This window comes from Leucopleurus acutus, assembly GCF_964270905.1.
Source record: "Leucopleurus acutus genome assembly, chromosome: 16".
Taxonomy (NCBI): Eukaryota; Metazoa; Chordata; class Mammalia; order Artiodactyla; family Delphinidae; genus Leucopleurus; species Leucopleurus acutus.
In genome coordinates this window covers 15,106,758-15,247,804 of record NC_139158.1, presented here as the reverse complement: position 1 = coordinate 15,247,804, position 141,047 = coordinate 15,106,758, and the positions used below count along the sequence as shown (strand labels likewise).

At 46.6% G+C, this 141,047-nt stretch overlaps 8 protein-coding genes and 1 pseudogene across 14 annotated transcripts; 5 read left to right on the top strand and 4 right to left on the bottom strand.

The window, feature by feature from the left end:
• Positions 1-1,477: 1,477 nt before the first annotated feature.
• Positions 1,478-23,356, top strand: LOC309972952 (integrin alpha-D-like; the record flags this gene model as incomplete). The annotated part of the gene is given in 30 exon segments (XM_082856847.1): positions 1,478-1,484; positions 1,575-1,680; positions 3,713-3,816; positions 3,951-4,021; positions 4,147-4,276; positions 7,458-7,588; positions 8,354-8,499; positions 9,045-9,100; positions 10,959-11,026; positions 11,126-11,276; positions 11,480-11,553; positions 12,841-12,970; positions 13,081-13,223; positions 13,374-13,514; positions 13,603-13,812; positions 14,498-14,628; positions 14,748-14,905; positions 15,902-15,995; positions 15,997-16,051; positions 16,313-16,444; positions 17,463-17,521; positions 17,757-17,895; positions 19,952-20,065; positions 20,178-20,257; positions 20,366-20,478; positions 21,724-21,758; positions 22,069-22,182; positions 22,305-22,403; positions 22,670-22,780; positions 23,243-23,356. Coding segments are annotated over 30 exon segments (3,216 nt in total).
• A 1,242-nt stretch (positions 23,357-24,598) lies between these two features.
• On the bottom strand, positions 24,599-25,125 carry COX6A2 (cytochrome c oxidase subunit 6A2; the record flags this gene model as incomplete). The annotated part of the gene is made up of 3 exons (XM_082856321.1): positions 24,599-24,682; positions 24,767-24,903; positions 25,053-25,125. The coding sequence occupies 3 exons, from the start codon at positions 25,123-25,125 to the stop codon at positions 24,599-24,601; spliced, it is 294 nt and encodes a 97-aa protein (XP_082712447.1).
• A 14,468-nt stretch (positions 25,126-39,593) lies between these two features.
• ARMC5 (armadillo repeat containing 5) lies at positions 39,594-46,214 on the top strand. Its single transcript, XM_082856397.1, has 6 exons — positions 39,594-40,098; positions 41,726-41,833; positions 41,932-42,718; positions 43,761-44,269; positions 44,945-45,077; positions 45,181-46,214. Exons 1-6 carry the CDS (start codon positions 39,624-39,626, stop codon positions 45,998-46,000), a joined length of 2,832 nt encoding a protein of 943 aa, XP_082712523.1. The 5' UTR covers positions 39,594-39,623; the 3' UTR covers positions 46,001-46,214.
• A 2,461-nt stretch (positions 46,215-48,675) lies between these two features.
• On the top strand, positions 48,676-54,052 carry TGFB1I1 (transforming growth factor beta 1 induced transcript 1). Its single transcript, XM_082856155.1, has 11 exons — positions 48,676-48,718; positions 50,077-50,177; positions 50,301-50,353; positions 50,448-50,590; positions 50,746-50,833; positions 50,950-51,055; positions 51,173-51,367; positions 52,167-52,340; positions 52,610-52,691; positions 52,992-53,140; positions 53,379-54,052. Exons 1-11 carry the CDS (start codon positions 48,706-48,708, stop codon positions 53,643-53,645), a joined length of 1,371 nt encoding a protein of 456 aa, XP_082712281.1. The 5' UTR covers positions 48,676-48,705; the 3' UTR covers positions 53,646-54,052.
• A 3,278-nt stretch (positions 54,053-57,330) lies between these two features.
• On the top strand, positions 57,331-63,724 carry SLC5A2 (solute carrier family 5 member 2; the record flags this gene model as incomplete). Its single annotated transcript, XM_082858258.1, has 14 exons — positions 57,331-57,456; positions 57,992-58,063; positions 58,140-58,244; positions 59,136-59,300; positions 59,611-59,716; positions 60,422-60,502; positions 60,654-60,883; positions 61,196-61,331; positions 61,569-61,676; positions 61,803-61,953; positions 62,075-62,243; positions 62,319-62,534; positions 63,293-63,422; positions 63,498-63,724. 14 exons carry the CDS (start codon positions 57,331-57,333, stop codon positions 63,722-63,724), a joined length of 2,022 nt encoding a protein of 673 aa, XP_082714384.1.
• Positions 63,725-64,008: 284 nt separating this feature from the next.
• Positions 64,009-78,418, bottom strand: RUSF1 (RUS family member 1). 2 transcript variants are annotated; one of them, XM_082856703.1, is made up of 13 exons: positions 78,116-78,418; positions 77,791-77,905; positions 73,590-73,635; positions 71,923-71,955; positions 71,735-71,840; positions 69,417-69,518; positions 67,245-67,315; positions 66,981-67,165; positions 66,850-66,907; positions 66,406-66,476; positions 65,586-65,729; positions 65,398-65,475; positions 64,009-64,116 (listed from the first exon to the last, which is right to left on the bottom strand). In XM_082856703.1, exons 1-13 carry the CDS (start codon positions 78,413-78,415, stop codon positions 64,019-64,021), a joined length of 1,407 nt encoding a protein of 468 aa, XP_082712829.1. In that variant the 5' UTR covers positions 78,416-78,418; the 3' UTR covers positions 64,009-64,018. The 2 variants fall into 2 exon arrangements, with proteins under 2 accessions (XP_082712829.1, XP_082712828.1); XM_082856702.1 differs by lacking the exon at positions 77,791-77,905 and having other exon boundaries at positions 78,116-78,228.
• AHSP (alpha hemoglobin stabilizing protein) lies at positions 77,722-85,512 on the top strand. Of its 5 annotated transcripts, none has more exons than XM_082856704.1 (3): positions 77,722-77,765; positions 84,902-84,980; positions 85,228-85,512. In XM_082856704.1, the coding sequence occupies exons 2-3, from the start codon at positions 84,906-84,908 to the stop codon at positions 85,429-85,431; spliced, it is 279 nt and encodes a 92-aa protein (XP_082712830.1). In that variant the 5' UTR covers positions 77,722-77,765; positions 84,902-84,905; the 3' UTR covers positions 85,432-85,512. The 5 variants fall into 5 exon arrangements, with proteins under 5 accessions (XP_082712830.1, XP_082712833.1, XP_082712831.1 ...); XM_082856707.1 differs by lacking the exon at positions 77,722-77,765 and adding an exon at positions 78,635-78,679; XM_082856705.1 differs by lacking the exon at positions 77,722-77,765 and adding an exon at positions 84,645-84,697.
• A 9,235-nt stretch (positions 85,513-94,747) lies between these two features.
• Positions 94,748-100,661, bottom strand: LOC309972951 (olfactory receptor-like protein OLF4; annotated as a pseudogene). The gene is made up of 2 exons: positions 100,649-100,661; positions 94,748-95,651 (listed from the first exon to the last, which is right to left on the bottom strand). The product of its transcript is annotated as an olfactory receptor-like protein OLF4 (transcript).
• Positions 100,662-102,012: 1,351 nt separating this feature from the next.
• SEPTIN14 (septin 14) lies at positions 102,013-137,966 on the bottom strand. Its single transcript, XM_082857227.1, has 10 exons — positions 137,788-137,966; positions 136,824-136,892; positions 127,773-127,893; positions 127,202-127,397; positions 122,216-122,402; positions 118,572-118,733; positions 112,394-112,490; positions 110,942-111,110; positions 108,189-108,321; positions 102,013-102,347 (listed from the first exon to the last, which is right to left on the bottom strand). Exons 2-10 carry the CDS (start codon positions 136,875-136,877, stop codon positions 102,168-102,170), a joined length of 1,299 nt encoding a protein of 432 aa, XP_082713353.1. The 5' UTR covers positions 136,878-136,892; positions 137,788-137,966; the 3' UTR covers positions 102,013-102,167.
• Between the last annotated feature and the right edge of the window lie 3,081 nt (positions 137,967-141,047).

The window sequence follows — 141,047 nt, the reverse complement described above, 5'->3', positions numbered from 1 at the left end:
CCCTTGTTTTGTGTCCCTTTCTTTGTATAAAGCCTGGATGCAAAGTTCTCCAAACTTGTGTTGTTAACCAGAGACAGGGAAAGGGACCAGGGGTTCTCTAGCATAATGGACAGATCAGAGTTTTTGACGACGAATCCAGCAGTCTGAAATGTTACCACCCATTTAGCAATGGCCTGGGAGATACAGATGGGATCTTATTTCCCCAACCAGGGATCGACCCTGCGCCCCCTGCTGTGAATGCACAGAATTTTAACTACTGGACCTCCAGGGAATTCCCCGGGCCTGTTGTTCTTAACATCCTGCACAATTTTTTCCTTGAGGTATGTCTTTGAGGCTAGTGGCCATAGCTCAGACTCACCTAAATCTGAGGTTGGTTTAGCATCAAGGCCCAACCCACACTTTCTTTTAATTTCATTTTAGCTATTATGGATAATAATCATCAAGGGGCTGTATGTTTAGCATGCTTATTATTTTGCATTTCCTTATAGATCCAAGAGCCAACTCCCTGGGAGTCGGGCTACTATTATCTCTAAACTTTATTTAGTAAATTTTACCTTTAGTAACAGATTGCAGCATAGTTGTAGTTTCATAGGATGAATGCCATCCAGGGATCAAGGGTTTGTCTTTCCCTGCCCTTTTACCTTTTTCTTCTTAAACCACCTGTTACCATGAGCCAGGGCCTTTCTAGCATACCCCACTCCTGACACCAATTAATGATTCTGAACATCCCAGTTCCAAGCAATGGATTGTGTTTGGGGTTGACAAATGCGGGGGGGGGGGGTTGGAAAAAGCCCTTGAAATGTAGGGGGTCTTCCCTGAGGCTTTCTAGCTTAGCCTTTGGGAAGGGGGACGTTGATGAGTCAAGGTTGGTGAGAGTGAATTGGACTCCTGGCTGTGCCAGTGACTTGCTGTGCAGTTCTGGGTCAGTCAGCAAATACATGTCCCCTGCTAAGGGCCAGGCACTGTCCCAGGCACCAAGACAAGAGAGATGTAGTAGTCCTTGCCCTCCTAGAGCCTGGCACCAGGGACGGGGACATGGAGAACACATAATGACAAATAATTAATCTCAGAATTCTAAGTCTGTTCCCCAATCTGGATCTCAGGGTCTCTGCATAACGAGAAGATGGGACACGACAGTTTTTAAGTGGATGACCTGGGGGCAGTCCCAATATCCCTGGTGTAATTATTAATGGTGCCCCTTCCACTCTCAGAAGGTCCCAGTTTAGACAGTAAATGTACGGTCACTTTATCTTTAAAGGACATTCCTGATCTAAGCTATCAGGAGGTGACTGGCCTAATTTCAGATTGTGGATGTATTTGAAGTGCCCATGACGGGGCATTTCTCTGGATTGTTGCCCGTTGCATTGTGATTTGACTATTTTTGATGGAGGGTGAGAGATGGGAGCCACACAGAAGGCAACCAGGAAACAAAGAAGGAAAGAATGCCCTTCTCCCGGGCAGATGGGGAACCAAGGCTATGCAGGGTGGGTATCAAGACCCCAAGAAGTCAGGGGTCCAGAGGAGAAGGGGCTTCTCTGACTGTCCCTTTCACCTCCCCTTCCCAAATTCCTCAGTCCTGGCTTCTTATCATGGATTCAACTTGGATGTGGAGGAGCCCATGGTCTTCCAAGAGGATGGAGCTGGCTTTGGGCAGAGCGTGGTCCAGTTTGGCAGATCTAGGTAGGCTCCGCCCACTTCCCCAGCTCCACCCCCTTGGCCTGCAGGCAGGTGGCTGCATGTGGCAGCCCAGGAGGTTCCCTGGAGGAAGGGCAGCATGGGCGAGGAGCCTGTACATGACACCACTGACTACTGACCCCTGGCATGAGCTGGGCAAGGACAGGGTCAGCCGTGCCCAGCCTGCCCAGTCCTTAAGGGTCTGTGCTGGCCCTGTGAGGATCCCCGTGCATGAAGGAGTGTGACACCAAATAGCAAATAGGAAACACCAGGACAGGCAGAGAGGGAGGCACTGCAGAAGAAAGGGGGAAACATTTTTTCCAATGACAAGAGACCCCGCATTTTTATTTTGCACTGGGACCAGCAAATTATGTACCTGCCCTCCCTCCAGAAGTGCACATTCTTGGGTCCCAGAGACAGGGACCCAAGGAGTTGAAGTCACAGTGCGATGCAAGCATAACCAAAGTCTGGGAGGCAGAAGAAGAGAGACCTCAAACCCAGGAGGGAATTCCAGGAAAACTTCACAGAGGAGGTGGCATTGGCAAAGAGCCTGAGAGCACAGGACAGTTCACTTGGCCAAGAGGGAGCACACAGAGGTCACTGAGTTCTAAATGTACATCCCTCCTCCTTCCTCACCCTGCTGGCAGGCTGGGAATGTGGAAGCAAGTGCCAGGAGCCAGAGTTTTTTTTTTCTTTGTTTGTTTGTGTTGAAATATAACACAGAGACTGAAATGCACAAATCCCAAATCCAACTCAATGAATTTTTCATATGTGTGTACCCAGGTAAACACCACCTACATCAAGATGTAGAACCTCTCCAGCCCCCTCTCGCGTGGGTTCCCTTGGGACTCTCCTGATCACACAACACTGAACAAATCCAAAGAGAGCCTCTGTCCCACTTACCATCACCACCAATTTGTGTTGGGGCCCTATTTTTTTAAAAAAATGAATATAAAACTCTTGATTGACTGCTGTTCACCAGTATTTACAGTAAAGTAAATAATATATATTGGATGATATTCTGATTGCTACAAAGTTACTGTTTTTCCTCGTGTCTGCTGAGTTGTTACCCAAATACGGGAAGACTGAGCCCACGTCTAAGGAATGGGTTGGGGTGAAGAAAGACATGCAGATCAATAGTCTAAGACTAAAAGTTGATTCACACATTTGTGCCAGCAGGACCCAAATGGCTACATCTCCAGCATCTGATTCAGTTTCATCCTCAAGCCTTAGACAAACAGGGATTTCAGGTTTCCATAAAGAAATGGCTCTCTAGAAAGAATCTTGTTAAATGACAATTTAACAAGACTTGCTTGGCTAATTAGTTAAAGTACACTAGTATTTGTCTAGTTTCCTCGTCTGAGTAGCGAGCTTGTTGGTAGTGAGAACATTTTTCCAAATTAAAAAATTCTCTCCTCTCAAGGAATTTTGCAAATAAATGGGTGCATTTATAGGACTGCAGATATAGATGTGGCTTCAGATACAGCTGCTTAAAATGGTCCAATTTAAATTGTTTATCTTATATTTAAATTGTCCAATTAATTACAGAATTATCTATTTGGTTTCAAAAGCTTATGGCTTCGGGACATTTTTCTGCTTTTTCTATTTGAGGTGACTTATTTCTTGGGTGGCTCCGAATGACGGCTCCTAGGAAACAAATCGCGCTGACCTGTGGCTGGGAAATGCTGTTTTTGTTCTGAATAGTATTATTTTGGGTGAATGTTAAAATACACACACACACACACACACACAAACCATTTGCATACACAAACACACATATATTTATGTATACACACACACATACACAAACAAATAAACAAAAAGCCCAGCGGCCTTTCAACATACGTGGGTTAGACTCGGGCCCTGATTTTTTTTGTTTGTTTTTTTTTTGTTTTTTTTTTGGGGGGCCTTGATTTTTAATAGCCTCACACGTGGCCGAAGCCAAGAGCTCCCCTCATGAAGTCTCACTTCCCCGTGGCACTTCTTCACCCGAAGCGCCTTGTGCCCCAACCCCTGTCTGTCCTGGTTGTGCCTCCGGACTCGTGGTGGGAGACCCCCTGGAGGTGGTCGCAGTGAACAAAACAGGACGTTTGTACGACTGCCTGGCTGCCACCGGCTTGTGTCGGCCCATCTTGCTGAATAGTGAGTGACTCGCCCCAGGAATCAGGGCCTTCAACCCTCCTACACCGGACCGCCCCTCCTCAGCCTCCAGCTCGGACTGTCCCCCCAGACGAGGGTGTGCCCTTGAGTGTGACCCTGTGTGTCTGTCCTCTCAGCACCCCCAGAGGCCGTGAACACGTCCTTGGGCCTGTACCTGGTGGCCTCCACCGATCTCTCCTGGCTGCTGGTAAGTGTTTCTGGGTCCCAGGAGGGTCTCAAGGGAGGAACAGGGGCCAGAGGAGGCTGGGGCTGGGCGAGAAGGAGGGGAAGCGTTCTGGGGGCCCCCTCGCCCACACAGGCCTCTGTTCCCAGGCCTGTGGCCCGACCATGCACAGAGCCTGTGGGGAGAACATGTATGCAAAAGGCGCTTGCCTCCTGCTGGGCTGCCACCTGCAGATCACCTGGACGGTCCCCGCCACCCTAAGGTCCCCTAGAGACAGCAGTTCCACGTGGAGCACGTGCTGGCACTGCTCATGCGTGCAGAGCATGAAGCCTGGGTCTCGGCCTCTTGGGCCTCCTGTGTGCAGGTCCCTTCCCAGAGGCCTCAGCAAGCACAGGAGGGGCTGGGAGCATGGTCTGGCCTGGCAGGAGGGGTAGCTCATGGCAGGAGCCCTAAGCCGGCCAAGCGGTAATGGCTCTGATGGGGCAGGAGGGAGTCCAGCTCTTGCAGGAGGCATGAGGGCCCTACATTTGCCAACAGGTGCAGGGATGCCTCCTGGTTTCCAGAGGAAGGGCCTTGGGGGGGTGAAAATGTGTGGTGAGGACGATAGATACAAGAATCCAAGAGGGAAGCAGTCCTGGGTCATTCACTGCTGAACTGCCAGGACCCCCCCAGACTCACTCTTCCCCTTCCAAGGGGAGCAGATGATCCAGCCATGGGGAGTGTGAGGCACAGTTTTGCAGCACTGATGTCATCCACAGAGAATGGTGACTGGGGGCCCTGCCGTGGCTTCTCTCTGAGAGTCTGTCTTTACAAGTTCATCTTCTGTGTCCTTGGGCAAGTGGCTTCTTTCCCTGGGCCTTAGTTTCCTCATTGGTAAAATGGAGCTTAATAATCAAGGTGGCTATTAGGATTAGAAAACGTAATACACATAAAGTGCTTAGACTCCTTTCTGGCACATGTATGTGATCGCCATTATGACTGATTTTCTAGCTGAAGACCATGTGTTCCATCTAGGAGGAAGATACAGATGAACTGCCCCATCTGTGGCATCAGAGGGAATAGTGGGCCCCAAATGAGATCCAGGGACCACTCAAGGCATGATGTGAACCAGAGAAACCATGATGCCAGCCTTGGTGGGCTTTTAGCAGAAAGCGAAACAGCAGAAGAAAGAGGCCCCAGATCAAATTGTGAGAGCAGAGTCTATAGAGGGGACAGAGAGAGTGGAAAAGACTCTTGTGGGTACCAGGCCCCACCTGGGATGTTTGTGCAGCCAGACATTTACTAGATGGTAAATGTCTTTTCCTAGATGTTTCTGGGGCTCATGAGGTGGGATGCTTGATGAAAATGGGACACAGATGTGTAAAACTGGTCCAGACGAGGTAGGTTTGAATAGATTTGGCAAAACTGTGTGCCAGGCAGTACTGGGTACTGGGTTCTGGGTGTGCCTCACCTTATAGCATCCTCTCAAGATCCTTGTGGAGGCCAGGATGATCCCCATTTGATAGAGAAAACTGAGGCTCAGAGAGGTGAGTTTCCACTTTAGGAAGTGGCAGAGCCCAGAGCTTGAGCCAACCTTGCCTGATTGGCTCAGTTCTTTTTCAGAAGGCCATTCAGCTACAGCCAGCTGCCTGCTATGGGAAGCCCAGTGGATGCAATAAAAGAAGCAAGAAACAGAAGTAACATTGCAAGGGTGCTGGCCCCAGGCCTAGTCTGAGAGAGCATGTGGGGTTGGTTTTGTGATGCAGCTAAAAATGTGGGCCCAAGTACAAGACGTGGTGGCAGGGAACGCCAGCTACCCAGCTGTCGGGGACAGATCAAGGGTGAGAAGGGGAGCACCTGAGGGCTTCTTGGCCTGCTGTGTCGGTGGCTGGATTTCCTGGTCTTCAAGGAAGCAGGGAGGGAAGTGATCTTCCATTTCTTCTGGGCACTGGTGATGTTGGTTGAGTAGGTGGGATGGGTGAGGAGTGAGGAGATGGGAGAAGGCATTCTGCTTCAGTGCCCTGAGGCAGGGTATCACAGCTCAGCATCACACCTCATAGCTGTGGTGGTCTGATCTCCCAGCACCCTGGGACCAACACAGGATGTGGGGTGCTGGTGGAGGCATCAACCGGGTTTTGCACGCAGGCCACAAGCCCCTATGTAAGTCTGGGGAAAACCTGAAATGTTTTATTTGTTCATTTACGTATGATGTGTCTTTCCATTACGGTGTGGACTCCACAAGGGCAGGGACGAGATCTTTTTGTTTTGTTTTTTGTTTTTTGCCGTATGCGGGCCTCTCACTTCTGTGGCTTCTCCCGTTGCGGAGCACAGGCTCTGGACGTGCAGGCTCAGCGGCCATGGCTCACGGGCCCAGCCGCTCCGCGGCATGTGGGATCTTCCCGGACCAGGGCATGAATCCGTGTCCCCTGCATCGGCAGGTGGACTCTCAACCACTGTGCCACCAGGGAAGCCCACGAGATCTTTTTTAAAGCTATGGTCTTCAATCAGGTTTCCCCAGAGATAGACTTAGAGGCTCACCTGGGAATGTTCTCGGGAGCAACCCTTATGAGAGTGTGAGGGGAGCAGGACTTGGCAGATGGAGAGGGTGCACTGTGAGAGGCCTCAGCTGCCCCACGGGGAGCTCAGAGCATGGCCGGATATGGGTTGCCTGCAGGAGCAGGAGGTAACCTTGGGCAAGGCACCTCCCTTTTGAGTGGGGTGACACTTAGGGAGGAACTCTGCTGGAAGCCATCAACAGCCAACTTCCTGCAGCTGGGAATGAGCGCCTCCATCCTGGTGGGGGGCAGGTCTTGGTGGCACACCTTAGCATCCGCTGCAGGTGTGTCCTTGGGCCTAGAACAATGCCTGGCATGTGGTGATGATGGTGATAACAGCTACCCCTCATGGGGTGCCAGGCCCTGTCTTAAGCACTTTATGTACATATTCATTCTTTTTATCTTTGCAATAATCCCATGAGGTAGGCACTACTATCACCCATTTTACAGATGGGGAAAACTGAAGCCCAGTGAAGTTATGTAACTTGCCTGCATTCACCACTAAGAGGTGGGAAGAGGTGGGATTCGAGCCCAGGCATGCTGGTTCCAGGATGCACATTCTGAACCGCTTCGCTAAATTGCCTTCCACTGAGCCCCACAGTATCCCTGGTGGTGTATTCAATAAATATTCGTTGACTAAATGAGTTAGGAACCCACCCGGGCCCCACCCTCTACTTCTTCCTCCCCTTTTGTAGGCCTTGTGGAAGGAGGGGAGCAACAGGGATTCTGCTGAAGGGAGAAGGGGCTTGGGCAACAGATTTGGACCTCCTCATTGGAGGGTGTCAGAAACTGTGTGGGCCAGGGGGCCTTGGCATCCCTACGCCAAGGATGGCCCCCTGGCTCTGTGGAGCAGAAAGGGTTTCTGGGTCCCAGGAAGTGGCTGGGACCTGCCCATGCATTTCTGATTCCTCCCTCCCTCTCTGCAGAGTGTCCAAATCAAGAGATAGACGTTGTCTTCCTGATTGACGGCTCTGGCAGCATTGACCGAAATGACTTTAAACGGATGAAGAACTTTGTCAGAGCTGTGATGGACCAGTTCAAGGGCACCCACACACTGGTGAAGGCTGGGCCCCCGAGGCCTGGGGATTGGGATCAGGGAGGGTCTACCTCTGGGAAGGCCAACCTGGGAGGGGGCCTGGCATTGCTGGGGACTGGCTCAGTGGACTTGTGCCATGAGGAGGCCAGGGTCCAAGGTCAAGGTATGGTCCCAGTGCAGGGCCGATTTGAGCCCTAACCTGAGGAGGTACCCCCATCACATGTACTATGTCCCTGCATGCCACAGGAAATACAACGTTTTTGCTGTTTAAATACATTGAAAGGATTATCAAATCAACTTACTGTGATATTTGACTGAAGGTAACTTGGCCAAATGATGATTTCTTTATTATGTTTTCCATGTAACTCACAATTTCTTTATCTTATTATTTTACTTCCCAGTAACCAGTGTGTGTGTGTGTATGTGTATATATATATATATATATATATATATATATATATATATATATATATACAAATTCTTGAGAAGCAAGGAAATATAACCTACAAATTGATTTCATGTATCATAAATTTTTTAAAAAAACCTAAGTTTAACAAATATTGTGGTTGGCAAGGCTATTCTTTGTAAACTATGAAAGAAACATTATTTGGTTTTGATTTTCCAGTTTTCTTTTGGGGCCATTTATTTTTTTCTGGGTCTCAGTATATATTTGTCGGGCCTCAAAATCACATGGAGCATGGTTTGCAAATACAAAATTATTCCAAAATAAAAAACTTCCTAAAAAACAACTCCTGAGCCCCAGGGCCCTCTTCTTGGCCTTCGCAGTTCTTGCTGATGCAATACTCAAACCTTGTGAAGACCCACTTCACCTTCAGCAAATTTCAGACCAGCCGGAGCCCTCAGAGCCTGGTGGATCCTATCATCCAACTGAGTGGCCTGACGTTCACAGCCACAGGCACCCAGACAGTGGTGTAAGCTCCGCCCCATGCTGCCTGTGAATGAGCTGCTACCTCACTGCTACCTACTGCTGGGTCTGCACAGCCCTTCTTAGAGGCTGAGGGAGGCTCTGGGGAAAGGGGCTCACAGGGGAGCGAGGGGGCTGCAGGCAGAGTCCTCCCTGGAGTGTTTCTGGTCCCATCGCTCATTGCCATCCCCTGATCTAGGGCGGGACTCCTCTGCAGCGTGTTTCCCCTTTGCCTGGCTTTGGCTTGGCTGGACCCTGAGCCCACCTGGGCTTTGCTTCTCGGTTCCCATCCTGGCTCTCCGCTAGCTACCTGGGCCACCCTTGGAGTTACTGACTCTTTCTAAGTCTCAGGAAACTGTCCAATGAGGAAAAACTCACAACTTGGTTAGAAGGATTAAGCGAGATAACATGGGTGAGGTGTTTCCGCACAAGAAGTGCGAGATAAATGGTTGGGGATTTTATCCAAAAAATGGTGCAGCTCCTCTTTACCTCCCTGGAAGGGGCTCAGGAATTATTTCCAAGTGTCTTCTTTGTGCCTTTCTCCCCACTCAGCTCCCTTCATCCCTTCATCCTCTCATCCCTCATCCACTCAAGTCTCTATGTACCATGTGCCTGCCCAGAACTGGGGGCTAGGTGGTCCAGGAAGAAAATGGCTTAGGTCGTGGGACCACAGTGGAATGTGTGGTTCCCATGGGAAAAAACTGGGTAGAATGTCTGGGATCCTTGACTTCCTGCACACCCTTGGGCACTGCCCTGGGGATGGTGCTGGAGAAATATTGAAAAAGGGATGATCTCTCCAAAGGCACTCTCTTTACTTTTGGGTGGCTTTTCTGCCTTGAACACTGACCTGTTGGGACTGGACAACCAGGAAGAAAGCCTCTGTCTCTTGAGTTGAAAGTCACACAGGAGAGGCATCTCTCCCAGTCCCTAAAGCTCCTCCCAGCAGTGGGCGATGGTGTAGTTCTCATCAAAATCCATCCTCTCCCATCACCTCCCTGCTCCCTAGAGCCAAGCCCAGCTCTGCCACTGACTGGGTGGTTGCTGTGTTTTGTTTTTTTTTTTCTTTTAGAAGTTTCATTACAAAAAAGACAAAAAGGCAACAACATTAAGGAAAGTTTTGAAAAAAAAAAAAGAAATATTACCTACAGTTCCTCTAGCCAACCATCTTGCAGTATTTTGGCAACAAGAAAGAATAAGTACAAATGAATAAATAAATCCTACTCTCAAAAAGCACAGTGTCATTTCCATCCTTGTCTTTATTTAGACATATTTTATATAGTCACAATCAGGGCAGAAACTATCTTCATCTTGCCATTTTTTTCCATCTGTTCCATAAACCTGTTCCATGCTTCTCTACAGCTTTTATTGTTTTCCTTTGAAATGGCTGTGTACTTTTTCACCAAGGGACTGGGTCATGATTTGCTAAACCCCTTCCCTAACACGGGACATTTAGGTTGCTTCAGTATTATATCTGGTGTGTGTATGTTATTTGGTGCATATGTGTGTGTGTGTGTTTATTCTGAGTTTGTAGAACTGCATGAACATATATGTTACATTTTTAATCATTTGTAATAGCTACCATAGAATTAATGCTTACCTGTAGGCCAGTCACTGTTGGAAAAGCTTCACCTCATTTGACCCTCAGGATAACCTGATACTATTTGTCTCAGTTATTTATTGCTGCCTGCCAAACTGCTCCCAAATTTAGTGGCTTAAACAACGCCCCTTTTTTTACTACTTTTCATGATCCTGGGGCTCAGCTCTTCTCAGGTGGGGTCTCTCACGTGGCTGTGGCCACGTGGCACCTGAGGCTGGACTATGAGAGCTTCATCCACGTGGTTGCTGCCTTGGCAGGATTGGCTGGAAGGCTGGGCTCAGCTGGGGAGGCTGGGCCTCTCTCTTCATGTGGCCGCTGCACGGGGTGCCTCTAACAGGTTGGCTAGACTTCTCTCATGGCGGCTCAGGGCTCCGCAAAGTGCAGAAGCTACCAAGGTTTCTTAGGCCCATAACTGGCACAGGGTCACTTCTGTTGCATGCTGCTGATTAAAGGGAGTCACAGGCCAGGCTCAATACGGGAAAGGAACCAGGTGTGGCTCACTGGGGGCCATCTTTGGAGACCAGCTATGGTACAATTATTGCTCTCATCTTGCATGGAGAGAAGCAAAGGCGCAGAGAGGTGAAGTAACTTGCCTTGTTGCCTCCTGGGAATGAGGTTCTGTAGTGGATGGAACTTTAGGAACAAGGAATATGAGTACCTTTGTTCTCAGTCTCACTAATGATTGTCAGTATGTATCCATGTCTTAACATACCTGAGTCTCAGGGTGCCAGGACTCCCCAGTCTTTCCAGAGGAGCTTCTAGTGCTGCAAATGATTTCTTCCCAGAATCTCAGTAGAATCACCCCCCTTTTCTTCCTCGATAGGAAAGAACTATTTCGCAGTAAGAATGGGGCCTGTAAAACTTCCAAGACCCCCTGAAATACAGCGACGTCATCCCCCAGGTGGACAGAGCCCGCATCGTCCGCTATGCAACTGGGGTGCGTCCCCTTCCTCATGGCTCCCCCAGTCTCAGCCTGCACCTCCCCCAGGCAGAAGGGCTGGCGGGCTCTTCCTCCTCGGCTGCCTCTCTGCCACAGGTGGGAGATGCTTTCCAGGATCCCACTACAAGGCAGGAGCTGAACATCATTGGCTCAGTGCCTTTGGAGGACCACGTGTTCAAGGCGGACAACTTCGCGGCACTCAGCAACACCCAGAAGCAGCTGCAGGAGAAGATCTTTGCAGTCGAGGGTAAATGGGGCGTGACCTTGGGTCTCGGAATTGAAAGAGTCGTGACCCAGTAGTGCCCCTCAGTCCTGAAGGTTCATCCCTGCTCATAGCTCACCCCAAATTGTTCCCCAGAACCCAAGCCCCTGACCACATTCTCCTCTTTCTGCTCTGAATCTTCATGGTCTCAAGGTCTCCGGGAGCCTGATTGACCTGTTTGCCCACAGGAACGCAGTCAAAGACAAGTCGCTCCTTCCAGCATGAGATGTCTCAAGAAGGCTTCAGTTCCGCCCTCACAACGGTGAGTGGAGGGTGTGCTCGATTAACGAGTATCAGGCACCAGCCCTGTGTTGGGAGCTGGGAACCAGAATAAACAAGAATGCAGACCCTGTCCTCAAGCTCACCATCTAGTCCGGGAGAGACACACAGGCAGTGTATGTAAGTACAGAGAACAAGATAGCGGAGGTTCCTCCTCTCCTGGATCGCATAACTAGTGGGAGGCGGTGACAAACGACAAACAAACGAAAGACTTTCAGGTTGTGCTAAGCATTGGGATAGAGAAAGAGAGGTGTCAGAGGAGGCCTAAGGAGTAACAGCTGAGGCTGAATGATGAGAAAGGGCGGGGCCTGGAAAAATATGGCGAGAGATTGCTCCAGGTAGAGGAAAAAGCAAGTGCAAAGGTCCTGAGTCAGGAACAAGGTTACTGTACGAGAGAGAGAGAAGGGCCAGCACAGCTGGAGCAGAGTGAGCTAGGGGCAGCACGGAGAGAGGGTGGGAGAGATGGGAAAGACCAGCCCGTGCAGACCAAAGAAGTGACAATATAGACAGACAATTGTCTGAAAGTAGATGTGTGTTCAAAATATCCAGAGAGATTTGCTTCAGAATAACTTTGAGGGCAATTGAGGGGGACGTAGACGTGGAACAAGGTTTGTCATGAGTTAATCACTGACGCTGGGTCACGGGTTCTTACGGATTCATTACACATTTCTTTCGACTGTTGTGTATGTCCTAAATTAGCCATAAGCAAAAGTTTGCAAAGGCAATAAGCATTCAGAGGAGGAAATGCCAATCCCTTCCTGAGGGAGCCTAGGAAGACCTCGCAGAGCTGACTTAGAGGCCGACTCTTCCAGAGAGAGGAGCTGCGTCCCAGAAAGAGGAGAGAGGAGCGTCCAGGCCAGAGGCTTGGTGTATTTTGGAACAGAGTGTCACTGCGCAGGCTCGATTGGGAAGGATCCTAAATGCCACCCTCAGGAGCTGGCGGGCAGTGAGCCTCCCTGGTTTGCCAGCAGGGTGGTGGCTGCACGTTTGGGTTGGAAGAAACCCAACTCTGGGGCAGTGGATGAAACAGAGGAAAGCAAGCTAGGAGACAGGAAGGGCAGTGGGTGAGAGGCGCTGGGGTGACCGTGATGGCGGCAGTGGGGACGGACTGAGAGATGTAGGAATCAGGGACACGGAGGCTGCTGGTGAGAGCCAGGGAAGAGCAAAGAGAATTCCACATGATGGGCGGAGTCAGTGGCAGCCATTGCTTCCGAATAGGCTGTCTTCTTCTTCTTCTCACCTGCTCAGCCCTGGAATCCTTTCCTCCCAGGATGGACCAGTTCTGGGGGCTGTGGGGAGCTTCAGCTGGTCTGGAGGTGCCTTCCTGTACCCCAAAAATAGGAGCCCCACCTTCATCCACGTGTCTCAGGAGCACGCGGACATGAGTGACTCTTACCTGGGTGAGGCAAGGCTGTGGTCGGAGGGCCGGGCGGGAGACGGGCTGCCTGGGAAGGGCAGGAGCCCGGGGGTGGGGAGTGGAAGCCTCTGTGCTGAGGCCTGGTCCCCTCAGGTTACTCCACAGAGCTGGCCGTTTGGAAGGGGGTACACAGCCTGGTCCTGGGGGCCCCCCGCCATCAGCACACCGGGAAGGTTGTCATCTTCACGCAGGTGTCCGGGCAATGGAGGCCGAAGGTTGAAGTCACAGGGACCCAGGTTGGGTGTGGAGGAGGGTCTCCAGGGGCAGAGAGGGAGATGAAGGGGGTGCGGGACCCAGCAGGGAGGGGCCGGTATCTGGGGAGAGGCGGGACCTGGCCCAGCGCGGGTGCAGGGGTAGGCAGGATGACTCCACGCTCTGCCCTCCAGATCGGCTCCTACTTCGGGGCCTCCCTCAGCTCCGTGGACGTGGACAGAGATGGCAGCTCCGACCTGGTCCTCATCGGGGCCCCCCATTACTATGAGCAGAGCCGGGGCGGGCAGGTGTCCGTGTGCCCCTTTCCTCGGGGGGTGAGTGGCTGATGAGACCCGGGCTGGGTGGGGTCTGGGTGTGGAGGGGTCGCCTGGGGTGGGACCTGACACTGTTTGTGTTCTGCAGAGGGCTAAGCGGCAGTGTGGTGCTGTCCTGCGAGGGGAGCAAGGCCACCCCTGGGGCCGCTTTGGGGCAGCTCTGACGGTGCTGGGGGATGTGAATGGGAACAGGCTGACGGACGTGGCCATTGGGGCCCCGGGAGAGCAGGAGAACCGGGGTGCTCTCTACCTGTTTCACGGAACCTCGGGACTGGGCATCAGCCCCGCCCACAGCCAGGTGAGGCCCCTCTGCTTCAGCCTCTTCTGTTCGCCTCCTCCCCCCGTCGTAGATTCGCCTGATGCCGCCTCCCGTCACCGGCCTCGGCAGTGACCATTCCCTTCCTCCTTTTAGTGGTTTACTTTCCTGAATTTCCCCAGGCCCAGCTAAGCACAAATTCTCTTTTCTCTCCTTTGACTCCAGACTTCAGAGTGTGTGGGCAGCTTAGTAGTTAAGAGATCACAGGCCCCAGGTCAAATGCCTGACCAGCCCTGTGGGCTGCGTGGCCTCAGTCAAGTGACCGATTTAGCCTCTGTGAGCCCTGGTTTCCTTCTATGAAAGGATGAGCAAATTCTATTGGCTTCTTGTAAAGATAACTCAGTGAGAGCACTAAGCATTCCATTCCTCAAATATTTATGAATGAACATACGTAATTTATGAATCAACGTGTAAACGATGAATAAATGAATCTATTATGCTCCCATCATTACGCTTAGATTTTGTCACTGGCCTGCACCTTCGTGGTCCTCATTGGACCCAAAGTGCTCTCCTCTCTGCCTGTGGACTGTGGGGTCCTCACTTTGCTTGCTCTCCCCTCCTCCCCGCTCTTCAACTTCTCTACTCAGTGTTCTTTCCAAATCTTTCTTCCCCAACCTTTCCAATCCCCTTTCCTTGATTTGCACTGCTTTTATCCTTCCCTGGCCAGTGGATTGCAGGCTCCCAGCTCTCCCCTAGGCTCCAGTATTTCGGGCATTCACTGAGCGGGGGTCAGGACCTCACCCAGGATGGACTGGTGGACCTGGCCGTCGGGGCTCAGGGGCACGCGCTGCTGCTCAGGTGACAACTCCCCTACTCCCCCCTTGCCTGCCCCTTGTGTCTGATTCACTAAGCTGCCCCCTCCCTTGTTCTCCTTCTGGGGGCCAGAGGCCCGCCCTCAGCCCCTCATGCACCCTCAGGAGCCTGCCGGTGCTGAACGTGGAGATGGCTATGAGATTCATGCCCCCGGAGGTGACAAAGTCTGTGTACCAGTGCTGGGAAGAGCTGCCCACCGCCCTGGAAGCTGGGGACGCCACAGTCTGTCTCACTATCCACAAAAGCTCACAGGGCCAGCTAGGTGAGTTTCCTCCTGGTAGACCCAGACCCTCACTGCCCCCGAGAGGCCCCCAGCCCTATATCCTCAGGACAGAATGAGCCCAGGAACCCAAATCTCACCTCCATGTCCACCCAGCTGTCCTCCTCCCTCCCTCTTCCCACACCCGGGCCTCTAGGTTCTGTCTCCAGGACACATCCGAGGTCTGCTCTCTCCACCGCCTTCCTCGAGGACACGGCTTCGCCTTCCCACCCACTCTGAGCTGTGCCCACGGCTATTCTTGCACGCCCCCTGCACTCTCCACAGGGAACTACAGCAATTGGTCCTAAACGCTGTTTAACACCCCTCAACCGCCCCTTTCTTGCTTTTATAAAGACCAGAAGTTTTGCCCACAATGACCCCATGATTTGGTCCCTCTCTGCCTTTCCAGCCTCACCTTGTCCCCTTCCCCCCTACGCCATACACTTCTTTTCTTTTTTGGCCTGGCCATGTGGCTTGTGGGATCTCACTTCCCCCATCAGGGATTGAACCCAGGCCCTCGGCAGAGAAAGTGCAGAGTCCTAACCACTGGACCTCCAGGGAACTCCTTTTTAATTAATGTGCCAACCTCCCTCTCCCTTCTGGTCTTAGCCACTATTCCCAGAGTCTGGGATTTTCTCCTCCCCGCTTTTCACCTGACTCCTTTTCATCCTCCAGGTTGGAGCTCAGACGAGGCCCATCCAGGAAAGCATCTCTGACCCCCAGCCTGAGTTAACAAGCCCTCCTGGGTACCACTGAGGACCCCACCCTTGCATGGATCTCGCTGTGATGTTATGTCCTACGTGCTGGTCTCTGTTTCTAGGCTGTGAGCTTATGAGGGCAGGGACCATAATTCTCCACCTTCCCCACATGTATCCCCAGCACCTGGTACAGTTCATGGCCCACAGAAAGCGCTCAGCAAGTCTTTATCGCATGAAACAATGAAAACAGAACATTTGCGCTTCTCTCACTTTCCGTCTTCCATTCCCCCTTCTGCTTCAGGTGACGTCCGAAGCTCTGTCTTGTATGATCTGGCGTTGGACCCAGGTCGTCTGATTTCTCGTGCCATTTCTAATGAGACCAAGAACTGGACGTTGAAGAAAAACCCTAGGGCTGGGAGAGCACTGTGACACCATGAAGCTGCTTCTACCAGTGAGGACTTTGGGTTCTGGGAAAGGGAGAGGGAGGAAGGAGCCCAAGGCTAGCCTCTGGCATCTCCACTCCCTGCTGAGTGAGGTGGGAAGGGTGGGAGCCTGCAGCTGGAGAGGGGAAAGTCGGGCCCGAGGAACCTGGCTCCACAGCGTGGATAGGGTGCTGTCTGGACAGCGGGGCATGGATGCAGTGGAGGAGAAGCCCGAGTAGTAGCAAGTAAGGAGGAGGAGAGCGGCTTCTTGAATGCCCCTTCTCCCTCAGGACTGTGTGGAGGACGTGGGGAACCCGATCATCCTGCGACTCAACTTCTCCGAGATTGGGGAGCCCACCTCCTCATCTCAGAACATGCGCCCTGTGCTGGCTGTGGGCTCACAGGACCGCTTCACTGCCTCTGTGAGTTTTCCGATGAAGTCCCAGGGGTGTGCTGACTTTCACTGTGTCTCCATGTGCTTTAGAGCCAACAGTGGCTCCCACCAACCACTTCAAATCTAAAATGCTTCCACCCAGTTACCACAGCCCTGCCCAGCTTGGATCCCTACACACATCCCAGCTGGTTATCCACTTCACCCCAACATAAACTCTCTGGTTCTCATTCTGCAGACCCTTCCCAACTTTTCTCATTTCTATCTCTGTGCCTTTGTCCATGTCGTCTTTCTTCCTTCCTCCTTTCCCTCCTTCCTTCCTTCCTTCCTTCCATTTTCACATTACAATTCCCTTATTCTTTCAGAGGAGGCACTGTCAAGGGATCATAGGTACCTAGAACTGCTCATAGTTTTCCTAGTAAGGGCACATAAGAAACAGATTAAGATATTGTTTGGAAGTTGATTTTTACTTCCTTCCTGCATGCCATATTTCTTATTTGGAAAACATCGCCTTCTCTCCACCTCAAAGATCTCCTCTAGTCCCCAAAGCCCCAGTCTGATCTCCCTCTCTTTTGAACACTACACTCAGCGTCTGTCACCTCTTCTCTGGCCTCCTGTTGTGTCATGGTGATACCATGCCAAATACCATGTGACTGGACTCATAGCAATCTGTGTCTACTTCTGTGGCTCCTTTGGTATTGAAGGTTCCTTGAGTGCAAGAACCGTGTCTCATTCACCTGTAGTTCCCACCTTTCCTGACCCAGAACCTGTCCCATCATGGACAATCTATAATGTTTGTTGAATGGTTGTTCCAGTGTGACTTGGATTTGACTCCTCAGCTAAGCTTTCTGTTCCTTGAAGCCAAGGATCTTGTCTTATCTTCCCTTTATATTCTAACTGCCCCTCCCTCATTGCCCTACTTGCCAGTGTTTAGCACGGTGCTGGGTGCAGGGTGGGTGCTAATACTCAATGTCGATGAGTGCTCCTAATGAGGGGACTGGAGATGGATTAAGACATGGATGGGAAGAGAATATACTGTTTTGCTGCAGCTCCCCTTTGAGAAGAACTGTGGGCAAGGGGACCTGAGTGTCAGCCTCAGCTTCTCAGGGTGAGTGAGCTCTATCTCCTTTCATAGCCAGACACTCAAGCTTTTGGGTCTCCCATCCTCATAGGATGAGAAGTCCTTGTGTTTCCCTTCGGCTCTCCTTCTAACAAAGAAATGCTTTTGATTGGACGGTTATCAGCCTGTAGCTCGTGAGTTCCCACAGCCCTGCCCCTGCCCCTGATTCAATTCCAATCTACTTCCTTGAGTCTCTGTCCCAGTCTTGTCCTTCCTTGTTCAGCCTGCAGACCCTGGTGGTGGGGAGCTCCCTGGAGCTCAATGTGACAGTGACCGTGTGGAATGAGGGTGAGGATTCCTATGGAACTGTGATCAGCTTCTACTATCCAGCAGGGCTGTCCTATCGACGAGTGTTAAGAATCTAGGTAAGCAGCTCCCTTGGGCTCTAGTGGCTGGGACCGTTCTCCTGCTCTGGTTTATAATAGGTTCCTCTTAATTTCTTCTATAATGAAATATAAACACACACACACACACACAAGTGCATAAGGCATATGTATAGTTTAATGACTAACTATTAAGCAAAAGTGTATGCAGTTAACATCCAGGTCAAGCAGTAAAGCACTGCTAGCACCTCCAGAAGCCCTTTCATTATATGCCTTCCCTCATCCTAACCTCACACTCTTCCCAAAGGTAATCACTATTCTGACTTTGCAATGATCAATTCCTTGTATTTCTTTATAGTTTTACCACCCATAAATACATCTCTAGACAATACTGTTGGGTTTTGCCAATATTTGAACTTTATATGAATGGAGACATGTTGTATGTTCCTTTTTTCCTGCAAGTTTTAAATTATAGTTGATTTACAATCTTATATTAGTTTCAGGTGTACGACATAGTGATTCAATATTTTATAGATTATACTCCATTTAAAATGATTATAAAATATCGGCTATATTCCCTGTGCTGTATAATATATCCTTGTATCTTATCTATTTTATACACAGTAGTTTGTACCTCTTAAACCACGACCTGTATCTTGCTCCTGCCCCCTTCCTCTCCCCACTGGTAACCACTAGTTTATTCTCTAGATCTGTGAGTCTGTTTCTGTTTTGTTATATTCACTCGTTTGTTTCATTTTTTAGATTCCAAATATAAGTGATAACAATGTTGTATGTTCTTTTGTGTCTTTCTTCTTTTCTTCAGTGTTATGCTTGTGAAATTCATCCATGTTGTTGCTTGTGGCTATGGAATATTTTCACTGCTATTTAGAATTCCTTTGCATGACTAAATCACAATTTATTTACCCATTCGATGATCGATGGTCATTTGAGTTGTTTCTGATTTTGGCCATGACTATTCTTGAACATGTATCCTGGTGCCCCTACACAAAATATTTGGAAAGTATATACCACATGTGGAATTGTTGGATCATTGGCTATGTGTATCTTCAATTTTTTTTTTTTTTTTTTTTTTTGCGGTACGCGGGCCTCTCACTGTTGTGGCCTCTCCCGTTGCGGAGCACAGGCTCCGGACGCGCAGGCTCAGCGGCCATGGCTCATGGGCCCAGCCGCTCCGCGGCACGTGGGATCTTCCCAAACCGGGGCACGAACCCGTGTCCCCTGCATCGGCAGGCGGACTCTCAACCACTGCGCCACCAGGGAAGCCCTGTATCTTCAATTTTAATAAGTAAAGCCAAACCATTTTCACCTATTTACACTTCCATCAACAATGTATGAGAATTCCTGTGGCTTTACATCTACCCTGACACTTGGCATTGTCAGACTTTAAAATTTTTGTTGATCTGGTGGGTGAGTAACTATATTTCTTTGCAGTTTTAATTTGTATTTCTCTAATGAGGTTGAGCAACTTTTCATTTGGACTTCTTGGTTGTTTGGATTTCTTCTTTTAGGAAGTGCTTGTCCAACTCTTTTTCTTATTTTTCTACTGAGTTGTCCATCTTTTTCTCATTGAGTTGTAAGAGCTCTTTGCATATTCTGGTTACTCGTCCTCTTCCAGTTATATGTGTTCAAATATCTTTTCCATTCCTACTGCTTGTCTTTTCAGTCTCTTTATAGCGTCTTTTAATAAATAGATGGTCTTAATTTGGTTGTGGTTGATTTTTATCAAAAATTTCCTTTGTATTTAGTGTTTTATGTGTGTTTCATGTTTAAGAAATATATCCCTACTCCAAGGTTATATATAAAGACATTCCCTTATATTACCTTCTAAAAGATATCTAATTTTGCCTTTTCACATTTGAGTCTTTAATCCAGCCAGGATTTATTCTAATATATGGAGTGAGGTAGGGATCCAGTATTTGTTTGTTTGTTTGTTTTGTATGGGCCAATTTTCCCAGGACCATTTACTGAAAACTTGTCATTTCCCCTACTGCTTTGCAATGCCACCACTGTTATACATCAAGCCCATATATACATGTGGGTAAATATTTAAAAATTCTTTCTCCTCCTCTGGAAGCAACCCCACCAGCGTCCCCTGCGCCTGGCATGTGAGGCAGTGCCCACTGGGAATGAGGGCCTGAGGAGCAGCAGCTGTAGCATCAACCACCCCATCTTCCAAGGGGGCACTAAGGTCAGAGCTTCCCCCCAGTCCTCATCACTCTTCTCCCTCGTCCTGGCCCATTTCCTTCCCTCACTCCACCATGGCCTTCCCTATCCCCAACCCTTCTTTCTTCCTCCCTCAGGGCACCTTCATAGTCACATTTGATGTCTCCTATAAGGCCACCCTGGGAGATAAGTTGCTTTTGAGGGCCAATGCAAGCAGGTGAGCCCCGGCCACATATGGTGTGTCCCTCGCTCTCCTTTTTCACGTCCCAGCCAGAACCTCCTCTCCTGGATTCCTTCCCAACCACTCACCCCTCTCTCCCTCTAGTGAAAATAATAAGCCTACATCCAACAACACTACCTTCCAGCTGGAGCTCCCAGTGAAATATGCTGTCTACACAGTGATCAGCAGTGATCAGCTTGGACCTTCCTCCAAGCCTAGTACCTCGCCCTGCAGGCCAGCCTGCTCTTTTGAGGATGGGTATCTAAGCTAGCCACTCTGATGCCCCACATGGCGATTCTTGTGACCAGCCATATATTTATACCACAGCACCATATCCCACAATTCTTGGTTCTTCTCTGACGAACAGACCTGCTGGTGGGACACACATACCTTGCCACCACTGTGTATCCTCTTCTCTCTCTCCAAGATGCAGGCTTCCTTTAACATGAAGCCAGTTCCAGCCTTTGTGCTAAACACGAATACGCTGAACTGAAGCTACTAGATTAAGACTGAGGCTTTTCTGAGCACTCGGAAGTGGGGAGCTTGTTCCCAACAGGATATGGTCTGTCACCACACAGAGTGAAGAGAAGGTCAGGTTCTCACAAAACTCAGAGGACAGCAGAGATGTGAGAAACTGTTGGGACGGTTTTTAAGAGCCCAGGGCTGAGCAGGCCACAGGAAAGGCAAGTGCAGGGCTGCTGCTCTGGGTTCTAAAGGTTGGGGAAGGGGCCAGGCTGGGAGCAGGACAAGGAGCCCCACCCACCTGGCTGAATTCCAGAGGCTTTAGAGTTGATCAGAAGCTTATAATATTGCCATGGGACAGAGTTTGCTGCTGCTGCTGCTGTGCCAATTTTTAGGGGAACTAGAGAGGGGGTTCAGGCAGTGTCATTGCCCTTCCAAATTCCATGTGTGAATTTCCCCTTCTATCCACGGGAAAACACTGAAATTTACAATAAGAGCTTACAGTCATATATACTTACGATGTGCCAGGCCTTGTTTTAAGTACTTTACATGTATTTACATTTATTTAACCACTCTATTAGCTCTGTGATATAGCTATTGTAAATTTATTTATTTATTTTTGGCTGCGTTGGGTCTTCGTTGCTGCGCACGGGCTCCCTCTAGTTGTGGTGAGCAGGGTCTACTCTTCGTTGCAGTGCGCGGGCTTCTCATTGCGGTGGCTTCTAATGTTGCGGAGCACAGGTCCCAGGCTCGCTGGCTTCAGTAGCTGTGGCATGTGGGCTCAGTAGTTGTGGCTCCTGGGCTCAGTAGTGGTGGCTCGCAGGCTCTAGAGCGCTGGCTCAGTAGTTGTGGTGCACGGGCTTAACTGCTCCGCGGCATGTGGGATCCTCCTGGACCAGGGCTCGAACCCGTGTCCCCTGCACTGGCAGGCAGATTCTTAACCATTGCGCCACCAGGGAGGTCCCGATATAGTTATTGTTATACATCTTTTTGCCAACAAGGAAATCCAGAGGTTTTTACGCCTGTCATTCAGCTGGTAAGTGGCAGAACCAGGAATCAAACCCAGGTGGTTTGGCTCCAGAGCTGTGCCCATGGCCATATACTACATGCCTCTCCAAGGACTGGAGAAGCTGAGTGATTTACTTTGAAATCAAATTTACTTTGAAATTTGAAAAGAGGTTTAGAACTGGAAGATTTTAAGGTGGGAAAACTGAAGCAGAGAGAGAAAGGGGTAGGATGGGGATTGTCCATCTATTCCCCACCCCAAATGTGATAGATTTCATTTTCTCTTGTGGTTCCTCCTTAAGTGAAGACCCGCCTCAGTTTCACTCCTCTCCTGTCCCCAGGACTGCTCCACTGCTGCCTGCCTGAGGTTCTGCTGTGACATCCCCTCCTTTGGCGTCCAGGAGGAGCTTGACTTTATTCTGAAGGGCAACCTCAGCTTCGGTTGGGCCAGCCAGGTGTGTCCCTTCCCAGACTCAGGTGGGGCCTGATGTGTCTGTGTCCACCTCAAGCCAGGGTGTTTCTCTAACCCCAAGCCCTCCCCAGAGCTAGTTCCCAGCCCTCCCCTTCTTTTTTGTAGACTTTGCAGAAGACATGTGTCGTGAGTGTGGCTGAAATCATTTTCAACAGATCCATGTATTCCCAGCTTCAAGGACAGGAGGCATTTTTGAGAGCCCAGGTAGTGACCATGTGGTAGGCAGTGACCAGGCTGATCAGAGAGCTCCTGATGCTAAATCTGTGATGCTGGGTGGGGGGCTTGCAAGCCTGGAGGGAGGAAGGATGGAGGTCCCTAGGCAGGCAACTGTTCCTAAGCCCATGAGTGCTTCTGTATCTCACCCCTTGGAGCAGAGACTGATGATGAAGAAAGGGAGGGAGTTAAAGATTGGGAAACTGGGAGGAGTCTGGAACAGCAAGAGGCCTGATACTTTCTGATCCCCAAATCAGGTGGAGATGGTGCTAGAAGAGTACGAGGTCTATAACCCCATCCCCCTCATTGTGAGCAGCTCTGTGGGAGGACTGCTGCTGCTGGCTCTCATCACAGCTACACTGTACAAGGTGAGTGCTTTCATCACACTCTTGACACCACCAGCACCCAACCCCAGCCCTCCCACAGACAGGAGGGTATAGCAGGGAGAACTCAGACAGTGAAGTCAGGCAGGTCCAGGTACACATTTTCGCTCTGACTCGCTGTATAATGTCAGGCAAGTTGCTCAACCTCCCTGAGGCCCTTTCAACATTTTCGAAATGAAATAATGCCTACATCATAGAGTGACTGAAATGAGACAGACATGAGGCCAGGGTATGCAGAATCTTTGCTTTTCTGCTGTGGATGGTGTGTACGGCTACTGAGCTGGACATAGAGAAGACACTCAGTACGTGATAGCTGTTGTTCACATAAGTGTTCTGGCACAAAAATACAAGTCAGTTTGGCTTCCTTCTTCTGTCTCAGCTTCTTCCTACTCCCAACTTCCTACCCTGCCCTCTGATCCAGATTTTCTGATTTATTTCCCCTCACAGTGTGGCTTCTTCAAACATCAATACAAAGAAATGATGGGTGACAACCCTGAAGACACTGTCACATTCAACGGGGAGTATCTCAGCTGTGAGGCCCCCAGTCAGCCTTTGTCCTAAGAATCCACTTTCCCATTTAGCTGTACCCCCATGGGCTGACTTCCATGGGAGTAACTTCTGTGTAGATCTGGACTGGCCTGAGCAACTTGCCAGGTGCTAAGTCATCTTCCCAAGGCATCGAAAGGTTTTTATGTTTTTACATATCTACCAGACTTCAGTGATGACCCACTTTTTACAGAAGCGGGCATGATGCCAGCATGAATTCTCATATGTATAAGAACTGTCACATTAAATGAGGATGTTTATAACACAGTTTCCTTGTATGAAAGAGCTCTAATCTAGGGACCTGAATGCTGTTCTAGTAAGGGGGGAGGGGCTGCTTGTGGGTACAGAAAATGTTCTGTCTTTCTCAGGTGACTGGGGCCTGTGAGCATCTTTTCTTAATGGTGCTGTGAGTAGTTTCAGGAGAGGAGGGCAAAATAAGTTCTGTGTGTGTGTGTGTGTGTGTGTGTGTGTGTGTGTGTGTGTGTGTGTGTTTGTGTGTTGGTCATGGGTTTCAGCTTAGGCGTCAGGCTCCTTGGTAATGGCAAGTGAGCTGACTGTCCTAGGAGGTGAATGAAATGTCCAGAGCTTGTCTGAACCAACATCCCCCTTGAATGGGGTCCCCCAAAACTAGGAGAACCAGGCTTCCAGAAAGGGAACATCTAATTTCCCCCAACTAATACAGAAGACCCATTAAAGGTGGTCATAGCGAATGACCAAAATATTCCAAATCCAGAATTAGGTCATGAAGATCTACACAGAGGGCTGTAGATCCTGTGTTTGAAATCACAATTGTCTCTAGACAGCAGGAAATCACAGAGGCCCTGAATGTGTGTCAGGAAGAGTGGTACCTCAGGATCTGCAGCCCTGAGTCTCCACCGGGCCTCCGACGAGCTGCCTGAATTTAAGTCATTTAATCTCTGAGAATCTCAAATTCCTCCTCTGGAGAAGGTGGAACCAAATTTAGACCTTGCTCCCAGAGTTACTGTGAGAAGTCAGTGTGTATTAAAGCCCTTTACAGCCTAGAGCCCTAGTTATTAATAGGTGAGAGAGGAGGGGCCATCTCCTACCTGTCCATCGAGGCTGTTCCCTCGAGTCCCTCCCAAGTCAAGGTCTCCGGAAGAGCACGTGGAGCGCCCACTGCACTTTGCCCACAAGCCCAGCTCTAGCCATGGACGCCCCGCCCCGTGGTCCCCATGGAGCCCATGGCCACACACGGCTTCCACACTTTTATTGCGTCTGGGGGAATCGGCCAAGGCCTCAAGGCTTTTCGTAGCCCGTGGGCAGAGGGTTGACACGGGGATTGTGGAAAAGAGTGTGGTTGCCGTCTCCCCAGGAGTAGGGCTGTGGAGAGAGGGAGGGGGGAGCGAGGCGTCAGCCTGGGGGTCCCCCGCACCCCCTCCCTCGCGCCCGCGCGGGCCAGTGTACCTTGGAGCGGATCCGGAGGTGATGGTAGGGGATGAACTCTGGGCGCTCGTGGTGGCCCGAGTGGAGCCAGGAGTTGAGGGTGCAGAGGGCCACGCTCGGGAGCGCCAGCACGAAGGTCAGGAGGCGCCAGGTGCGGGCTGCAGCGGGGAAAGGCAGGGCTGAGAGAGAGACGGACTGGGCGGGAGGGGGAGGCGTCGCCAGGACCCTGGAACGTCCCAGAGGCAGGAGTGGGGGACAGATGGACATGGTCAGGAAGCCACAGGGTCAGGCCCTGGCTGCAACTCACCTCCTGTCCCTCCGTGGTCTCCCTTGGCCGCACTGGCCAAGCCCCGACCCAAGGACCTCAGAGGCAAAGCCATGTCAGTGAGAGAAGCCGGGGACAACGGCACCGTCCTTTCCTTCTCCTTCACTGAGGCCTCGGTTCCCCTCCCCTCTGTTCCGGCCAATCACCTGTTGAGTCTGTAACGTGGGTGGCTATTTTTAGGGGGTTTCTATATTTAAAACGAGGCCTGCCTGGAGGTCTTTCTCTCCAGACAGCTGCTGTACCGTGCCTCTTATTTTGGTAAGGGGACATTTAAAATACAATATGCCATTCTTTTTATAGTTGTGGGGAAATATTTTGTTCACTACTGTATTCCCAGTGGCTGGCACACAGTAGGCCTTTAATAAATATTTGTAGAATGAATTGTGTCCTTTTGAATCTCAGGGTTTTTTCAGGTGTAAACTGTATAATAATTTGTACCTTAAATGATCTTTATGAAGTTTAGGTAAAGCAACAGAGGATTGTGCCAGCCTAGAGTGTGGCATGGAACAGGAGCTCAGTATATGTATTAGTCACAGTTCTTTGCAAAGAGCAGAACTCCCTTTAACTAGCTTTAAAAAGATACGCAATTGTGAATCTTAGGTAGCTCGCGGTATCTCTGGTACCACCAGAAACAAACCATTCTGTGGGCCAGCTGTGCAGAGACAGTTCACACTGCTGGACACTGAGTGCCAAAAATGTCATCAATGCTGCCATGGAAAGTGTCACCAAAATTTAATCAGTAGTCAATCTAAGAAAGACATAGGGACTTCCCTGGTGGTCCAGTGGGTAAGACTCCCCGCTCCCAATGCAGAGGGCCCGGGTTCGACCACTGGTCGGGGAACTAGATCCCGCATGCATGCTGCCACTAAGAGCCCACATACCACAACTAAGACCCGGAGCAGCCTAAATAAATAAATTAATAAATAGATTAATTAATTAATTAAAAAAAAGAAATGGAAAATTTTATTGGAGGCAACCTGAGGGTTATAACCTGGGAGACAGTCTTTCAGAAAGCTCTGAGGATTGTTCCACCTGTTAGAGGTCAAGATACAGTTATGTAAGTTTTTGAGACAAAGGGTTATACATCAATGTAACATACTGACAGTTTACATACTCCAACAAGGCATGTAGTGGGCTATTGTGACCCCTTACAGGATTGAGAAAGGAATGTTATCTCCAGGAAATTACCCTGCTGGCACCAGGAGGAAATTGCTTTTTTGGGGGGGTGGAGGGGAGTGAGTAGGCATTCCTGTGTCTTCTAAGGGTATCTAGTTAATGTATAAGGCAGATACACAATGCACACTAAAGGGGAGGGGGTAGTGGCTCAAACGGGCAGAGAATTTTATGCTTAAAACTTTCCTTGTCCCGCCTTAAAAATTTTATTTCATCAAAAGCTAGATTCTTCCACCCTCATCCCCTCTTGAAAACGGATTCTTCATGAAACTTGCATCCTTCAGTTGCTCTCTTCTCGATCAAGGAATCACGTGGGCACCAACTGGCCACACCTAGGTCATTGCCTGTGCCATAGCTTCGGGAAAGGCTGGGAAACGTAGTTCTGGCTTCTGCCTTCAGGAGGTTAGGAATTGTATCTTGGAGAAAATGTAGGACGAGTATTCCAAAGATGCTGGACAGCCACAAACTTGACAAGTGTCTACTGCTAAGTATGTTATTTCAGTCTGAAAAATCAGGCTACTTGGAGGAAAAAGAAGAAAGAATACGCAGGGCTGTGTGAACCCTAGAGGCTCTAGAAAACTGCAAGACAGGGCAGGGCTGATGTCTGCCTTGTCCGTGGTTCTGTCCTCAGCACCAGCACAGAACCTGGCATGAAGTGGGTGCTCTAAAAATGTGTATTTAATGAATGTTTGGACCGTGTTACTTTGGATAACGCTATAGAAACACCTTTTCAGAGCTACAGTCCAACAGGATGCCCCCAGCTTTGATCAAGAGCTGATGTACCTGACATGAATTTAATATATAAAAGAAAAATAAGTTTTATGTATTGATACCTAATCTAAATATATGAAAGAAAAATGAGGAAGGTATATTTTCAAGAAGGTTCTCCACACCTGTTCCTCCTGATGGGTCTAAACTGGTTCTACACGTCTTTTTTCAGCTTTTTGTTTTGTTTTGTTTTTAGTAACCTTGTTGAACAGTTAAATGTTATATAGTGTTGCTAAATTATTCCCACGCCCTCACTGAGCTATAACAGAATTCTTCCTACAGTTGCTTTTTCCCAGTTGTATTTTGGAATTGCTGCTGAGAAGATGGGACCTTATTCCAGTTAAAGTTACTTGGCTTCTTTGTCCACACACAGTCCCCTCAAGCCCCCTCCCTACTGAATGATTATGGCTCTTGGAGAAAACAAAAATGAAGGGGGTATTTTTACCTGAAAAGGTTCTAGGCACCCCTCTCTCCACTCAGTTTTGCTGGTCATCACCAAACAATTCCTTGGGGATTCCCATCCCTTAGCCTCAGCTTGGAAGTTCCCACTAAGAGCTGGTACTTGGTCGATGGCCTGAGGGTTGCCAGCATCCTCTGCTGCTGTTGCCCTCTTGTGGTGCACCTGCCCAAGTACCCCTCCTGCTGAAAATCTGATGAGCCCATATTGATAAATGTATACACTGGCATAACCACCAACACAATCAAGGTATAGAACATTTCCATCACCCCTCAAAGTTCTTTCATGCCCCTGTGCAGTCAGCCACTCCCTCTCCCACCCAGCCCCAGATAATCACGGATATCTGCTTTCTGCCCCTATAAATTAGTTTTGCCTATTGTAAATTTTCATCTAAATGTAATTGCATATTATGTATTCTTTCGTGTCTGGCTTCTCTTGTCTAATATCATTTTGAGATTCAAAAGGAACAACTTCTCCTCTCTCCTGTCCCTCAAATCTCACAATTTACAGAAGGATTTAGGGAGGTAGTAGGCAAAGGTATGTTACTGAAATCCTTATATCCTTGGTATGGACAAGCATAATATTAAGTGATGTCCCAACATCAGTGATTAATAAATTATTTCCCTTGTGTTTTATAAAAATTATTTAAAAACTTTTGTTGGTCTTCCCAACCATGTGCTATTAGCATAAAAAAAAAATGTGGAGTTCGATGAGAACTCCAACAGCATAGAAGTGCCTCAGAGCATCACCCATCCCGTTCCCAGGTTTGCTACCTAAGTCCTTTTTTTCTTTTTACTTATTATTCTTATCTTTTCATGTGTACTCTTTTTATTTTTTATTTTTTTAAGTTTTGGCTGTGAGGCTTGTGGGATCTTAATTCCCCAATCAGGGATTGAACGGGGGACCTTGGCAGTGAGAGCACAGAGTCCTAACCACTGGACCGCCGGGGAATTCCCCTACCCAAGTCCTTGACTCCGCTTTTTCCCCTAGCTCTGCACCTCCAACTCAAGTCTCTTCAGGCACCACATCCTTTTTGTTCTACTTCAGAAAGATTTCTCAACTCCATCCTCTCCTCTCTGTTGCCAGTTCTACGGCCTTAAGTGCAAACCCTTGTCATCGTTTGCCTGGATTATTGCAAAAGACTCCTTATCAGCTTCCCCTGCTTCCAGTCCCTGCATTCTGGTTTATCACCCATATAATCCACCAGTGATAGTTCTCCCTTAAACCCCAGACTCCAGCATTAACTCTGATGTCACTCCCCTGCTTCAAAGCACCTGTGCCTAAACGCCACCCACAACATGGCCTACAGAAGAGTTCAAATGCTTCAGCACGGACAGCAGAGCTCAGCCTGGCTTTGCCCCAGCTCTGCAGCTTTAATCGCCATGACCTTTCACACCCCTGTGCTTTTGTACTTATTTTACTTCCAACTGCCCAGAATGCCCTTCCCCCTTTCCTGTCGCCTAAACGTGTCCTACTTATCACGTGAGCCCCAGCTCCATTGAAAGCTTTCCCAAACTCTCCTATCACACTTGGTGTGGTGACTGTTGCAGTGGCATTGAGAACCATCAGGAACGTCTGGTCACACGTCTGACTCCCCAGTAGACTGAGCTCCGCGAGAGCAGAGGCTCTGGCCTAGTGCCTGACACAGTAGGCCCCCAATAAATGGTAACTGAATCAAGGAACCACTTCCGGCTGCTCAGGTTTGCTTATGCGAAGACTCAGATTCTTTTATCTTTGTTGTCCTCCCAAGTTACAATGTGGACACACTTGGAAAGTTAACCAAAGGGACCATGAAAGTGACCACACCCAATCTAAGTCTTCCCAGTCACTTTGCCTGCCAGTCAATGAGATCATGGTTATTTCTATAGCAATAACAGAGAAAAGCAACTAAAAACAATGCTGTTTACTTGGGTCCAGTGCATTTCATCTACGCATCTGTACTAATGAGATTATCTGTTCTAAGAATTTCCACATGTTGATTAAACCTCACGACAACTAACCAAGAGAGGGACTATCACCCCATTTTACAGATGAATAAACTGAGGCACCAAAAGGTTTTAACCTTGCCAGTGCTCATCCATACGATAAGTGGCAGAACCAGGACCCAAACGGTCTGTCTCAAGAGAGCTTCCTGCTAATTTCCCTGCTATAACGCCTATCTCATTAGGACAATTTTGAAAAAGAAACTACCTTTCCTCCATAATCCCACCACTTCTAAGGATAATATCATCATGTTTGCATGTTTCTTCAGGCTTTGCCAACATGCCTACATATTCTGACTACTCTATAGTCATAGTTTAGCTACTGAACAAGAGAAAACTACTCCAAGCAAAAGATGAATCTAATTTTGCTTTCCGAAAAGAATTTGTGCATTCTTTTTTTACTTGTGAACATTTTCTGGCTCATTCATATTCTTTCATAAGGATATTTTAATGGCTATATACAATTTTTATTTAAAATCCCACATTTTATTCATTTCTTTTATTATTGGAATGTCATTACTACAGAAAATGCTGTCATGAGCATGTTCAGGCCACGAACAGAGCTTATTTTTTTTTAATCTCTTGTGTAGAAATCATCCTCAGGAGTGCAGCTGATGCCCTATGTAAGAAAGGGCCTTTGGCCTTCATAAAGTAGACGCTCTTCTGAAAATCTGAATGGCCACAGTTCAGTTTGCTCGTGTCTGAGACTGAGCCAAGCCTGATGACCGTGGCCCATTCATGGTCTTGGGGGCCCTAGGAAAACCACAGCGGTTCTGGCAATGCTCTCTGAGTCAGCTGGGACACAGTCAGTGCAGTCAGCCCTTGTGACAATTGAAAGAGCCACAGGTTGCCAAAAACTTCGATCTTGTTAGCCACCATAATCCACCGCTCTGTCTGTGACTATCATTGCTCTCCCCTCCTACATTCCCTGTCTAGCCTGGGCTTTCCTTACCTCATCCTGAGACTATTGTGTCTTTCTTCCAACTGCCTTACATAAAGCTGTCAGATACGTTTCTTACTGTAGGGCAGAGCTTCCTTTTTCCACAGCCTGGGACACATAGAAAATGTTAACAATGATTTGTGCAGCACACTGGGATAAAGGGTTGAGGCTGCTCCCAGCTGGAGGGGCCTGGCCTAGTGCTTCTGGCCATCCCAGGCCCCACCCATCTGTCCTAGGGGTTAAAGCAGCGGTCTCAACCCTGGCTGCACACTAGAATTAACCAGAAGTTTTACAAAATTCTTTTGCCTAGGCTGTACCCCAGAGTAATAACAATAACGTACAGCCAAGGTTGAGAACCTCTGAACTAAAGGGATATCTCAGGTTATCCTCAGTAACCCCCACAGGTTACTCCTTCCTTCACTGCAGTGTTTCCCTTCTGAGCAATGGGTCCAGGGTATCAATAGACTAAGATCGAGTCCTGAACTTGGGTGTGTGCAGCTCTCAGTAGCTGGACTCAGTGTCACATGATGATAAAATTTAACTTAACCAAACCGTCTAAGTCTACATGATTGTGTCCGGGCTGCGGGTACACAGTGGCCTAGTGGAGAGCTGAGAAAGCTGAACCTGACGGAAAGCGGGTGCGCGGGGTGCGGTAGGGTGGTGAAGGCAGAACGCAGCGGACACCTTGGGAACAGCAGTAGAGGCCCGGATTTTAAGGCGGGAGGGGCTGTGGCTCTTTAAGGGAGTTAATAGAATAACTGGACTCCAGGAAGAGAATGGACGGTGGAAAGCTGAAAAGGGCTGTGGAGGTGCTCGTCCCGCCCTTTCTACCCCGGATAACAGCCGTGTGCTTTCGGGGCTCATAGGGCGCCGCCTCAAAGGGGCTCGGCGGAGGCGTGTGTTCAGAAACGCCCCCTGCTCTAGGTGGAGGCGGCGGGCCGGGCTGCTGCCGATCGCCAGCTCTTACCCACTGAGACCCCGCACCTGCGTGTCTCCTGCATGACACAACCGAGGTGCAGCCGAGACGGGGCAAGTCGCCCCCACTCTCCGGAGAGGGCCAGACCCCAGTTCCGGGAAAGCCATCCGTGGCGTCGCAGAGGGCCCAATCCCGAGAGGGCTGCCACCCGAAGGAAAACTGAAAAAACGCGGCAGCGGCGGCGCCTGGCTCGGCTGAGAGGGACGCGGCCAAACCTCCACGGCTGGCAGCCTCCGCGGCGCCTTCTGGGAAATGTAGTCCCTGCAAGGGGCCGAGACTCGGATGCGGAGGGTCCCGGGCATCCTTACTCAACCTCCGGCAGGAGACGCTCCATCTCCCGCCGCCCTGCTTGCTTCTCCTCCCCAAAACCCGCCCCACCTGTCCCCAGGCCTTCCCAAGATGGGCCGAGCCGGTCAGAGCAGTGAGCACACCATAAAGAGCCACCGAGGAACCACATCCCAGTCCCTAACTAGAATGTGAGAGGAAGTAGCCGGCTGGGGCGCCCGGGCGAGCGAGCCCTGGTGGAGGTGACCTGGCCTAACGCGGTGTGGTGGTACCTAAAACCTCTCGCTAAGGAAAGACCGAGAGTGAGGAGCTGGCCTCTGGCAGAGAATTTAAGGGAACGCCCCCAAACTCAGTAATCAAGAGAAGACATTGCAACGCGATATTTCAAAAAATCAAAATGAATGCAAGAAATTCATGGTGAACAAAATATCGAAATATTGAAGATTTAAATAAAGACAGGCATCAACCCTGTATTTTCTCCACCCTGCCTCACTCACCTCACCCTAATCATGGCCCTGGTTCCAATAAAACTTTATTTAGAAAAGCAGGTGGCTGGCACAGGTGGTAGCTTTCTGATTTAAAAGTATATATAGGGGGACTTCCCTGGTGGTCCAGTGGTAAGGAATCCACCTTGCAATGCAGGGGACAAGGGTTCGATCCCTGGTCAGGGAACTAAGATCCCGCATGCCGCGGGGCAACTAAGCTCACATGCCTCAACTAGAGCCCGGGTGCAGCAACTACAGAGCCCATGCGCTCTAGAACCCGCACGACACAACTAGAGAAGACCTGCGCACTCCAACTAGAGAGAAGCCCACGCACCGTAAGGAAAGATCCCGCATGCCTCGACAAAGATCCCACGTGCCACAACTAAGACCCAACGCAGCCAAAAATAAATCAAATTAAATAAGTAAATAATAAATAAACCTTAAAAAAATATATACGCATAGATGTATCATTTATCTTGATTGCGAGTATTTTCATGCTCCCTTAACTTTTGCACTAGAGGCTGGTGCCTCGCTCATCTAACCCCAGTGCCCCTCTGCCAAGTCCCCTCAGCTTTGGGAGCCACATATCTGCCCTGGCAACCAGAAGTGGACTACATCTGGAAAGGACCCTGATTTTGGTCTAAGTTCAGCCACCAGCTGCCTGAGTGACCTTGGGCCAGTCAGGCTCCACCTTGCCCTCTGTTGACCCCCAGAGCTGTGTCTTCCCAGAAGGGGCAACTTTTTCTTCACGTGGTGTCATATAAGCTAGAGAAGACTTGGATCACAGCTGCACACCGGGGATTAGGAAGCTGCTTCATTGCCTCTAACCTGATTCTTGACACCCACAAGGCTGAAGATTAGACACGGCAACACTGCAACAGAAAACCCCCATGCCTCCTCTACCTTACTGGTCATCAGAAAATAGCAGCAAGAAAGTGGCCCATTTCATTCACACCTTCTAAATCTCATGCAAGGATATTGGAAGAACCTAATATGCAAGGGAATCTAAGAAATGTAGTGTTTAGTTTTCCAACAACTACAGTCCAGAGAGCCTCTTTAGAAGGAAGTGAGAATAGATTCTGGGTGTCAAATAACATCCCAAACTATGGGAAAGCCGTTTCAATGCAGGTATAAACCCATGCTGGCAAACATGCACCCTACACATAGCAGAATCATAAACTCTTTGAGGGAAAGCTCTGCGAGGGGCTCTGAAAACCATCTCATCCTATCTGCTTATTTTACAGCTGAAGAAACTGAGGCCCAGAGAAAGGAAGTGATTGGGGAGTGGGGGTGGGCGAAGAGTGGTATGAAGACGCTGGCACGGGTGAGCTGGAAGAAGAACCTGCAGAAAACTTCTTGGTGCCCAAAGAGTTTCTAAATTTACAAAGATTGTACTGAGGTTTGAATGTGTTGTGCCTAATTCAGATCCAGGAGGACGCTGGCCATTAAGAGATGTAAGCATTTTTCCAGGTCATGAAAAACAAAGAAATTGTCCTAAAATACTAAAGAATTCTTCTAGATTAAAAGAGACTAAAGAACCATGAAAACTAAATGCAATATGTGCATCTAGTTAGGATTATATCCTGGACCATAATTTTTTTTCTTATGCTATAAAGACTATTAGTGGAATAATTGGTGAAACTGTAATAAAGTCTTCATTAGATGACAGTACTGGATCATTGATAATTTCCTTGTTTTTAGAAAATCCACATTATTTAGGAAGAGAGACAGAGAGAGAGAGAGAGAGAGAGAGAGAGAGAGAGAGAAGCATTTTGAACTGGAGGGAAATAAGAACAGAAGAAGAAAGAAGAACAGAAAGGGATCCTGAATCCCAGGGAAGAGAAGCTGCGAATCACCCAGGCAGTGTGATCAGACCTTCCTCAAGGTGTTCTGCACCTGCCCCATGTGGGATGCTGGGGACACAACAGGGACAATGCAGAGTCCCTGTCCTCCTGGAATATGTCTAGGGGAGGGAGGGAGGGACTTTGGCTTGGGGCAGGGGGGGATGCTGTTCCGGCATCCCCAGTGCACCTCTCAAAGCACCTGCCATGGGGCTTCCCTGGTGGCGCAGTGGTTGAGAGTCCGCCTGCCGATGCGGGGGACACGGGCTCGTGCCCCGTTCTGGGAAGATCCCACATGCCGCGGAGCCGCTAGGTCCGTGAGCCATGGCCGCTGAGCCTGCGCGTCCGGAGCCTGTGCTCCGCAACGGGAGAGGCCACAACAGTGAGAGGCCCGCGTACCGCAAAAAAAAAAAAAAAAAAAAAAGCACCTGCCAGCCACTGTTGAGCTTCTGGGTGGGTTGGACTCCAGCTGCCAGCCAGTGGTCACACCCACTGCCCAGCACCAGCCTCTGTACCGCCCACCAGGCTCAGAGGAGGAACCAGGCTCCCAGGACTGGGTGAGATCAGACAGAACTGGATGGAGTCCAAGCACATGTCCAGAAGCCAGGGCCAGCCCAGGGGAGACAGTATTACTGACGCCCCCTCCCTCCGAGCCCACCAGGGCCTTAGCGTTTATAGAGCACCTCCACACCTGCTTGCTTCCCAAAATAGCCCTGCGAGGGGTGCCTGCCGAGGACTGTCTCCCTGAGGCTCACAGGGCCCAATACTCGGCCCTCTGACCAAGGCACACAGGGGTTTGCCTGGCCTTGCTGAACCCGTAAGCTCTGCCCCTACTCCCTGGCACATACGGAAAGGAGCTTCAATATTAGAGGGTGATATCTGGGGTCGGGAAAGCAGGTCCGGTCTGTCAGCTGGGCTGGGGGCTGGGGAGGAAAATGGCTGGTGGGGGGCAGGAAGGGGTGAGGGAAAAGAGAAACTGCCTCCACTGCATGGGCCTTTCTCACCCATGAGAGTGTAAGGTGGGGATGGTCACCCCCAAACGCCTTTCTGTAGCTGTTAGGCAAGGAATTCAAATGAAACTCGCTGAGTCAGGGACACACCAGGGAGCGGTGGGGACTGTCCATGTCCCGGGCAGCCACTACTCAGCCCTGTCAACACGTTGTTGCTGGAAAGCTCCAGTGTTGCTGAATTTTCTGATCCTCTCCCCTCTCTCCTCCCCCAAAACAGCAAACTAGAAATCTAGATTGTGTTGTGAAATCTCCTGATTTAAATGTTGGTTCATGGGACTTCCCTGGCGGTCCGGTGGTTAGGACTCCGCACTTTCACCACTGAGGGCATGGGTTCGATCCCTGATTGGGGAACTGAGATCCCACAAGCCATCGGCAAAAAAAAAAAAAAAAAGGTGGCTCAATAGTGTAACACACACACACACACACACACACACACACACACACACACACACACACACACACACAGAGTGAAGGCCAAAGCAAACATGTCCGCTGCCTCTGGCCTAAGTACTGGCCACATGCTTGGAGAGTGCCTCTTTCCCAGCTCAGGGCACAGTGAATGCCGGATAAACCCCTGTTGGATTAAGCCCATCCTTCCTGTTTCCAAGGACTGGCCTGCCTCCCTGCTCTGGGCAGGACCTGTCTCTACAACTGAGAGGAGATGGGGCACATGGCTATTTACCTTAATGTGAGAAATTAGCTTCCAGTTGACTGAAAGGGATTTTGCAAACAAATCCTCCTCCCATGCCCACCTCTGCCATGTACCTAACGTCCACCTGCAGTTACAATTTTGCAGAGAACGCAGTCCAGCTTGGAGGAAGCTGAGGCCCCAAGGTCACTAGTAAGAGTAAACAGGACCTGATCATAACAACTATTTACTGAATGCCTACTACGGACGCACCTGGCTCAGGCCTCCAACTCAGTCACTGGCTTGTGCTATTTTGAGATGCCATTGATGGGGAATATGCCAGAACCCATCTGTTCATCACAGACCCAGCTTGAGGCATCCATTAGATGTCACCTTCATGAAGCCTCTTAGACTTACTCCAGGTGATGCCCTTTCTCCAGTGCCAGCATCGAGCCTGAGTCCATCTCCTTCACGACACCAAACTACTCCAGGACTGGGGCTGCCTCACTCATTTCTGTAACCTTTGGGAGAAGCTAGGAAGAGTGCTGGCGTGATGTCTGTGGGCCAACACCACCGGTGACAGGGTGACAGACTTGAGGAAGAGCAGGGAACTGAGGACTGCTGAGTCCTTTCCTTGCTGAGTCCTTTCATCATCCCTGTTTTACAGATGAAGAGACTGAAGCTCAGAAGAGGCAGACCTGTCCAAGGTCACGCAGTCACAAAGAGAAGCCTGGACACTCTGTGCTAGAAGCTGAGGGAGGAGTTACCTCACATCCTTCCCCTTTGGCCCCTCTTCCCCGTGGATACGGTTCTAGATGCACCAAACCTGGTGAGAGACAAGATCTGGGGACAGGGCACCAGATGCATGAGGCTCATGGTCCCATGGGGTGGGCATTAGGCCTCCCCCAACCTCATAAGGGCTACATTCTGTGCCTCTCCCAGGAACACAGCCAGCCACGCGGGGGAGAGCAGGGCCTCACAGCTTAGACTCTGCTCTGGGCACACATTGTGCAGTGCTTCGGGAAGTCTCCCTCTGGCTCCCATATACTCTAACTTTTACCAATAGAAACACATTTGTTTACGGAGGCAGCCCGCCCCAGCGCCCTGGCAAAATGACCATGTCTAGTCCCCGGTGTCTGGGCACAAGTGAATCTTCACATTTTCTCCTCTGTTGAGGGATTAGAGAAAAAGCCTGGGGAACCTGCAAGGGAAAAGGCTAAAGAAGAGGTAGGGGCAGACAACCAACCTCGGGCCTTCTGCCCTTGCCTAGAAATGTCACCGGGCGCCCCCCGAACTCAACAGACAGGCCTCCCGGTCCTTTGCTTTGGCCCTGGGCCCCACCAGCTTCATCCTGTAAAGACAGCTCTCTTTCAAAGGGGTCACACACCCCAGAGCTCACCTAATGGTCCCAAATTCAAACTCTGATCCTTGTGCTAGAACACAGCCTGCCTTATGGTCCCCTCTGGAGGTGAGGGCCTCCCCGACCCCCTCTTCCCCTACTGCATTCCTCACGGGGGCTTGCCTGGCGTTGAGCCCCATTCCTCTGGGCTGAGGTAACTGTTGCTCTTGGTGTGATTAGCCCCATCACTCCCTAGGCCTGTGAAGGGACACACCTAGGCCGCCAAAGGTGTTCTGCATCTTAAAGCAGCTGGGCCAGCTCTTGCCATCCCCAAACTCTCCCTCCAGCTGGCATCCCATCTCCAGGGCCTCAGAGAACAGGCCTAAGCCCACTTTTCTGTTCCGATTCCTCCAGCCTGGGGTTCCCTGATTCAGCCCACTAATCAGCAGCCCTAGAGGAGCAGAAGTGAGGTTTACTGAGAAATGCTGGGCCCCTCAGGCTCCTTGAGCCTGGACCAAAGTCAGAGCTGAAGTCTGGGCTGCAACTTAAGCCAGGGATACTGGCAGGGGCTGTGCCCCTGCAGCGTCCGCTGGTGCTGGCCCAGGTTGGAGCTGCGGGCGAAGGCCTTGCCACACTGCAGGCAGACGTAGGGCTTCTCACCGCTGTGCGCCACCTGGTGGATGAGCAGGTGGGCGCTCCGGCGGAAGCTCTTGCCACACTCGCCGCAAGCATAAGGCTTCTGGCCCGTGTGAGGGTGTTGGTGCCGCAGCAGATGTGAACTGTCTCCAAAACTCTTGCTGCAGTTGGGGCACTTATAGGGCTTCTCGCCTGTGTGCGAGCGTTGGTGTTTAAGGAGCTTGGCGCTGTGGGAGAAGGATTTGCCACATTCTGGGCAGGCATTGGGTCGTTCACCCATGTGAACGCGCTGGTGACTGGTGAACTGGGTGCGCTCACTGAAACCACGACCACACTTAGGACATTTGAAGGGCCGCTCTCCACTGTGGGTGCGCTGGTGCCGTATGCAGTCCGAGATGTTGGTGAAGTTCTCGCCACGCTCACAGCAACTGTAGGGCTTCTCCCCAGTGTGCGATCGCTGGTGCTTGAGCAGAGAAGAGCTGCGCCCAAAGCTGTCACCACACCAGGCACAGCGGTAGGGCTTCTGGCCCGTGTGTGAGCGCTGATGCTGCGCCAGGTTGGAGCTCAGGCTGAAGCGCTTGCCGCAGTCCCCGCAGCGGTAGGGCTTCTCGCCCGTGTGCGTGAGCTGGTGCTGGATCAGGTAGCAGCTAACGCTGAAAGTCTTACCCCACTCAGCGCAGGTGTAAGGCTTCTCACCCGTGTGCACCCGCTGGTGTTTAACCAGGTCCGAGCTGCGGCCAAAAGCCTCCCCGCACCCCAGACATTTGTGGGGCCGGAGGCCTGAGTGGGAGCGACGGTGTTGGATGAGGCTGGAGCTCAGGCTGAAGCAACGGCCACACTCAGGACAGGGGTACGGTTTCTCTCCAGTGTGTACTCGGTGGTGCTTAACCAGATCTGAGCCACGTCGGAAGCTTTTGCTACACTCCGGGCAGCAGTAGGGCTTGTCGCCCCCATGGCTGCTTTGGTGGTGAATGAGGTTAGGGAGGTAGGCTGCGGACAGTCCACACTCCTGGCGCTCGAAGGCTCTGGGGACTGCAGGATAGTTGGTCTTGCCAGGGGCTTCTTCCTCCCCAGGGCCAGAGACTGACCTACGTAGGTACTGCAGGCCCATCATCATTTCCCGGGCGGCCGGCTGCCCCGGCCACACCAGGAAGGGCCGCTTGGGTGGAACAACTCCGCAATCGAAGGCGGACCTCGGGACTCCCTGGGATCCTGACGACCGGTTGGTTCCCCCGCTACTCGGCCCCGTCGGAGTCCTCCCTTGCCGTTTCTGGAGCCACCAACTCCATAGCGGTAAGAACGTACCGTTTCCTAGATACCAACCACTGGGCTCACAAGCACAACCACAGCTGGAGACACTCTGGACCCAGTGATTCATCACCGGAAACGGAAATGTCCACCAGCCCGTGCAGTTCTAGGAAGTGGCAGCGAACGGTCTCGGTAGGTTTAACCCTCTCATTCAGCTGGCGGAGCAAGTGCTCCCATCTGCAGCCGCTGTAGGAACTTGATACTTTCCGCTTGGCTCGGGGTTCTCAGTCCGTCAGCGCGGACTTCAGTGCCCCGGCCACCAATGAGGGGCGGCGAAGCGAGCCTGAAGGAAAAGGCTGTTGCTGCCAAGGACACGCTGGGGGCAGAGTAGACAAGTCACCTGGAGCAGCACTGTACTGAAACTCCATGATCGGATGTCTGGGTTCTCCAGAGGCACCGGCCCACCCGAGTCCCTTGAGAGAGTTTCCCATCCATCCTAAGCTAGGCGTCTTAAGCTTGGCGCGGACTACATAACCCAGCATGCGCCGCACGCGCCTCTGGGGCTCGCACTACGATTAGATAACCACTACTCTCAACATGCCTTCTGCAACTGTGCAAGCCAGAGCACCGGGATCGAGAACTACAACTTCCGACTCGCATGACAACTGCGGCGGCGCTATTTAAAAAGCGTCAGAGAGGAGGTGCATGGCCACGTCCTTCTCTTCCAGTTCCGCTCCCTAGGATGAGCGGGGAGGAGAAGGGCGGAGCCTTAGGCCTGAGCCAAGATGGCGGCTGCGAAGCTAAGCCCCGCGGACTCGCTCTCATTCTGCCTCGCGCAGCTCACGGCGGCGGCCGGGGAGGGTCTAGGTGGGAGAAAGGACACAGCTACCAACGAGGCACCCTTGGGCCGTGCGCTCTTAGCCCTCCGTACGCGCCACGTCAAGGCAGCTGGGGGAATCGAACGCTTCCGGGCACGCGGCGGGCTCCGCCCCCTTCTCGCGGTGCTACGGCGAGCGGCTGCAGCGGGTCCCTCCCCTTCCCAGGCTGGCCCAGGCTCCGCCCCCTCGTCTGTCGAGTCAGCGGCTTCTGGCCCCGCCCCTTCTCCGGGCCCCGCCCCCTCTGCTGTGTCGTCATCGACGCCCTCGCCACCAGCGCGCCTGCGCAAGACGCTGGACTTGGCGCTCAGCATCCTAGCCAACTGCTGTACGGAAGGGGAGTGCCGGGCTGAAGTGCGCAGACTCGGAGGCATTATCCCTTTGGGTAAGTGCTCCGCCCCCATTTCCTAGAAGGATTCTACCCACACCTCTGTCTGTGTCTGGGCCTGGGCGGAGTCTTGAGTTCTTTGTGTTGTAGCCTGGAAGATCGTGCTTTCTGACGGCGCGCCCGCAGCTCTCATGATGTCATGACCCGTGACGTCACTGCTCTCTCTATAAATTATACCCTAGCCCTCTTAGATCAGATGCCAATTACCTGGGTATTGGTTGTAGAGCACCTCTCTCGCATCTGGGCTGGTGGAGGCCAAAGGGTTATTTGATGACTCTTTCAAATGATTCTTACTCTCCATTTATGTTCATAGCAGGCACTCAGTGCCTACTGTGTCCAGCCTTGTGCAGGGCTCTGAAATCCCATTTGATGAGCTGGGGGTCAGAAAGTGTAGTGGTTGAAAATGTGGGCTCTGCAGTCACCTAGACCCATCCGAGGCTAGGATTGTAAAATGGAGTAATAGCTACCTCAAAACACTGGAATAGGGAGAAAATGAAATACAAAGATAGAACACAGATATCTGAGTCTGGACTGGGTACTTCTAGTTATTAAAAACTAGCACAGTGAGAACAAATCCTGGGAATTCCCTGGCGTCCAGTGGTTAGGACTCGGCACTTTCACTCCTGGGGCCTGGGTTCTGATCCCTGGTCGGGGAACTAAGATTCCGCAAGCCTTGTGGCACAGCCAGAAAAAAAAACAACAAATTCTAAGCCAATATTTTATAATAACTATAAATGGAGTGTAACCTTTAAAATTTGCGAATCACTGTATTGTACACCTGAAACTTATTTAATACTGTACATTAACTACACTTCAATTTTTTTTAAAAAGAACAAATCCTAACAAAAGATAGCAAGCTTTTCTGTTTACCAGCGAAATTGGCGCCTCCTAGTGGCAATGTTGTGAACACAGTTTACACTTCATTGCCAGCTATGAAATTATGCCTATTTTGATGAAATCTTAATTTTTTTGATAAAATAAAACATTAATATATTTAAAATTTTCATTGACAAGAGGCCTGGCACATTAATAAGTCCTCAATAAATATAAGTTTTGTTGTTAGTGTATAACCCCCATCATTCATTCACTGTTTTGTATTTTAAATATCTCCTGAATCCATCCACTTCTTTGCCTTCTTCCATCACGTGCCCAGAGACTGTGCTGGGCTGTGCTGGTAGCTGACTTGGGTCAAGCCGTCTTCTCACTATTGCAACAGCCTCCATGTTGCTCCCCCTGCCTTATTCTTTCCCCCTGTAATCCATTCTCCCCATGGCTGCCAGATTTTATCATGTCACTTCCATTCTTAAAACGCTGTGTGGCTCCCAGTGCCCTCACATTCAAGACCTGAGCCCTTGGCCTGATCAAGGCCCTTCATGAAGTCATAGCATAAACACTAGATCTCACCTCTGGGCCTTTGCAAAGGTTACTTCGAAACCTGAAATGCCCTGTAACACTCCCATCCACCATCCTTCTAGCAAATACCTACCTATCTAACCTTCCAGACCCCACAAGTGTTAGGCCTTTTCTGGAGGCCTTCCCTGACTCTCTCAGGCCACGTTCTTGAGGTGATTAATGAGAGAGACAAGAAGGGGTAGAAACCTCAAGAGGCCAAACCCTCTTGCAGTGACTATTCTTCAGTGTGTGAAGACAGACAGCATCCAGAACCGAACGGCCCGTGCTCTGGGGAACTTAGCCATGGAACCTGAGAGCTGTGGGGACATCCACTCTGCTGGTGAGCAGGCTCTGAGGGTGGAGCCACCCAGGGCTTGGGGGTGGGAGAAGGGCTTGGGTGTCTGTCCTCACTCACCTTCTGTCTGCTTCCCTCTGCAGGTGCTGTTCCCCTGCTTGTTGAGGGCCTGACAGCCTGCCAGGACTCACAGTGCCGCCAGAGTGTGGTTCGTGCCCTCCGCAACCTGGCGGACTCACCCCAGCACCGCCTGGCCCTGGCAAAGCAGGGAGTGGTGCGCCCGCTGGCCGAGCTTCTGGCCGCTGCCCCAGACCCTGCGCTGACCTTGGCCTTAGTCCGTGCCCTCCTGGAGCTGAGTCGAGGCTGTTCCCGGGCCTGTGCTGAGCAGCTAAGTCTGGGTGGAGGACTAGGCCCACTGGTCAGCCTGGCGTCCCACCCCAAAAGAGCAGTGCGTGAGGCAGCCATCCTGATCCTTGCCAATCTGTGCGCCCAGGGCCTGGTAAGGCCTGCGCTGGGCAACGCTGGTGCTGTGGAGGTGCTACTAGGTGAACTCCGGCGGCGCCGGGACCCCAGCGGGGCTAGCCCAGCCTCCCAGCAGCCCCTGGTGCGGGCCGTGTGTCTGCTGTGCCGGGAGGCTATCAACCGGGCCCGACTGCGGGATGCTGGTGGTTTGGAGCTGCTGATGGGCCTGCTGCGGGATCCTCGTGCCAGCGCCTGGCACCCTCGTGTTGTGGCAGCCCTCGTGGGCTTCCTCTATGATACTGGGGCCCTGGGCCGGCTGCAGGCTCTGGGACTTGTACCTCTCCTGGCTGGGCAACTGTGTGGTGAGGCTGGTGATGAGGAAGAAGAGGGAAGAGAAGCTGCTTCCTGGGACTTCCCTGAGGAGAGGACTCCTGAGCGGGCAGAGGCCGGAAGCTTCCAAAGCCTCAGGTGAGTTCCCACCTGATGCTGTGGGGTAGAGTCTCTTCACTACCCTCACCCTCCGCCCGTTCTGTCTCGGTAAGACTTTTATTGACTCTGATTCCTAATTCCTTGTTCTCACTGAACACGACCACTTTCCACTCCGCATTAAATACACCTCTTTTCCCTTGGAGCCACCTTTGACCTTGGCTCCACCCCAGCACCTCTGAACTTTGGGGCCCAGACAGGTTCCCTGGAAGGTAGTATGTGCACTGGTTCTGATGATACGTTCTGGCATCTAAGTTCTTATTCTGGTACCACCACCTACAAGCTGAGTCATCTCAGGAAAGTTAATTAACTTCTCTGAGCATCGGATTCCTTGTTAGTAGAACGAAGGCTAATGCATACCTACCCCATAGAGTTGTAAAAATCAAATGAGGGCACTTTGCACCGTACCTGGCACTAAGCAGCGCTCAGTAAACGTCAGCCTCTGTGAACTCCTGACCTCATTTCCCACTGCTTTCCTGGTGCCCACGATACTCTTACACACTGGCCTTCTAGCTAGTTTTTGGACCTGGCAGATAAGTACCATATCAGGGCCTCTTTGGTTATTGTTCCCTGTGCCTAGGGCACTGTTCCTTCAAGATGCCTTGATTAGATCTCACCCTCATCAGCACCCAATTTTAAAATGTCAGCTCTCCCCTCCCTGGGCTCTTTTCTGTTCCCTTTTACTTTGCTCCGTATGCATCACTTCACACCACACTAACTGCACACTAACATACCTTGTGGTTTCTTATTTTGTTATCTGTTTCTCCTCACTGGAATATAGAGTCTAGGAGGCAGGACCTTTTGCTCACTGCTTCTCCCCAGCACCTGAAACGGGGCTTAGCACACAACAGGCATCAGTAATTGCTGAATGAGCTGGGGTTTGCCCCTACCTCCCTTTTTCCCTGTCCCCCGCTTGGGCCCACCCTCTCTCCTGGCCTCTGTCACCTCTTTTTGCACAACCGATCTTTTGGCCCTGCCCCCTCCCCTCGGCTCTGGGTTCCATTCCCTCTTTCTCCCTCGGCAGGTCCTGGCTGATCTCCGAGGGCTATGCTGCGGGCCCGGGCGACATCTCTCCCGACTGGTCCCCGGAGCGCTGTCCGCCGCCGCCGGAGCCGGCCAGTCGGGCCAGCCCCTCCCTGGGCCCGACCTCGCTGCGGACGCCCCGCGCCCTGCGCCCGCCCGGCCGCAGCCCCGCCGCCACTGCCCCCGAGGAGCCCTGGGGCCGCGAGGGGCCAGCGCTGCTGCTGCTGTCGCGCTTCTCCCAGGCTCCCGACCCCAGCGGGGCGCTGGTGACCGGCCAGGCCCTGTGCGGCCTCCTGGCCTACGTGACGGGCGCGCCGGGCTCGCCGAGCCCCCGCGCGCTGCGCATCTTGGCGCGGCTCACCTGCAACCCCGCCTGCCTCGAGGCCTTCGTGCGCAGCTACGGGGCGGCGCTGCTGCGCGCCTGGCTCGTGCTCGGCGTCGCCCCCGACGACTGGCCCGCGCTGCGCGCCCGGCCCGCTCGTCGCAGCCAGCACCAGCACCGGGAGCTGGGTGGGTACCCGCGCGCCTCCCTGCCCACGTGTGAGGCCACGCGCCCCTGCATGCCTTCCGTGCGCCCTGCAGCTCACCCGCTGTCTCACTGCCCTCCTCCACCCACCGCCCACCGTTTGGACAACCTCAGCCACTAGGTGGTGGCGGGGAGGGACTCCCTTCTGCTCCACTGTCCCCACACGCAGAGTTCTTCAGCCTCTGCCCGAGCCTTGGGGCCCAGAGACCCCAGCACTGGGCTTGGCCCGAACAGCTTAGAATTGTGCCTGTCTTCGTCTCCTTACCCAGTGTCTTCTTGGTTCCGCATTGTCCTGACTCCTGCACTGTCCTTGACTACCACTGGGCCCACTGATGGTGAACCCAGGCTCGGGCACCATGTCCTCCCAGGCCCCACCACCCCTTCCAGCCCTGCCAGGGACTGCCGGGGCTTCTGTGCCCTGTTTCAGTCCTTGAGGGCCCAGACTCACTCCCTGACCATCTCACTCCCCGTTCTTGCCCTTGACCTCCAGTTCCTAGTGTCCAGACCCCATCCCTCCAGGGCCTTCAGTCATCCCCCTCTTCCTTGCCCCGGGGTTGTTCGCCCCCGTTCCTTTCGGGGACCCAGAGGCCTGTCTTGCCCATCCCACCGCCATCTTGGATACCAGCTCCCAACCTGACCTGCTCTGCCCACACCGGCAGGTGAGATGCTGCTGCAGAACCTGACCGTGCAGGCCGAATCGCCCTTTGGAGTGGGTGCCCTCACTCACCTGCTGCTCTCTGGGAGCCCTGAGGACCGCGTGGCCTGCGCACTCACCCTGCCCTTCATCTGTCGGTGAGGGAGGCGTGGGTGCCTCACAGGGGTGGGGGGAGCAAGGTTGCTGTTCCCCAGCCCCGCCCTTTCCCACCTTCTGAAAGGTTCTCTTTTCTCCCCGAAGGAAGCCCTCTCTGTGGCGCCGGCTGCTTCTGGACCAGGGCGGCCTCCGTCTCCTCCTCTCAGCGCTCACTCGGCCAGCTCCACACCCGCTCTTCCTCTTCTTTGCTGCGGACTCCCTTTCCTGCCTCCAAGGCCTGGTGTCTCCCACTGTGAGCCCGGCCCTCCTACCTGCAATCCCCTTGGACCTGGACCCGCCCTCCCCTTGCCTCTATGAGCCTCTGCTGGGCCCCGCCCCCACGGCGGCCCCTGACCTCCACTTCCTGCTGGACTCAGGCCTCCAGCTCCCTGCCCAGCGAGCGGCCTCAGCAACCGCCTCCCCCTTTTTTCGGGCCCTGCTAGCTGGCAGCTTTGCCGAAGCCCACATGGACCTAGTGCCACTGCGGGGTCTGTCACCCAGCGCAGCCTGGCCTGTCCTGCATTACTTGCACGGCTGCCGGGGCTGCAGAGCTGCCCTGGGGCCCGTCCCTCCACCGGGCCAGCGCCTGCTGGGCTCAGAGGCTGAGGAAGCCCTGGAAGCTGCTGGCCGTTTCCTGCTGCCCGGGCTGGAGGAGGAGCTGGAAGAAGCCGTGGGCCGCATCCACCTGGGACCCCAGGGCGGCCCAGAGTCAGTGGGTGAGGTCTTCCGCCTGGGCCGGCCCCGGCTGGCTGCCCACTGCGCTCGCTGGATCCTGGGGCCGGGGCAGTGCCCACGGAAGCGGGCCCTGGCCCTGGTGGGGCTTGTGGAGGCAGCAGGCGACGAGGCGGGGCCCCTAACTGAGGCCTTCCTGGCTGTGATGATGGGGGTAGAATTGGGGGGCGAGGGTCCCAGCCTCGACGGTTGATGTCCCCTGGGAGGAGACCCGAGGATGAGTTGTCTGTGAGGAGTTCTCCCTCAGAGCGGCACAGGAGGAGGCCGAGCAGAAGGGGTCCCCGTCAAGGACCGATGACAGGGTGGACCGAGACCCGGCTGATGATCTGAAGGCTCAAGAGTGAGAAACCAAGGCGAGGCATGGGGCCCACAAGATGGAGGACCGCCCACGGCCCCAGGCACTTGGCCTGGCTCAGCTTTCTGGAGTTGGAATTAAACACTTTGGAGCTGGCTACCCCTGTCGTGTGGTGTCTCTGCTTACCTTCCTGTGGTGGTACCCCAACCCCTTCACCCATCAAGTAGGGTCCTGTCCCGGTTTCTGTGTCTCAATACAGGCCACCCTTGGCGTATAGGAGTTGTTTTCTAAATTTTTTATTTACTTATTTTTGGCTGCATTGGGTCTTCGTTGCTGCGTGCGGGCTTTCTCTAGTTGCGGCGAGCGGGGGCTCCTCTTCGTTGTGGTGCGCGGGCCTCTCATTGCGGTGGCTTCTCTTGTTGCGGAGTGCGGGCTCTAGGCGCGCAGGCTTCAGTAGTTGTGGCACGTGGGCTCAGTAGTTGTGGCTCGTGGGATCTACAGTACAGGCTTGGTAGTTGTGGCGCCCGGGTCTAGTTGCTCCGTGGCATGTGGAATCTTCCCGGACCAGGGCTCAAACCCGTGTCCCCTGCATTGGCAGGCAGATTCTTAACCACTGCGCCACCAGGGAAGCCCAGGAGTTTAATAAGTAATTATGTGCTGGTTCCTGGAGCCCTGGGATATGGTTGAGTTCCCAGGCTGCTTCTGAGGATGTGGTTTTAGGCCCCAGGGGAAGCCTGCTTCCTGCTGAGGCTACTTCATTGCTCAGATAGCCACCCAGCTGGACACAGACTTTGATCAGGACTAAGAGGGTTGTGCTGAGGGGATGTGAGAGTGGGGATGTACATCCAAGACCTTGGCATTATGGTTTCCTCAGTTCCCTTCACCCATCGTGGGTCTTTGGTCTCTGGATCCATTTTCATATCTTGGGCCAACTGTCCTGCCATTTTTCTGAGGGAAGACCTACTGTGTTCTTCAAGCCCCTGAGGCCCTTAGTCGTGCCCAGAGGGAGCTGGAGCCCTAGGCTGGTATTCAGGTGAGGAAAGCGCTTGTGTTGCTTTGGTCGTCCAGGCAGGGTCTCCATAATCTGGCTCCTAGATCACTGGCCACTTAGGTGGCAGCCTGACTTTGAGGACAGTGTCTGGACTGGGCCTGTCTGCTAGCTTCTGGGGAGCTAAGGTTGCCCTGTGCTGCCTCTGTGCCTCAGGGAGTGTCCAGGTCTCTGTTCTCAGGCTGTGCCTTAAAACCACCCAGAGAGCTTTCTTTTTTCCCGCTAATGTATTATATAAATATTTATATAAGGATCTATTCATTTCTCTCTCTGGCTTTTTTTTTTTTTTTTCTTTTGTGACACGCGGCATATGGGATCTGCATGCAGTATCTTAGTTCCCTGACCAGGGATCCAACCCATGCCCTCTGCAGTGGAAGCATGGAGTCCTAACCACTGGACTGCCAGGGAAGTCCACAGAGAGCTTTTTAAAAATACTGATGCCTGGGCCCTTTCTGACTGAATTGCACTGAGGGGAGGGTGACTTGGGCATCAGTATTTTGAAAAAAGCTCCCAGGTTCTGATTTACTGCTGGGTTGAGGAACCCCCTGCCCCCATTCCAGTGCTCACATCTGGACTCAGGTCTGGGTTGAGACCCACAGTCCAGTGGCTGCAGCCACACCTGTTGTGTCTGTCCACACCTATCTCTAGAGTTTCTCGTTTCCGACTTGATTTCTCAGGGTCTCAGTCCGGGGAAGGCCTCTTGTTCCTTTGTGGCTGGAGTCTGTGTCTTGCTTTCTTCGCTATGTTCAGCAGTATCTTGGGAAAGGGCTCTTTTGGGACAGGTCTGGCTCATCTCAGTGCTGGGGACGGCTGGCTGGGGCTGGCTGCCTGGGAGTGTTTCCCCTGAGTCTGTGTGGGGCTCGGGCCTTGGTTTCTGTTTACCTGTGTCTGTATATCCGTTTCCAACACTATGGCTTAGAGTCTGTGGGTGGGTTCATTGTGTGTTGTCTCTGAGAGATTTCTTTGTATCTAGTTTGCGTGCCCTTTGGGATCTCTGTTTATGTCATTGTCACGGTCTCTAAGGGAAGGTCTCTGAACCTGGGATCTGACTGATCCTTAGAACATCACTCCCACCTCCAACCCCAAGACTCTGTCTGGAGCAGTCTCCCAGGAACAGCCTGGGTGGGAGAGGAGCTCTGTCTAGGACTCAGGGTGCTAGTTTTGGGGTGGCGGTGGGCTTGGGGACCTCAGTCTGTGTCTAAGGGTCTCCCGGGCAGAGGATCCCCAGCTTAGTCTGCAAGAGCCACTTTCTTACTTTGGCTCTGGCCGCCGGGGACTCCCGGCAGCTGAGGCCAAGGCTGGGGTGTGGCCGTCTCCGCAGCAAGCAAGCAGGCTGGGCCTGAGTGGGCCGGGGCCCGGGGCCCTCCCTCCCTTTCAGGCCCCCACCCCGGGTTCTCCCGTTCATTGCCCCCCCCCCCAGCCCTATCCCAGCGGGTCCCGGCTTCCTTACATGGTCACGGCTGGGCCTCCAGCTCCCGGACGTCCCCCCGCCCCCCGCCCCCACCGGACACGGCCCCCGCCCTGCTCGCCCCGCGCGGTCTGCCCGCGCCCCGTCATGGAGGACCTGGGTGAGTGGGGCCCGGGTCCCCTTGTCCCCAGTCCCTCCCCACCGCCTGGACCCGCTTCCCCATCCTGGCGCCCCCTTCGCACTCCCGGCATCTCTCCATCCCTGCCTCCTGTCTTCTCGCTTCTGGTCTCTGCTGGCGCCTCCTTTCCGACTCCACGTCCCCCTTCCTGCCTCTCCCTTCCTGCCTTTGCCAGACTGGCTGCTCCCTCCCTTCTTCCCTCGCTCCACTCCTCCATCACTGGCTGCGGACGGATGGGCAGGGAGGCGCAGCGCCTGTCGGCGTCTGGGCTCAGGAGCTCTGGGAAGGGAGGAGTTAAAGGCACCTTGGGTCCAGGGACTGGGAAAGTAGACGGGAAGGGAGAATATGACATCAAGTTCTGGAGAAGAAAATGGGCTTGCCCTAGGGTTTTGGGAATGAAAGAGTTAAGGGCCCTTAAGTATGGTAGGGGTCAGGTCCTTGGGGCAGAAAGTATAATAGATGAGTGCCAAGATGCCAGGGAGAGGTTAAGTGTTCTACCAAGGCGCTCAGAGATGCGGAGTAAAGGGTCAGGGACTTCTAGATTCTGGAAGGTAATGAGTTCAAAGGATTCGGATCTGGGGATGCAGGCCTGGGGGGCAGCGTGTGTGTGTGTGTGTGTGTGTGTGTGTGTGTGTGTGTGTGTGTGTGTGTGTATCTATCTGTCTGTCTGTCGGTTTGGGGGCAGGAAGGCGCACCCAGGCATCTCATCCTCCCTGTCTGTTAGAACTGGGGCTGGAAGGCTGTGCCCTTCGTGGGAGAGAAGAGGATCCAGCACCCTGCAGTAGGGGGTGCTGCTCAGCTGGGGTAACGCGCACTGGTACGGTGAAGAATAAGCCAATCAGAAAGCAGGTCCCAGCGGACTCACCAATGAGGTGCATAGGGTGGAGCCCAGTGGCGTCTGGAGGTGGGCCAGGGCTGGGAGGGGTCTCTTTAGGTGTAGGGGGTGTGGCAGAAAGAGCATCCAATCAGAAAGCTGGTGTCAGGCATACAGCCAGTTGAGCAATTTGGGGTGAAGCCAAATTTGGCTCCAGTGAAAAGCCGCTTTTGACTGCATTACGGAAGATTCGGAGAATAAAATAATCAGGTAGCTGAATTTGTATATGAATCTCAGGAGGAGCCATGTGGAATGTTCTGATCATAAATAGTCCTTGCTGCCCTTCCACATGTCTGCCTTGGTCTGGCTTTGTGTTTCTTCTGATTCTTGACCTCTGCTCCTAATACTGGCTTCCGTCTTCCTCAAACACTGCCCACTTAGAACACTTGTTCTCTGATCTCTTAAGGCCCTGTCTCTGCCTTAACCTTGACTCCCAACCTCTCACCCTGACGGCCTCTCCCTGCAGATGCCCTGCTCTCTGACCTGGAGACCACAACCTCTCACATGCCAAGGTCAGGGGCTCTAAAAGAGCGGCCCCCAGAGCCCCTCACGTCTCCTCTGACACAGGTGAGATCAGATGCTGGGGACTGCGGCAACCACTAGGGCCAGGTTTCGCAGGGGCAAAGGGAATCTAGGCCTGAGTGGGTGCGGTACAGGCCTATCACCCCACACATATGTCCTTCTCTATAGATGGGGTCTGGGGAATCTTCAGGAGCCTCTGGGGACAAGGATCATCTGTACAGGTGAGGGGGCTGGGTACTGGGGGATGGGGGAGCCCATTGAGACTCAGTCTTGTATTCCCCACCCCTGAACCCAGGCCCCCACCCTGTTTCCCAGCACGGTATGCAAGCCTCGGTCCCCGAAGCCTGCGACCCCTGCAGCCCCTCCATTCTCCTCTTCCTGTGGTGTCTTGGGCACGGGTCTCTGTGAGCTAGACCGGTTGCTTCAGGAACTTAACGCTACTCAGTTCAACATCACAGGTACCGGGGTAACTGGGGCAGGGTTTGACGTGATGGGGGGCAGGGCAGGGCAGACACTAAGTGGGTATAGCCTTCCCAGAGTAGCAGCTAAAGCCTTAACTGGGAAGGAGGCTAGAGCATGGCCCATGTCCAGTGCTCTTCTATCCTCTCTGCAGATGAAATAATGTCTCAGTTCCCATCTAGCAAGGAGACTGCAGGAGAGCAGAAGGAGGACCAATCTGAGGACAAGAAAAGGCCCAGCCTGTGAGTTTGGCATAGTTGGCAGGGCTGGGAGAGGGGTGATCAGTCCTGGATGCCTGAGTTACAGGAGGAAGCGTTACTCTGGGGCTCTAAGCTGACACAAGTTGTGTTCTTCACAGCCCTCCCAGTCCATCCCCTGTTCTCCCAAAGCCTTCGGCCACCTCAGCCACCCTGGAGCTAGATAGGCTGATGGCCTCACTCTCTGACTTCCGTGTCCAGAACCATGTGAGTCACTCAGGGAGTGAGGGGTGGGCCAGTGTGAATTTGTGGCTCTCAACCCATTTTAGACCCTCCCACATCTGCTGCCTTGCTGACTCAACTCTCCTGTCCTCTCTGCTGCAGCTTCCGGCCTCTGGGCCAACCCAGCCACCAGTGCCAAGCTCCGTGAATGAGGGCTCCTCCTCCCCACCAGGGCCCGCTGGCAAAGGCAGCCTAGACACCATGCTGGGGCTGCTTCAGTCTGACCTCAGCCGCCGAGGCGTTCCCACCCAAGCCAAGGGCCTCTGTGGCTCCTGCAATAAACCCATTGCTGGGCAAGTAAGTGGAGCCCTGCGAATAAGGGAGTAGAGACCCACAGACCCATCTTTACTGAGGGCCAGTGGGTATTATTGTTGTTCATATTTTACGGATGAGGAAACTGAAGCTCCAAGTCACACAGCAAGTAAGTGGCAGAGTAAGAATTCCAATCCAGTTATTATTTATTCTGGTCCTACTGTGTGCCAGGCTGTACGCTAGCTCCTTTACAAACCCCCATCTCAATTAATCTCCACAAAAGCCTCATTGGCTCCACCCACCTGTCTGGTTCGGGAGCTCCGGTCCTTGGCTTATTACTGAGCAGATGTTACTGGCAACGGTGCCCAGTGGTTGACCTAGTTCCTCCTGCTAGATAAAGCACCCTACCACCATCCTAGAATTTCCAATCTCAGCAAAGCAGGGTGGCATTATGACTTTCGTGGGCCCTAAGCACTTTCACCTTCATGGGCCCCTTCTTCCATTAATAAAATATATTAAAAATTGCATTTTATGACTGTGTTGGTATAAAGATGAATATATTAGTATTATATATGAAGTCATTCTTCTCCTAGCTCATTTTTTCTTCTAATTTTAAAAGAAACTACAACATTTTTGTGGGTTCCTAAAGTATGCTGGGCCCTAGGCACTGTGCTGGAAGACGGGTTGAGTCTCCACCACTTACAGACTGAGTGACTTTAACATTAGATTCTTCATCCTGATTGCTCAGAGATAAGATTCGAAAAGTGCTACGCAAACCTTGACTCACTGGGCACATGGCAGCCCGAAGGCCACTCTGACCCAGGCCTCACCCCCCAACTCACAGGTGGTGACGGCGCTCGGCCGTGCTTGGCACCCTGAGCACTTCGTTTGTGGTGGCTGTTCCACAGCCCTGGGAGGCAGCAGCTTCTTCGAGAAGGATGGAGCTCCCTTCTGTCCCGAGTGCTACTTTGAGCGCTTCTCCCCACGATGTGGCCTCTGCAATCAACCCATCCGACACGTGAGCCCCGCCTCTGTCTCACCCAAGGCGCCTGTGGGATGGGCCTCATCCACTTACACTTCTCCCATTCCCACGCCCACCCCAGCCCCGTCCCTCGTTCTCGTCCACGGCCCTTTAGACTTCGCCCTCTCTCTTTGATTCCCAAGTTCCTGCTTAGGCCTCCCACACCTTACACTCGTACTTCAACCCACTCACCTAGGTTCAGGGCGGAAGAGGGAGGGGAGTAGAAATTGAGGGCCACACTGAGTGCTCCCTTTTATTCCCCGCAGAAGATGGTTACTGCCTTGGGCACCCACTGGCACCCGGAGCATTTCTGCTGCGTCAGTTGCGGGGAGCCCTTCGGAGATGAGGGTGAGAGCTTGACTCCCACCTTGAAAGCCGCGGGTCCGCTTGACATCCCGCCCTGCTCTCTTTGGACCAGCGCACTACGACCTCCGAAGTCCTCGGGGCCGCGAATTTTCTCCTGCTCTCTCCTGGCCCCAACCTGTCCCACCTGTGTGTTCCCATCCCATCCATTCCCGCTCTGCTCCCGCCCCAGACCCCATCCCTCTCGGCCTACCACCTCCCCTGGCCCCATAGCCTCAGATTTTGTGGGGCTCCTGGTGCCACCGCGCACTCTTTTCCTTCCTCCTACTCGGTTCCCGCTCCTAGGTTTCCACGAGCGGGAGGGCCGCCCCTACTGCCGCCGAGACTTCCTGCAGCTCTTCGCCCCGCGCTGTCAGGGCTGCCAAGGCCCCATTCTGGATAACTACATCTCGGCGCTCAGCGCACTCTGGCACCCAGACTGTTTTGTCTGCAGGGTGCGTGGCTGGGGGGCGGGGCCTGGGAGGGACAGGCCAACGCGGGGCGGGACTAGGAGCTTGGGGCGGGGCGATTATTCAGAGCAGGGTCCTGGGGAGGCGAGGCTTCGCCTTTGAGGGCAGTGCGAGGGGCTGCGGGGGGGTCTTGGGACTGGGGTCGGGTTATTCAGCTCGTAGGGCAAGTTATTTCGTCTGGAGATCGGCGCTGACCCATCCTTTCTCGGTTGCCCTTCCCCAGGAATGCTTCGCGCCCTTCTCGGGAGGCAGCTTTTTTGAGCACGAGGGCCGTCCGCTGTGCGAGAACCATTTCCACGCGCGGCGCGGGTCGCTGTGCGCCACGTGTGGCCTCCCGGTGACCGGCCGATGCGTGTCGGCCCTGGGCCGCCGCTTCCATCCGGACCACTTCACCTGCACCTTCTGCCTGCGCCCGCTCACCAAGGGCTCCTTCCAGGAGCGCGCGGGCAAGCCCTACTGCCAGCCCTGCTTCCTCAAGCTCTTCGGCTGACCTCCTGCCGGGCTCGCCCCTTTGGGAGAGCGCGGCCCCCCAAACCTCGCCCTTCCCGAAAAGACCGGGCTCTCCAGACCCCAAGGCCTTGCTCTTAGAGCGTGGGGCTCCCCCAGCCCAGCTCCGTGAGGCCCCACCCACTGGAGGGACAGGCCCCGAAGGTACTGTATGTTCTCCATGGGCAAGTTCAGAAAAAGCCCCGCCGATCCTAAGGCCACGCGCCCCACGAAGTGGGTCGTACACTGGCAAGCGATCCCGCGTGAGCCCTTCACTTTATTCCCAGCCTTGAGGGAGCCCCCCGACTGGAGGAGGGCCCTTGCAATTCCCACGAATCCGAGACCAGGCCAGGATGTCCCTCTCCCCGCCCCTCACTGCTCAGTGCACTTTTTTCTACCTACATAAACACACATTCCACGTCACACAGGTGCTGTGTCTCTGCGCGGGAGTGCCTCGCGTTGCGACGCCCCGCCCCTTAAACTGTCTCGGGCTGTGATGCGTTATGCGTTCTAGGCCACCGCCCTGTGGCGGGAGCCGGACCTTCAGACTCAGCCCTTGCAGGCTGTCCTTCACCTGTCAGATGCGCCTGAGGAAAAGCTGGCCACCTGCGCAGGATTGTACAGACGGTGACGAGCCGGGACGGGAGCTCAAGCAGGACCCACCAAACCTTCCCGTCCCCAACCCCCCATCCTTCATTTCCTTATATCCTGGAAATAAGCACTTAATCTGTACCCCTCCCACTCCCTTCCACCTTGCCACCTTGGCTGGTTTCCAGATTTTTCCCCCTCCTTAAAAGACCCTCAGAGATGGGGCTCCATTCAAGTGCCAATTTGTGCCCACCTTTTGGATCTGGGCATTAAATTACAGCTTCCCTCATACGGGTATTGACCCATAACAGCTCCGCTAGGCAGAGGATGACACTTGGGGTGGTCAGGGCAGTGACTGAGGGAAGCGCTGGGGGCTGTAAGAGCCAGAAGGAGGCTTCTAACTCAGATTGGAAGTCAAGGAGGGCTTCCTGGAGGAGGTGACACCTGAGCCTAGCCCCAGCAGAGAAGGGTGGGGCCAGGGGTTCTTAAGTATGGAGAAGTTCAGGCTCCATCTGAATCCCTAAGCCCCAGAGGCCTCTCTAAGCCTGGTACCTTAGACTCTGAAGTTCCCTAGGGAGGGGGCCTGGACTCCTGGGTCCTAACTACAGGGACCTTTGAGGCTGGAAACAATGGATTATCAGAGGCCCTTCCAGCTCAAGGAGGAGCTAACAGCCAAGGAGAACATGTGTGGGCAAGAGACAAAGGTGAGGTTCTCTGTCTTGGCCTCGGGCAGAACCCCCAGATCCTTTCCTCTCTGAGGCTCCACCCCCTGGGTCTTCCTAGGCCTCCTGCTCTTCCTCTTCCACAAATTCTTCCTGGGGAATGCTTTCCATCCCTTGGCTTGTAACCACCACCAAGTCTTGAGCCATTCATTTACCAAGTGTTTACTGAGCACGTGCTGTCCTAGGCTCCATGCCAGGTGCTGGGGAGACCATAGGGAACATGTTCCTTGGCCTCACAGTCTAGTAGGGGAGACAGAGGAAAAACAAACACACAGTGACAAGCATGATGAAGTAATGGGGACTTCCTTGATGGCCTAGGTAAAGCTGGCCCTTCCCTCTAGTTTCCACCCACAGCACCTCCCTAGTCCCTCACTTATCACTATTGCAAATAAGTGTTTGTTTGTTGCTTGTTTATTTCTGAAATGAAGGCAAGCTCCTGGGAGTTTGTTTGTCAGATGACATGTTTGTTTTGCCGACCGTTATCTGTCCAGCGTCTAGGATGCTGTCTAGCATGTGGTAAGTGCTCCACAAATGTTTGCTAATGAAGGAAGGAATGAGGAAGGAAGGAAAGGAGCGAAGGCTAGAAGGAAAAAATAGAGAACTAAGTTAGTGAAGGTGAGGAAGGGAGTACTTGAACCAGATTGTCAGAGAAGGCCTCTGTGAATATGTACATTGAGACTTTGAAGGTTGAGGAAAGAGGCAGCCAGGCAAAGAGCCTGAGGAGAGTATCCCAGGCAGAGGAAACAGCACGTGCAAAGGCCAGGCGGTAGGAAAGAGCTTGGCGCATTGGAAGAAGAAAAAGAAGGCCAGTGTGGTTGATTAGAGTGAGCAAGGGAGAGAGTAGTTGGGGATGAGGTCAAAGAGGAATTAGGTGCCACCTCACGAAGGGCTTTGCAGGACCCCGCGAGGACACACAGATTTGATTTTAAGTGCCCATAACCCCAACGTGTCCTCTGATGCTTGCCCCTGGATTTCTCCCAGGCCCTTCAAATTCATCACCCACTGAAGCAGACACTGTGGGTGCCCTGCCCATATCCATCTGGCCCACCTGGGAAGTCGTATGCAGACACTTCCCAGACACTCAGTCTCCCCAGCTGCTCCCTGAGTTTCTGTCTAAGGGTGCTCTCTGGAGGAGGGCCTGGGGTGGGTGGGGGAGGTTCCATAACCTCCAGCCAGTTAGAGACAGGGATTGGTGAATGAATACCCCAGCTTTCTGGCCCCTTGAGGGTCAGTTCTGAGGTGAGTTCTCCACAGTGTCTCAGAGGGTCCCCACTGGGATTGTCACAGTGGTAACCTTTCGATCAACACATGCTTTATTGGCTTTTCTCCTTTCTTTGTCTCTCTTCCCCACTCCTTACTGGGATCGGCTCCCCAATATAGTCATTGCACCCCAATTCTCATCGTAGAGTCTGCTTTTGAAGGGACCAAAATGAAGGCATTCCTTAAATAACTCATCACATTCCCCTAAAATATTGTTCTCCGTTCCCCATCTCCAGCATGAACCCAGTTCCCAAAATCAGACATCCAAGTCTGGTCAGTTCTTCTAGAAAGGCAGAGGCATGGATATTTATTCAGCCTCTCCCTTCTTGCATCCAGCCCTGTGCTGAGCAATGGGACTCCAGGGATGAATCAGATCATTTCCTGCTCTTGAGGAGTCTTTGGTCAACTGGGGAGACAGACCTGGACCCAGGCAAGGTCCATGCAATGTGCTCAGAACTGTGTCAGCAAAGTCCAAGAAGTTTTTCCCAAAGAGATGCCATGGGCTGGGCACTAAAGGCTAAGTAGGAGCTGACCATTTGAGAGGCAGGGAGGCATTCTAGGCAGAAGGCACAGCTCATACACAAGTTTGAGGGTATGAGAATACAGGGGCTGGGTTGGGCAAGGGAATGGGAGGGAAATATGATTTCACTCTGGGTTTGGTATGGAGGAGCAAGGGGAAGGGTGGGCAGGGGTCGGGGCATCAGGCTGAGAAGCTGCTGCCTCCTCCTGGGTGTGATGGGGAGCTATGGAGGCTTCCTAAGCAGGGGAGTGACACTGTCAGATTTGGGTTTGAAAATGATCCCTCTGGGTTAGTCAGAATCAGGGGGCTGGCTCAGCCGGGATCCCTAGGTCAAAGCTGTATTTTTAGCAGGTGAAAGAAGTGATTTTGAGCCTGGAGCTCTGGGGAAGGGGTGGGGGCTAAGGCCCAGGAAGGGGAGTGCTCTTGAATTTGAAAGTGTCCAGCTCCGCAGGACCAGCCTGCAGCCTCGCTGAGAACTGATTCAGCTAAACAAATCCAGGGAGGGGGGACTTGTCGGCTCATTGCCCCAGGGGTAACCATTAATCTTCCCCTGGGGGGAATCCAGGGGCTGGTGCCCTGAAGGGCAGATTCTGGGCAGAATGGAGGAACACACAGAGGCAGGCTCAGCACCAGGGCTGGGGGAACAGAGGGCGCTAATTGACAACCCTGCCGACATCCTGGTCATTGCGGCTTATTTCCTGCTGGTCATTGGTGTCGGCTTGTGGGTGAGAAGTTGGGGGATGCTGCTGGGGGCCCGCTTTTGGAGCCTGGGGGAAAAGTCTCGGACAGTCCTGATGTGTGCTAGGGGAAGGATGCCTGGATCTTTGAGGGAGAAACCCGGGGTGGGGGGCAAGTAAGTCTTTTGCTAGCCCCAGGGTGGCCCAGCCCACACTCATGCATGCCTTGTCTGTCCACCTTTGGATTGGACTAGTTGAGGGGTTGGTGGGTCTTCATCGGGACAGCATTCTAAATGAGATCCCTTCTACATAATGGCTGGCTGACCAGAAACCCAAATCCAGGGTCCCCAGGAAAGTGCGGCTGAATGCAGCCACACTCAGGCTTGGGGAACCGGACCCTAGGTTAGGGTCTGGGTAGATCTGGGTGCCTGGGAGGAGGCTGGGGGTGCAGGTGTGAACCGTCAGGGGAGCCGTGCGCTGGTTAATCTTCAGCCTGAAACAAGGCCGAGGAATGTGTTGAGGAGGCTAATGAGGTCCAAAGATGTGCCCCAAACCCAGGCCTCTCCCCACTCCCGTCCCCCAGTCCATGTGCAGAACCAACAGAGGCACCGTTGGCGGCTACTTCCTGGCGGGACGAAGCATGGCATGGTGGCCGGTGAGAGAGACTGGGCTATGGAGTGGGTGGAGGCCTAAGGAAGCAGCCTGGCTCACCCCAACCTCTGGCCACCCAGGTCGGGGCCTCTCTCTTCGCCAGCAACATCGGCAGTGGCCATTTCGTGGGCCTGGCAGGGACGGGCGCGGCAAGTGGCCTGGCTGTGGCTGGATTTGAGTGGAATGTGAGCGCCCCATTTTGCCAATAACCCCCACCTCCCCGTGGGAACCCCTGGAAGGGTCACACCTGGAGAGGCTCCAGGCGGGAGAAGTGGGGATGTGAGACCAGAGGTGGGACTTCCCAGCTGTGAGGTGGGGTTGGGCTTCGAGGGAGGCTCACGCAGCCAGCTTGGAGGCAGAGGCCTGTGGGAGACACCACGTTCAGGGCAGGGGTAGGCCCTGCTCCTGACTCGCTATTGCTATGTGAGCCTGGACCAGCCACGCCCTCTGTGGCCTTGATTTTACTCCTCTCTGAAGTGGGATGAACAGTCTCAAGGATAGTGAAAGTGCTTCTTCTGATGCTCTCTGAATCTGTGGCCTGTGAGGTTCACTAGGCTAAATGAAAGCCCCTTGCAGAAGAGGGCAGGAGACGAAGCTCTGGGACTGAGGCTCACCTTGGAGGGTCAGCAAAATCAGGGCTTTGAGCTCAGGGCTTCCTGGAGGAGGAGGCCTCCGAGCTGAGCCTTGAGGGGCAGAAGGTTTGGGTGGGTGGAGAAGAGAGGGAAGGCAGAAGTTGGGGGTCAGCCTGAGGGTTCTGTGCCTGGATTCAGGTGTGTGTGTGTTGTGGGGGACGAGGAGGATAGGGATCATCTTCGGAGGGATGGCCAGGGGTCACGGCCTGGCAGGGCAAGAAGGGCTCTAGTTAAGGGCCCAACAAAGTATCAAGACCTTGTCCTTAATGACCAGGGCCCAGCGACATCTGCATCTGTGTCCTCTGGGCCCCTCCTGCAACCTTGCCTTGGAGTAGCACTTTTCACCAAGAGAAGAAGTTTCCTCAGACCCATCAGGGGCGAGAACGCACTCATGGCAGGATCTCCCACAGGGAGTGACCCTCAGCTGTCGCGCTGTGCCCGCAGGCGCTGTTCGTGGTGCTGCTACTTGGCTGGCTCTTCGTGCCCGTGTACCTGACCGCGGGCGTCATTACGATGCCGCAGTACCTGCGCAAGCGCTTTGGCGGCCGTCGAATCCGCCTCTACTTGTCCGTGCTCTCGCTTTTTCTGTACATCTTCACCAAGATTTCGGTGCGCATGCGCGGGGAGCTGGTCGGGACCCTGGTAGGGTGGGATCACCCAGTGGAGGTCTCTGGAAAGCCCTGGACGAGGCGGGACCAAGGAGCAATGGCTGTAAGAACCGTGATGGAGGCAGGGCCTGGAAGGAATAGGCTTCTGGGGCGACAACCATAGTGAGAGGTATCTGGGAAGACCAGGGCATCAAAAAACGAGGGAACCTTTGAGGTGTGGCCACGTAGGGTCGTGATCTGGGTAGGAAGTGGACCTGGGTCCCCACCCTGGCCCCTGGGTCCTGACCTGTGCGCTTGCTCCTCCCCCCAAGGTGGATATGTTCTCCGGGGCAGTATTCATTCAACAGGCTCTGGGCTGGAATATCTATGCCTCCGTCATCGCGCTTCTGGTCATCACCATGATCTACACTGTGACAGGTGGCAGGTGGCAGGGGCTTAGGGAAGGGAGCGTGGATCTGTGGGCGGGGCTTAGGGGAGTCACCAAAGGAAAGCGGGCTGGAGAAGTTCTTAAGTGTGATGTGATCCAAGCAGGAGAAGGACCTAAATCTTTGGAAAGCAAACGACTCCCCCCCTCCACGTTCCTTGGATTTGGTCTGGAAGTTCAGAGATCTGAGCCCGTCCTGGGCCTGGGCAAAAAGGAAGATTTAACAGCTCTTGAACACCTGGGAAGGGAGAGCCGACTTGGCCAGACCCCAAAGCTCACCAAACTCAGTGCAGGTTGGAGGATTCTGGGGTGGTGCCCGAGGCCTGACGCTGGAGCAGCGTGGGTGGGGCCTGGTACCAAGGCCGGCTTGAGGGGCCCGTCCCTTCGAATGGGATGAGAATCGGACCTTAGAGAATCACCTCCTCCTATCACACAGAAGAGAAAACTGGGGCTGAGAGGAGGGCCTGTAGTGGAAGTCCTGCACGTGGGCACCTGGCATTAGTGGAGTCTAAAACTCAGCCCCACTGTGCTCACGCAGCCCTGCCTCCTGATGCTGGAGTGCGTGAGCCCAGGGAATGGGCCATCCTTTTGAAATTTGCCCTCCAGGAAAGGGAAGCCCTTTTCCAATTCGCACAAAGACACTGTATGTACTAGTGGCAGCCTGTCTGGGCTGTCTCCACTGACCCAGGCCATTGCAGGAGGGCTGGCAGCGCTGATGTACACGGATACGGTGCAGACCTTCGTCATTCTCGCGGGGGCCTTCGTCCTCATGGGTTACGGTACGGGCTCAGCCGATGGGGGAGGGGCGCAGAGGTCACAGTTCGCAGATCTCTCCACCTGGGAGCAGGGACATCGCGCGTCTGCGACATGTGGGTCCTAGGGAGGGCCCTGTCGCGGGCACCATGTCCCCTAACTGCTTTGCCCTCACAGGCTTCCACGAGGTGGGCGGGTATTCGGGGCTTTTCGACAAATACCTGGGGGCAATGACGTCCCTGACGGTGTCCGAGGATCCGGCGGTGGGCAACATCTCCAGCTCCTGCTATCTACCCCGGCCCGACTCCTACCATCTGCTCCGGGACCCTGTGACGGGGGACCTGCCGTGGCCTGCGCTGCTTCTGGGGCTTACCATTGTCTCAAGCTGGTACTGGTGCAGCGACCAGGTGCGGGGTCACGGCCTGCGCGACGAGCGAGGCTGGGGCAGAACTGGAATGGCGGTGGGCGGAGCTGAGATGGGTGGAGCCTGAACCCATCTGGGAAGCCAGGTGGAAGGCGTGGTCCGAGGGAACGGGAAGCCCGCCAGTTAGAGCTAAGCCAGATGGAGCCGGATCCGAGTCAGGGTCTGCGCTTGGAGCTGAATTGCCCGCTTCGATGGGCCAGCCGCGGGGTCTGGATTAGAGCTGCGAGTTGAGGCAAGGCGGGAGGGGCGGGGTACCCGGGACTGGACGCAGGTAGTCGAACGCCCCTCGTCGCAGGTCATAGTGCAGCGCTGTCTGGCTGGGAAAAACCTGACCCACATCAAGGCGGGCTGCATCCTGTGCGGCTACTTGAAGCTGATGCCCATGTTCCTCATGGTCATGCCGGGCATGATCAGCCGCATTCTTTACCCGGGTAACGTCTGCAACCCCGCCCCGACCGAGAGTCCTGTGCCCCATCCAGCCCCTTTCTTGTGCAAGGATACAGGTGCCTGTCTCCCATTTCCGTTCCCGTCCTAAGATCTGGGCCACCCAGTCCCACCTCCCACCCGGGGGGCCCATCTCTCCTCCACTGGGATTCCCCGTCCCCACTTCTGGGATCCGAAGGTTCAGACCCGGTGCCGCCATAGCCGCGTCGTGCCCTTTCCCGCAGACGAGGTGGCGTGCGTGGTGCCAGAGGTGTGTAAGCGCGTGTGTGGCACCGAGGTGGGGTGCTCCAACATCGCCTACCCGCGGCTCGTCGTGAAGCTCATGCCCAACGGTGAGGGCGGGCCCCCGGGTTGCCCCGCTGCCCACAGGCGCCAGTGGGAGGAGTCACCCCTCGCCCAGCCCGCACCCTCCCGGGACCCCCTCGTGGCCGCAGACTCACGGCTCCGTCGGCCCGCAGGTCTGCGCGGACTCATGCTGGCGGTCATGCTGGCCGCGCTCATGTCCTCGCTGGCCTCGATCTTTAACAGCAGCAGCACGCTTTTCACCATGGACATCTACACGCGCCTGCGGCCCCGCGCGGGCGACCGCGAGTTGCTGCTAGTAGGACGGTGGGCCTGGGTTTTCCATCTCCTGCCCCACGAATCAGCCCCGGGTGGGGGCAGGGAGCACTCGTAGGGACAGGGGGAGACGGGGTCCTGGGTGAAACCACCTGATGGCCGTCCACCGCAGGCTCTGGGTGGTGTTCATCGTGGCCGTGTCGGTGGCCTGGCTTCCCGTGGTACAGGCGGCGCAGGGCGGGCAGCTCTTTGATTACATCCAGTCGGTCTCCAGCTACCTGGCGCCGCCGGTGTCGGCCGTCTTCGTGCTGGCGCTCTTCGTGCCCCGCGTCAATGAGAAGGCGAGTGTGTGTGCTCATTGGGAGCTCGGGGCCGGACTTGGAAACCCGAGGCTGATGCGCTCTCTGGCCCCGCAGGGCGCCTTCTGGGGGCTGATCGGGGGCCTGCTGATGGGTCTGGCACGCCTGGTTCCCGAGTTCTCCTTTGGCTCGGGCAGCTGCGTGCGCCCCTCGGCGTGCCCCGCACTTCTCTGCCGCGTGCACTACCTCTACTTCGCCATCGTGCTCTTCGTCTGCTCCGGCCTCCTCACCCTCGTGGTCTCGCTGTGCACACCACCCATCCCGCGCAAGCACGTAAGTACGGGCCTCTGGACCAGGCAACAAACGTGGGCCGCTGCGGGCCCTCTCCACCAGCAGTCGGCCAGCCTGCTTCCCAGAACTCCCAGTGGGTAGCACCTGAATTTCTATACTGAGGCTTGGTGAGGGCAGGCTGACAGTCCAGTCTGAAGCTTCATTTGCAAAGCAAGTACAATGTTTTTATTTAAATCACATTTATTTGAGGTGCTTTGGAGGTGGCTTGAAGAAGACTGTAGGGGAAGTTAAAGCCCCCCTGAGTCTTGGTCTGACTGGTGGCGGAGAGGGACAGAGTACCACCCTGAAAGCCCCAAAAGGGTTTGGTCTTGTGCTGTGGCAAGGCAGGTGGCCCAGGGCAGAGCTGACTGGGGGGAGGACAAAAGAAGTGGGCCCAGAAGGATGGGCAGGAACGCACAGGTGGAGAAGGGGAAAGGCAGCAGGAGGGAACCCTGTGAGCGAACACTCACAGGAAGAAACACTGTTAGCAGGGCTGTAAGACTAAAGTACTACAATCATGAGTGTAGACGGTGATGAAGCAGAGGGCTGAGCAGGGCCAAGAGCTTTAAACACCCAGCTGAGGAGCTTGGGTTTAGCCTGAGGGCAAAGGGCAGCCATGGAAGGTCATCCTGGAGTGAGCCTGGGCGGGTGTGCAGGCTGGACAGAGGGAGGTGAGGGAGTGCCGGTGTGGACGGGGGACCTCCAGGTTCGGGGTGGGGGAACAGCACTCCCACTTGGTCCCTGCTCCCACCCTTCCCCAGCTCCACCGCCTGGTTTTCAGTCTCCGGTACAGCAAGGAGGAGCGCGAGGACCTGGATGCTGAGGAGCTAGAAGGTCCAACCTCAGCCCCTGTACAGAACGGGCGCCCTGAGCACGCGGTGGAGATGGAGGGTAAGGCACTGCCCGGGGAGTTGGGGCGGGGGAGCTGGGGGAGCAGACTAACTGTACGGCTGCAATTTCTCCCAGAGCCCCCGACCCCAGCACCAGGCCTGTTCCGCCAGTGCCTGCTCTGGTTCTGTGGAATGAGCAGGGCTGGGGCAGGCAGTCCCCCACGCCCTACCCAGGAGGAGATGGCTGCCACAGCCAGGCGACTGGAGGACATCAGTGAGGACCCAAGCTGGGCCCGAGTCGTCAACCTCAATGCCCTGCTCATGATGGCCGTGGCCACGTTCCTCTGGGGCTTTTATGCCTGAGGTCAACTGTGTCGGATGCCATGAGCCACAGCCTTGCAGCGAGTGGGGGTGGGGAGCCTGCAATGGTGAGAAGGGCCTGGGGCAGGAGAGTGCGGGGGAAGGCCCTGGTACCCCTTCTCTCCACCTTGTCTCTGCCTGGGGCCCAGTCCATCTGATTGGTAGTCACTTCCTTGGCCAAATGGCCACATCGGTGCCCCTAAGCAAAAATAAAGCTGCCTTTCCCAGGTCCTGCTGTGGCCAAAGTGTCCTTGCTCCAGGCTCCTGTCCTGGGACCTGGGCCTCTGGCTGGGCTGCTCACAAGAGCTTCTTTTCTGGACACAGGAGCCATGTGGCCCTCCACTCATCCACCTCTAGCTGGTGATTCTCAGTCCTCCAGCCCGCATCCTGCAGTCCTGGGGATAGTGCATAGGGATACTGCTGGGGAGGAGGCTCTGGGCTGACCCTGGGGAGGGGGCATAGGGATACTGCTGGGGAGGAGACTCTGGGCTGACCCTGGGGAGGGGGCATAGGGATACTGCTGGGGAGGAGACTCTGGGCTGACCCTGGGGAGGGGGCATAGGGATACTGCTGGGGAGGAGACTCTGGGCTGACCCTGGGGAGGGGGCATAGGGATACTGCTGGGGAGGAGACTCTGGGCTGACCCTGGGGAGGGGGCATAGGGATACTGCTGGGGAGGAGACTCTGGGCTGACCCTGGGGAGGGGGCATAGGGATACTGCTGGGGAGGAGACTCTGGGCTGCCCCTGGGGAGAGGGCATAGGGATACTGCTGGGGAGGAGACTCTGGGCTGACCCTGGGGAGGGGGCATAGGGATACTGCTGGGGAGGAGACTCTGGGCTGACCCTGGGGAGGGGGCATAGGGATACTGCTGGGGAGGAGACTCTGGGCTGACCCTGGGGAGGGGGCATAGGGATACTGCTGGGGAGGAGACTCTGGGCTGACCCTGGGGAGGGGGCATAGGGATACTGCTGGGGAGGAGACTCTGGGCTGACCCTGGGGAGGGGGCATAGGGATACTGCTGGGGAGGAGACTCTGGGCTGACCCTGGGGAGGGGGCATAGGGATACTGCTGGGGAGGAGACTCTGGGCTGACCCTGGGGAGGGGGCATAGGGATACTGCTGGGGAGGAGACTCTGGGCTGACCCTGGGGAGGGGGCATAGGGATACTGCTGGGGAGGAGACTCTGGGCTGACCCTGGGGAGGGGGCACAGGGATACTGCTGGGGAGGAGACTCTGGGCTGACCCCGGGGAGGGGGAAGGAGCAGCACGGGCTGGGTGTACTGCTCAGGTTCCCCTTGCCCCTGCTGGGTAATCTCTGGCATAAAATGAGCCTAAAACCTCATCTGGTTGTAGCAAGAATTCATTGAGCAGCACATGAAAAAGGACCAGAACGGAGTAGGTGCTAAATGAAAGAGCACCATCAGTAATTTGTGAGCCTTAGCCCGCCCCCCGCCCACCATTCTCCAATGCCAACTGGGATTCATAGTCTGTCAACACCGACAGCGCCTCAGAGACCATCCTAACCTCCCCATCCTGCAGACAGGGAAACTGAGGTCCAGACTTGAGATTACAGACAGAAACTCAGGTCTTCCACCCTCTAGGTGAAGGGGTGGGGATGGGGGTAGGCAGGGCCTCTGGGAGAAGGCCTAGGAGCCATGAAGCAGAAGGATATTACCTTTCAAGAACTTTGGAAATAGCTTGTCCAACACTTGGTGGGTCTCCCTGACGATGACGCAGCTCTCTTTCTCAGGACCTGGAGTGGGGTGAAGAACCAGAAGCTCTTGGGTTCCCCAAGCCGAACAGGGTCCTTCCTCTCTCCACCCCGCTTTGAGTCAGAAGCAGCCTAGATTGTGAGGCGCTTACCAGCCCGTACTCGGTTCCTCAGTCCCTCCAGCTCTCCTGGGAGGGGTCCATCTCCCTGCAGGGCTCCAAGCACCAGTCCGTGAGTGGCAGCCCTCAGAATGGTCTCAGGGCCTGCCATCTGGCTCAGGACAACCTGTACCTGGTCTGGAGAGACCCAGGGACAGACTGGTACCAGGGAAGGGCCACGTCCCCAAACACTCTCAGGCCTACCAGCCTGCTTCATCCCTGTCTGGCCCAAAGGCCTTGGCCTGGCATGAAAGGCCATCTCTCACCCTTTCCTTTCCAACTTCATCTCATGTTGCTCCCCAGTGCTCCGGCCAAGTAATTTCCAAGATACAACTTCAGAGCAGCTCCCTGAGGTGGGTTTATTTTGCTCGTCTTTAATGGCTAGTGAGAATAAGCAGCTTTTAACACACGACCAGCAGACCAGTAAACTTTAGTACATGTTTCCTCAAGAGGTGACCCCGGCTAGGAGAGGAAAGTGGTTCCTCAGGGATAACCAAAGGTCTTAACCTTATCTGAGTGTGCTGCAATGTACAAAGTGCTTTTACATAGTCACCTTATTTGATCCTCATGAAAACCCTGCAGCTAATAAGGCAGGTATTGTTAGCGCCATTTTACAGAGTGGTAAAGGGAACTTCACTGGGGCATGTAGCTATAAGCTGAATGCATCCAGTCTTAGTCTAGAGCTCCCTTCAGGACACTAGGCAGACTCCAAACTGTCCAGCACGTGTCCAGGGCTTGGGGCCCTGGGGCTGGAGGAATGAGGGGCTGAGCCCGGGAGGGTGAGTCGGAAGCTGGGGGAACGCGCCACACTTACTTTGTGACCGGTCCCAGCGAAGGAGGTAGGGTTCTTGGTGCCCCTCAACCAGCTTTTGCAGCTCAAAGACACTGAAGGAGAGAAGAGCGTGCAGTGCGGGAGGAGAAGACAAAGGCAGCAGTGACCACCCAGTCAACTGCAGATCCACCTGTTAACCCTAACTGTCCTGCACCTCCTTGCCATCCAGCCCTCAGCCGTTACCCCTCCCCCGCATCAACCCTTCCTTTCTTCCTGCACCCAACAAATATAAGATCCCTTATATCTACTTCATGTCATACACCTGCTGCCCTCAAGCACCCACACTGACCCCCAAGTCTGTTCGGTGGAAATAGAGAACAAGAGAGGTGGGGCTTGGTTTGGGGAGGCCAGTGTATGATCAGAACAGGGAGCCCGTGTGGGGAGGGGGTGACCGTGGTGATGGGTGGGAGATGCTGGGCCACTCACCTGGAAGTCACATGGTGTAGGGGGACCCCCAGGGATAGAGACAGAGATGGCCAGAAACCTGTGGGAAGCTGGAGTCAGGAGGCCCAGGCAGGGGGAGACATAGGAAACTTGAAACCGAGGGGCTGGCTCACCTGTCCACAGTGGTTCCATCTGATTGGCTGAAGCGGGGCCAAGTACCTCTCCCCGCTGAAGGAAGTGCTTCAGGACCAGCCAGAGCCGGCCTTCGTTCAAGGTCTCTATGACAAGGGCCCGGACTGCCCGGTAGTTGGCGTAGATGTGGAGGGCAGTGAGGAGGAAGAAGCAGCCAAGGCTTAAGCTGGGGTGACAGAGTGAGGTGGTCAACGGGAGCAGAGGCCCAGCGGGGCGCCTCCTCCCTGCCCTTGGTCCCGGCTTACCTAGGGCAATCTGACACCAGGGGAAGCATCAAGAGGCTGACCAGGAGCCCTGCCAGGCTTACCAGCGTCTCCTGGAAAATGGCAGAGGGGATGGGAGCTGGAGGGCTCCCCTCCAGGCCAGAAAGAATACCCCTGAGTGCCTTTCACCACACCCCTCCCTGCCCCAGACACTCCCTACACTGATAAGGGTGCCTAGGAAATTTTTAACGTTTTTGATGAGTGAGCTGTCATTTAAGATACCAGCTGCTTCTCTGCCCAGGTAGGTGCAATGCCCTTGGAATGCCTGTGGAACATGCCTTCTTTGTTTTGCAAGAGTCAAAGTGTAGCCCTACACTCAGGCAAGTAAATGTCCACAGAGTAAAACTACTTTATTTTGTGGTTTAAAAAAAAAAAAAGGGAATTCCCTGGCAGTCCTGTGGTTAGGACTCTGCACTTCCACTGCAGGGGGCATGGGTTCGATCCCTGGTCGGGGAACTAAGATCCTGCAAACCATGCAGCGTGGCCAAAACAAACAAGAAACCCCGAAAAACAGAAAAAAAGGTCCATCTGCCCAGTAACCAGCAGATGCTTTTTGCAAAGGGGTCAAGGAACCACCCAGGAAGAAAAGCACAAGATCCAAACTTCCCTTGAGAATCAATATTATCAGACCCTCTGATGGCCCGAGAGGGCCCGACTGAGGTTACCCTAGTGGAAAAGACCCCTGGCCACCGCCCCCCAGCTCATCATGAGAGAGGAGGAGTCTGGACTGGTGTCCCTGACTACGGGGTTCCCGGGGAGAGTTTGTTCTGGCACAGAGGGGGCCTGAGACTGCAGCTCTTCTTACCCAGTCGTCCTGGCAAAGGGGTGGGCCATGGAAATAAAGGCTGTGGGTGTGACAGTAAACTGGGGATCAGGGGCCTTGGAGCTCAGGGGCAGAGGGACCTCCCCTCCCCCAGGTGGGAACAGTCATTTCCAGCAGCCACATCAACTGGCAGCAAAGCAACATCAGCAGAAAGCAGGGGCCGAGTCTGGGGCTGAGCACGCGTCTCGTTGCCCCACTGATGTTACTGCCTCCGTGAACTGAGGAAGCCCTGGGGCCTTGGAAAATGCATCTGGGGGTGGTAGGGGCTGGGGGTTAGAAAGAGGGCAGGTGAGACAGCAGGCACGGGGCTGGTTGTACTTATTTCCCCTCCCTAACAACCTGTGGAAGTGATAATGGGGAAGAACTCATCCAACCATTGCCGGGGAGAAGGGATGTGCCCAAAGGGACCCAGGGAGACTCGACCATTCGGTGCCTTTTTCCCCCTCATCTGTAGAGTGGCAACAATGAACAGCCCTGCACAAGACCACTGTAAGGATTTAATGAGTTCATCCACATGAAATAGTTGGCACATGGTTAATGTTTAAAAAACATTAGCTTGTGTTAATATTATTGAAAGGAGTTAGTCAATTTTTTAATGAAATTCTATTTAATAAAACAATATAAGAGAAGGCCAGAAAGTAGGACTGGAGAGAACAGAGGTTTCTAAATTGCTTCAGTGTCAAAGAAAACCATCACACTTGTGACCACCCTGGGCCTCACTTTCCCCATCTGTAAAAGAGAGATGATAACAGTATCCACCTTAGAGGGTTGGTGTGAGGTAAACGATGCAGTGCACATAGGCTCTTAGCACCGGGGTACGGAGGGAGGCGATACCTGAAGGGTTCAGCCTGAGGGTGCCTCCACCTCCACTTCAGGCTCCTTTGGTCAGGTGAGGGCTGGGCCGGAAGGGCTTTGCTAAACTGCCCAGCGGAGGCCTCTGCAGTGACTCCGGCCTCCTCACATGCCAGGCGCTTTAACGTGTGGGGCCTCATGGGGTCAGAACATGCACCTCCCAGGGTGGGGCTCTGCCTAGAGAGGGTGAGGTCCAGGGCAAGGGCTCCCTCTCGGCCTCAAGGGCAGCAGGCAGGGGCTGAGATGACCAGCTCAGACTTGTTGCCGCCAGAGCCTGAGCCCGAGCCCTCACACCGACTACCTATCCTAAGAGTCAGAGCAGGGAGAAGCAACATTTCCTCCCGCCTGTCTCCCACCCCGCCCCGTAGGAGCTCTCAGGTGCTTCTCTTCATATGCCCAAATCGTGGCTCGCTCTGATGTCTGCCCCCCTCCGGTACATCCGCGCACCCCCCACCATCCCTCCAATTCTGGCTGCTCACCTGGCTGCCGTCCTTGGCTGACACGTCGGCCATGTTGTTTCTCCGGGCCTGATGCATGGTCAGTGCGGCCCGAGTGGCCCCACCAGCCACGCCCACAATGCACTGGGTCGGGAAAGGGAAGAGTGAAAGTCAGAGTGGCCATAACCTGCTCTGTGGGTGAGCCAAACAAATGGCTCAAACCAGTTTAAGAAAACTGGGCCTCAGGCCACCCCGCAGCAAAACCCTGAATGCCGTCCCTGGTCTCCTGTTCTCACCCCGCATTTCCACTAGGCCCACCTCCCCTGTCCTGCTCCAGGAGAAAACTGAAGGTCTGCCTGTCACACCACCCTGTGGACCCAGCCCCAAGGAAACTCACTTTCTCCCCGCAAGGTGGAGGCCCACAGACCATTCTTAGCCCAGAACCTCCCCAGCCTCCAACTTCTGCTTTGGCTGCACCCTCCCCCTTGCAGAGCCAAGTCTGGTTTCCAACTTGGTGCTTACATTCTGCCTACCTGGAACTAACTCCACTCTCTTCCTGCCCCAGTCGAGGCCTAGCCAAGCCTTCCAGGCCAGTTCCAAACCCACACCAGTGGCCCTGACCTCCTAGGGCTCTCCCTCTGAGATGGGAGAGCTCATCGATTAGGGTCACTGACTTCGTTCATGTTTATCAAATCTCTTTTAGATGTCAGATACAGATTTAGGTGCTGTGAGAGACTTCAGTACAACCCCTGCCCTCATGAAGCTTATAAATCATCAGATGGTAAACAAATAAACGAGTTGTTACATAGGCAGTGTTTGTTTGCAGGTAAGAGGAATGTGGATCAAAATGAGGCTGGAGTTATGGGCGGGGACCTGATCACATAGAACTTACCAAGCCTTGTAAGGTCTTTATACCAAGAGCAATGGGCACAGGGAAGTGACCTGATTTGATTTCCACTCTAATAAGGACTATGGGGTTGCTCTGAGAAGGAGTGAAGAGGGGTGAGAATAGACGCACGGAGATGACCTAGGAAATAACTGTGCTTTTTCAGCAGCAAGGAATCACCAGGTGAGATGGGGATGGAGGCGTGAAAGGACTGGAGAGATTTAAGAGGGCAAATAACAGACATGAATGGAGGTTTAGCTGAGGGTGACAGGTAAAGGGGGGGGAGATGAAGGCATGGGTGACAACCAGGCTTCTGGTTGGTGCACCTCAGGGACGGAGGTGCTGGAACTCTAGGGAGGGGCGGGAAGGTGGGGAAGGGGAAGTTCATGGCCCTGTTCGAGTCCCTTATTCGACAGATGAAGAGACTGAGGCCCGCAAGGCGGAGCTTAGTGCAGAATTTAGGCAGAGGTCACAATCCTTGGTTTCTCTGTGGTCGCCTGCCCTGGAGGGGGACGGGGTGCTCACGGCTTTTAGTGCCTGGGCCAGGGAAGCTCAGTGGCCTCCACCACAAAGAACTGTTCCTAAAATCCTAAATATCAGTAGTGCCCAGCAGAGAAACACAAGTGATTCTGAACAGATGGATGGGCCTTTAAGATGGGTCTTACATATCTTCTTAAGACTCTTTACTCTGTGCCAGGTACTTAACCCTGTGGGGAAGACAGGCTGAGCTCTACCAAACCTTGCTAGGCCTGTTTCCTCATCTGAATGAGGCCAACTTGAAGGAATCATGAGGGTGAGCAGCCTGGCAGAGAAGAGCTTGGATTCAGCCCAATCAACCCTTCAGCCTTGCTGTCCGGTCTGTGCTCTGTCTTGCCACTGGACCTTGACCTGCACTGTTCTTTCTGCTCAGAATGCCCACGCTGTACCTCACACTCATACTTCAGGACCCAGCCCCAGGGAAGACCTTCCTGCATCCCTGGACCAGGCCAGATCCCCCGCTGAACCCTCCTGCAGCCCCCTACACTTCTCATCTGGAATACCTATAGCTATCACTCGATAAGTATTTAATTATGTGTGGCTTTCTATCAAAGATGGGAGGGCCTGTATTCTATGCCGAACATGCAGCAGGCACCCTAAATATTTTACTGAAAGAATAAAAGGTAGCCAGGGAGCTGGTCCCAAGATGTTGACACTGGACCACCCGTACTCTCTTTCAGCTCAGAGCTCCCTCACCAGTCCCGTGGCTCCAGACACTGCCTTAGACCGACTCTCTGAGGCTCTAGAGGCTGTCTGGCTGGAGGAGGATCAGAATACATGGCTGAGTCCCAGAAGAAACACCTGAACTTCTTCACTCTTCTAGAAATGCCTTGAACACTGGGCCCAGGCTGGGATCCCCTGTGGGCCCCAAGCGAGCCCGCACATACCACCACCAGGGCAGGGATCTCGGGTCCAGGGGTGCCCCAGAGGGGGGTACCTTGGCCAGGTTGCTGATGCAGATGGTCATGGTGAAACAGATGGGGAATATGGGAGCCATAATCTCGAGGAACATGGCTACATCATTGAGGATGTCGGCAAAAAGCCTGGGGGAAGGGATAAGAGGTCAGAGGTCAGAGACCTTCATACTGGAAGACTCCCCTCCCCTCAGTTCCAGCCCCTTCTCACCTCCACTGCTTGGCATTACAGTCCATTTTGCTCCTGTGGGGGAGGAGAGGTTGGTTTGCAATTTGGATTTAAGGAGAAAACACAGCCTGTGGGCAGTGCAGGCCATTCCTATGCCTTGGAAAGGTCCGAAGGGCTCAGGAAAACCCACACCCCAGCCAGACATCTGTCTCCAAACCCTGTCACTGCTGCCGGAAATGCCACCAGTAGCTGGGAGGACCTTCAGTGGTCACTCATATTTCCCTGTTACTAACCCATGAGGCACCAAAGGAAAAAGCTGACTGCCTTGTGGCTGCTCCCCACCCTCGGGTCCTCCTGGGAGAGAGGCCATCCCTGGGGTCCTCTGCCAACTCCCCTCCTCTTCCTTCTGCTTCATAGAAGGTACCCAGCAAGAAGTCCACATATTCTATAAACAATACATTTAGTGTAAACACTACGCTGCATGTTATAGACAGCTAGCCCAGAGAGGGATATGACTTCCCTCGGATCAGATGGGAGTGGGGGGAAAAGGCCGAAAGAGCCAGGCTCTGACATCCAGCCTAGGATATCTCTATTACACGATGCCGCAGATGGTTCCCTCCTCTGCAGGCCGAGTGATACCCTGGCCCTTGCACAAACCCCCAGGGACTACTTCTCCAAGATCCCAGTGGCAGGAGATGCTGCAGCCCCCTGCCCAGCTCAGAATTTGCAGCATTAGCCCTGACCCTTCATTTGAAATCTCCTAGAGGGAAAGGGAGCATTCCTGGACGGGGCATGGGACACACATGGGGAACTCCTGATGGAGCGAATATATGGCAAAGGCAGGACTAGAACACGTGGGCCTGGTCTTGGGCTCTGCCTGATGCCACAGAAAGACCACAGGCTTTAGGTTCAAATCCCATCTCACCAGTTACAAGCTGTGTGACTTGGTCTGCTTCACATCTGGAAAAGGTACACATTCAATCCTAGTCTACATAGTTATTATAAGGATTGGAGAGGATACACAGAGAGCTGGTAAGGCCCAGTTAGGGTTAGTAATTGCAGCTGGTGTTTACTGAACACTTATTATGTGCTAAGCACTTTACATAGCTCACTGCACCTCACAACCACGACTGATGGCAGATACTAACTCACTCCTGAGGTCACCCAGTAGTGACTCAAGGAGGAAGCAGGCAGCACAACACCCTCAATCCCTTCTAGATAAATGGTGATGTGGATCCCACGTCAGACAGGGATCCTGATAACCTACCCAAGCCCACTCCCCACTCAGCTTAGCAAAGTCCAACCAAGTATCTAAGCCGCCACAGTAGCCTCTGGAGTAAAGGTATTCCTTCTGGGCTAAGCACTGTCCCATCCAAGCTTCTCTCTTAACAAGCCAGCAGAGGATGCTCAGAGCCTGTGGCTCCCTGTGTTTTTCCATGATGGGCAGCAGAGGGGCAAATCGGTGCTCTTGAAGGCAGATCTCATCCTGGCAATGGCTCTGTGGCTTCACTGCTTGGTGACCCCGGGCAAGTCACCTGTACTGGGTACTCACTAAAGACTCCTTAGCTCTGATATACCTGCTAAATCTCTCCGCCCCTGGAGACCGGTAGGAAAGAGGGGGAGCTGAAAATACAGCCAGGGCTGAGAAAGACATGACTCCTGTCTAGGGAGAGTGGCTAGAAGTCTGCAGATCGGGAAGAAAAACTCACCCCATCCACCAGGCAAAGACGATGCGGCCCAGCATGCCAGTTGAATCTGGGGGAGAGAGGCATCGGTAAGGAACAAGCAAGAGCCTTGGGGGCTGTAGGGCCTGGCAGAGCCTGGCACTGGCATGGCTTTCCACCTTGGATCGCTGCCCTTGGGAGCTCAGTCTGGTACGATAAGTTCTAGACAGACGTAGCTGCATTATGGGGTCAGAAGTGCCTAGACTTAGCAGTCCCTCAGCATGTACCCCAGAGAACTAGGTACCCATGCACACCAAGAGACACGGACCAGAAATATTCTTTGCAGCATTGTTTATAACAGCAAAAAACTGGGAATAATGCAAATGCTCATCAACAGGAGAATGCATAAACAAATTCTGGTACATTTACTCAGGGGCATACTAGACAGCAGTGAAAATCTAATGGACCACAACTACCCACATCGGCATGGATGAATCCTAGTATTATCATCCTGCATGAAAAAGTAAGTCATGATGACTACATACAGCACAGTACACTCTTCATAAAACTCGAAAACGACTGAGACTAAACAATATAGTGTTTGGGTATATATATCTATATGGTAAAACTATTTTTATAAAAAGCAGGAAATTCTGTGTGGAAAGTTCAGAGGTTATTGTTGATATTCTAGCTCTTAGGTTGCACAGTGGGTCCACAGGTGGTCATCAGAGTATAAATAAGTAAAAAGGATCTGAACTGCAGGTTGGTGACAAGCGAGCTGGGAGTGTGGGGCAGAGGGAGAGGCCTCCTCAGACTAGGGAGAGTCAGAGAGGTCTCTGGAATCCACTAGACCTTCACTTGCACAACAAGTGCTTCTTGGCTACCCACTGCCGTGAGGCCTGGGGAGCACCACAGTGAGCCAGAGTCATGATTCCAGGCTCAAAAGCCAGAGTAAAAGCAGACAGCAGCCACTACGAAAAACACTGATTTAGACCAAGGGTCAGTTTACGGTGGTCTGTGGGCTTCTTCGCCATTTTTGTAAATAGTTTTACTGGAACACAGCTGTGCCATTTGTTTCCAGACTGTCTATGGCTTTTTTCATAACACGATGGCAAAATCAAGTTGCTGCAGGTGAAACTGTACAGCCTGCAAAGTGTAAAATGTTTACAGTCTGGTCCTTTACAGAAAGTTTGCCGACCACTGATTTAGACCCTACCTTATACTGAGAGTAGTACTCATTAAGCCCAGCAGGGGGATCACAAAGAAGGACTGTTCTAGAGTGTGAGAAGGCCTCACACTGCGGGCACTGGGAAGGACAGGCAGAGCGGGCAGAGGACCCTTAGCTTGTTTGAGCTTGAGGGAAGGGACCCTTAAGTGGGGGACTGCAAGAAGGAGAACTAGGTTGTGGGTAGGAGGGATGAGAACGTCCCACGACATATAAAGGTGGTGACATGGGCCAGCCTTCCTCATTCTCCTCTTGCCACGGCGGCCATCCTTGGGCATTGACCCCTTCTAGCTAGACATCTTTACCCAGCCTTGGACTTGAAGGAGACCGCTAAGCACTCTGGCAGAAACCTGAAATACCCAAGTCTTTCAACCGTCACAACAATTCTACGAGTTTAAGGGATCATCCCCTTTAGATGAAGCAACTGAAGCTCGAAGATTGATAAACAAAAATGGGGCATTTTCAAGAAAATCTGGATTTACAGCTTTCCAAGAAGAACCTGAAGACACGGCAGCATCAGGCCTGCTTCCCCTTACCGCTCCAGTTGGCTGGGGCTGAGTAGCAGCTGCCTCATTCAGAGGCGTGTGTACAACACATTTCCCGTCCGGCCTGCTTGGCTTCTCTATTTCTGTCCCCTCTGTCCATGGAAGTTATACTTCCCAGGGTGGGTTGAGAAGCCTCCTCCTGCTGTCACTCACCCACACTCCTCCTTTCAAGTACTTTTAATTCTACACAAGATTTTCATTGTTCAAGATTTTTGTATTGGATCATTTTAGTGACTCTGAACATGGCAAGGTTACTTTTATGGGGTGAGAGCTCACAGGGCCAGACTATTTTTCTTCCCTCCGACTGCACAGTCTTTGCCAATCAGGTATGTATTTTCTTCACACAAGAAAGGGGCCTACTCTATCTTTCATTGGAGGCAGTCTGCAGGGCCCTTGTCAGAATCTGGAGGTTGGCAATAGGACGCAGTGACATACATCCTCCCTATTAGCTGAAAGTCAACACTGTCCACTAGACCAGGAAACTTAATTCCCACCTGCTCCTCTCTGCCTCACTTACAACTGGCCATGCTATAAGATCTCAAAATTTTGAGTCCTAGTAAGGGATCAACTGTCCATAAATTGTACTCGGCTCCACTCTGAAATCCTAACTGGCCAAAGAGTGGGTGGTTAAGAGTGGGACCCAGGAGTCAGTGGGCCTGGGTCCAAATCCTGGCCCTATGTGACCTTAGGCAAGTTACTAAACCTCTCTGTGCCTCAGCTTCCCCCTCTGAAAAAGGTACTCATAAAGGCATCTACCTAATATGGCTGCCGCAGAGATTAAGTTACACATTACACGTCAAAACGCCTGGCATACACTCAGCTGGCAAAATATTGGCTGCTAGTAGTATTACTATTGCTAGTTATGACAATTAACATCATGTTCTATTAAGAGATCTGTAACTAAAAGTGACCACATCAAAAAATTCCAAGGGAGTTTCTTATATAAAGCTCCGCATACAAATTTCCCATGTCTGATGGAAACAAGTTTGTAATATCCTTTCTAGTTAAGGGGGTTTCCTTTAATATCAACAACAGGCTTTAAAGTAAGAGGATATTTTTCCACATCTTAAAATGGTCTTTTTTTTTCTTAATAACTTGCCTGAGCTGAAGACATACATAAGCAACATGTTGGTGATAAGACTAGGGTGCTTAGAAATGACATGGAACTACTGACCCAAGCTCCCACTGCATTCCAAACAATTAACCAACAGGAGAGGAATGGAAAAGATCCAAATTAAGCACAGTGCGGTGGTATGAAAATGTACTCTGGAACTAAACCTCCTGGGTTCACATCCGTGACCCTGGGCAAGTTACCGTTCTGTGCCTCAGTTTTCCCATCTATAAAATGGAGATAATGACAATATCCATCTCAGAACTATTGTGAAGACTGAGTCAGGACATTTAAAGACCAGTACACAGTAAGTACTGTTCAGGAACTATTATTATTAAAAGAAGAGACAACTAGGACAAGAGGCACAGATCACCACCACTTCTCCACTGATATGCAGTCTCAGAGAAAGGGCTTCTTTCCAGCAGTGACTCACATTTGGACAGTATGCTCGTCTTCATGGTAAGGGTATAAGCAGGAGCCTCCAGATTCTCCAAAAGGTCCACGGAGGCTCACCAGAGCTGTGGCCAGGCTGATGCCAGGTGCAGAATGAGCCTTACCTTGGGTCTGATTTAAACCTCCACTGGGAACAACAGTGAAAGACAAAGGATGGTGGAGAGAGCCACTGGCCCTCCTGATATGGGCAGTTTCCCTTTTCTTCTATACTTCACTCTCTAAGTAGCACGGTACCAAACTGTATCTCCCCCCCCACCTTTAGTGGTTTTTCAAAAAGCGGTACACATTCAACAGACAGTTACTATAGTTATTATTCATGGTATCATCTAGTATCCCAGAGGATATGAAACGCCTTTCATCCTTCCCCAAACCTCCTCTCTGCCACTCAGGACCTATTACAAAACTGTTTCTGTCTAGAATTAACTAATTTCCCACACCCAAGGCAGTTGGCAGTTTTATTCAATAACCAAACTCTTAGGCAGTCCTCCACAGATTAGGAGTAAAGGGGAGGGGACGGTTTACTTAGGGATCTGGGCTCCAGATGATTAAGGGACACTGCACAGTCCGTATGGGGAACGGAGTGCAGCTACCGAGGCTAGTGGGCGGGATGAGGGTGTTCCCGCCATGGGTTACTAGTCAGTCGTCATAAAGCCAATAGAAAAATTTACTCAGTTGAATTTTGTTTTTTAACGAGGTACAAGGCACTCTTCTAGGAAGTGGGGAGGCTTGGCTCCCGGATCTAATCAGACAGGAATGCATAAGTAAACATACTCATCAGAGCCCAGAGCTAGGTGCCAAAACACTGGGAGAAGGGGAAAATAGGGGCTGGGCTTCCCAGCCGAAGGAAAAAGTGGACAGAGAAATGGCAGAGCTGAGAGGAGCGATCGGTGAGACTCCAGGGGTCCAGCTCACCTTTCACGAGCCAGGTGGCCGTGGCAGCTGAAACAGAGGCTTTTGCGTTCCCTACCCCTATGCCCAGCAAGACTGCGTGGGTGGCCAGGGAACCCGAGAGGCTGGAAGCAAAGGCCTGGAGAAGAAAAGAAGTGGGGTGAGAAGTGGGCGCAGGAGCATAGAGGTCTAAGACCTGTTATCAGCTCTCCTGGGTGTGTGGCCTGGGACGTGTCACAGCTCGGCTCTGGGCCTCAGTGTCCAGTCTGTAAGCGGGGAGGGAGAGGCGGCGCGCTGTCTCCCCTGCCCCGGCTACATGTCGCTCCCTTCCCCAGTCGGCCGGGCTGACCTGCACGGAATCCCACAGCTGGTAGGGCAGATAGTCCGGGCTGACGCTATCGGGGAAGCCCTGAGGCAGGAAGACAGCCAGGAGCCGGGAAAGAGGTGGGACGGCCGTCCCGGGAGCCACCCTTTCGCCCCCATCTCGTCCTCCGGGTTTCGTTGTGAAGGCCCCAGAGAACCCCCACCAGCGCCGCCCCCAGGCCTCCCACTGCAGGCTCCCGTCGGCGGCGGCGCGGCAGCCCCGGGCCGTCCCGGAGCCGAATTGCTCGGAGCACAGTGGGGCCTCACTCCTGGCGACAAGTGCCATCCTGAATTCCTCCCTTTAGTTCCGCGGGCACAGAAACGTGGCCGGAAGACGCGTCCTGCTCGGCTACGGCAGCTGCACAGGGGCATTATGCCTTCGCGAAAGGGCCTCCTGCCTCCGCGTACTCTTCCAGCCAGCCCAGGAACCAGATGGTTCCTTTCCGACTTCCCGGCCCCGCCTCGACCCCTCGGGGCTGGTCCCGGTCCTGGTTCTTTGTAGCATCTTGTCTGGGGCCGCGGGAGCCTTTTGGCCCGCCAAGCCCTGAAGGTACCTGTTTTGCTGTGACCCCCGACTTCCAGTTATGGGGAGAAGGGAAGAGGGCGTCCCTAGGGAATCGTTTTGAGACCCGGTGCGGCCACAGAATTTTTTGCTGTGTGGCTTTGGGTAGCTCAGTGTCCCTCTCTGGTTCTCGGATGACTTCTTTGCTGTGAGGCCAGGGCCTGTATTTTACTCCTATTCTTTCCCAGGTACCCAACACATAGTAGGTGCGTAAAAGAGATAATATTTATGAATGAATGCATGCATGATGAGAAGTTGGGCCAGATGATCCCTGAGGCCCTGTAAAGCTTCCCTTTTTGTTTGTTTGTGTTTTTTTGGGGGGGGGGGTTGTTTTCCTTCTGGGCGTCTCTGGCCCTCCACTAGAAATTTTCAGCCCTTCAGCCTTTCCTGACTGGAAGAGTATTATTTCTGAAAGGATCCTAAGAACTTTTGAGGAGCAAGGAAATCAAGGGATTGTAGTGAATAGTGTCAGCAAATAGGAGAAATAGGCAAGAAGTTCTTCTGTGTTTATTGGGGGAGAGGGTCTATGAAATTGGGGGGAAAGTCTAAAGACAGTATTTCCCTCCAAACTCACCTCTTTTTCTCTTTCCCTCTCTTCTCTCCCTTTCTCCTTCCCATCTAGTGCAATGTACTGCCTTCAAAATAGAAATTTGCTAAAAGCGTTCTCTTTTCTTCAGAAAATAAAATATCCTGGTTCCTTAGCCCAGCATTCTTGGACCCTCACAGTTTGATTCCCTGCTTGAAACTTCTGATTCTCCCTATCATCTTTCTCTTGGACCTCAGCCTGGAATGCTCTTCCACCTCACCTCACCTTACCTAAAAGCGAGACAGAGTCTCTGAGGCTGAGGTAGACCCAGGGCATTTGATTTTTTGCTTGTTTGTGTGGTTCCTGTGAGAGTGAAAAATTGAAGGGATACAAACGTGTAATATTTTAAATGTTAGCTTCTCTGGGTATACTGAACTGAGACTAACCTCCAGGAATGAATTCCACCAGAGGGCTTTAGTTTGGGGGCAGGTTCTGTCACTTAGTATCTGTGAGACCTTGGGCAAGTTTCTCACCCCTCTGTCCTTCAGTTTCCTCACCTGTACAAGGGGAATAATACTAGGACCTACCATATAGGGTTGGGATGAGGATTAAATGAGTTGTATGTGTAAAGCTCTTAAACTATGTTTGGTACATAGTGCATGCTATTTAAGTGTTGACCATTATTTGGAGTTAATGTCAAGTATTCAAATGTGAGGCCCTTTGCTCCACAGGGCCCTCATGACCAGCACTACTCTATGACATATTGTCCAAACCAGGATTTTTTTTGTTTTTGGCTGCGTGGCGCGACTTGCGGGATCTTAGTTCCCAGACCGGGGATTGATTGAACCCGGCGCCATGGCAGTGAAAGCACCGAGTCCTAACCACTGGACCGCCAGGGAATTCCCCAAATCAGGATTTTTGAGAGTGTCTTTAAAGGAGGCACTGTTAATAATCACATTGGACTAACAGACTGGAGCCATCCTGGGCAAACTGAGAAATACGGTCACACTATTTAGCAACCCTCTAGGCTTTACTGACCATCTTTGTCCACATTGACCTCTCCCTGCTCAGAGACCATGGCAACCCTTGTTCACTGTAGAACTTATTTAATGCTTAGCATATGCTTTCTGGAGCCAGTTTGTACTTGCTTTTATTAGGTGTCTAAGTCCTGTCTTCCCAAGTGGACTGTAAGTGCCTGACAAGGACTCATACATTTCTTTGCAACCCCAGTGTCCAGATCAGTGGCTTGACAAAGAGATGAGGGATGCTTCCTCTTCCCCTACCCCCTGAGACCTCTTGGCAGCCTGCATTCAGCAGTATAGTAAGCACCGGGCAGAACACTCCAAGCTGCTCATCTCCTTGACTTTATCCTCACTGATCTCCCCACTTCCACAACTACCTGCTTATGGTCTACTCCCTACACAGCTTAAAACTCCCCGGCTCAAAACCTTTCAGCAGCTTCCTGTTACTTTTATGGAAGAGGATTGCAATATTCTCCTCCAAACCCTTCAATGACTTTCCTTCATATTTGAAAATAAAACATGAACTTCTTGTCATGGCCCATGAAGCTCTGTAGATTGGGCCCTGCTCCATCTTTCAGACTTCACCCCTTACGGTTCATCCTCTCACTCCCCCCACTAGAACATAAGCTCCCAGAGAAGAGGAACTTTGTCTTTGGCACTGATGCATTCCCAGGGCCTGGCACAAGGCAGGTGCCAAATACCTATTTGTGGAATGAATGAATTTATTTTCTCAATAACCCTCATAGGTATTATTTCATTCCTCCTTTAAACAGAGAAACTGGGGTTTGCATGTGTGAAGTGACTTCAACAAGGTGACAGAGCTGAAAAGTGGCAAAAGCATTCATTCTCCTATTCATTCAACAGATATTTAGTGAGAAGCTGCTACTCTTCTAGGCCCTGAGGCAGGTGTCCAATTTGAGGCTAATGGTTTCAGAACTATACCATCTTGTTTCTTTCTTTTTTATTTTGTATTCTTGTTAAGTATTATAAAAATAATGGAAGGATACATTCTCACTGTAAAATAATTCAAACAATAATATAGATGGAGAAGGTCAAATTCTCCCTTGACATTTATCCCTCTTTCCATTTTTCAACAAATACCAGTCAATGCCCAGAAATAAACATTATTTACCATGAGAGAGAGAGAGAGACAGAGAGACAGAGAGAAATATAATTTTACATTTAATCCCCTCTCCCTTACTCGCAGCCTGAAGTAGCCTGCTCTAATTATAGTTCATTTAACGTTGTCTTTGAGATCTTTTCCTATCGGCACATATGTAGCTACCTCATTTATTTTAATAGTTGCATGTCATGCCATGGTGTGAATGTGCCATAGTTTCTATAAAGATTCCCCATATTGCTTTTTTCATTATTACAAATAGGTAATAGGCCTTTCTGTACATTGAATATGAATATTTCTTTAAAATGAGTCCAAAGCAGAATTGTTGGGCTGAAGGGTATGTGTATTTTAATTTGAACAAGTATTGTCAAACTATCTCCCTAAAAAGCTTTACCAATTTACACTCCTACTAACAGTATATAAGAATGCTTGTCATAGTCAAGATATGTATTGCCATTATCTAAAAAAGTTCTCTTGGGCACCTGTGCATTTTAATGTCCACTCTTGTATTCTGATCGCAGATAACCCCTAATGTGCTTTCTGGTCACTATAGATTATTTTTGCTTCTTCTAGAATTTCATAGAAATGGAATTATACTGTATATGATCTTTCATGCTTAGCTTCTTTTGCTCAGCATAATAATTTTGAGATTCTTCCATGTTGTCATGAGTACCATTAGTCTGTTTCTTTTTTTTTTTTTTGTGGTACGCGGGCCTCTCACCGTTGTGGCCTCTCCCATTGCGGAGCACAGGCTCCGGACGCGCAGGCTCCGCGGCCATGGCTCACGGGCCCAGCCGCTCCGTGGCATGTGGGATCTTCCCGGACTGGGGCACGAACCTGTGTCCCCTGCATCGGCAGGCGGACTCTCAACCACTGCGCCATCAGGGAAGCCCAGTCTGTTTCTTTTTATTGCTGAGTAGTATTCCATTGTATGAATATACCACAGTTTGTATATGCACTCACTGGTTATTGGACATTTGGGTTGTTTCCAGTTTGGGGTTGTTATAAATAAAGCTGCTATGAACATTTGCATTTGCATGTAAGTATTTTTGTAGACGTGTATGGACTCCACCTAGGAGTGGAATTGCCAGGTCATGTGGTAAGTGTATGTTGAACTTTATGAGAACTTGCCAAATTGTTTTTTCAGACATTTCATTTTACTCTCCCACTGGCAATGTATGAGATTTCTAGTTGTCCTATATCCTTACCAACACTTAATCAGTCTTTTTAACTTGCAGGAGCTGTAGTGGGTATGTAGTGGTATCACATTATAGCTTTCATCTGCATTTTCCTGATGAATAATAAGGTTGAACATCTCTTCATGTGCTTATTGGCTATTTGTATATCTTCTTTGTGAAGTGCCAGTTCCGATCTTTTGGCCATTTAAAAAAACTGGGCTGTCTTATTATTGAACTATCAAGAGTTTATGTTAAATTCTGTATACATTTTTTTTAAAGGGCTTCAAATGCTTGGCTTTTTAAATTATTATTTATTTATTTATTTTATTTTTGGCTATGTTGGGTCTTCATTTCTGTGCGAGGGCTTTTCTCTAGTTGTGGCAGGCGGACGGGCCACTCTTCATCGCGGTGCGCTGGCCTCTCACTATCGCGGCCTCTCTTGTTGCGGAGCACAGGCTCCAGACGCGCAGGCTCAGTAGCTGCGGCTCACGGGCCTAGTTGCTCCGCGGCATGTAGGATCTTCCCAGACCAGGGCTCGAACCCGTGTCCCCTGCATTAGCAGGCAGATTCTCAACCACTGTGCCACCAGGGAAGCCCTGTATACATTTTTTTTTTTGGTCAGGTGGTATTGCAATTATTTCTCCTAGTGGTAACACATACTTTCTACCCTAAATAAATGAAAACACGTTTACACAAAAATCTGTACACAAATATTTATAGCAGCTCTATTCATACTTGCCAATAACTGCAAACAATCCAGATGTCCTCCAGTGGGTCGATGAATAAACAAACTGTAGTGCGTCCATACAATGCACGCTTAGCAATGGAAAGGAACAACCCACTGCTACTTGAAACGACTTGGATGGAGCTTAAGGGCATTATTCTGAGTGAAAGAAGCCAGTCTCAAAGGTTAGATGTTGTATGACTCCATCATAAGACATCCTCAAAAACACTGAACTGTAGTGATGGGGAACAGATCAGTGGTCGGCAGGATTTAGGGATGAGACTACAAAGGGGTAGCACGAAGGAGTTTTGGGGCAATGGAAATGTTCTGTATCCTGATTGTGGTAGTAGTTACATGAATCTACGTATTAAAATCCAAACGTCGTACACCAAAAGGACGTTCATTTGCTGTGTATTAATTAAGATAATGCTATAAACAAACAAGCAGAGCAACAAGCCATGAGTGTATAGGTGCCTAAGAAAACTGGTTTTTGAATGGAGGAAGATGGGACAGGAAATACACACATCTTGAATGCTGGTTACTTTGTCGGGGGAGGGAGCAAAAATGATCCACTTATCAGTGTGAATTTTTATAATGTTTCACTTATTTCAGTTATTATATGGTGATTTTGAAATTTGAAAAAATCTATTAAAAATGGAAAACATTAGGAAAATATTTTAAAAAAAGAAAAGAAGTATTTTTGCTTTGTGAAGTACCCGATGATATGTTAGAGAATAAGACACGTGTGTCTCCATTCCTGTGGAACTCAGCCTAGTAGAGTCCAGTCCTCTCCATCTTACCGAAGGCTCATCTGCAAAATATGACTGTTATTGGAATTTGCCTAACAAGAGTTTTCATAAGAATAAATACTTATCATTTTTTTGGCCATGCCATGTGGCTTGCAGGATCTCAGTTTCCTGACCAGGGATTGAACCCAGGTCATGGCAGTGAAAGCCCTGAATCCTAACCACTAGGCCACCAGGGAACTCCCAAGAATAAATACCTTAATACTTGCTTGAAACAGTGCCTGGCACAAATGATGACTGTAATGTTAGCTGCTATTAATATATCACCTATGAATTGGAAGAATAATTGCCACCACTTGTTAGGATGATTTTAAAAGTGCCTTTCTCATAACAGGGCATCTAACAGTTACTGTTAGTTTCATTAGCGTTTTGAGCCTGGATCCTGAGATGTGGGGGAGAGGGCATGGCTCTATCCCTGGTTTGGTTTTCTGGGTCTCCCCGCTTATCTGTTCTCTTGGCTTTGCTATCTTTCTAATTTCAGGGAAGCCTCTCCCTCCTTCCCCTCCCCTGGTTGACCTATCACCCTCCCTCAGGACCTAAATGCAGGGCGTTTCCCTCTTTGGCTGACACTGGACTCCTTGTCTACATCTAGCTTGGTACAGAGGGACATCCAGACCCTGAAAAGTGTGGGTGAGACGTCTATACATAGCACTGTTGGACCTGACAGTGAGCCAACCTGGGGAGAAATGTGATCTCAGAGCAGGGCAGGGTTTGAAAGGTGGTGGAGGGGAGGTGACCCTGCAGGGCCCCAGGGATGCTTAAGGGGAATGAGGAGATTGGGGGAAATACCCTGGGAGAAAAAGATACTTAAATTCCATCTCTTTCTCTAATCAGGCAGATGGCCCTTCTTCAAACCAATAAGGATCTCATTGCTACAGGAATGAAGGAATTTAACATTCTGCTAAATCAGCAGGTAAGTCTGGTGCTCTGTTTCAGAGGACAGGCCTGGAGCGTTGGGAGGTGGGCGAGGACAGAGAAGGGAGAATAATTTGGAGCTGGGAGGGTAATGGTTGAGTTGATGGAAACAACTAGAGACAGGTAATACAAATCAGAGAAAAGAGGATGTCAGAGTTTGTGGTTATCCCTGAATCACATGGCCGAGCGTGGTCTCCCTTGCCAAATCCTGACCTCCCCTATCCCAATCCCACCCCCACCCCCAGGTCTTCTCTGCTCCTGTTGTCCCTGAAGAAGACATGGTGACTGTGGTGAATGACTGGGTGAACTTCTACATCAGCTATTATAGGAAGCAGATGGTGGGGGAGCAGCAAGAGCAGGACAAGGCTGTGCAGGAGCTTCGGCAAGAGCTGAATACTCTGTCTGCCTCTTTCCTGGACAAATACAGGAACTTCCTGAAGTCCTTGTGAGCGCCTGATCGCAGGCTGCCTTCCTCCTAGCCGGGTGACCCAGGCTTGTCTGAGACCCTTAAATGCTGCCTCTGTGTCTTCAAGGCCTCAGGCTCTGCCCCTTCATGGTGTTACTGCACTCTGACACCTCAATAAAGACCAGTACTGGTTTTGGTGGTTTTCCTGGCTCTGTGGCTCTTCTTTGGTTTCCATCGCTGCCTCGTGGAGACAGTTGGTCCCTTTTCTCTCACCCTGCTTCCTAGATATGATCTCGGAGATCTAATTCCTTAGAGCAGAGGTTTGCAGCCTTAAGGAACCCCTGGGCAGCACTAAAATAGCCTGAAGGAGGGGCCAGCCGGCAGAGCCTAAAGAATAAGTGCTGAGGGACGGGGGAAGGGCTCGTAGACAAAACGGGGGAGATAGAGGCTCTCCAGAAACTGTGGCCCTGTGACATGCTGTCTAGAAGACAGTTGTTGAAATCTCCCAGTCTTGTTTATCCTTCACTAGGTGGAATCAAGAGTCCCCTCGCCTCAATTTTCCAATCCCCTGCCCTCGGCCCCAGCTTGAACAACCTTATAGGCTCTTCTAACTCTAAAGACGACCACAGAACACCTCCTGGGAGTACCGCTTCATTTAGAGTTGGAAGGGGTCTTGGGAACTAGTCAGCACACCCCTTATTTTTCAGACGGGAAATCCCTGGGCTCTATCACCCCTCAGCCCCAGATCCCAGGCTTGGGAAACGAAGATTCCTGCCAGCCATCCCTGCCGCCCCAACTTTCTCCTGTCACTCCCCGGACTAGACCCCCTTTCACTACGACCTCCAGACCCTAGGCCTCCTTATTTTAGGGCTTTAGGGTGGAACAAGGGCCGGTCCAGGCTCTCAAGCTTTTAAAAAGTGAAGTGAAAGTATTAGGGGGAATGAGGAAGGGTCCGCTGTCTAGAAGACCCTTACCTAAAACCTCGGGGCGCGGAGGGAGGGGCGCGGGGCAGGAGGGGCGGGGCTCGGGGACAGGGCGCACCAATCAGATGCTGTGCTCGGCGTGTGCCGGGGGAGGGAATGGGGAGTTCTCCTGGTGACTCTGTCTACCGCGTTGGAGAGAGGATAGAGAAGGGGTGTTTTCTCATTCCAACCTACAGCGAGGCTTCATTTCGGATCTGTGCACTCCCACCTCCAACTTCTGGGTTTTGGGGCCTCTGTAGTCCAGTTCAAGGTCCAAAGGGAATGAGCTAGGTAACCCTAGCCATCCTTTCAAACTTGAGGTATGTGGAGGCCCCAGACCTTGCAAGAGAGTAGCGGCCTCCAGGTAACTAGGTAGCGAGCACCTCTACCGTGTGACTGGTGGCCCAGGCTGAGGCCAAGGCTTTCCCACTGCGCCCATCAGAAAGTCTCAGCCCTCAGTTAACGGGGACCCAGGGCCTGCTCAGGGGGGGATAGTAGTCAACAGCGTCACCTGTGCAAAAAGACCCGGACTGCTGCGCGTGGGTAGAGAGAGAGACAGAGGTACCACGTGAAAAAAATATTAGATTAACCCCATTGCTGTTGGAAGCATAGCTGAAAAGTATGGTCAGAAGCCACTTCTTTCCGGTCTTTTTTTTTTTTCAATGATTTTTTGTGTGTGTGTGTGTGTTAGTTTCTGCTTTATAACAAAGTGAATCAGTTATACATATACATATGTTCCCATATCTCTTCCCTCTTGCGTCTCCCTCTCCTGTCTTTTTTATCCCCTGCTGCCCCCAAAAGCAAAGATTAATTTAAAGGCAAAGATGGAGTCCCTGTAAACTCACTTGTCCTCATTCACACCTTCCCTTTCTTTTGCAGTGCAGCAATTAAAAGTAAGTATAAAGCATGGTGATTTGGAGTTGCTTTGTGTGTGTCGGAATCACTGGTAAATTGTTGGCTGAGAGCAGTTCCTCCCCTTGCACTGTGAAAACACACTGAGTGCTTAAAGAGATTAGACCGAGAAATAATTTAGTATCTTTTCTCTTAAAAAAAAAAAAAAAGAAGAGAAGAAGAAGAAGCCATTTTGGCTCCATTAATGAAGGTAAACTTTCTATAAATTTGGAACTATCTAGCCTTGAAGCTGTAAGCCAACCATTTCTCAACGTCTAAATTCCATTCCGACCATTCCATTAACTGTATGAAATTGAGAAGTTGCAAAACATTTTTTAGGCCAGAAATCTGTTAAATTGCACTGCATGTTCTTGAATTCCTACCATCCAAGCATCTGGCAGTAAATCTACAAAGAAGTAAAATGTGGAATATTTTGATTTTTCAGAGTTAGTGGCATGAATTATCTGGATCTGATGGTCCATAATAATACAATTAAAATTACTGGGCCAGTGAGTACCCCAAATCCATTACTGTTCCCACAGAAAAATTAACCAGAATCAGCAGGAAGAATAATGCTCCTTTTACTTTGACAGCAGTACTTGAATTAATACTAGAAATAAGATTGTAAACAAAAGGTGAAATATTACAGCCATAACCCTGCCCTTATCCTCACCCTGACATTGACTCTGCCCCTAGAGTTGTGAACTTGAACCTCACCTTTAATCTCACCCTGACTCTGACGCTTATCCGCTCTCACTTGACCTTGATTCTGACCATGACAAACACCCTTACCCTCCCACTGTCCCTGACCTTCACACTGACATTATCTCTCATTCTCTCACACTGATCCTGATGCTGAACTAGACCCTGAACTTTACTGACCCTACTTTTCACCCTGACCCCGATTCTGACTTCTACTCTGACCCTGACAGACATATCCTGTCCTAGACACTGACTCTGAAGTTGACTTTGACCCTGATACACATAAGTACCCTGCTCCTAAACCTGACTCTGACCCTCATGTCTGACTTATATTCTGACCCTTAACCTCACATAGTACATAACTCTGAGCCTCACCCTGACCCTGAAAGTTATAAGGACTCTCACCCTGACCCTCACCCTGAGTCTGCCCTTGATGCTCTAATCCTGACTGATTCTTAACCTTGCCCTGACCCTGAACTACTTACTCACACTGATCCTGACTATTACACTGGCATGACACTCAACCTGACACTGACCCCAATTGTGACTTCATTATGGCCCTGCCCTACTCTGACGTTGATCCTACCCTGACCCTCACCACATCCCCGATTTTCACATTGCCATTGAATCTCTGTCACCCTGACCCTTTCTTGACATTCACACTGAACTTGACTGTCACACTCATCCTCACCTGACCCTGACCTTGACCCTCAGTTTGACCTAAACACTGATTATAACCATCACTCTGACCCTGAAGTGTATACTCACTCTCATTTTGACTCTGACTCTCTCATTCTGACACCACCTCTATTCAATACCTGAATCTCACCTTTGTTACTCACTCTTACCTTGTGTCTGACTGTGACACTCACCCTGACTTTGATCCTGATACTCATTTAAACACTCTGTCTCATTCTCACCCTGACTCTGATTCTGTACCTGACCCTGACTCTCACTCTCACCTTTACCTTCAATTTCATCTTTACCTTACCCCTGCCCCTAACATTGATGCTAACCCTTCACCAGCACTCAGCTTGACCCTCACCCTGGCCCTGAATCTCAGCCTCACCACGACTCTCATCATGACCATAAACTTGACCCTTACGTGACCCTGACCCTGACTCTTGTACTCACTCTCCATTTACCCTGACTTGACCATTACCTTCTCCCTGAGCCTGACCTCACTCTGACTCTTCAATGGCCCTTACACATACCTTCACTATGCCCTTGACACTGCCTTGAATCTGAAACTTATGCTTAACCTGAACCAGACTATCACCCTGACACTACCCTTCCCTCACCCTGGCCCGGGTTGGCACCGCACCCTCATCCTGACCCTGATCCCGGTGCTGAAACTGACCTTGACCTCTTCCTGATCATGACTCTGAACATTTGCCTCATACCCCTGACTGTTCTTCCTGACTCTGACACTAACCCCCCTTCTGACCCTCACAATGACGCTCAATCTGACCTTGAGCGTGACCCTTACCTTCATCGAGACCCAGAAATTAGCATTGGCCTCACCCTGAACCTGACACTGATCTTTACCTTTAAATTTACCTGATTCTGACCTCTCTCCCTTTGCCTCCTGACCAACTGTGGTGCTTCTCCATGTGGCCTCTGTGGCATGACATGCCCCTCCTCTTGGGAGCTGTCACAAACTATCTTTTCAATGATAACTGTCTACTGATCTGTTGGCCTCCCCATATTTAAATAATAATAAAACCTACATTTAAAAACACACTCATCCTCACCCTCTACATGACCATCTCCCCAAATAGATTCTGATGTCCTTGTTCCCCTGAGCCTTACCTGAAATTGACCCTCAAGCTGACTTTGACCTTACCCTGAGCCTGACCCTGGTGATCTTCCCACACCTTAATCCTGATTCTGAAGCTGACCCTGCCCCAGACACTATTGTCGTATTAACTCTGAACTTTTACTGACCCTCACTCTGACCCTGACCCTGAACCTAGCCTTTACTTTTACCATAAGCCTGATGCTCACTCCATACTTATCCGGACCCTGGTCCTCACTCTGCCCTCAGCCTTGTCTACTCCTTCATATGACCCTCACTCTGAGGCTGACCCTGAACTTAACACTTATCTTGCCATTGACCCTGACATTGACCCTTGCCATAACCCTCATCTTGACCCTCACCCTGACCATAAATTTGATTTACTTACCCTCATGCTGAATCTGACCCTAGGGTGACTTTTGACTTAGATTCTCACCCTGACACCAAACGTGATACAGAGCTAATTCTGTCCCTGACACTGAGCATGACCTTCACCCTGAAGCTTACCCTAACTCTGACACTGATGCAATGTGGTCACCAATTTTGCTTATCATCATCACCCTAACCTGGAACCTGTCCCTCATGCTGACCTTGATCATCATTCAACCTGACTCTGATATCAACCTCACCTTGACCTACAACCTATCCTAATGCTAATCCCTCACTCTGACCCTTGCCCTCACTTCATTGCTAACCTTCACACTGACATTTAACCTGACTCTGACCTCATCCCAAAGTTCTCCTGAACCATGACCCTGACCCTGAACCTCATTCTCACACCCATCTTGACCCTAATTCTCACCTTGACTCTCACCCTGACACTATAACTGATGCTGAACCTCATCCTCATTCTGACCTTTACTTGATCCTCACACTCAGCTTACCATGATCCTGATCATGACTCTCAACCTTAATCTAACTCTGACCATCACCCTGACTTTGACCTTACCTCACCCTGTCCCTGTGACTCTCACCTTAACTCCCCTCCTGACTCTGACCTTCCAGCTGACCCTGACCCTTGCACAGACTATGACTCTGAACCTAACATTGACGATGACTGGGATCCTGGTGCTCAGCCTGACTCTGGCCCTGGTGCTCACACAAATACGGATTCTGATTTTCACCCTCAAAATGACTCTGAACTGGTCCCACACACTGTCTCTGACCCTGATCATGACCATCACACTGACCCGGGCCCTTATGATGTTGACAATCAACCTGACCCTGACTGTGACCCTGACCCTGATCCTGAACCAAACCCTCACTCTACAATGAATCTCATCGTTATCTTGACCTTCACTTAATGCTTACCCTGACCCTGAGACTCACAGCCACCCTAATCTTGACCATGACCCTTACCCTTAGCTCTGTTCTAACACTACCCAGACCCTGATAATCATCAAGACCAAGATATCCCTCAGCAGGTGAATGGATAAATAAACTATTATATCCATACAATGGAATATTGTTTGGTGGTTTAAAGAAAATGAGCTGTTAAACCATGAAAATACATGGCAGAACCGTAAATATGTATTGCTAAGTGAAAGAAGCCAATCTGAAAAGGTTACATACTGCATGAGTCTAATTATGTGACATTCTGGGAAAGGTAAAACTATAGAGACAGTAAAAAGGTCCGTGGAAGGAAATGAGAGTCAAAGAGGGTTAACTAGATGAAGCACAGGGGATATTTTTTTAGGGTGATAAACCTATTCTGTATGCTACTGTTATGATGAAGACATTATGCATTTTTGAAAATTCATAGAACTTTACAGCATGAAGAGTGAAACTTAAGTATGCAAATTTAAAGAAAAATAATTTGGCTATGTTTGAAGGATCCCAGGAGGGAATGCAGAATGTGATATGAGAGTCAAACTATTACAAATGTACAAGACAACCTCACTGTAGGGATGGGGGAATGAAATGTACTAACCTAAGTGACTTTGGAAATGATGGAATTGATAAGGCTGAGCCAGAAATAACTGCACACAAATACTGTGCTCTAGCTGATAAAGTTATTTCTCACAGATGTACTAGTTAATAATTCTGATACTGCTGTACATACACATTAGAACTGAACAATGAAGTAAATAGACTGTGCATGATGGGAGCTGGGTTTCTCAATGTTGGAGTGGGAATTTAGGGATAAGCAAGGGGGAAAGTTAGAATAATCTATGTAGTTGCTTAGAGTTAGAAATATCAGCAGGGATAGACTTGTAGGAGTGATATCAGCATATGGCCAGTGGGGTAAGTTGCTCCTCTTTTCCCTCCCACTTTTTAAACAACTAATTAGACATCCGTAACTGAACAAAAGTGCCTCTGCACATTACATCAAGGAAGCCAGGAGGTTTCTAGCCCACCTGTGTACCTGAAAATAAGCAAACAGGACCTCAGTAAGGGCTGTAGATCCAAGGGAGTCAGCAAACCTGCTCCACCCCCACTAGTCACAGCGGGGCAGGGGATGGAGGGGAGGAGAGCCTGGAGATTGCCAAACTGGGAAGAGACCAAGAGACCCTCTAGAGAGAGAGAATTTGTGGAAATCCAGCCTGCCTGAGGGGGATTTTAGCATGCCATTGGAACAAGGTGAGGATGAGTTTGGAGGGGAGAGGGAGAAACTCGCCAAGGTGGCCCATCTCCCCAGGGTGACACTAACAAGGGACTGAGCTTTTGGCAGCAGTGGTGGTGACTCCTCCAACAGAGGAGGTAGAAAGCCATGACCCCTCCCATGGAGCTGGTGGAAAGCGGAAGTGATGAGTGACTGGCCTACTATCCCAGTTATGCGAATTGCAACTGGAGAAACCCATTTCTCTCCAGCAGCAACCGGATTCCTGAGGAGGGACCTCCGTGACTGAGGGGAGAGAGGAAGAAGGGAAGGAAAGAGATAAGAATATCAAGGGGCATTAAAGGTTCGTTTCCTGCTATCTGCTTCAGGACTTCAGCAGGAAGTTTGCCCACAAACCTGCTGGAGAACCTTACTCGAGGAGACACCCACCAACTGTGGGCACTCCAAGAACCCCAAGTGCTAAACCCATACCTCCTTCTACTCTGCTATCGCCTCCCAAGTGCATCTGCCAGAGTGAGCCCTAGTTGACACAGAGGGTGCTCAGATAACATGCCAAGGTTTGGGGGGTGGGGGGGAGTGCAAGGGAGAAAATACAAACTTGAGCTATAGCACCACCTTCTGGAGTACAAAAGAAAGGATTCTAATAGCCGGCCTGGTGAATTCTAAGGGCCAAAGAAGACATAAAAGCTTACTTAGTTAAGGTTTCTGCTACTTCTAATGTGAAAGCAGAAGTGTGTACCTATAAACACTATTTTAAAATAAAAAAAAGGGCTTCTCTGGTGGCGCAGTGGTTGAGAGTCCGCCTGCCGATGCAGGGGACACGGGTTCGTGCCCTGATCTGGGAAGATCCCACATGCCAAGGAGCGGCTGGGCCCATGAGCCATGGCCGCTGAGCGTGCGCGTCCGGAGCCTGTGCTCCGCAACGGGAGAGGCCACAACAGTGAGAGGCTCGCGTCCCGGAAAAAAAAAAAAAAAATCAAAGAAATATGATGGACCTAGAGATTATCATACTAAGTGAAGTAAGTCAGACAGAGAAAGACAAGTATTATGATATCACTTATATGTGGAATCTAAAAAATAGTACAAGTGAACTTATTTACAGAACAGAAACAGGCTCACAGACATAGAAAACAAACTTACAGTTACCCAAGGGGATGCAGGGGGAGGGATAAATTGGGAGTATGGGATTAACAGATGCACACTACCATATATAAAATAGATAAACAACAGGGCTTCCCTGGTGGCGCAGTGGTTGAGAGTCTGCCTGCCAGTGCAGGGGACACGGGTTCGTGCCCCGGCCTGGGAAGATCCCACATGCCGCGGAGCGGCTGGGCCCGTGAGCCATGGCCGCTGAGCCTGCGCGTCCGGAGCCTGTGCTCCGCAACGGGAGAGGCCACAGCAGTGAGAGGCCCGCGTACCGCAAAAAAAAAAAAAAAAAAGATAAACAATGAAGTTTTACTGCATAGCACATACAGTATATTGAACTATATTCAATATCTTGTAACAACCTATAATGGAAAAGAATTTTAAAAGAATATAGATATCTACATATGTATAACCAAATCAATTTGCTATATACCTGAAACTAACAAAAAATCAAGGAAATAGGCCATCATAAAAAGAAAGTGATAATTTTCCAGCAGCTGAACACAAAGGCATGGAATATTGCAATCTAACGGATCAAGAATCCCAAATCTCTGTTACGAAGACATTCAATGAGCGACAAGAAAACTCAGAAGGACAATTCAATGAACACAGGAATAAAATTAATGAACAGAAAGAGTTCTTTACAAAAGAAATTGAAATTATTAAAAACTTGGATAAATGTATTTGATAATCATTATGCCAGTGAATCTGGTAGACAGTGTGGACATGGGCTTGAATACGAGAATAGAATCTTAACCAGGAAAATCAAACCCTATGACCATGAGACACTAGCATTTCAAAGTCTATGTTTTCAGGGAGAACAAATAAGTCAGTGATATACAATGAATATTGGGCATAAAAGTGAAAAAGTGTAGTCTCAGATTTTTCTGTGTTATAAAATTATATAAATTGTCTTGGTTGCCAAGTTTAGTTTCTCCATAGGAGTTGTGTAACTCATGGCTATTCTTTTAGTAAAATCAAACAAAAATTAGTGTGATCTACATCACTTGAGAATAAATTATTTTTAAGAAATCTAAGTAGTCCCATGAAATAAATGAGAATTGCCAAATATTTTAAGTCCAAGGTTGGGAATAAATGTGAGAGAATATGAGAATGACAAAGGGGAAATAACCCTGTTCATTGTCAGGGCAGGAAGCTTAATAAAGTGAGCTGTATAAATTGTAGAGAGAAGTTGAAATCAAAGAAATAGAAACTCTAGCAATAAAAAAGTAGCAAGTCCTACTTCCACACTCTGATAAAATAATTGGAAATTCTGGCTCACAGGCTTTGATCCTTGCAATCATGCGTACTTCTTCAGCCCTAGGACAACTGGTCTTTTATAGTTTCCTTCCCAAAGAGTCTTTTCAAAGCTGTTTGTGTATGTCTTTGTTCTTCAAACTGTAGATGAAGGGGTTCAGCATGGACATGACCACAGTTTACATCACCAAGGCTGTTGCACTTGAATGTGAGCTGTGTGGAGAAGCAGAGCTTAAGTACATTCATAGACACATACAGTAAAAAAAGGAGACAACTGAGAGGTAAGATGGACAGATGGACAAGGCTTTATGCTTTCCCTGAAATGATGAGATTCCGTGTATGGAGGAAACTCTTTTAGAATATAAGTAAAGAACCTCAGCCACGGGAACACCGCCCAGCAGTGCAGCTGCAAAATGTATCATCACGTTATTAAGAAAGCTGACAGAACAAGCAAGTTGACCACTTGACTGAGCTACAGAAAAAGTGGGGATATCCAAGTCTGCATAGAAGGACAGCCCTAACATTACCAAGCTCTGTAGCAAGGAATTCATGGCACTCATGACCCAGGACACAAGAACCATCAGTCCCCAGAGCTGGAGGTTCATGGTGATGGTGTAGCGTAGCGGGTGAGAGATGGTTACAAAGTGCTCATAGGCCACCACAACCAGGAGAAAGTTGTCCAATCCTGCAAACAGTGGGAAACAATATATCTTCCTGCTGCAGATTTCAAGGGTTATAACTTTGCTGTGTGTCTGGATGTTCTGCATCATCTTTGGGATCCTGGTGGAGGTGAAACAGAAATGTGCAAAGGACACGTTGAAGAAGGACAGGTTGGTTGGGTGTGTGGAGGTGGAAGTCTAAGCTGATGGCCAGGATGATGAGCAGGTTTTCAGACACAGTGATCATGTACATGGAGAGGAAAAGCCAAAATGTGAGGGGCTGGAATTCTGGTTACTCTAAAAATCATAGAAGAAATTCTACAATTCCTGTAAGGTTCCCTGGTTCCATGTAGTGTAAGTGACTACGAGAAGTGAGAAAAACATCAGTAACATGTTTAATTTTCACCTACATTTACATTTTGCAGTCAAGAAATTGATTAATTTCAACAAATTGTCTACGGATCTTGTCCCCTCTCTAGGATTCCTTGTACCATCTCTGTTTATGAATTTTTGTCCTACTTTCAGCTTTTTCCCAAGATGTTAGGTGCTTACAATTTTTATGTGAAATTCTTTCATGCATTTCATGCATTTGAGGAATATTAATTGAGTGATAACTCAATTTTCCAATAACTATCTAAGCCATGAATATAGGGCACTGAAAAACAAAACTCTCTACAATCCAATGATAGAGAAAGAATATAAGAAAATAAAAAATCATGTAACATGTCAAATGGTGAGCAGCACTGTGATGAAAAATAATCAGTCATAAAGGAGACAGTAGGCAGGGAGTGTGATTTTTTTTACTGAGTGTTTAGGTAACACCGGCAAACAAGGTGACATTTGAACACAGATTGCAAGGAAGACAGGGTTGGACCCAGGAAGTTATCTGAAGTGTGTGCCTAAGTGCAGGAATGGCCAGTGCAATTGCTCCAAGAAACGTGCTTGTTTCAGAAAAATCAAGGCTCCAAGGGAACCAGGTATGTCAGAGAGGTATGAGCAAGAAGGAGCATGATAGAAACAGTGTCAGAAAAATTTGAGGAACCAGGTGGTTTCCCTGCTGCTGCTGAAGCTAAGCTAGACAAGGTCCCTCATCCACTCCATGTTCCTCTTCCACATTATTAATTTTGTTGCAAGGACATCCTCTACATTGATTGCCTCCTTAGTATCATCTGTTAGTTTATTTCTGGTCTCTGTAATGTAAAAGTCACCTTGAAATTATGAGGCCACGTACCCTGCCTTTAGGAATGTTCTCACTTCACAAGGTACACAAACACCCAAACACACACATACACACACACACACACAGAGATTGGACCATGGTCTCCTAGGCTGTTGCTACCATACCTTTCCCATTCCCAGCCTCACTGATTAGGCTAGGAGTAAATACAACTCACATCAGCCACAGATATTATCTTGCCTCTAAAGAATGTAGAAATGGTACCCAGAATTCCCAATTTAAAAGCATCTTATGACAAATAAATCTGGGCCTCCATATTAGTATGGCCATTTTCTGTCATGTACTAAAATTACATAACTAAATATATATATAACAGCTTATAGTTATAATGATGGATATCATTATCATAATTATATCATTATCAATTTGATGTTTCTCGGTGGGGACAGGTGGTAGAAATTCTTTTTTTTTTTTTTTTTTTTTGCGGTACGCGGGCCTCTCACTGCTGTGGCCTCTCAGGACGCGCAGGCTCAGCGGCCATGGCTCACGGGCCCAGCCGCTCCGCGGCACGCGGCATCCTCCCAGACCGGGGCATGAACCCGCGTCCCCTGCATCGGCAGGCGGACTCTCAACCACTGCGCCACCAGGGAAGCCCACCATTAATTATTTATGTATTCAAATATTCCACTCTTGCCACATCTATTCAACATAGTATTGAAAGTCCTAGCCAGAGCAGTCAGGCAACAAAAAGTAATAAAAGGCATCCAAATTGAAAAGGAAGAAGTAAAACTGTCACTATTTGCATATGAAATGGTATTATATATAAAAAAACCCTAAAGACTCCACCAAAACCTGTTAAAACTAATAAATGAATTCAGTAAAGTTGTGGGATACAAAATCAATATACAGAAATCTGTTGCTTTTCTATACACTAATAACATATGAGAAAGAGAAATTCAGAAAACAATTCTATTTACATTTCATCAAAAAGGTAACATACCTAGAAATAAATTTATTCAAGGAGGTAAAAGGCCTTTACACTAAAAACTTTAAGACATTGATATAGAAATTGAAAAAGATACAAATAAATGGAAAGAAATTCCGTCCTCATGGATTGGAAGACTTAGCATTGTTTAAATATCCATACTAGCAAAAGCAATCTACAGATTTAATGCAATCTCTATCAAAATTCCAATGGTATTTTTCACAGAAATTGAGCTAAGAATCCTAAAATTTGTATGGAAACACAAAAGATCCCAAATAGTCAAAGCGATCTGAAGTAAGATAAAGAAAACTGGAGACATCACACTCCCTGATTTCACACTATATTACAAACTATATTACAAAACAGTATGGTACGGGCATAAAAACAGGCACATAGATCAATGAAATGGAATAGAAATCCCTGAAATAAACCCATGCATATATGTCAATTAACTTATGACAAAGGAGCCAAGAATATACAATGGGGAAAGGGCAGTTTCTTCAATAAATCATGTTGGGAAAATTGGACAGCCAGGGACTTCCCCCGTAGTACAGTGGTTAAGAATCTGCCTGCCAATGCAGGGGACACGGGTTCTATCCCTGGTCCGGGAAGATCCCACATGCTGGGGAACAACTAAGCCCGTGTGCCACAACTACTGAGCCTGTGCTCTAGAGCCTGTGAGCCACAACTACTGAGCCCATGTGCCACAACTACTGAAGCACATGACTAGAGCCTGTGCTCCACAACAAGAGAAGCCACCGCAATGAGAAGCCCACACACCGCAACAAAGAGCAGCCCCCACTAGCCACAACTAGAGAAAGACCACGCACAGCAACGAAGACCCAACGCAGCCCAAAGTATATTAATTAATTAATTAATTTAAAAAATTGGACAGCCATATGCAAAAGAATGAACCTGGACACCTACCTTACACAATACACCAATCCCACTCAAAATGGATAAAGACTTGAATGTAAGACCTGAAACCAAAGAACTCCTAGGAGGAAACAAAGGCAGTAAGCTCTTTGACATCAGTCGTGGTGGTGATTTTTTGGATTTGACACCAAAAGAAATGTAACAAAAGCAAAAATAAACAAGTGGGCCAACATCAAACTAAAAGGCTTCTGCACAGCAAAGGAAACCATCAACAAAATGAAAGACATCCTACTGAATGGATGAAAATATTTGCAAATTGTGTATCTGATAAAGGGCTAATATCCCAAATACATAAAGAACTCATACAACTCCATATTAAAAACAAAAGAAAACAAAAAACCAATCCTATTAAGAAATGGACAGAGAAACTGAATTGACAGTTTTCCAAAGAAAACATACAAATGGCCAACAAGCACATGAAAAAGTGCTCAATATCACTAATCATAAGGGAAATGCAAATCAAAATCACAATGAGATATCACTTCATGCCTGTGAAAATGTCTGTCATCCCAAAGAGAAGAGATAACAAGTGTTAGTGAAGATGGAACTCTTGTGTATTGTTGCTGGGAATGGAGGTTTGTATACCTACTATGGAGAAAAAAATATGGATGTTTCTCAAAAAATTAAAATTAGAACGACCATGTGACCCAGCAACCATACTTCTGGGTATATATTCCCATGTTAGTTGCAGCATTATTCACGATAGCAAGATATAAATACAACTTCAGGGTATGTCAATTGATGAATGAATAAAGAAGTGTGGAATACTATTCAACCACAAGAAAGAAGGAAATCCTGCCATTTGCAACAATTTGGATGAAACTTGAGGACATTATGCTAAGTGAAATAAGTCAGACAGAAAGGTAAATACTTTATGACATCACTTATATGTGGAATCTAAAAATGCCAAATTCAAGAAACAGAGAATGGTGGTTACCAGAAGCCAGGGTTGGGGAAAATGGGGAATTATCAGTCAAAGGGTACAAACTTTTAACTATAAAGTTAACAAGTTTTGTACAGTAATCTAATGTACAGCATGGTGATTATAGTTGATAATACCATATTATATACTTGAATGTTGCTAAGAAAATAGGTCTTAAATGTTCTCATCACAAAGAAATGGTAACTACCTGACAGTAAGAAGGTGTGTTAGCTAATGCTATGTTGGTAATAATTTTGCAATATATAAATGTATCAAATCAACATATTGTACATCTTAAACTTATACAATGTTCTATGTCAATTATATCTCAATAAAACTGGAAACAAATGACAGATTGAACTGTATCTATTTCTAACATTGAGAATGAGATAATGAAGCCCCCTGTCACCACTTCTACTCAACATTGTACTAAAAGTCATAGTCAATTAAGTAAGGCAAGAAAATAAAAGACATAAAATTTGGAAAAGTAAATGGCTTTCACTCAGATACCAAATAATCATGTAGCTAGGAAATTCAAATAAATCTACAAAAAAAGATATTACAACTTATTAGTGAATTTAACAAGTTTTAGAAGGGTTACAGAATACAAGATAAATGTATAAAAATCATTGGAATGTGTATTACTAGCCATGATCAAGTAGAAACTGAAATTTAAAAAATACAATTTAGGGCTTCCCTGGTGGCGCAGTGGTTGAGAATCCGCCTGCCGATGCAGGGGACACGGGTTCGTGCTCCGGTCCGGGAAGATCCCACATGCCTTGTTGCGGCTGGGCCCATGAGCCATGGCCGCCGAGCCTGTGCGTCCGGAGCCTGTGCTCTGCAACGGGAGAGGCCACAACAGTGAGAGGCCCGCGTACCGCAAAAAAAAAAAAATACAATTTACATTAATATCAAATAAATAATCTAGCAAATAAAAACTCTAAGGAAAAGTAAAGTATACTTATAAGTTTTTAGTAATGCTGACTTATTAAAACTTTCTGTGCTACATAAATCTGGAACCTCTGTTTAACATGAAAGTGGATCTGAAAGAGAAAAATAATTTTATTCATATAGTTAAAAGCTATATAGGAAACAAATACTATTTTATAAAACCATTATTTAATGAGCAAATGTATGCTTTATAAACTACTAAATCATAACTTGTTTTATACCTCTGGAAAAGAAGTGGAAAGAAAAACCATATCGTTTATTTAGGGTGAATCTTTCCTTTCTCTAAAAGAAACTATGGACTATCACATTATTACCTAAAGGGTCCATTCTCAAATGCAACCAAGTGCATTTTATAAATGCACTTTTACAAGGCTAACATTACAGTTTTTTATATGTGTAACAACATTGGTGACTCAAATTTTAATAACACTGGATTATGTTGAGAGAATGAGAAGATGAAAATCCCTTAGCTGTATAATTCACCAGCATGTGGAAAAGCAATAATGTTATAATAATTGTTTATCTTCTGAAAGTCAATGATCTAAATTAAACTATCCATGCATATAATATAGCTAATGTACTATTATTGTTTTCATTTATTCAATGAACAATTACCGCCAGGCACTGTTCTAGGCCTAGGGATGAATTCATAAGTGAACAAAACAAAGATCCTGGTTCTTGTACAGTTTCCATTAAAAGTTCACATAGTAGACTTCATTCTTCCCCCAAATGATAAAATCATAAGGTGACTTAATAACATATATAAAAATCATTGTGGATATACCTCCCTTTCCCTGTATTTTTCAAAAAAAAAAATTTCAAGAAGTAAAGGTATTATAAATCAGATTATATTTTCTCAAATATTTTGAGGCAAAAATCACAATACCCTGATACCCTGAAAAAAATGCTGCCTTTGAAATGAATGCAGTAATAAAATTACAACAGAAGAAAAATTTATTCTTTTAGGGACATAAGAAAAATTCCATGAACTATGCCAGATGTAGCTGGAGTAAATATATACAGACCCTCAACGGTAGTACTTTCATAGAATGAGTCACGGTGAGTCAGCCACACACACAGGTGAACTGACATTGTAAATGTGGAAAATCAGGATATATAGTCAGAAGGAAAATTTTGAAATGGCAAAAAAAAAAGTCCACTTTATTTGATAACTTTAGTTTTAACATATACCCCAAATATGTAAGGTGTAATATTATCATCCAAATGTTACTCATGGTTTCCCACTGTTTTCTGGCTCTCCCTAACTTTTCAAGATTTATTCCAATATTAGTTTTACAAGGTCTAACATAAAAGCCTAAGAGTTCCAATCAGAAACAATATTTTATTTAATAAAAACTATCAAGAAATTATCAGTAGAATTTGTTAAGGAATATCAGCATAAGAATTAGCCTTTTATAACATAATATTTTATGCCAACAAATCCCCTACTTCTATTTAGATATGAAATAGTATATATACACTTGGTCCCTGGAGCCACAAGTAGGGCTATGGTAAAAGAATTTCAACAGCTAATCACTTTTCACACTGTGCTATATAATTCTTTGATTTTCTTTCATTTTAGCAAATATTTATTGACTGCTAATTCTGTGCTACTCTTGTTCTAAACACTGAGGACAGAACATTTAACAAGATGGTCAAGGTACCTACTCCCAAGGAGTTCACATTCTAGTTGGAGAAAACATACAATAAGCAAGCAAACAGATTTTAAAACTTAGTATAATTTCAATCAGAATTAGTGCTATGAGAAAAATCTCACAGGAAGATGGGATTGAGAGTGATAGGGCTCCATGACACACAGATGGTAAGAGAGGATTATTTCTTACGATCTTTGTCCTTCCTTACACTGGTACACTCCTGAGTCTGCAATGTTCCAGAGGCAGCCTTCATTTTATAAAAATCCATTATTTCTTCTTCCAATTGTCTTCTCTCCTCCTCAAGTTTCATTGTCTCCTCTTGTTGGACCCTCTTAAGATGCTCAAACTTGTCCTGTAGCTGTGAAACAAATCTGCAGTTGTGACTCAAAGCACGCTATGGTGGCACATCCCCAAGTACATGTTTCTCTTTTTCTGGTTATCAAACACACCCTAATCATCAGAGTAGCACTTGTTCTTAATAACAGTTTCAAAAATTATCTCTGCTGGAGTCATATTGCTCGTAATTACATTTTCAGACCTGAGAAGTAAATGAGCTTCTAGATACAATGGCAAGAAGAATGATTGCAAAGGCTGGGGATGTGGGAGTGTGGTATTTATAAATGATGGCAAAATCATTGAGAAAACTTTTTACTTAAAGATAGGAGGTTGAAGGTAGAAATCAGAGAAAGCTAAACTTTATCTTAATACATAAACATTTCAAATGTTAACTACTCTGGTGAGAAACTCGAACTTTTCCTGCAAATCAGGTTCAAGGTCAGGATGTCCCCCCTCACTACTCCTTTTCAACATTGTACTGGAAGTCCTTGCTAATGCAATAAAGTAAGAGAAGAAAAATAAAATGTATACAGATTGGGAAGAAAGACATAAAACTGTCATTGTTTGCAGATAACATAATCATCTATGTAGCAAATCCCAAAGAACTGACCAAAAAACTCCTGGAACTAATTAGCGATTATAGCAAGGTTGCAAGATATAAGGTTATTATATAAAGGTTAATTGCTTTCCTATATACCAGCAGTGAGCAAGTGGAATTTGAAGTAAAAAATGCAATAACAATTGCATTAACCCCCCCCAATGAAATACTTAGGTATAAATCTAACAAAATACATATAAGATCCATATGAAGAAAACAACAAAACCCTGATGAAAAAAATTAGAGAAGAACAAAATAAATAACTATTTCATGTTTGTGGATAGGAAGACTCAATATTGTCAAGTTGTCAGGTCTTCCCAACTTGACCTACAGATTCATTGCAATACTAATCAAAATCCCAGCAAATTATTTTATAGATATTGACAAACTGATTCTAAAGGATTTATGGCAAAACAAAAGACCGAGAATAACCAAAACAATATTGAAGGAGAAGAATAAACTTGAAGAACTGATGCTACCTGACTTCACTGACTATAGTAATCTGACTAAAACTACAGTAATCACGATAGTGTGATATTGGTGAAAAAAATAGATCAATGCAACAAAATAGAGAACCTAGAAATAGATGCAAATATATTTAGCAAATTGATCTTTGACAAAGGAGCATATGTAGTACGAGGAAAGATACTCTCTTCAACAACTTGTGCTGAAACAACTGAACATTCACATGAAAAAAAACCCCACAGAATCTAGACACAAACCTTCAAAAAAATTAAACTCAAATGGATCATAAATCTAAATGAGGGGACAGAAAAAATATTCTATGGAAATGAAAAGACAGCTGGTGTAGCAATACTTATATCAGCCAAAATAGGCTTTAAAGCAAAGATGGTAACAAAAGACAAAGAGGGACATTACATAATGATAAAGGGATCAGTTCATCAAGAAGATGTAACAATTGTAAATATAGATGCACCCAACATAGGAGCACCCAAATACATAAAGCAACTATTAACAAACTTAAAGGAAGAAATTGACAGTAGCATAATCATACTAAAGGACTTTAACAATGCACTCACATCAATGGACAGATTATCCAGACAGAAAACCAGTAAGGAAACGTTGGTCTCAAATCACACACACACACACACACACACACACACACACACACATACATATATATATATAGAATACTCTGTCCAAGAGCAGCAGAAATATATATTCTTTTCAAGTACACATGGAACTTTCTCTAGGATAGACACATGCAGACCACAAAAGAAGTCTCAATAAATGTAGAAGAGTGAAATCATATCAAGCCTCTTTTCTAACCACAGTACTATGAGCTAGAAATCGACTATAAGAAAAATACTGCAAAAAACACAAACATGTGGAGGCCAAACAATATGCTGCTAAACAACCAATGGGTCATGGAAGAAACAAAGGGGAAATTTAAAAATACCTGGAGATAAATGAAAGCAGAAACACATTTTTCCAAATTCTATGGGATACAGCGAAAGCAGTGCTGTGAGGGAAGTTTATAGCAATACAAGCTTACCTCAGGAAACAAGAAAAATATCTAGTATAAACAACTTAACATTACACATAAACAAATTAGGAAAGAAGAGCTAACAAAACCCAAAGTTAGCAGAAGAAAATAAATCATAAAGGTTGAAGCAGAAATAAATGAAATAGAGGCTTAAAAAATAGAAAAGATCAATGAAACTAAGAGCTGGTTCTTTCAAAAGATAAACAAAATTGATAAACCTTTAGCTAGACTCATAAGAAAAAAAGAGGGCCCAAGTAAAATCAGAAATGAAAAAAAAGAAGTTACAAATGATACCACAGAAATACAAAGGATCATAAGAGATTAATATGAAAAATTATATGCCAATAAAATGGGCAACCTAGAGGAAATGAATAAATTTCTAGAAATGTACAGTTTCCCAAGACTCAATCAGGAAGAAATTCAAAATATGAACAAATTACCAGTAGTAAAATTGAATCAGTAATTTTAAAACTCCCAACAAACAAAAGTCCAGGACCAGATAATTTGACAGGTGAATTCTACTAAACATTTAAAGAAGAGATAATGCCTATCCTTCTCAAACTATTCCAAAAAGCTGAAGAGAGGGGTATACTTCTGAACTCATTCTACAAGGCCAGCATTACACTGATAACAAAACCAGACAAAGAAACCACACACACAAAAAATTACAGGCCAATATCACTGATGAACATAGATGCAAAAATCCTCAACAACATATTGGCAAATCAAATTCAACAATACATCAAAAGGATCATATACCATGATCAAGCAGGATTTATCCCAGGGATGCAAGGATAATACAATACTCACAAATCAAACAATGTGATATATACTATATTAACAAAATTGAAGAATAAAATCATATGATCATATCAATAGATGCAGGAAAAGCTTTTGACAAAATTCCACATCAATTTATGATAAAAACTCTCAACAAAGTGGGTATAGATGGAACATAATAACCTCAACATAATAAAGGCCATATATGACAAACCTACAACCAACATGGTACTCAGTTGTGAAAAGCTGAAAGTATTTCCTCTAAGATCAAGAACAAAACAAGGATGTCCACTCTCACCACATCTATTCAACATAGTATTGGAAGTCCTAGCCAGAACAATCAGACAAGAAAAAGAAATAAAAGGCACCTAAATTAGCAAGGAAGAAGTAAAACTGTCACTGTTTGCAGAGGACATGACACTATATATAGAAAATCCTAAAGATGTCACCAAAAAACTGTTAGAACTAGTAAACGAAATCAGTAAAGTTGCAGAATACAAAATTAATATACAGAAATATGCTGCAATTCTATACACTAACAAGGAACTATCAGAAAGAGAAATTAAGAAAACAAACCCATTACAATTGCAAAAAAACAATAAAATACCTAGAAATAAATCTAACCAAGGATGTAAAAGACTTGTACTTGGAAAACGATGAAAGAAATTGAAATGACACAAATAAATGGAAAGATATACTGTCATCGTGGATTGAAAAAATTGTTGGTATAATAACTACAATACAAAAGACAATCTACAGATCCAATGTTATCCCTATCAAAGTACCAATGGCATTTTTCACTGAACTAGAACAAATAATTCTAAAGTTTGTATGGAAACACAAAAGACCACAAATAGCCAAAACAATCTTGAGAAAGAAGAACAAAGCTGGAGGTCTCTCCATCCCTGATTTCAAACTATATACTATGTAGCTGCAGCAATCACAACATATGGTACTGGCACCAAAACAGACAAACAAACCCATGGAACAGAAAAGAGAGACCAGAAATAAACCCACACTTAATACGGTCAACTAATCTACAAAAAAGGAGGCAAGAATGTACATGAGGGAAAGACAGCCTCTTCAATAAATGATGTTGGGAAAACTGGACAGCTACATGCAAAGGAATCAAACTGGACTACTTTCTGATGCCATATACAAAAATAAACTCAAATTGGATTAAAGATATAACTGTAAGATCTGAAACCACAAAACTCTAGAAAAAACATAGGCAGTAAGCTCTTTGACATCGGTCTTAATTTTTTTGGATATGTCTCCTCAGGGACGGGAAACAAATGCAAAAATAAACAAATAGGACTCCATCAAACTGAAAAGCTTTTGCACAGTGAAGGAAGTTATTAACAAAATGAAAAGGCAGCCTATTGAACGGGAGAAGACATTTTTAAACAATATATCTAATAAGGGGTTAATAATCAAAATATATAAAGAATGCATACAACTCAACATAAAAAAAAAACAAACAAACAACCCAATTACAAAATGAGCAGAGGAACTACACAGACATTTTTCCAAAGAAGATATGGAGATGACCAACAGGTACATGAGAAAATGCTCAACATCACTGATCATCAAGGAAATGCAATTCAAGTTCACAATTAGATATCTCTTCACACCCTTCAAAATGGCTATTATCCAAAAGATAACACTTTGGCAAGGATGTGGAGAGAGGCAACACTTGTGCAGAATTAGTGGGAATGTAAATTGATACGGTCACTATGGAAAATAGGACGGAGCTTCCTCAAAAAATTAAAAATAGAACAACAGTACGATCCAGTAATTCCACTTCTGGGTATTTTTCTGAAGAAAACAAAAACACTAAGTTGAAAAAATATATGCACCTCTATGTTCATTGCAGCATTATTTACAATAGCCAAGATATGGAAGCAACATAAGTGTCCATCAATAGATGAATGGATAAATAAGATGTGGTATATATATACAATAGAACATTAGCCATAAAAAAGAATGAAATTTTACCTTTTGTGACAACATGGATGGACCTGGAGGGTATTATGCTAAGTGAAATAAGTCAGATAGAGAAAGATAAATGTCATATGATTTCACTTATACACGGAATCTAAAAAACAATTCAAATGAACAAACATAATAAAACAGAAACAGACTCAGAGATACAGAGAACAAACAGGTGGTTGCCAGAGAAGAGTGGCATTAGAGGATGAGTGAAATAGGTGAAGGAGATTAAGGGATACAAACTTCTAGTTATAAAATAATGTAATGGGCATGTAATATACAGCATAAGGAATATAGTGAATAATATTGTAAAACCTTGTATGGTGACAGATGGTAACTGGGACATCATGGTGATCATTTTGTAATGTATAAAAATATTCAGGGGCTTCCCTGGTGGTGCAGTGGTTAAGAATCCACCTGCCAATGCAGGGGACACGGGTTCGAGCCCTGGTCCAGGAAGATCCCACATGCTGCGGAGCAGCTAAGCCCGTACGCCACAACTACTGAGCCTGCGTGCCGCAACTACTGAAGCTCGTACACCTAGAGCCCGTGCTCCGCAACGAGAAGCCACCACAATGGGAACCCCACGCACCGCAACGAAGAGTAGCCCCCCCTCGCCGCAACTAGAGAAAGCCCGTGTGCAGCAACGAAGACCCAACACAGCCAAAAATAAAAATAATAAAATAAATAAATTTTAAAAAATCAATCACTGTTGTATACCCAAAACTGATACAATATTGTAAGTCAAATTATACTTCAGTTTAAAAAATAAAAAAAGTAAATTCTCCAAATGCTCTAGAAAAAAATAAGATTACAGATGGCAAAATTTTAAAGGCTGTATCCAAAACCTATATGGTAAATAGCTACTTTTTGAAGAATAGTAAAGTATCCTCCAACAAAATCATCTAAACTCTCGAGATGAAAACCTCCAACTTAATAGGACACCTAAACTTGAATACAAATTATATCAAACTAGCAGGACTTGCCTCTTTTTCAGCTTCTTTAAATGCTGTTTCTTTCTGCTTTACTCTCTGCACAAACTTCTGTTTCAACTTTTCTTCTTCCCTCTGACATTGATCCAAGAAATCCTGCCTTTTGGCTTCATAGATCTCTTGAAAACTGAAAAGAAATTTGTGTTACTTTTATATTAAAATGTTAATATAAATAAACATGTAAACATATATATTGTTTATTAATATAAGTAGCTCATACAACTCAACAACAAAAAAACCAAACAACCCAATCGAAAAATAGGCAGAAGACCTAAATAGTCATTTCTCCAAAAGAAGACCTACAGATGGCCAACAGGCATATGAAAAGATGCTCAGCATCCCTAATTATTAGAGAAATGCAAATCAAAACTGCAATGAGGTACCACCTCACACTGGTCAGAATAGCTATCATTAAAAAAATCTACAAATAACAAAGGCTGGGGAGGGTATGGGGAAAAAGGAACCCTCCTACACTGCTGGTGGGAAAGTAAATTGGTACTATGGAAAACAGTATGGACATGCCTCAAAAAACTGAAAATAGCATTGCTATATGATCCAGCAATCCCACTTCTGAGCATATATCCAGACAAAACTATAATTCAAAAAGATACATGCACCCGTGCATTCATAGCAGCACTATTCACAAGAGCCAAGACATGGAAACAACCTAAATGTTCATCAACAGAAGAATGGATAAAGAAGAGGTAGTACATATATACAATGGAATACTACTCAGCCATAAAAAAGAATGAAATAATGGTATTTGCAGCAACATGGATGGACCTAGAAATTATCATACTAAGTGAAGTAAGTCAAAAAGAGAAAGACAAATACCATATGGTATCACTTATATGTGGAATCTAAAATATGACACAAATGAACTTATCTATGAAATAGAAAGAGACTCCCAGACATAGAGAACAGACTTGTGGTTGTCAAGGGGGAGGGGGGAGGGGAGGGATGGACTGGGAGTTTGGGATTAACAGATGCAAACTATTATATATAGAATGGATAAACAACAAGGTCCTACTCTATAGTACAGGGAACTATATTCAATAACCTGTGATAAACCATAATGGAAAAGAATATGGAAAAGAATATATCTATATCTCTCTATATATCTGAATCACTTTGCTATACAGCAGAAACTAACACAACATTGTAAATCAACTATACTTCAATAAAATACATATATATATATTGTTATGTCACATATAAGGACATTTACCAATATTCTCTCATGTATAGAAATGAAAATTTCTATATCACGAGATGTAAAAAAGTGAGGGGCCATATTGAATATAAGTATAGAGAGTGTATATATAGTAAGTACTCACATTTTGAAACACTTAAAATATGTTTTGTTTCTCCTACCACTTTTTATTATCACACTTCTTCACATCTTTTGACAACAAAATTTGGGGGAACATCTAATTTATGAGGTTCTCAAAATAATTAGAATAAGGCCAGGCGTCTTTCAAAATATGATGCATTTAAGATAGCCAGTTCAATTCTGGTTGCCTTCAAAGTACTGTAACTAATATAACTGGATTGTTCTACACTGTCATCCTTCTGCAGCACAAATCCTATTCCTCCTCAATATAGCTAAGTACACCTGCTCTCAAACTATTTTCACTTGACTTCCGTTGAAACTGAGTCCCCCGAAAACCTAGATTCTCTGCCAAGTTTATGATTGAGCTCTCCAATCCAAAATGTTATTCCCTTTCTTGTCCAACACCTGTTCCCCTCAAGATGGAGGAATATCAAAGAAAAGGGAAGATTGAAACCGAGCGGGATGTTGTGGGACCCTCCCAGGCATAAAAGCCTTTCCGTGTACCCCCTTTCTTGTTTGTGGGAAAAAGGCTTTCCGCCTCCTAGACCTTCCCTGAGTTCCAAAGGGCAGATTCAAACAGTTACTGGGAGGAAAGTGAGGGAATGCAGAAAGAAACAATAGTGCAGCATGGGGTCCTGGACCTGGTTCCTCCTGGGGCAGGGGTGGGAGTGTGTGTATGACAATCTGATACAGATCTCTTGAGTTCTTCTACAGGAACTAACGTGCCTACCCAGGGGGAGGATGATAATTTCACGCTGAGCACAAGCATGTAGACCCAGACTGGTAGGAACCAGAAGGCTGATGACTGAACATCACCCTGTTACCTCACCATCAACCAATCAGAGGAGGGTTACACACCCTACAGCCCTCCCCCACAAATTTTGCCTATAAAAACTTCTTCCCTGAAACCCATCAGAGAGTTCAGGTCTTTTGAGCATGAGCCACCCATTCTCCTTGCAAGGTCCTTGCGATAAACCTTTCTCTGCTCCAAACTCCAATGTTTCAGTTTGTTTGGCCTCACTGTGTGTCGTGCACGTGAACTTGGATTCGACAACACCATGCCATTACACTGCTGCTTTTCCTCTTTCCTCCATCCAATCCTCAATATCCTTTGCCATCTTATACCAATTTTTACTAATATTTGCAAATCTCTTTCCTGAGCTTCTGTTCCATATAAAATCTACTTTTTCTTTTGGATACACATTTCAGCACATACACATATTGGATGCATATAAACGAGCCCTTGCATTATGTTGCTCCTACTAACTCTCCATCTAAGTCTGAAGATGATGAAAAACCACACAATTTAGGATGTGAGAAGTACAGCTATTCTCATTCCGAAATAATCATATCTCATCGTTGTAGGGGATTTCTAAGTCACCCGTCATCTTGTTTGAGCAAGATCTCCACTCACCTTACTGGCTGGTTGTCTGGATCCACATCAGTAAATCCCATTTTCTGAAGTTTGCTGCACCTATAACGTTCATAGTGCCAAGTGTGGGTTTGTTCTTTCAAGTCTTCCATGTTTGTACAAAAAAGCACATCCCGGAGCTTAACAAAGTCACAGTGATTTTCATTTTCCACTAGGCAGAAAAATAATAAAGCCACAAAGCTTATTATCAATCCCTATCACTTTCTAAGTATTCTTGAGTGAGCTAAGAGATCGTTCAGATTAATAGCTATAATTCTTTTAACCATGTAACTATGGTTATATGGTACATACAAATTATAGGTAGAGTTTATTTATAGACCAGGAAATTTGCTTGAAATTTATTAGCCAAAGAATAAATAGGAAACACTGAAATAACATGTAATATTAGTAGATGGCATAAACTTTCATTAATAATTATGTTAGTATTTTTCAAATGAATATGCTCAAGGTATTCTACAGAGCACTAAAAAAGAATATAATATAATTTCACTAAAGTAAATAATTTTATTAAAGTAAATCCTGCTAACATAAAGGTCTTAACAACTATGCATGATTTAGTTATTAAACTATATTTATACACCATATTTATGAGAATGAATTAGTCAGTTTTCAAAATCGCTCAATAAATTCACATGGCTCTCTACTGTGTTTGTCATATCCAAAAGACTGAGCACAATACTTTGTGCATTGTGTATGATATTATAACCAAATGCAATATTCATTAAAATATGTTGTGTTTAAGTACATTTCATAAATTTAAAAATTTGTAATATATTAACTGAAAATAACATTTGGAAACTAGTCCCCAATAATTAGTATCACAAGTATACGAATCAGACAATAAATGACTGCTATTACACCATTCTAACTCATCATGATGCTAGATAACTAATATAAATGTCTAGGTATAATTTAGCCAAAAATGAATTGTATTACTTTATTTTTAAAATGGTTTTCCATCCCTTTTTATAGGGACCACTTTAAAATGCTTTATAAATTAGGTAGCAATTAACTTATATAACATGTTTCAAGTACCAATATTTATGCTTCTGTGTTGTTCAGAGTTCTTTTGTTCAAAGAACTTTCCAACATTCTGAATGTGATGGTTTATGCATAGAGAGATAATCTGCATATAGCAGATGGGGGAAATGAGGAGGTTCTGCCCAGTTTCTGAATTTTTGCCTAAAGCACCATCCAGAAAACTCCCATGAGAATAGGTTACAATCAAAATAAGCATTATCTTAAATGAAACAGAATCTGTGCTCCTTATCAGTAACTATTAATTTGCTGTTTAGCAAGAGTTACCAATATTGACTCAAGTTAAAATATTTTGTTTTACATATTTATAGTTATATTTTATATAATTTTTATAATTATATATATATTTAAGCATAATCATTCCAGAGCAAGCCTGCGCATCTTTGTTACCTTTACCTTGTAAAACTCCCCAAGGGTACTGACGGCCTCTGACCATTCTTTTTCCAACTTTCACTTCATCTGTACTTCCTACTACAGCAAAAGGTAAATGTTCCTAGAAAGTAAGTACAATTTTAATCATGTTTCCTTATACCAATATAACTTACTCTGTTAATCTTATTTCTGTTATGGAAACAACAGAGACAATAATATCATCATAAGTTTATTCAAACAAGTGATTTATCTTGCCTCAGATTTTATGACTTCACATTAAATATGTGCAAATTAATTGCTGTAAGCATTTGTGCGAGATCATGCACACAATTGAAAACTACCTACTGAGTACAGCCTAAAGCAAGGCGTTCGGCTGTGGGGAATACAAAGAAAACAGTTTTTGGTAGACATATAATTTTTCTCACATTATCTTTACCCTGAAACACAATAAGCAAATCACTTTTAACTCCAGTATAAAAGCTAAAAGACAAAATTAAGAAAACTCTAATAATTAGTTAATTGAAATATAACATAAAGCATATTAATAATACTATATAGAAAATGGAGAAGAAAATTTTAAAAGGAATGCAAATCAGAAAGGAATTAGTAAAACTATCTGTTCTCAGATGATATTTTTAAAAGTATTTTTTAATTGGGATATAACTGACATATTATATTAGTTTCTGATGTACAACATAATGATTTGGTATTTGTATATATCATAAAATGACCACCACAGTAAGTCTAGTTAACATCCATCACCACACAGTTACAATTTTTTTTCTTGTGATGAGATCTTTTTGAATCTACTCTCTTAGCAACTTTCAAATATACAATACAGTACTATTAACTACAGTCACTATGTTGTACACCACATCCCCAGGACTTATTTATTTTATAACTGAAAGCTATACGACACAATGTACATATCTATGAGACAGAAACAGACTCACAGACATAGAGAACAGACTTGTGGTTGCTGGGAGGTGGGGATTGGGGGAGAGAAGGAATGGGAGTTTGGGATTAGCAGATACAAACTAGTATATATAGGATGGATAAACAACAAGATCTTACTGTATAGCACAGGGAACTATATTCAATATCCTGTGATAAACCATAATGGAAAAGAACATGAAAAAGAATATATATATATATATATATATACAACTGAATCACTTTGCTGTGCAGCAGAAATTAACACAACATTGTAGATCAACTATGCTTCAATAAAGTATAAAACAAAGTAAAATAAACTATTTGGGGTTAAAAAAAAAAGAAAGGCAACTGATTTCTGTATGTTAATCTTGTATCCTTCTACCTTGCTGAATTCATTTATCAGTTCTAGTAGTTTTTGTGTGGAGTCTTTAGGGTTTTCTATATATAGTATCATGTCACCTGCATATAATGACAATTTTACCTATTCCTTACTGATTTGAATACCTTTTATTTCTTTTTCCTATCTGATTGCTGTGGCTAGGACATCCAATACTATGTTGAATAGAAGTGGTAAGAGTGCGCATCCTTGTCTCGTTCCAGATTTTAGCAGGAAGGCTTTAGCTTCTCACTGTTGAGTAGTATATTGGCTGTGGGTCTGTCATAAATAGCTTTTTTTTTTTGTGGTACATGGGCCTCTCACTGTTGTGGCCTCTCCCTTTGCGGAGCACAGGCTCCGGACGCGCAGGCTCAGCGGCCATGGCTCACGGGCCCAGCCGCTCTGCGGCATGTGGGATCTTCCCGGACCGGGGCACGAACCCGTGTTCCCTGCATTGGCAGGCGGACTCTCAACCACTGCACCACCAGGGAAGCCCAAATAGTTTTTATTATGTTGAGATATGTTCCCTCTATACCCACTTTCGTAAGGGTTTTTATCATGAATGGATGTTGAATTTTATCAAATGCTTTTTTCTGCAACTATGGAGATGATCATATGGTTTTGCATGGTGTACATGGTGTATCACATTGATTGATATGCTTATGTTGAACCATCTTTGTGACCCTGGTCATGGAAAGCTTGTTTTTTAAAAAGGTAAACAAAATTGACAAGCCTTTAGCCAGGCTGATTATAAAAAAGAGAGAGAGGGCTTCCCTGGTGGCGCAGTGGTTGAGAGTCCGCCTGCTGATGCAGGGGAAACGGGTTCGTGCCCCGGTCCGGGAAGATCCCACATGCCGCGGAGTGGCTGGGCCCGTGAGCCATGGCCGCTGAGCCTGTGCATCCGGAGCCTGTGCTCTGCAACGGGAGAGGCCACAACAGTGAGAGGCCCGCGTACCACAAAAAAAGAAAAAAAAAAAAAAGAGAGAGAGAGAGAGGGCCCAAATAAACAAAATAATAAGTGAAAGAGGAGAAATTACAATGAATATTACAGAAATTAAAAAATCATAAGAGAATACTATGAATAATTATAAGCCAATAAATTGGACAACCTAGAAAAAATGGATAAATTCCTAGAAAAATATAATCTCCCAAAACTGAACCAGGAAGAAATATATAATCTGAACAGACCAATATTTAGTAGTGAAATTGAATCAGTAATCAGAAAACTCCTAGCAAACAAAAATCCAGGACCAGACAGCCTCATATGGGAATTCTACTAAACATATAAAGAAGAGCTAATACCTATCTTTCTCAAGCTACTCCAAAAAACTGAAGAAGAGGGAACACTCCCAAATTCATTTACGACTCTACCATTACCCTGATACTAAAACCAAAGACACAGCAAAAAAAAAAAAAAAAAGAAAGAAAATGACAGGCCAACATCTTAGGTGTATATAGGTACAAAAATCCTCAACAAAATATTAGGTAACCAAATTCAACAATATATAAGAAGAATCATAAACCATGATCAAGTCTGATTTATTCCAGGGATGCAAGGGTGGCTCAATATCTGCAAATCAATCAGTGTGACACACCATATTAACAAATCAAGGGATAAAATCTCATGATCATCTCAATAACTGTAGAAAAAGCATTTGACAAAATTCAACATTCATTCATGATAAAAGCTCTCATCGATGTTGGTGTAGAGGGAACATATCTCAACATAATAGATGCCATTTATGACAAACCCACAGGTAAAATCATACTTAATGTTGAAAACTGAAAGCTTTTCCTCTAAAATCAATAACAAGACAAGGATGCCCACTATCACCACTTTTATTTAACATAATATTGGAAGTCCTAGCCACAGCAGTCAGAGAAAAAAATGTCATGAGGAACCTAGGGGTAAGACAGGAATAAAGACACAGACCTACTAGAGAATGGACTTGAGGATATGGGGAGGGGGAAGGGTAAGCTGTGACAAAGCGAGAGAGAGGCATGGAGATATATACGCTACCAAACGTAAGGTAGATAGCTAGTGGGAAGCAGCCGCATAGCACAGGGATATCAGCTCGGTGCTTTGTGACCGCCTGGAGGGGTGGGATAGGGAGGGTGGGAGGGAGGGAGACGCAAGAGGGAAGAGATATGGGAACATATGTATATGTATAACTGATTCACTTTGTTATAAAGCAGAAACTAACACACCATTGTAAAGCAATTATACTCCAATAAAGATGTAAATAAATAAATAAATAAATGGCATCCAAATTGGAAGGGAAGAAGTAAAACTGTCAGTATTTGCAGATGACATGATACTATATACAGAAAACTTTTAAGCCTCTACCAAAAAACTACTGGAACTAATAAATGAATTCAATAAAGTTGCATAAAAAGGTTAATATACAAATTTCTGTTCCTTTTCTATACACTAATAATGAACTATCAAAAAGAGAAAGCAAGAAAACAATCCTGTTTAAAATCACATCAAAATGAATAAAATACCTAGAATTGGCTTAAAAGAGGAGGTGAAAGATCTATACTCTGAAAAATATAAGACGTTGGTGAAGGAATATGAAGATGACACCAATTAGTGAAAAAAATATACCACAATCATGGGTTGGAAGAATTAATAATGTTAAAATGTCCATACTACCCAAAATAACCTGTAGATTTAATTCAACCCCTATCAAAATACACATGACATTTTCCACAGAACCAGAATAAATAATAATAAAATTGTATGGTACCACAAAAGTCCTTGAATAGCCAAAGCGATCTTGAGAAAAAAGAACAAAACTGGAGGTATCACACTCCCTGACTTCAGACTCTACTATAAAACTACAGTGTCAAAATAGTATGGTACTGGCACAAAGACAGACATGTAGATCAATGGAACAAAACAAAGAGCCCAGTTATAAAACTACACAAATATGGCCAATTAATCTATGACAAAGGAGAGAAAAATATACAATGCGGAAAAGACAGTCTCTTCAATAAATGGTGCTGGGATAACTACATGATAACTACACAGCTACATGTAAAGGAATGAAATTAGAACCTTTTGTCATAAGATATACAAAAATAAACAGAAAATTGATTAAAGACCTAAATGTAGGACCAGAAACCATAAAACTCCTAAAAGAGAACATAGAACACTCTTTGACGTAAGTGGTCACAATATTTTTTTGGATCTTTCCCCTCAGGCAGAGGATACAAAAGCAAAAAAAATAAACAAATGGGATCTAATTTAATTTAAAACCTTTTGCACATCAGAGGAAACCATCAACAAAATGAAAAGACAACCTACTGAATTAAAAAAATTTGCAAATGATATATCTAATAAGGGGTTAATACCTAAAATATATAAACAGCTCATACAATTCAACATCAAAAAAAAGCAAACAACCCAATTTTTAAAAAGGGCAGAAGACCTCAATAGACATTTTTTCAAAGAAGACATGCAGATGGCCAACAGGCACATGAAAAGATGCTTAACATTACTAATCATCAGGGAAATGCAAATCAAAACCACAATGAGATACCACCTCACATCCATTAATATGAACTATTACTTTAAAAAAAACCCAGAAAGTAACAAGTGTTGGTATGAATGTGGATAAATTGGAATCCTTGTACACTTTTGGTGGGGTAAAATAGTGCAGCCACTATGGAAAACAGTATGGCGGTTCCTCAAGAAATTAAACGTAGAATTACCATACAATCCAGCAATTCCACTTCTTGGCACTACCCAAGGGAATTGAAAGCAGGGACTCAAATAAATATTTGTACAGGTATAAAAGGGCAAATATTATATATTTCCATCTACTAGAAGTACCTTGAGTAGCCAAATTCATAGGGCTGAGGGAAAGAGTAATGGGGAATTATTGTTTATTACAGAGCTTCAGTTTTTGAAGATGAAAAGAGTTCTATGGATATAGATGGTGGCAATGATAGTAGCACAACACTGTAAAAGTATAATGCCACTCAGCTGTAAGCTTTAAAAAAGTTTAAGGTGGTAAATTTCAGGTTATGTGTATTTTACCACAATTTTAAAACCTCTTAGAAGAAAACTTATAAGTAAATCTTTATTACCTTGGATTTGACAAAACATTCTTAGATATGACATCAAAAGCACAAGTAACAATAAAAATAAATAAACTGGACTTCATCAATATTAAAAAGTTTGTGTTTCAAAGCACACCAAAAATAAAATGGAAAGACCAACAGATTGGGAGAAATATTTGCAAATCATGTATCTCATAAGCAACTTGTATCCAGAATATATAAAGAACTCTTACAACCCAATAATAAAAAGACAAAAGCTCAATTAAAAATAGACAAAGGGTCTGAGTAAATTTTTCTCTTGGGAAGACATATTAATAGCCGATAAAATCATGAAAAGACCAAATATTATATAATTCCATTCATATGACATGTCCAGAACAGAGAAATCTGAAGAGAAAGAAGTTGATTAGTGGTTTCCTAGGGTTGGTGGAGAGGAGGGCTGACAGGTAGTAGGTGAGAAAGCTGAAGAGTATGGGATTTCTTTTTGAGAAATAAAAATGTCCTAAATTTCGTTGTGGTGATGGTTGCACACACTGTGAATAAACTAAAACTTACTAAATTGTATATTCTAACAGGTGAGTCACATGGTATGTGAACTATATCTCAATAAAACGCTTTTTAAAAGAATTGATTATCAGCAAACATTTTTCAAAATCAAGAAAGTGAAACATTTTCCCACACTGGCTTTTGGGAAAAAAATATCTTATTTATAGTATCTTTGTCAGATACAAGTGACACTATATTACTAATATTGTTACTTATAAATTATACTTTCATTCCCACCTGTCAAATAGAACTGATATTCGGTAGTTAGAAGCTTACATTCATTGAGGTGTCCACGTCCATGGTAGCTTCATCATCTGTTGGGAACTGGTATATCTGGATGCCATTACTAATCAATTCACTCATTATCTTACACTTAAATTTCTGTAAATCATTTTTAGAAATTGTATCTGCTTTGGCAATCAGTGGTATAATGTTCACCTATTAAGAAAGAAGCAAACAAAATCTCACCATTGAGGATTTGTTATTAATTTGTTATATTTACAGTCAAAACCTCAATTTCTGACAATAAATTTTCATAACTAGATTATCACTGGCTATCATGACTTCCTCACAGAATTACTTTCCAAAATCATCAGTACTTTTGAAGATTAATCTTTAATCAGAATTCAGGTTTAGAAACCTCAATTTTCTTTCTCAAACTTTCTTACACATCTGGAGTTAGTAAAATGTAAGTAGCAAAATGAAGTATGATCAATTTGATTTCATTATCAATTTGATTTCTTATTAAACTGAGTATTAAAAAGTCAGAAGAGACCTTTCATCAAAATTATAGAACAGATCAACTTTGTCCTTCTACCTGTCATTCATTTGCATCATCTTCTCCATAAATCCACCTTAATCACTGTCCCATTTTCTAGGTAGAATCTTGTTCTACCTAGATGACCTTGCAGGTAGATCTGCTTGTGTTTTCCAAAGACCACCTAAAAATAGTAGACTTTTTTTTACTATACTTTAAAAGCTGAGTGTGTATATATGTGTGTATAGCACCGTGCTAACAAAAAAGTCCATTTGTAATTTGTAAAAAGAAATGATTTCACATTGCATATTTGAACTTGAAATTTTATACATAAAATTTTCTTCCTAGGTCTACAATATGATCATTGCTTCTCAATGAATTTACATCTTAATAATTAAACTTTGTAGAAAATAACAATATAAAATTCCAAAATATGTTTTATTACTGTTAAAATAAATTGTTACTGTTAAATCATAGCTACACAACGTTAAGTTCTGTGATCTAGTAGAAATGCATAAAAGTCAGTTTTAGGTCTATTGCTTTTGTTTTAGGTTCCTCAAAGTACATTTTTAAAAAATCCTTATGAAAATCTAGGGCTTCAATATTATAACGTAGATGTTCAAAATTTTGTCTAATTTTTTTTTTTTTTTTTTTTTTTTTGCGGTACGCGGGCCTCTCACTGTCGTGGCCTCTCCCGCTGCGGAGCACAGGCTCCGGACGCGCAGGCTCAGCGGCCATGGCTCACGGGCCCAGCCGCTCCGCGGCATGTGGGATCTTCCTGGACTGGGGCACGAACCCATGTCCCCTGCATCGGCAGGCGGACTCCCAACCACTGCGCCACCAGGGAAGCCCCAAAACTTTGTCTAATTTTAAAATCTTGAATAATACCTTGCATAGTAAAAAGCAGACAACTGCTATGGTAGATTCAAGACTAACATAAATGTCTTGGGTTGTATTAGTGAGAAAGCTGGGAAAAGATATCCTCCAGTGATAGTAAATCATTACCATATGAGAAATGAAAACGCTTCATGTCAATAATTCCTCAGGTGTTCATATTTAAGGAACAAAAGTCACTTATTGCAAGGAGAGCTGAGAAACCTGTAAGAGAAGACAACAGACAGACACAACCTTGCCCAACCCTTTATGCAATGGTCTTTGCAAAAATTAGTAACTTCTTGTATCTGGAAATGGCTTGATGATTACAGCTGCCCATAAAATTAAAAATAAAACTGTGTGTCCTTGAGTATTGAATATAGTACTAACCGAGAAATTGAGACAGCTCTTAATTTTAGCTAGAAATCTAACTTCTTTCAACTACTTGGTGACTTAGATTAAGTACAACGTTTCTTTCCAGTTTGAACAATACATAGCAAAGGTCAGGCCTTCTTTGATAAAGGGAACGCAATTTTAGAACTCTTCCTCCCTTCAACTGAATAAAGTTGAAGACAGCATGTTTTACCAGGGCTGAGTGCAGAAAAGAATCTCATGACATAACAAGTTCTTTCATATGTACATTTGCTCTCTGTTGGAAAAAAAAAATTGTATATATTCTGAATTTTCTCTGACAGAACCAGTAGCCAGGATCATGAAATCTTCATGTGTCACACCATCAGTGGTACCGGGTAAACGTTAATGGCATTATTTTATAGTACTATAGAGTAAATTCTATTTCAAAACTACAGGTAAATGACCATGATCTGAATTATGATTTAATCACAAACCCCTAAATTTAAAAAAAAATTTTTTTAAGTTTTTTAAATTTTTATTTTAGTTTGGAGCATAGTTGATTAACAATGTTGTGTTCATTTCTGGTGTACAGAAAAGTGATTCAGTTATACACATACATGTATCTATTCTTTTCCAAATTCTTTTCCCATTTAGGTAATTACAGAATATTGAGCAGAGTTCCCTGTGCTATACAGTTGGTCCTTGTTGGTTGTCTATTTTAAATATAGCAGTGTGTACATGTCAATCCCAGACTCCCAATATATCCCACACCCCCACCCTTCCCCTCTGGCAACCATAAATTCTGTTCTCTAAGTCTGTTTGTTTCTATTTTGTAAGTTCATTTGTATGAATTTTTTTTTAGATTCTGCATAGAAGTGATATCATATGATATTTGCCTTTCTCTGTCTGACTTACTTCACTTAGCATGATAAATTTTAAATTTTATTAAAATTTTTAAAACCTGTGTCTCATTTTCCTAACTGATACACATTGTAATTAAATTTCTCTGGAAAGGAAGAAAGGTTGAAATGTATCAAATGCTATTATGGGCTGAATATGTCTCCCCCTTCTCCCTCACACATATCTTAAAGCCCTAAACCCCAGTATCTCACAAAGTATTTGGAGATAGAGCCTTTAAAGAGGTGATTAAGTCAAAATAAGGCCATGAAGATAGGCCCTAATCCAATCCCACTGGTGTCCTCATAAAAAGGGGAAACTTGGACAGAGACATCAGCTGTGTGTACAAAGGAAAGATCATGTGAGGACGCAGTGAGAAAGTGGCAATCTGCCACCTAAAAAGAGGTTTCAGAAAAAATGAAACTTGGCGACACCTTGGTCTTGAACTTATAGCCTCCAGAATTGTGAGAAAATTAATTTCTGTTGTTTAAACCACTAAGTCTGTGGTATTTTGCAATGGCATCCCTAGGAAACAAACATAAATGCTTTAAAGATTAACAAAAAAGGACTTCCCTTGTGGCGCAGTGGTTAAGAATCCGCCTGCCAATGCAGGGGACACGGGTTCAAGCCCTGGTCTGGGAAGATCCCATATGCTGTGGAGCAACTAAGCCCGCGTGCCACAACTACGGAGCCTGCGCTCTAGAGCCCATGAGACACAACTACTGAGCCTGCGTGCTGCAACTACTGAAGCCCATGTGCCTAGAGCCTGTGTTCTGCAACAAGAGAAGCCACCACAGCGAGGAGCCTGCGCACCACAATGAAGAAAGCCCGTGCACAGCAACGAAGACCCAACACAGCCAAAAATTAATTAATTAATTAATTAATTTTTTTTAAAAAAAGATTAACAACAACAAAAGATATATATATATATATACATATTACAAAATAACAAGTTCTCTGTGTGCAAATGCCTTCAAGATTTGTATTATTTCACAATAAGTATCAAATCTTGATAGGTTGATAGATTTACCGAACGCACCTTACTGTCAATGTTCTTCATGGTTAATAGATCAAGGGGTTTCAGAGAATGTCCTGTAGGTGAAATGAAGTAAAGGCACACGTGGATACGGGAATCATGGTAGTCAACAAAGGAACGCTTAATTTTCAATTCTTCTTGAAGATAGGACTCAAACTGAGCATCTATGTAGTCACCTATTAGCTGGTAGCTGAAAAAATGATTATTTAAACATTTAGCATAACAGATTAATATCATCTGATGTCTGCATTTTTACCATTTAATATCTAGTTAATATGTGTACTCACTAGTTTGCCACAGTGATAAAATGTGCATAATATGTCCTTACAAAGATAACAGCTACAAGGTGTTACAAAGCAACAAAAAGTCCTCTTGTTTATAGAAAAGGAAAAATGATCTATCAGTTCAATGAAGTTCAAATCAGAAAACAAATTTTTTATATGTATACATATGTATAAGTGCAAAGAACCAAGAATGCTCAAGACATACTGAAAAAAAAATGAAGAAGATATATTCTTCATATATCACGTCTTACTATGTATGAAGTAAAATAATTAATACAGGATGGTATCAGCACAAGGATAAAGAGACTAAAGCACAAGAGAATTTTTGGATGTGACAGGACTGTTCTATGTCACAACTAAGATGGTGGGTATAAACTCTATGCATTTTTTAAAACCTACAGAAGTATACACCACAAAAATTGAGTCTTACTGTATGTAAATTTTAAGAGTGCCACCAGTATCATGACAGTGAATACATCTCTCCTTTTGCCCCCCTTTTTAACAGCTAATAATTGGATCCACCCACAAACAAAAGTACCTCTGTGGGAGATGGGACACAGCACCACATGCCAGGGAACCGGGAGGAATCTTGCCCAACTGTATGGCAATAGGGAGACAGATGTCCATACAGGCTGTGGAACCAGCAGGAGCCAGTGAACCTGCCACACCCTCTTGCATACAGTCGTGGAAAAATTGAAGTGTGCTGACTTGGACACATACCCACAGATGGGAGAGACCTGTAGAAGTTCAGCAATCCATATGGCAGATTCCAGCACTTCGTGGAGAATAAAAAAGAATTTGGATGCGCTGGAGAGGGTAAGAGGAATTTTGCCAGTATCAATGCTCCCCCAAAACAACACAGCACAGGGCTGAAATAGTCATCAGTAACCTCTCCCACAAGAGAATGGGAGGCTGTGAGTGAGTGCCCAGCACCCAGTGTCTGGCTGTGCAGGACATTGTTGGAGAAAACCATTTCTCTCCAGCAGCACCTAGAATACTGAAGCCGGAACTCCATGACTAGGGACAAAAGGACACCAGGAAAGAGGTAGATAAGAATATCAAAGGGCATTAAAGGGACATGCTGACCAAGCTCAGGACTTCAGCAGGAAACTCAGCCATTAGCCTCTGGGAGAACCTCACTTGATGATCTCCCCCATTGGACCCATGCATACTCCCAGTGCCGCATATAAACCCACACCTCCCCACACTCTGCAGCAGGCTGTGTGCACACTCCTGCATGTGATGGCAAGAGTGAGATCTGGTAAATGGAGTGTGCTCAGAAAAATCAGACCAGAATCTGTGAGCAAGAGAAACCACTTTCTGGAAATTTTGAGCTATAGCACCACTTTCTGAAAGGAAAAAAAGAAGTTCCTAGAAGCCAGCCAGGAGAGTTGTAAGAATCAGAGAAGGCATAAAAGCTTAAGAATTTTGCCACAAGAGGGAGTAAGAACTGTGGAGCTGGGCTGTCCATACAAGATCAGAGAAAGCTCCCAGATATAACAGGACGAATAAACAGTATATCCACCTAAATGCAACTAGTAAAGGATTTGAGGAGCTGTCTGCTACTTCAAGTGCAAAAGCAGCAATGCAAAACTCCAAGGAATGTGAAGAATCAAGAAAACATGTCACCTGCAAAAGATAATAATAATCCTCTAATAACTGAATCACAGGCACAGAATTTTGCAATCTATCTGAAAAAGATTTCAAAATAATTGTTTTAATGAAACTCAATGAGATACAAGAAAACACATAAAGACAATTCAACAAAATCAGAAAAACAACGTATGAGCAAAATTAGAAACTTAAGAAAGGGATAGAAATCTTAAAAAAAAAAAAAATCCAAACAGAAATTCTGGGACTGAAAAATTCAATGAATGAAATAGAAAATGCAATAGAGAGCATCTACAGCAGAAGAGACCAAATGGAAAACAGAATCAGTGTGCTAGAGAATAGGAACTTTGAAATAACTCAAGCAGAGGAAAATAAAGACGCAAAGAATGAAAATGAATGAAGAAAGCTTATATGATCTAAGGGACTTCAAAAATATATAAATATTAGAATAGTTGGATTTCCATACTGAGAGGAAAGGAAGAAAAGGGCAGAAAGTTTATTTAAAGAAAGAATAGGGACATCCCTGGTGGCGCAGTGGTTAAGAACCCGCCTGCCAATGCAGGGGACACGGGTTTGAGCCTTGGTGCGGGAAGATCCCACATGCCACAGAGCAACTAAGTCCGTGTGCCACAACTACTGAGCCTGCACCCTAGAGCCTGTGAGCCACAACTACTGAGCCCGTGAGCCACAACTACTGAAGCCCACGCACCTAGAGCCCATGCTGTGCAACAAGAGAAGCCACAACGATGAGAAGAAGCTCGAGAACTGCAATGAAGAGCAGCCCCCGCTCGCCGCAACTAGAGAAAGCCCGCACACAGCAACGAAGACCCAAAGACAGCCATAAACAAACAAACAAAAAAACAAACAAATAAATAAATAGAAAGAATAGCTGAGTGGTGACCTAAACGGGAAGGAAATCTAAAAAAGAGGGGATATATGTATACATATGACTAATTCATTTTGCTGTACAGCAAGAAACTAACACAACATTATAAAGCAACTATACTCCAGGAAAAATTAACTTAAAAAAAAGAAAGAATAGCTGAGAACTTCACAAATTTTGGGAGACACTTAGCCATCTAAGTTTACAAACCTAATAGATCACCATATATCTCAATGCATAAAGACCTTCTCAAGACACCTTATAATGAGGCTATCAAAAATCAAAGACAGGGGCTTCCCTGGTGGCGCAGTGGTTGAGAGTCTGCCTGCCGATGCAGGGGACACGGGTTCGTGCCCTGGTCTGGGAAGATCCCACATGCCGTGGAGCAGCTGGGCTCGTGAGCCATGGCCGCTGAGCCTGCGCGTCCAGAGCCTGTGCTGAGCAACGGGAGAGGCCACAACAGTGAGAGGCCCACGTACCGCAAAAAAAAAAAAAAAAAAAAAATCAAAGACAAATACAGAATCCTAACAGCAGCAAGAGAAAAAAGAAGTGTAACCTATAAAGGAACTCCCATTAGGCTATCAGCAGATTTCTCAGCAAAGACCTACAGGCCAGGAGAGAGAAAAATAACAAAATATAAAAATTGCCAGCCAAGAATACTCTGTTTGGCAAAGTTATTCTTCAGAAATGAAGGAGAAATAAGACTTTCCCAAACAACAACAAAAAAGCTGAGAAAGTTCATTGGTACTAGATCTGCCTTGCAAGAAAATCTTTAAGAAATTCTTCAGACAGAAGCAAAAAGACACTAATTAGAACATGAAGATGTACAAAAGTATATAACACACTGGTAAAGGCAAATATACAGATTTAGAAAAATCTAATCTGTGATAAGATAGCATGTTAACAACTTAACTAGAGTATAATGGTTAAGGACAAAAGTATTAAAAATAACTATAGTACTGTAATTTGTTAAAGAATATATAATATAAAAAGAGGTAAATTTGTGACCTCAAAATATAAAATGGGGAGCAAAAGGGTGAAATTTTCTTATGCGATCAAAGTAAACCACGTATCAGTTTTATCTGTAAGATGTTTTATGTAAGTTTCATGACAACCACAAAGCAAAAACCTAGAGTAGATTCACAAAAGATAAAGAAAGGGAAATCAGAACATACCAGCACAAAAAATCACCAATTTACAAAGACAGAAAGAAACAGAGAAAAAAACTAAATAATGGAACTACGAAACAACCAGAACACAATTAATAAGATGGCAGTAGTAAGTCCTTACATCTCAGTAATTATTCTAAATATAAATGAGTTGAACTCAGTAATCAAAAGGCACAGTTGGCTAGATGGATTAAAAAAATAAAACCCGGGGCTTCCCTGGTGGCGCAGTGGTTGAGAGTCCTCCTGCCGATGTAGGGGACATGGGTTCGTGCCCCGGTCTGGGAAGATCCCACATGTCGTGGAGCGGCTGGGCCCGTGATCCATGGCCGCTGAGCCTGCGCGTCCGGAGCCTGTGCTCCGCAATGGAAGAGGCCATAACAGTGAGAGGCCCACATACCGCAAAACAAACAAACAAAATAAATAAATAAATAAATAAAACCCAACCATCTGCTGCTGACAAGAGACTCATTCAGCATTAAGGACACACATAGGCCCAAAGTAAAGAAATAGAAAAAGATATACCATGAAAGTGGAAATGAAAATAAAGCAGGGGTGGCTGTAAAAAAGATCCAACTGCATGCCATCTATTACAATAGAGCCATTTTATTATTTTTTAATTGAAATATAGTTGATTTACAATGTTGTGTTAATTTCTGCTGTACAGCAAAGTGACTCAGTTATATATATATGTACATGTATATATACATATATATATATATATTCTAGAAGACTATTACTTTTTTTTTTTTTTTTTTTTTTGCGGTACGCGGGCCTCTAGCTGTTGTGGCCTCTCCCGTTGCGGAGCACAGGCTCTGGTCGCGTAGGCTCAGCGGCCATGGCTCACGGGCCCAGCTGCTCCGCAGCATGTGGGATCTTCCCGGACCGGGTCACGAACCCGTGTCCCCTGCATCGGCAGGCGGACTCTCAACCACCGCGCCACCAGGGAAGCCCGTAGAAGACTATTACTTTTTAATACATGGAGAAAGAAAGTAAGTTCCTTGAAATAAGAATAATTTTTAAATTAAAATAAAAAACCACTCACCTGCCTTCCTTGTTTATTTGATCACCATACCCCACTGTTTCCACAACAGTTAAGTTCAATTGAATATTGCTTTCCTGAAGTTCATATGTCTGAATTTTAAGTCCAACATTTGGGCAAAAATGTGAGGATTTTTTGTCTTTCAAGTTAGTATTGAACAGTGTGTCGATCAATGTTGATTTTCCAATCCCAGTTTCCCCTGTATAAACATAGATACATCATAGGGGCATAAGATGTCTGAGAAGAAGTAACACCCTGACCCTCTAGGATGGTTTAAAGGGTCCCAAACACTTTAAAGACTGGAATATCCTTGAAAGTATACATGCTACTCTTGACTCCCTCCATCATTACATAATATAGAAAGATAATATACACAAAGCTATATCAGATTTTGAAAGGCACTGAAACACTTAAAGAAAAAAATGTCTAAGTAACATGACTAAAGATACAAACCAATACAAACATGAAGACATAGTCTTAAATTAACAGCACCAGTGTTATGCTGCTTAAGGTAAGTTGAAATGAGCATTTAGGAAAATCAGGAAATAATTCGTGTGAGGGGTTTGGCACTTACCCACACAGAGAATATTAAAAAAGAACCCTTGTTGAACAGATTTGTTCACCAGTTGTTGAGGCAAACAATCAAAACCAAAATGACCAAGCGTAGTTAAACAACGGATATTATCTTCTTTTTGCTTAGAGAAAAAAACAAATAAAAATATATTAATTAGAATAGAAAATGTCATTTGAAAATGTGACTATAATAATATGTCAAAGAAATGGAATTGATTATCATTTGATCATCATACCTCAGATAAGATGCAAATGAAGTAAAATTGTGAGAAGAGAAATCTTTATCCAGACACACAGATTTTTGTCATCGTTTTTATAAATAGTGACTCTATCTCTGATCACACTCAGACTATGTTTTTAAATTTAAAAATAGGAAATTACAGAAGTACCACAAGAAAGCCTAGTATGTTACTATACAATAATAAATTATTTTTATAGAAAAAAAGGAAACAACATTCTTTCACTCCGTTTCAGTGTGGTAATATATTCAGGAAATCCAATATATGTTAATATATGTAAGGAAATCAAAGTTAATTTGAATTTTTTAAGAAGCAACTAAAAACTTTGACTTCAAATTTCTTATATGCCCTCTGAGAACTTGTGTTATATCAAATTGTTAAAGGAATCCACTGCTAATAATACCAACCTAGAAAACTAGAAATCCAACAATATTATACATAAATTTACCAACTGATTATTTTTAAAAGATGGAAAAATAATTCAAAGAATGCTTAACAGTCTACACTAATCTCATCCCTAGAAATCTCTCCCAAACAACTAGAAAATTTCACAAATGCTTTATGCATAAAAGTGTTCACTGTAGCTATCTAACATCCAAATGTATGACTCCCTGAAATAGAATATGCAAGTAAATGATAATATATTTTTTCACGCACACACTGGGGCATTCTTAAGTCATTTTTAAAGATGTTTATGAAGAATGCTTTAATAAATTGAAAAATACATGAAAATATTAAGTTAAAAAAGTAAGGTGTGAAATTGTGTGTACACTCCTAGCTTTTGGTGATAGAGTAACTTATAGCATTTTACCTTTCCTTACATCAACAATTAGAAACAACTGTTTGGGGAGTTCCCTGGTGGCCTAGTGGTTAGGATTCTGGGTTTTCACGGCCGTGGCCCGGGTTCAATCCCTGGTCGGGAAACTAAGGTCCCTCAAGCCGCATGGTGCGGCCAAAAAAAAAAAAAAAAAAAAGGACTGTTTGAAGGCACTGGGAGGGAAAGAAAAGGAGGCAGAAACAAGAATAAATCACACTGGAAATAAGGTTAGCATAAGAGGTGAAACTAGGTTTATCCATATATTCCCTTGAAGTGACTCCCCAGTAAATGAGAAACTTGGGAAGCAGAGCTCAAGCAGAATGACAATCTTGAGCTGGGAAGTCTAAGGTCAGAAGTTGGACTGCCAAAATACTGGGATATTGAGAAAGAAATGCTGGAAGAGCAAGCCACAGAGTGGGAAGATCCAAATCTGCAAACTTTAGAACACTTGGCTGAGTCTAACTCTGCACGTGCAGGCATGGCTACAAAGAGCTCAGTGGCAATGGAGAGAAGAGTTGGCATTCCAAAAGTGCTAAGCTGGTATTTCAGCAGTGGTCCTGGGAAGGCCCGAGGAGACAGAGTTTGGAGTTTACATTTCTTCCAAGTTAGACAAGATTGGTCAACACTTTAGATAAACACTTTGGACTTTTTATTTAAATTTGTAAAAGGACTTGCTATAGGATTTAGGATTATGTTCTAAGTCAAAGGGTTACTCCCAAGTCAAAGGGTATAACTAAGATAAACCCATCTTTACAAAGAGTATCATGACTCAACAGTGTCCAAATGACTTGCCAGTAATCTAACTGCCTGCTAAAACAAAATTCAATACTCTTTAGAGAAATATAATAATAGAATTCAGACTTTCTACAATACCATCCACAATGCTCAATGCATAATCAAAATTACTAGGTTTGAAGAAGCAGAAAAAAATCTGTCTCATAGCCAAGGAAAAACACAATCAATAGAAATAACCACATAATGAGGATATTGGAATTGGCAGACAAATACTATAACTATTATGAACATGTATAAGAATCTACAGAAAAAATGAGTTTAATGGATGAAGTGATAGGTAATTTTAGATACATGAAAGATGATGATATAGGAGTCAAAGCATACCACCAAAAAAAGTCATCAAATCACAAAGGAAGACAGCAAGATAACAAGTAAAGAACAAAGCAATTACAGAACAATCAGAAATAATTAACAAAATGGCAATAGTAAGTCCTTACCTATTGATAATTGTTTTAAAGGTAAGTGAATTAATTCTCCAATAAAAGGTCATAGAAGGTTGAATGGATTTTAAAAAACCAAATGATATGCTGCCTACGTGAGAATAACTTTAAGAACACAACAGACTGAGAGTAAAGGGATGGAGAAAGATATTTCAAGCAAATGGTTACCAAAATAAAGCAAAGGCAGCTATAGCTATTTCAGACAAGATAGACTAAGTTATAATTATAAAGAGGACAACCTATCAAGAAGATGTATTTATTATAAATATGCACTCAGTACCTAAATATGTAAAGCAAATACTAGCAGAACTAAAAGGAGAAAGAAATAGCAATGCAATAGTAGCTGGGGATTTGAATACCCCACTCTCAACAATGGATACAACATCCAGATGGAGAACCAATAAGGAAACAGCAGATTTGAACAATGCAATAGACTGAATGGACCTAATAGGCATATACAGAAAGTTCCATCTAACAGCTGCCTACTACACATTTTTCTCAGGTGCACACAAAATATTTTCTAAGGTAGATCATATATTAAGCCACAAGACAAGTCTTGATTAATTCAAAATGATAGAAATAATATCAAGTATCATAATGATATGTAAGACATTTACACTGAAAACTACAAAAGAATGATAAGAGCGATTAAGATTGAATTAAATAAATGGAAATATATATCGTGTTTACACATTGGAAAAACCATTAATATTAAGATGCTCTTTCACCCCATATATATTCAAATGCAATTTTAAAAGCACAGGAGAATCTGTTTAAATGGCACCTACTGGCCAAATGTTGCATAATTGAGCATCAAAATTATTAACTATGAGACTGCTGTTCTTCATATTTCAATTTCATGTTCCTTTCTACATGCCTACCCCTTCCTGAATCACCCTGCTGTGGGACTCTTAATTGAGTTCAGTAGTAAGAGTAAAATAGGTTTACTATATCATGTTTTTAGCATAACTATTTTGAATAGTGTGGTCAAAAATATGAAATTATTTAAAAAAAAATTTTAACAAAGAAAACATACAGTTGGTAGTCCTAAATAAGAATATGCTTCAAAGATTTTTTTAAAAACACTCTTTGCATAGAAATTAAATTATGCTATTTCTTTTTCCATAAGCATTATAATATTATAGACACAATGATATAAGGAAACATTTGTATTAATAGTTTCACTATGATTAGTATTAGAATTCATTTAATCCTCTTATGTTAAAATAAGGGATTAAGATCCAAACAGTTTACATGATTTACCCAAAGACAGAGTTCAATACACTTTGAGCTCTTTGAGATAGAATTTTATTCACTTTATATCATTAACTCCCAGCTCACAGTAGGCTTTCAATAGCTTTTGGTTGAATTAGTGCATGCTAAATGAAGAGTGAATGGTAGAGATAGGAGCCTACCCGGGTCCTATCTTGTCTCAACCAAGAATCCAGGAATCAACCAAGAATTAATTAGTAAAAATTCCATGGGGATTTTATATTTAAAGAGAGTGTATTTACCAATCCTAAACTGAAAATACAATCAAATAAGAAATAATAAAAATTTTCAATTTGTAACTACTTGTGCTCTTAGAAGACAGCGTTTATATATGGTGGTAAATTTTGACTTCTCTACTCAAAAGAGAACATTCTGACCCATATAACCTGAAGATTATATGTAACAATAAAAGATTTGGACACTCTACTGTCCTCTCTGTCCTACACTCCCTTGTGGCAGGCTTCTCTCATTTTAAAAACTGTAGCTTAGGGAGGTACCAGATCAAAGTGCTTTGTGTGTCCATAGAACAAAATATAGCCCATTTTCTTATCAGGAACAGACCAGAAACCTTGGCCTCATGAACACTGAGTTTTCACCCACAGAGCAAATATCGATAGAACAAGCAGGGGTTTCCATAGAATCATCACTATTACTTAACAAATGTCTTCTGACGGGCCAAAAGTTCTTTCTTATAATATTTACTTTTATAAAATTCCAAAATACTCTATGGAGAGAACTTAAATATTTCAGATTCTACTAATTTGGAATTTGTGATCTTTCAAGTCTCGTTCTTGAATTCAACTTTGCATCATCCACAAACAAAGCACAAATAAAGCAAATTAAGAAATAAACAAGGTAGATATATAAAAATATATGAACCTACTATTAAAAGGATTATTTCACATGCATTCACATGAAACTGAAATGCAAATAATACATTATTTTAATCCCTCATGATAGCAGGGACACACAGACTACATCTAGCAAATGGGATACTGTACATAAAGTTATAGTCTGTAAATTTATAAAAGGACTCTACAAGTTCTGACAAGCCCTGATGTTTACCCTGTATTCACTGAACTTTTTTTCCCAGTGGTATGGGGAAAGGTAGCTGAATAAGAAAAGTCACTAGTCATTGTGAGCCTTTGGGACAGTCACTGGTGCCTGTTTTCTCTTCTGTAAAATGAGAACATTTGATCAGGAGAGCTTAAAATTCTTTCACACTCTGATGTTCTATAAGTCAAAGAGTCTTATTTATGAAGAGCCTACAATTTCAATAGAATAAAAGCCATGAAGAAAAAGTTAAAATATCTATTAATATCATACTAAGTACCAAAATTACAGAAAAGTCAAAAAATAATATAGGAATTTGGAAGAAGGATAGATGACTGTGGCATAGAGTAGTTAAAAATAATTTTAAAAGATGGCAGATTGTCTCTTGAAGACAGGATAAGACTTGTATGAAGGAGGGAGGTATTATGAACAAGAGGTAAAAAAAGGACCCAACAATAGAGAGTTTTAAATATGAGGCTAAGGAATATGGATTTTATCTAAATGGTAATGGGCAGTGGCTAGAGGTTTGAGCCAGAGAATAGTAGAAGGAAGAAGCATTTCAAAAAGATGAATAAGGCACTAGCATGACAGTGGCCTGGAGAGGAAACTAGAGCCAGAAGATGAGTTGTGAAGCCCCTTCCCTTATAAAAGTGAGTGTTCTGTTGGTGGGAATGTAAATTGATACAGCCACTATGGAGAACAGTATGGAGGTTCCTTAAAAAAACTAAAAATAGAATGACCATATGATCCAGCAATCCCACTACTGGGCATATACCCAGAGAAAACCATAATTCAAAAAGACACATGCATAATTCAAAAAGACACATGCCCATTGACAGACGAATGGATAAAGAAGATGTGGTACATATATACAATGGAATATTACTCAGCCATAAAAAGGAACGAAATTGGGTCATTTGTAGAGATGTGGATGGATCTAGAGACTGTCATACAGAGTGAAGTAAGCCAGAAAGAGAAAAACAAATATCGTATATTAACGCATATATGTGGAACCTAGAAAAATGGTACAGATGAACTGGTTTGCAGGGCAGAAATTGAGAAACAGATATAGAGAATAAACGTATGGATACTAAGGGGGGAAAGTGGCGGGGTGGGGGTGGTGGTGTGATGAATTGGGAGATTGGGATTGACATGTATACACTAAGATGTATAAAATAGACAACTAATAAGAACCTGCTGTATAAAAAAATTAATAAAATAAAATTCAAAAATAAAAACTAAAAATAGAACTACCATATGACCCAGCAATCCCACTACTGGGCATATACCCTGAGAAAACCATAATTCAAAAAGAGTCATGTACCACAATGTTCATTGCAGCTCTATTTACAATAGCCAGGACATGGATGCAACCTAAGTGTCCATCAACAGATGAATGGATAAAGAAGATGTGACACATGTATACAATGGAATATTACTCAGCCATAAAAAGAAATGAAATTCAGTTATTTGCAGTGAGGTGGATGGACCTAGAGTATGTCATACAGAGTAAAGTAAGTCAGAAAGAGAAAAATAAATACCGTATGCTAATACATATATATGGAATCTAAAAAAAAAAAGGTTCTGATGAACCTAGGGACAGGACAGGAATAAAGACGCAGACGTAGAGAATGGACTTGAGGACACGGGGAGGGGGAAGGGTAAACTGGGATGAAGTGAGAGAGTGGCATGGACATATATACACTACCAAACGTAAAATAGAGAGCTAGTGGGAAGCAGCCACATAGCACAGGGAGATCAGCTTGGTGCTTTGTGACCACCTAGAGGGGTGGGATAGGGAGGGTGGGAGGGAGGTGCAAGCAGGAGGGGATATGGGGATATATGTATATGTATAACTGATTCACTTTGTTATACAGCAGAAACTAACACAACATTGTAAAGCAATTATACTCCAATAAAGATGTAAAAAAAAAAAGAACAGAGCTATTAAAAAGAATTAGGTTGATCAGTATGGGCTGATATGAAAAGTTGTTCAAAGATTAGATTAGTTATTTCCTGTAAAGAGCTAGGTTGAAAGGCCTGTTATCTCTTTCTTATTGTTTGAAATTTTCTTTTAATAATGTTATTTTTAATTTCAAAAAGGAGAATAAATTAAGTTGCCAGTTGTAAAGGGTTCAAAAAAAGTTTGGAAGACTACTTGCTAAATGGTTTGTAGCAAGCATTTATATATGAGATTAAAGTTCAACTAATTGGCCTTTGGGATCCACCTATTCTAAAATTTTATGATTTTAATGTCATGTAAACAGAGGAGCATTCACCGTGATTTAATGCATCAGAGGGCCCAAAGGTAATATGGGATGGGCATAAGTCAGTGGTTTAGTCACTGAGATAGGACTCTGACAGTAGTTTTGTCACCAGCAAAGCCCACTGGGGTCCCTGGGAAAAATATGATGGAATCTAGGTGATCGGATAAGGTCTAACCTCTTCTTTTGTGCTTAGTCTAATCTCACTTGCCTTAAGGGGGCCAAGCGCAGAGCCCCTACACCTAACGTGTGGGATTAGAGTTCCCAGCTCAGAACCACTGCACTCAGGACTTCCCTGGTGGCACAGTGGTTAAGAATCCACTTACCAATTCAGGGGACATGGGTTCAAGCCCTGGTCTGGGAAGATCCCACATGCCACGGAGCAACTAAGGCCATGTGCCATAACTACTGAGCCTGCGCTCTAGAGCCCACAAGCCACAACTACTGGGCCGACATGCCAAGAGTAGCCCCCGCTCGCTGCAACTTAGAGAAAGCTTGTGTGCAGCAATCAAGACCCAACGCAGCCAGAAATAAATAAATTAATTAACAACAACAAAAAGAACCGCTGCACTAGACACCCCAACTTGGCGCTCCATATGGAGAAGCGCTGTGCATGACACCTCAATTCAAGATGATGACAGTGAACCGTGTGCAGAGATGCTGCTGCACCCGGCACTGCAGTCGCCCTCCAAGAACGCCGCCCCACTCCGCTGACAAGAACCTTATAAAGCGAGCCCGTAAACAGCTTGTTCAGGAGAGCGAGAACTCTAGAGCGAGAGCTCACACCTCTCCATTCTTTGATCAAAGAATAAACCTTTCCTTTGCTTCTGAACCAAACTGGCTCTCATTCTATTGGCTCCAATAACACCAGGCAGGAGGATTCTTGTTGGACCCCAACTCAAAAGGGTCGGTAACAATAAGATAAGTTGTCAACTTTTCTTTCGCGCTAAGTCTAGTTTCACTTGCCTACAGGGGGCCGTGTGCAGAGGCCTGCACCTAACACCTCGGATTAAAGTTCCCAGCACAGAACCGATGGGCCCAACACCCCAACTTGGCATACCGTGTGGAGAAGCCCTGCGAGCAACACTTCAACTCAAGGTAGAGGTGGGGTGCCGTGAGCACCCACGAGAACTCCGCCCCTCCCTCCGCAGACTGGAACCCTACGAAGCAGCCTGCCCACAGCCTGTCCGCAGAGTGTGTACTTTAGAGCTTGAGCTCACACCTCTCCATTCTTTAATCAAAGACTAAACTTTCCTTTGCTTCTGAGCCGCACCCAGCCTCACTGCACTGGCACGAGTGACCCCAGGCAGGAGGACCCTTGTGGGGACCCGACTTGAAAGGGTCAGTAATAGTTTCAGAAAAGCAACGAAGATGAAAGTTGGATCAAATGTGATTTTTAAAGTGTGGCTGATAGAAAAATAAAGGTGGAATAAACCATTCACTTCAGAAAAGTAACTGAGAAAGAGAAGAGAAAAAATATGATCGTTTCATGGTTCAAACAAAGATACAGAAAACCATGCATGATTGGAGGAAAACACCAAAAAGAGAGCCATTAGTTATTAAGTCATAAACAAACACTACTTAACATAGCTCAATATTCATGTATCTGTTCATGTATCTATTTTGGTCAAAAATAGTTCTAAAACTCAGTTTTCACCCATTCAGATATGTTACTCTCTCTTTTAGGGTAAAATTTTATGTGAATTACTATGTTTTCCCTAGTACAGAGACGCGTCTTAACATGGAACTTGGTTCAATCTCCCACTCAGTAAAGTAATAAAAAAACAGCCACCCAGCCACTTCCTAAAATAACTTCATTTAAAAGTTTTTTATTATCAGTATCTAAAGGTCCACAAACATATACATCAAAGTAGCATTATTCTCCTCACCTACTGGGAGGTTCTGGAATTTTCATTTGTTATTCTTTGGTGTTAAATAGGAATAGTCTTTTGTACTACAAAAAATGTCTGCAGATGCAAGAAACATGCATCAGTTATTTAAACGATCATTGATATTTAACTCCAATCAGTATAAAAGTTAATTCATGTCCAAACATAACAAACATAAGCCTTTACCATCTAGGTCTATATCAGTTTACTGAGTCAATATTTTGAAGCTACACAATTTTGTTAAGGACAAAAAGGAGAATTCTCTTTGAAAGATATACTCAACTATATCTTCATCATCGGGTATTTGTGTGGACATACGCATTGGTTTTTCTGCCATGTCAGACTGAAGGAGCTGAAAATAAAGAAACAAAAACCTTTAAAAGATTACTTTAAAAGGCTACATTCCTACAATATAATTTAGATCAATAAGGGAGCCTAGTATAGACATTATCCCTGGTTTTGGCTTTCAGTCCACACTGTTAACCTGTTTTCAATTGTGGCTGCTTTGCTAGACAGGCTTCTATATAATAAATAATACTCAACTTATAATGTACAGTAATACATTTAATCATAAACATATAAAAAGCATCTAAAGAAAGGTAAACTCCCTTTTGAAATCAAAAGGACAAAGAGTATTGTTCTTCTTTAAAGAACTCTCTGGGCTTGAGAAACGGAAATAGGGAATTTTGCTTTTCTTTTTCACTTTTTCTTTAGTGAAGTATAGTTGATTTACAATAGTATATTAGTTTTAGGTGTACAACTAATAGTATATTGCTTTCAGTGATTCAATATTTTTATAAATTATACTCCATTTAAAGTTATTACAAAATAATGTCTATATTTCCCTGTGCTGTACAATATATCTCTGCTGCTTATTTATTTTATAGGTAGTTGTTTGTGGCTCTTAATCCTGTACTCCTATATCACCCCCCTTCCTTCTTAAAAAGTGCTAAAAGAACCCAGAAGACACTTATAATTACTTAACTTTCCAGAGTAGCTTATCAGGGGAGGCTGAGGTGTTAGAGTGTACTTATTGAAGGAGAATTGAGAAAGCAGAGCTTCTAAAACTCTAAACGACTCCCTTAGACAAGGAACTAAATTAATGATAGTTGTCATTTATGAAGCATTGTGCTGAGTGCTGATGTGCTCTATCTCCTTTAGTTCTCATAATAGATATGAGATACATATATTTTCTTTGCCATATGCTAAAAGAGAAAATTCAGAATCAAAAAAATTAAGTAACTTACTTGCTCGAGATTTCAGCTATGTGGCAGACACAGGTCTGAACTGATTCCAACGCCGGTGTTCTTTCTACTGTCCCCAGTTCTGGACCAAATATTCACTGTGTTTGCAACAGTTTGGAACAAGGGAGGAGAGGTACAAGAGAGCAAGCTGTGCTGATTTCTAAGCAACACTGCCTGAGAAGGACATGCTATCCTACTTTTGAGTATAACACAAAGATACTGAGACTATGAGGCATGTTTTAAAGGGAAATATTATATATAAGCATAGCAAAGAAAAAAGCAAACAGAATTAAAGAACGGCTCTGTACCATGGTCTTTTCACTTGATATATCCTGAGGATTATTCCACTTTAGTATATAGATTTACCTCATTTTTTCCCTAATGGTAAATAGTGTTTTCTACTACAGGTAGTGTTTTGTTCTATGGTATGGTTTACTCTAGTCTAGTATATATGAAGGTTCTATACTATTTAGTAGAACAATAATGGTGGGTATTGCAGTGATTTCCGAGCTTTAATTGCAATCCAACAGTAAACACTGAAACCACTGAAAAAGGGTTATTTCTTAACTTCTTATACTTATCCTACTTCAGAATTTGAAGTAAATTACTATAAATTTAAGAGTCTTGTGTTTCAGTTATGCAGATGAAAAAATTCTAGAGATCTAATGTACAACATGGTGACTATAAGTAACAATACTGTATTTTATACTTGAAATTTGCTAAGAGTAGATCTTAAGCATTCTCCTCCCCCCAACACACAAACACACATGCACACACATGCACACAGTGGTAACTATGTGAGGTGATGGATATGTTAGCTTGATTGTGGTAATCATTTCACAGTGTATATGTATATCAAAACATCACATTATGCACCTTAAATATATACAACTTCTATTTGTCAATTATATCTCAGTAACTCTTGAAAAAAAGAGAGGAATTAAAAAAAATAAGTATCTCTGCGTAACTGTTGACTTTTTGGCAAGTCTGCAGAAGATGGTTTGAAAACTAAAGATACAAGTTATCTTATTTTTTAAAACCTAATTAATGGTGCCTTAAACAAATAGGGGTTTACTTCTTTCACATAAATCTAGAGAAGAAGTTTACAAAGTATGGTCCCTGGGCCCCTGGGGATCCCTGACTCTCTTTCAGGGGGCCCGTACAGTCAACTTTTTTTTCTAATAATACTAAGGTAATTTGCTTTTTCCACTGTGTTGACATTTGCACTGATGGGTCAAAAGCAATGGTGGCTAAAACTGCTGCTACTTTAATCAAGGTAGTGAGTACCATAAAGCATTTATACCGTATACAAGTGCGAAAATAAGTTATGTGATTGTGAGAGATAGTGACTCATTTTATGGAACACCAATTTCAACTGCAAAAACAACTGACAAATACTAGTTTTTTAGACTTGGTTATTTCTAAGACAGTTTCTTGAAAATGAATGAAGTGTGCTTTACAGCATGAAGGAAAATAACTGAAAATATATGTTGTAAATGATAAAATTTGAACTTTAAAGTTTTTGGAGAACTTGTATCCACTATCTTGACAACTTCCTAATACTTACAAACTTTCCCAAAAAGATTAGTGATGATATTAACAAACACAAATTTTTATATTGCATAATGAAATACGTCAGCATTAAATAAACTAGGGTTTTCCAACCTCAGCACTATTGACATTTGGAGCTATATAATCCTTTGTTATGCATTGTTAAAATGTTTAGCAGTATCTCTGGCTTCTACCCAGTAGATGTCAGTAGCAACCCCAGCGTGTGACAACCATTGCCACATATTGCCAAATATTTCTAGACATTGCCAAATATTTCCTAGAGGGTAAAATCATACCCATTTAGGACCCACTGAGTTAGGTAACTCAGTAAACAGATATTTTCCAAATGGCCAGTGTGTGACATTACAAAGTCATACATGAGTTCAAGATCCATTTGGAGAGTGAGACAGACTAACAGATTGTGGTGTAAAAACCAAAAGTATATGAATATGGTTTCAGATTCTACATTGCAACTAATCTCATCAAGTTTCGGTGGGGTATCAAAGAAGAATATTCACAATTACAAGAGAAGACTTATTAAAGGATTCTTTTTTCCAACTATGTATCTATATGAAGCTAGATTTTCTTCAGAAACATCAACCAAAACAACATATTTCAAAAGATTAAATGTAGAAACAGATATAAGGATCCAGCTGTCTTTTTTCTCTTTTTATGGTATTAAAAAATACATAACATAAAACTTACCATTCGAAGTTCAGTGGCATTCAGTATATTCACTTTGTTGTGCAGCCATCATCTCCAGAAGTCTTTTCATCTTCTCAAATTGACATTTTGTACTCATTAAACAGTAACTAGACATCTCCATTCCACCTTCAGCCCCTGGCAACAATTGTAATGTCTGTCAATGTCCAAATTTAAGTACTCTAGGTACCTCATATAAGTGGAATCATACAGTATTTGACCTTTATTTTTATTTTATATTGGAGTATAGCTGGTTAACAATGTTGTAATAGTTTCAGGTGCACAGCAAAGGGACTCAACCATACATATGCATCTACCCATTCTCCCCCCAACCCCCCTCCCATCCAGGCTGCCACATAACATTGAGCAGTGTTCCCTGTGCTGTACAGTAGGTCCTCGTTGGTTATCCATCTTAAATATAGCAGTGTGTACATGTTGATTCCAAACTCCCTGACTATCCCTTCCCCCCATCCGTCCCCTCTGGTAACCATAAGTTCGTTCTCTAAGTCTGTGAGTCTGTTTCTGTTTTGTAAATATGTTCATTTGTGTCATTTCTTTTTAGATTCTACATATAAGGGATATCATACGATATTTCTCTTTCTCTGTATGATTTACTTCACTCAGTATGACAATCTCTAGGTCCATCCATGTTGCTGTAAATGGCATTATTTCATTCTTTTTAATGGCTGAGTAGCATTTGACCTTTTGTGACTGAATTATATTACACTTCACATAATGTCTTCAACGTTCATTCATGTTGTAGCATGTTTCAGAATTTCCTTCCTTTTTAAGGCTGAATGATACTCTATAGTATGTATACATATACTACATTTTGCTTATTCATTCATCTGTCAACAAACACTGGGTTTCTTCCACTTTTTGGCTATTGTGAATAATGCTGTAACACACATGGGGATGCAAATATCTCTTTGAGATCCTGCTTTCAAGTCTTTTGGTGTTATCTACCCAGAAATGGAATTGCTGGATCATATTGTAATTCTATGTTTAAT

Bases quoted from the DNA above. Each gene is read 5' to 3' on its own strand.
- ARMC5 (XM_082856397.1), top strand. From the start codon at position 39,624: ATGGCGGCTGCGAAGCTAAGCCCCGCGGACTCGCTCTCATTCTGCCTC. The intron at 42,719-43,760 runs GTGAGTTCCCAC...CTCCCTCGGCAG, and splicing joins GGAAGCTTCCAAAGCCTCAG to GTCCTGGCTGATCTCCGAGG. The intron at 44,270-44,944 runs GTGGGTACCCGC...CCACACCGGCAG, and splicing joins GCACCAGCACCGGGAGCTGG to GTGAGATGCTGCTGCAGAAC.
- TGFB1I1 (XM_082856155.1), top strand. The intron at 50,591-50,745 runs GTACCGGGGTAA...TCCTCTCTGCAG, and splicing joins TACTCAGTTCAACATCACAG to ATGAAATAATGTCTCAGTTC. The intron at 50,834-50,949 runs GTGAGTTTGGCA...TGTTCTTCACAG, and splicing joins GACAAGAAAAGGCCCAGCCT to CCCTCCCAGTCCATCCCCTG.
- RUSF1 (XM_082856703.1), bottom strand. From the start codon at position 78,415: ATGGCACTTGTCGCCAGGAGTGAGGCCCCACTGTGCTCCGAGCAATTC. The intron at 65,730-66,405 runs GTAAGTGTGGCG...GGGTCTCTCCAG, and splicing joins TCGCTGGGACCGGTCACAAA to ACCAGGTACAGGTTGTCCTG. The intron at 64,117-65,397 runs GTAATATCCTTC...CACTATCCCCAG, and splicing joins ATTTCCAAAGTTCTTGAAAG to GACTGCAGGATGCGGGCTGG.
- AHSP (XM_082856704.1), top strand. From the start codon at position 84,906: ATGGCCCTTCTTCAAACCAATAAGGATCTCATTGCTACAGGAATGAAG. The intron at 84,981-85,227 runs GTAAGTCTGGTG...CCCCACCCCCAG, and splicing joins ACATTCTGCTAAATCAGCAG to GTCTTCTCTGCTCCTGTTGT.
- SEPTIN14 (XM_082857227.1), bottom strand. From the start codon at position 136,877: ATGGCAGAAAAACCAATGCGTATGTCCACACAAATACCCGATGATGAA. The intron at 127,894-136,823 runs GTTGAGTATATC...TTTTTCTCTAAG, and splicing joins TACCCGATGATGAAGATATA to CAAAAAGAAGATAATATCCG. The intron at 122,403-127,201 runs GTGAGTGGTTTT...TCATTTTTTCAG, and splicing joins CAAATAAACAAGGAAGGCAG to CTACCAGCTAATAGGTGACT.